Source organism: Pyrus communis, chromosome 11 (genome assembly GCF_041283825.1).
Source record: "Pyrus communis isolate YQ-2024b chromosome 11, ASM4128382v1, whole genome shotgun sequence".
NCBI classification, from domain to species: Eukaryota; Viridiplantae; Streptophyta; class Magnoliopsida; order Rosales; family Rosaceae; genus Pyrus; species Pyrus communis.
The window spans coordinates 29,527,106-29,671,284 of record NC_142575.1 but is presented as its reverse complement, the minus strand read 5'-3'; the positions used below and the strand labels follow the sequence as shown (position 1 = coordinate 29,671,284).

Genomic DNA, 144,179 nt, shown 5'->3' with positions numbered 1-144,179 from the left:
ACAATGTCCCACTGGGCGTGCCAAAATGTTGACTCTAAAAATTACAAAACCTACGTGGTGCGCATGCCGAGTAACTAATAAGCTAATTATGTCATTCGATTGAATGCAGGGCATGCCAACTCGTCGGCCGAGCCCGACCGACGAGTAAAATTCGTTGATGTCGCATTGAGCGCATTGTTGACTTCTTTATCTTGCGACTGCGACCGAGGAAGGAACACTCTCGGTCTTTGGGTTCTAGAGCCTGAAGACAAGGCTGCTGGTTCTGCGAAGTTCACAAATCGTCAGCGCCCGATTCGGTCACCGTGATTATATTCGTAAAAGTATAAGCATGTCGAATCGATACCAGACTATACGGACACAAATATTCAAAGATGATGTATGTCTTGATGGTGAACGTGGTTCGACCGTCAGAATGCTGAACTCTAAAACTCACTTGTGAATAACCAATCATAAAATCACTCGGCGTCCAGTACAACGAATGTCGTAACTCGTAACACCTTACTTCGCCGAGAGGGTTGATAAGATGACCTCTGCCAATAAGGATTCGAAAACCCTTCTCGGCTGAGACTTGGATAGGTAACCAGTCAACCTCGACGTAGTGCTGAAGGTGTGTCGGCGGAAAAAAGAAAAAGAAAAATCTCAAAATGTTTGAGAGGTTTTGCCCAGGGCAATTGTATGTTGAATTGAAGCTCCTTCATTGTTGCATGATTTCTTGTATTTATAGCACCAACTCCTTGAGATCGAATTAAACCCCTATCTGGATTGGGAGTCCTTGCTCCGTTCCAACTTTGCTTCAAACAACCCTACTCCCATTAGGACTTTGAACTCACCCCCCCTTCGGGGCTTTATTCATTGCTGGTCGAGAATCCTACTTGCACCAGGACTTCCTCGACTGTCTTTGCTTATCTGGACTACTCCTTCTTGCGATAAGACTCGACCATCCCTGCTAAATGGCCTAGAATCATCAAGTAGCCTATAGCATTTTGACACAGCTTTGGGCCGAGCACAAACCTACACTCAGCCCAACAATATTATTTTGAGCCCAAACAATACTACTATTTTGAGCCCAAACAATACTACAACTACCTTGTTCTCTTCCAAGTATTTTTAAGTGTTTTTATCCCTACTTTTGCAGGTGGTAAAATCCCTATCAGACTACAAGGAAACATTCGCTCCAGTTGCCAAGATGAACATTGTGAGGGTGTTATTGTCTGTTGCTGTGAATAAGGATGGGCTTTATACCAAATGGATGTGAAAAATGCATTCTTACATGGTGACCTTGAAGAAGAGGTTTACATGAAACTTCCACCAAGACATCCTCAATACAAAGAGCCTGGCATGGTGTGGAGATTGCACAAATCCATTTATAGATTAAAACAATTCCCAAGAGCCTGGTATGCCAAGCTCAGCTCGGTTTTTTAAGAAGTTGGTTTTCAAATAAGTCATGCAGACTCATCCATGTTTGTTCGAACAGGAGTGGTTGGCAAACTTGTTGTGTTGATCTATGTTGATGACTTAATAATCATTGGGGACAATGCTGATGAAATCGCAAACCTCAAGGTCTCTTTACAACAAAAGTTCTCCATCAAAGATCTTGGAAGGTTAAAATATTTTCTGGGGATAGAAATGGCCTCATCAAGTTAAGGGCTATTTCTTAACCAAAGGAAATATATCCTCGATCTTCTCACAGAATCAAACATGAAGGATGCCAAGCCAGTTCAAACTCCCCTTGACAGCAAACTCAAGCTCAACTTGGAAGGCAAACCTCTACCTAATATCGGTTACTACCAACGGGTTGTTGGTAAGTTAATTTATTTAGCTAGTCAATTCATGCATGCACCTACAATAGAACACTTCAACCTCGTTAAGAGAGTACTTCGATATTTCAAAGGATCGATTGGAAGAGGAATTCGCATGAAGAGGAATGATAACACTCAAGTTATTGGTTACTGTGATGCTGATTGGGCAGGAAACCAAATAGATCGAAAGTCTACCTCAGGTTATTTCACGTTTGTGGGAGGAAATCTGGTAACATGGAAGAGTAAAAAGCAAAGTGTCATTGTAAGATCGAGTGCAGAAGTTGAGTATAGATCGATGGCATCCATAACATGTGAATTAATATGGCTTAAGGGTCTATTGAGTGATTTGGGGTTTCAAACAAAGCAACCTATGTCAATGTACTGTGATAATCAAGCTGGAATGCACATAGCTTCCAATCCAGTGTTCTACGAACGAACAAAACATATTGAGGTTGATTGCCACTATGTCCGTGCTCAAGTGCAAACTCAAGTGATTCAAACTCTCTACACAAGAAGTGCTGATCAGTTAGCTGACATTTTCACCAAACCATTACCTCCAAATCAGTTTAAGCGTCTTCTATCCAAGCTTGATTCCATCAACATTCTGGACCTAGCTTAAAGGGGAGTGTCTAGAGTGGGTATTCCATATGCCATCAGTATCAGTCATATACAACATCAATCACCCTATATTGGCTAATAAAAGTCAAGAGTGGGTATCCGGAGCCATTGGTTAGGTGGATGATTAGGGTGTAGTTGTAACCTTACTTCTAGTTAGATCTTGTATCTTCTTTCCCATACTTCTAGGGTGGTTAGAAACTTTTTGCCTTACCTTCTTTCTGCTCTCTGTTTTATGGAGCTGCCGTGTAGGAGTGATTCAAGGGTGATCAGTGTGTTGATCACACCTTACCCTATATATCTTGTATTCTTGTGTTGTTGTTTCTCTATGAAAGATAATACAAACAAACACTTAAAAACTCAACAACATTCAAATCAACCAAAATATAAACAATGCTTGTTGAAAATTAGAATAATTCAATGGTATACATGGCAGTGGATGCGATTAGTTACCTGAATGTAAATATCGAATATGCGCCTTCCCAAGCTTTTATGTGTTCTGCCATTTCTAAACATTATCTCTACAAAATGGAGGTTTACAGTGTAGTTTCCATTTCCCAGACAAAACCCAAAATAAGTTAGAGAGATGGGAGAAAGGCGTGCATTCATGTACAGTTGAGGATTGGGCATATAGAGTCTAGTTTTATTATTAGCTATAAGGGTGTCCGTAGTTTGGTCGTCATCAGTGAAGTAACCAGTGTTGCTTAATGCCCAATTTGTTGTGCTCTGGTAAACTGATGAAGGTCCAGCTGAATCAGTGTCACCATCATATGATGTATTTGTCTCTCCAAGGACAGTAAATTCTTTCCCACCACAATTTATACGGAGAGAGTAGTACAAATCTATGAGAAAAGAAAGTGGAGATTAGTAGGAGTTGAGGAGGAAAACTAAAAAAGAATGAACCGAAAAGAGAAAGGTAATCATTTGTGTAGAAACTCGGCCTACATGGTAGACATTGTGCAGTTCTGAAACATGAAACAATTCTCCTGATAGAGTGATTCAGAGTACAGAAAATGTCAGCATTCATAAATGAGAAGAAGTTGGAAAAAATAGTACAGAATACATCGTTGGAAACCGAAGTAAATTTATCGGTGCATGCTTTGAGGCGATTAATTTGAACTTACGAACTATTGTCCTTTGACGAGCTTGCAAACAAGTTCCTGCAGAAATTAGCAAACATGAAAAGTTAAGCTTGCACCACAAGACACAAACAGAAACTTCAAGCTAATGAAAACATTCTTACATGCCGCCTGGTGGTAGACAACCTCCATCCCCTATGGTGAGGTTGTTATTTGAAAGATCACTGCACAAAAAGAGCTATGATGCAAATTGTTTTCCATATGTAGTAAGTGAATACAAAAGGAAATAAGGGTAAGCAGAAAGAGGTAGGCATTAACATGGCTGGAATGAAGTTTTTATATCATAGTTTTATATCTATTTTAGTAAAAAAACAGCATAAATTTCGTTACTAAGAAACTAAAAAGTAGCATTTGGAAGAGAAGCTTACCCGGCGTCTTTTGGCCAGGTAGGTACGGGTTCAGTCAGCAAGTTTCCAGTTAAGAATCTAAAAATAATGAATACATAAAACTCCGTAAAGAATATAGTGTTTGTTCTTAGGAACTTCTTCGTAAAGGTTTGAAAATTTGAGTCTGCCAACTCTGAGTGAATTAGATCAGTACTTCCATCTGAAAGACACATCTAAGGGTGATCACCTTATGTCACTTAATTACATGAGTAGTAATGACTCTAATGAATAAAATAAATTTTATTGCAGTATAACCCGTGACTCAAAATTATAGTAATCGTGATTGGAAATACTTCCAGCATGTCAGGCTGGGGTGTAACAAAACCATTGAAGAACGTCTGCGTGAATTTCATATAAGAAAGACTAGATTAGTTATTCCTATCGCTTACATATAATCCACTTTTGCTAGACTAGCAAAGCTGCTTGGAATTTCTCCTGTCAGCTTGTTAAAGCTGAGGTCTCTGCACAAACAAATAGCAAATGCAGTTTAGATATGCTCTCTGCGGAGAGGGAAATGTCATCTGAAAGAGACACTAGTAAAAAAAACACTTTGCGCGACGTACGTACATTCGTCGTGCAAAGTCAAAAATCGTTGCCTAAGAGTTTGCGCGACGCAACCTTCGTCGCGCGCCAACCGTTGCGCCAAGACAGTGACGGTAGGGTTTGCGCGACGAAGAAATAACATGCGTCGCGCAAAGTGGCTTTGCGCGACGCACGGCCTACGTCGTGCAAAACCACTTTGCGCGACGTGCGTTCTACGTCGTGCAAAGTCACTTTGCGCGACGCGCGTCCTACGTCGTGCAAAGCCTCTTTGCGCGACGTGCGTGCGTCGTGCAAAGTGGCTTAGTTGCTTTGCCCCGCTTTGCGAGACGTAGGGACACGCGTCGCGCAAAGCCACTTTGCGCGACGTAGCTTACTTCTTCGTCGCGCAAACCTTTTTTTTTTTTTTGGCAAAAATATTTTTTATTTACTTTTTAATAAATATTGTAATTAAATTCTAAACAATAATTAATAAACCAAGAAAAATTATTTAATTATTTAAAATATATGAAAATGTACATACAAGATGTTCGAACAAAAATAGAAAAAACTACAATAACTATCTTCTAGGTTTGATACATCAAGCTACTGGGTATCGGCTGGGCAAAAAGTGGCTAGGAGGTCAAAGATGGAGCAAGATCAAGTGATGGCATCAGGATTTGAAGACTGGACATCGAGATTTTGCTTCATAGTTAGCCTGCTAAGCTCCAAGGCATCAAGTAACTGCAAGAAATTGTGAAGATCAAATATCCTACACAACAATGCTTATTATATGAAAAGAAAGATAACTACTTTTTCCATCAATGCTCCACCAATCAACATTATGCAAATTTTTCAAATAATCTTTTATAGATGGTGAAAAGAATTCTGCTGCACTCTTCAATTATTCATTCATAGTTGCGGATGGTAAACGTCTAAAAGAAAATTTTGCTACAACAACATGTAATCCTCTATAGTTTGGTTTCCAAAAATAATACCGTAGAATCCGATACCTATTTCTGCTTTCAAAAACAACCCGGGAGGTGTTCATGCAAATAATCCTACTACAATGTTATATTTTTAAGAAAATTACCTATTTTTTACATTTTTCCAAATCGATAAAATTTTTGTTTCCCATCAAAGAAAGAAGTAATTAAGAACTCCTTACCTTCTCTTTCGGAATACCAACAGCAGACGCGACGTACTCCGCGTTATTGCTTTTGTCCCCAGGTAGCATGTATACATCGATCCCTTGCTTCGATAAAGATTTAACAACTTGTCCAGCATCTACCCTTATCTGATCCTCAAAATAAATGAGACCGGCAAGAGTACTATCAATGCCAACATATACAATAGATTGACTCGTATGGGCTTCTACTTCTTCAAATGGGTAACTCCATGCCTGCATATATTTAGTTTTTCAATGGGACCTCAATACATGATCCAAGATTAAATTATTTGTCATATTCAGAAGGAAAAAAAAAAAACAAAAGATATCTTATTTGGAAGATGAAAACAACTAAGCCTTTGGTTCCCAAAATTAATTTCCATGGTAAGCTAAATAATCCTCTTAATAAATACAGAAACTTAATGTCCCTCCAACATCGTCTAAGTCACTTTAATAATCCTTAAGTTAGTAGAATCACATCTAGAAGAAATTTTTTTATCTGAAGTCAGAAAAAAATAGGGACAAATACATTTGTACTTACAAAGTTTCCAATTTAGCCATTTGCCCAAGATTTGGAGCTAGCCGTCCAACAAGGTTGCAACTGCACAACATCCTGCAACAGAAACACCAAAGCTTTGAGTTTATAGAAGACTTCCGGTACAGACGGAAGTTTTGTGTCATGGAACCATTAACTCAGTGTCTTCATGTTTTTCATCTTATCGAGCGAAGGAATGGGTGATTTAGGTCCACTCAAGTCAGTGATTCTCCTGCATGTTAAAATTGACTATGAACATAAACTTCGCATATTTGCTAATCGTTTTGTATCTATAAATAAAGACGAGATATACTAACAAGTAAGTTAAGCTTGTCAAAAGAGAAATGCCAGAAGGAATTGGCCCTGCCAAACCGCTAGCTTGAATCAATCTATTTCAACGAGTCATAACATATTAATTAGTGATAATATTCAGAATCAAATAGCAGAAAGGTGACACACAAAAGAAAAACACTCACAGTTTTTTAAGACTTGTCCAGTTCTCAATAAAATCAGGTATCTGCTCGGAAAAGTGACTGTCACTAACCCGACTGCATAATAATTGGAAAAGGGAAAATACTACCAGTTAGTATCGGAAAGCAGTAAAAAGAAAAAAGTGTTAAGTGCTCAGTAAACCATTAAGAAGAAACTACCAAAAAAGCTTACCAGTCCTTTATTTTGGTAAGCATTGCAAATGTTTCTGGCAACTCCCCAGTAAAGTTGTTTGAGGAAAGTAGCCTAATTATGAAACAGATATAATAATATATCAATGATAAAGAAGTAGATGATTTACTGGTGAAAACATCCAGAATTTGTCTACAAGAAAGAAAATTCCAAATAAACCAAATACTTTTTAACACGGTAAAATTTGAATAGGACTCTTACATTCTTTCTATGTTGGCCCAAGATCCAAGCTCCTGAGGGAGACTTCCAGAGAAATTATTGAAACTGATGTCCCTATACAAACAAATTCAATTCCATTGATTAGAAAAAACATCATTAAGGATCTCCATAGAAACAAATGGGATAAGCAAGAAACAAATGCGCAATCAACACTGACAAACTCTTCAGGGTGGTGATGTCTCCGAGCTCTTTGGGGATAGAACCTGTCAAACGATTTCCAAAAAGGGTTCTGCATCAAAAACTATAGTCCTATGATCACTTTTATCAAGCAAGAGGCTCAATAACATTAACATGTTCATCCTTACGAAGGCAATGAACCCCGTGTGTTCGATTCAATATTTATGATTCAAGCACCCCATGACCACGTAAGCTCATTATCATGAACAAAACCCAATGTAGTAAATTCATAGTTTAAGAAAGAAATAGCTGAAGAACATTGGAGTGACCAAATAAAGTAACAAGAACATGACATGAGCATCAAACACAAAAATGTATGTAGTGTGAGAGAAGACAGTGTAAGAATATAAAGAATGGTTAGGATCATGCCAAGTGTTATAAGATTGTATTCTTTAGTTAGTTAGTTAGAGTTGTTATTTCCAGTATATACATACACCAATGTAATAGCTTGGATAATAAGAAAACAATATATCTGAAATCTCTTTCTCTCTCTTCAACCTTCTCTCGTCTTCAATCTCTCTCTAGTTCTTGAAACCCTAGCTATAGTTCTTGATCTTTCTACGTTAACATGGTATCATTCGCTCTTGCTGCTCACGCTGCTTCCTCCGATCTTCTGGCTGCTTCCGCTTATCTTCTCTCTCTGTGAATCTTGCTGTCTTCTTGGCAGACTTCTGGTATTTTTCGTTTTCTGTAAGTCCGAGGGTTTCTGGATTTCTTCATCTTCTTCTTTTTGTGTTTCTCTAATTGTGCACGTAAGGTGTTTGTGCTATTTCCTCTATCTTGTTGTTCATCTTTCTTCTGCAAACATGGTGACTGCGTCGCAGTTGCAAATTCTACAATCTCCGATTACTAGTCTGATTTCTACAATCTCTACATCTGTGAATGTTAAGCTTGACGAGTCTAATTACTTGAATTGGCATTTTCAAATGCAATTGTTGCTTGAGGGTCACGGTATCATGGGGTTTGTTGATGGATCGCATGTCTGTCCACCTCGATATGTGACTTGTGCTGATACGTCTGAAAGCTCTGCAACTTCTTCTCCTCCATCTGAGGATGAAGCCTATATTGTTTGGAAAATGCATGATCGTGCTCTAATGCAGCTGATCACTACTACTTTATCACCAGTTGCAATTTCTTGTGCGATTGGTAGCACTAGTGCTTGTGTTTTGTGGAATCGGTTGAAAGAACAGTTTTCAGCGGTTTCGCGGACTGGTATTTTTCAGCTTAAGTCTAATCTTCAGACTATTCGAAAGGGTTCTGACTCGGTGTCTCAATACATGCAACGTATAAAGGAGGCTCGGGATTATTTGTCTGCTGCTGGAGTCACCTTTAATGATGAGGATATTGTTATTCTCGCTCTTAATGGGCTACCCTCCGAGTACAATATTTTTCGAAGTGTGATAAGGGGACGTGAGCATGTCATATCTCTCCAAGAATTTCGTGTGCAACTGCTTGCTGAGGAACTGATTGTGGATAGTACTGTGAATTCTCAATTCATGACAGCCATGATTGCTGATCATTCTAGCCCTAAACCTCCTACAGGCCTGTCTCCGTCTGGAAGCCCTAATCTTGGGTTTTCTTCACATAATCTTGGTTCTAATGGTGGTTATTCTGGACCTCCAGGCGGGTATAAATCAGCTAATAACAACAGGAAGGGTAAAGGGAAGTTTAATCACAGCTATCGGTATCCTAATCCTACTTCGCGACCACAGTTTTTCAATAATGTTTCTAATTTGCCTCATGGTTCCTCTGGAGTGCTTGGTCCTCATCCACCATCGTTTTTTGGTCAGCTTGTTTCTCCACAAGTTCCTTGTCAGTTGTGCAATACCTTTGGTCACACAGCTCCATTTTGTACTTCAAAACAAATGGATCGACAGGGCTGTCATATTTGTGGTAAAGCTAATCATTCCACTTGGTATTGTTTTTTCAATGACAAAGGGCCTAACTATGGTGGTCCTCATCATTCTCAATCACATGCTCGTGCATATGTTCCTTCTGCACCAGCATTCCCTACTCCGTCTCATATGCAAGCCCTGCACACCTCTAGCTCTCAAGCATCTCCAGGTTCCCAACCACCAGTTTGGATCACTGACTCGGGTGCTACAAATCATATGATGGCTGATCTTAGTAACCTGACTTTGGCATCTCTTTATCCTACCAATGAAACAGTGCAAACAACTAATGGTGAAGGTTTGCAAATTACTCGTATTGGTAGTTCTGTTATTCGAACTCCTGTGCAACCTCTTAAACTTAATTCAGTTCTCTATGTTCCTAGACTTTCCAACAACTTGTTATCCGTTCACAGGATCTGTCTCGATAACAATTGTTGGTTAATCTTTGATGCTTATTCTTTCTGGATACAGGCCAAAGCCACAGGGAGGATCTTATACAAAGGGCAATGCAGTAATGGACTTTACCCTCTTTCTTCACTAGCCCCTCATCTCTCATTTCGTCCTCACAGCACTTCTCAAGCTTCTGCATTTCTTGGCCAGCGTGTTGGTTCTAATCTCTGGCATAGTAGGTTAGGACATCCTTCTAATACCATTGTCGATCTTATGTTACATAAGTCCTCCATTTCGTGTAATAAGGATGATATCCCTTTGCTATGTCATGGCTGTTTAAAGGGAAAATTGATGAAACTTCCATTTCAGCCTAGTACTCATACATCTGTAATTCCTTTTGAGGTTATGCATAGTGACCTTTGGGGTCCTTCTCCATGTCCTTCTAGTGATGGTTATCGATATTATGTGACTCTCATTGATAAGTACTCGATACTGTTGGTTGTTTCCTCTTGTCAATAAATCTGATTTCTTTGACATCTTTGTTGCCTTTCATTCATTTGTGCAAACTCAATTTTCTGTGTGTATCAAAACTTTACAATCTGATGGTGGTGGAGAGTATACCAGTGGTAAACTTAGACGTTTTCTTAATAGCACAGGCATTTTACATCATATATCTTGTCCCCATACCCCAGAACAAAATGGATTGGCTGAGAGGAAACATAGACACATTGTCGAAACCACTATCACCTTATTGTAGTCTGCAAAATTACCCTCTACTCTCTGGTCTTTTGCCTGTCAAGCAGTTGTATATCTTATCAATCGTATGCCTACCCCAACCTTGAAAAACTGTTCACCTTTTGAACGATTATTTGGAGTCCCTCCCCTCTTAACACATCTTCGAGTGTTTGGGTGTTCGTGTTTTCCATTGTTGCGACCTTATAATCACACTAAGTTACAACCTAAAACTACTGAGTGTGTATTTCTTGGTTATGCATCAAAGTACAAAGGCTTCATTTGCCTTGATGTCTTAAAGAATAGAGTATACATATCGCGACATGTTGTTTTTTATGAGTCCCGATTTCCTTATCCTTTCTTGGCCATGCCTTCTGCACCCAAGGGTGTCCAGTCTCATGTGTCTCCACCCTCCTCTCCATCTCCTGTTCCTACTTTGGATAATTTACTCGTTCAGCATCCGGTTCCAACCCCATCATCCCCACCTCAGTCTTCCTCGACATCAACTGATGTTCTTACTTCCTTGCCATCCCTCCCACAGTCTCCTGGATCTCTATCATCTCTTCCTGGTCCTATTCCACTGCCCTCATCTGATCATGATTCACCTCAGTCCATTACTGTCCCTACAAGCTCCTCTCCTACACTCCCTGTGGTTCCTGTGGATCCTGATTTTAGAACTGAGCATCTTCAAGTGGTCTTGCCTATTGCCCCACTTAACTTGCATCCTATGCAAACTCGGAGTAAAAATGGTATAATCCAGAAGAAGGTGTTTCTCAGCACGGTTCCTGATTCTAATCTCCTTGATCTCACTCAAGTGGAACCTGCCACTCATAAATCTGCTTTAAAAGTTCCAGTTTGGTTGAGTGTTATGAGAGAAGAGCTTGCTGCTTTGGCGTCTCAACAGACTTGGAGCTTAGTTCATCTACCCCCCCATAAGAACCTAGTTGGGTGTAAATTGGTGTTCAAACTTAAGAAGAATTCTGATGGCTCAATTGCTCGACATAAGGCTCGCCTGGTTACTAAGGGGTTTAGTCAAGAGCCTGGTTTGGATTATGGGGAGACCTTTAGTCCAGTGGTTAAGCCTACCACTGTGCATTTAGTCCTTGCCTTGGCAGCTCATTTCAATTGGTCTCTTCGACAGTTGGATGTCAAGAATGCATTTCTGCATGGGGTCTTGAATGAAGAAGTCTATATGGCTCAACCCCCAGGTTTTGATGATCCTTCTCGACCTGATTTTGTGTGTAAACTGCATAAGTCCCTGTATGGTTTGAAACAGGCTCCTCGTGCCTGGAATGAACGTTTCACAAGTTTTCTTCCCTCTCTCAGATTTCAGTTTACATATTCTGACTCTTCCCTATTTGTCAAGACTGTTGGACGTGATGTTGTTATTCTTTTACTATATGTCGATGACATCATTGTCTTTGGGAGTTCCTCTATCGTTATTACCCAGGTTATTCAATCCTTGACCACTGAGTTTGATATCAAAGACTTGGGCGAGCTTCATTATTTTTTAGGGATTCAGATCACCAAAACTTCTCAAGGTTTATTTTTGTCCCAGACAAAGTATATACAGGATCTCTTGGAGAAAGTTGAGATGGTTGACTGTAAGGCTTGTGATACCCCTTGCTTGCCCTACAACAGACTTCTTAAAGATGATGGTACCTCTTATAACCATCCTACTGCATATCGGAGCATCGTTGGTGCCTTGCAATATCTTACCTTTACTCGCCCCGATATTGCCTTCTCCGTTCATCAGGTCTGTCAATTTATGCAGTCTCCCATGGTGTCTCACTTCACAGCAGTTAAACGTATCTTGAGGTATCTCAAGGGTACGTTATCTGTTGGTATTTCCTATACTCGGGGTGAGTTATCATTGAAGGCGTTCAGTGATGCAGATTGGGCAGGAGACCCAAATGATCGACGTTCCACTACTGGCATGGTTGTGTTTCTGGGCAGCAATCCCATCTCGTGGTCTTCTAAGAAACAAACTATAGTCTCTCGCTCCTCTACCGAGGTTGAGTATCGTGCTATGTCGACCACATCTGCTGAACTTGACTGGATTCAGCAATTGCTGAAGTTTATGCACATTAGCCCTACTCCTGCTCCTGTCCTATTCTGTGATAATCTCTCTGCTATTGCCCTATCGTTCAACCCTGTTCAACATCAACGGACAAAGCATATCAAGATTGACGTGCACTTTGTGCGAGAACGGGTTGCTCAGAAACAGCTTCTTGTTCAGTTTGTGTCATCCCGCGAACAGTTTGCTGACATTCTCACCAAGGGTCTCAGTAGTCCTCTATTTCGCTCTCATTGCTTCAACCTCATGCTTGGTCTTCCTCACCATGAGTTTGCGGGGGAATGTAAAAATATAAAGAATGGTTAGGATCATGCCAAGTGTTATAAGATTGTATTCTTTAGTTAGTTAGTTAGAGTTGTTATTTCCAGTATATACATACACCAATGTAATAGCTTGGATAATAAGAAAACAATATATCTGAAATCTCTTTCTCTCTCTTCAACCTTCTCTCGTCTTCAATCTCTTTCTAGTTCTTGAAACCCTAGCTATAGTTCTTGATCTTTCTACGTTAACAGACAGTACATGTTCACAAGTGGAAAAGAGCTCCATTCTGGAGGGATGGTACCACTCAGGTAGTTGCGAGTGAGGTCGCTGAAGGAGAAAGAAAGAAACCAGTTATTGTCTCATTGACAACGGACATAAAGGTAAGCTATATATGAAATTAGAATAAACCAAATACACGGCATAAAGTTATTTTCTTTTTACTTTAAATAATGTAAACTTGGAGGGGTAAAAATGTGCTTACATTTCTGGAAGATAGGTGAGATTTACCATCTCTAGTGGGAGTGTTCCTTGCAGATCTTGGGAATTTAGAATTCTGTGTTTCATTGGAAAACAGGGTTTCAAAGATTAGTTGCAAATTAACAAATATCCATTACGCATTTATCCTATGACTAAAAGGAAAAGCTGCCACATAAATGAGACCAAAAAGGTAAAACACTAACTTATCACAGAAAATACTTACTTAAACAGGCAAAACACTAACTTATTACATAAAATACTTACCTTTGGTCAAGGAATTAAATAGGAAGAAGGAACTGGTTTTCTTACTTTAAAATCGAAGGAAAATGTCCAATGTTCTTTAGAAAGAATAAAACTTAAGGAATTAAACAAATGGTAAATGTGTATTTGTTACAAGCACATTGTGAATCATTATTTCGTTGACTTTGTAACGAATAACTAGGTCGATACAGAGTTGGTTGTGTATAAGAAGTATGCAAGAATCATGGCCCCACCTTCTAATCTTCACCGACATGGAGAGAATTTGGTATGTCGCCTCAATAAATCGCTTTATGATTTAAAGTAAGTCCTTCGACAATGGTTTTTCAAGTCTTCGCAAGCTATTAGGTTTGCTGATTATGTTCAATCCAAAGCGATAGATTATTCGCTTTTCACTAAACTATTGCCCTCCTTATTTATGGTGACGATATTTTGATTACAGGAAACGATTCAACTGCAATTAATAGCCTAAAACATTTTTTAAATACCAAGTTCTACATCAAAGATCTTGGTAATTTAAAATACTTTTTAGGCATAGAAGTGGTGAGTTCAAAAAAGGGGATTTTTATTTCGCAAAGGAAATATTTGTTGGATATTCTCGATGATATGGGATTTTTAGGATCACGACCTAGCACTTTCTCTATTGAGAATAATCTCAAATTGCTTTTTGATGAGGGTGTAATGCTCAATGATCATGTTAAATATAGGAGATTGATTGGTCACCTAATTTATCCCACTATTATCCTGCGAGATATCATGTAGTTGCTCCACTTGTTGAGTAGATTCATACGAGCACCTCAAAAATCACACTACGAGGCTGCATTGCACATTTTGAGATACTTAAAATGAACACCCGAAAGAGAGATTTTTCAGTGTGACCGGTACACCGGATGCTACACCATGTGTCACTATACAAATGGTGAGATATGTGTGTTAAAAAGTTAATAATTTAAAAAATAAAATTTGTCACCACTTCTATTAAAACACGTGGTATACCACTTGTGTTCTCGTCACAACTAAAAATTTCGCCACCCGAACAAGGTATTATTTTTTCTTCAGAAAATGATTTGAAGTTGAAAGCATACTTAACTTAGATAGCGCAGGGTGCCCAACCACTCAACGGTCCACCACTAATTATTATATTTTTCTTGGAGACTCTCTTGTTTCATGGAAAAGCAAACATCAAAAGACATTCTCTTTGTCCTCTGCCGAAGAAGAGAATGAATCCATGGCAGCAGCCTGTTGCAAGTTGGCTTGACTACAAAATCTATTTCATGATATACAACTTTGCAACAAGGGGGCTACAACTTTGTTTTGTGATAATCAAGCTGCTCTTCACATTGTCGCAAATTCAATACTCCATGAACGTACACAACACATTGAGATTGATTGTCACTATGTCCGAAATAAAATCATGGAAGGAAAAGTTGTCACAAGTTATTATGTTCCATCCATGTCACAGCTTGCCAACATTTTCACTAAAGTTTTGGGAAGGGGACATTTTAAATCTTTATTAGGCAAGTTGGATGTTCTTAATAAGGGAGAGCATCACAGGCTGATTACTTAATTACTTTGTACCAATTAGCTATGCTGATTACTTAATTACTTTGTACCAATTAGCTATGTAGTAGGGATTCTTGTAGTTATATATGTCTATATTCTACAACAATCAAAATCAATGCAATTGAAGTAAACTTCAGAACTTCCAAAACTAAATTTAAGAAAACTTGGCAATTTGTTTATCTTTTAGGCAATGATTTACGTCACGTATCATTTTTCTTTTCATGCACATTCTTTGAATCTTGCTTGCCTTATATATTAGCTATATTTTTTGTAGAAAATCCTCCGTAAATGATTTCCGATTTTACTAAATTAAGTTCCTTCTATCAACCAACTTGTTGTATTCCCCTCCTTTTCAATTTTGGTGTACATTACCTACTCTATTCACAAACAAACACATAGCCAAAATAGTATAGTGTTCAACCAACTTACTCTATTCCCCTCCTTCAAAGTTTTTGTATTCGTAGTACGATGGAACTTGCCTCAACTTAGCTGACTTTTTAAAACATTAATGACGATTTGTGATAATAAAATTATGAAGTTGAAAGCTTTTTATGATACCCGTCTTTTTATATATATATATATATATATATATATATATATATATATATATATATATATATAATTTAAGCAGTAACAAACAAGTACTAAGTGCATTACTTTAAATTTAGTAACAGCAGGAGCCATTATTTTATACTCAGCAGTTTAAGCACGAAAACATTCAAATACCAAAATTTAGCTGCCAAATAACGTATTCCATTTTCCTCTGACTAAAACTCTGCCCTGTGTTGCAAACTTAGCAGCCAAGATTATGATCAATTTTTATTTTGAAGGAAGTTGATCGAAACAATTGATCCAATCTAGGTATTGAAGTATAAATTTATTATTCGAAAAGAAAATCATATTATCATACTACAAAATACTGAAAAGAGCTGATTTCACAATTTATAATTACCATGCTGTAGAAACTTCTTCAGTTCTGCTTTCTACTATATTATCAAACAGAAAAAAGAAAATACTTATAGAGGAAAAGTAAATTATTTATTAGCTGATATGTTTGAGGGTGCTAAGGTTGTGTCAAACTGATAACTGTGCAGCTCAAGTTCTCTCGCTTCTGTTCTCCCATTAATCTGAATCAGGATTGATGGGATACAGATCGTGAGCAGACGCAGACGAAGCAGTCCATGACCCTTCAATTGACCCCATTTCTATCCATTTCTCGATCGTGCCCCTTCCAAAACTAGATTGAAAATGTTTCCTCATTGCATCGATCTCAATACTCTCGGCTTTTGGATCCGAGACCAACTCTTGAACAACAGCCCTTCCTTCGAGCATGCTCACAACCGAAGACATGGCAGGCCTAGCTGTCGAAGTAACATTGCAACAAAGGAGAGCCACATTGATTGCAACAGTCATCTCCTCTTTGTTAAAGTCTGATTCCAACCTTGGATCAACTAGGTCCATCAAATTCCCATGCTTTTTTAGAAGTCGTGCCTACAAAAAATGGAAGTAACAAAAGCAATATAAATTCTGTCCTTGGATTAAACTTCACCGATTCAAATGTACTTTCACACATATAAGGTATATTAAGAAAATTTGAAGTTAAATTAGGAAGTAGTAGATTCATGTTACCCAATCAAGAAGATAAAAGCTTTCTTCCTTTTTCCGGTAAGTTGTGTTGTTTCTCCCGCTAACAATTTCCAAAACGAGAATACCAAAACTATAGACATCTGCTTTATCAGTCAGATAACCCCGCATTGCATATTCGGGCGCCATGTATCCACTACAATATCATGAATCATATCATTAACCCAGATTTAGCTAAAATAATTAGTAAAAATTTTGCTAATTGACTACTTAAGATGAATCCAATAGTTAGAGAGATACACAGCAATACAACTATATTCAAAGAACAAATCTGCCCTTGAAATTTCTTGAACAACAAAGATTTGGTTAGGTTGAAAATTATGTAAGTTATAGACTTTCCATTGCTCTATCTTCTTTTTTAAGGGTGGAAGAAGATCAAAATAAGAGAATAAGAAGATAAATAAAAGTTTAGGGACTCACTAAGTTCCAGCAATACGAGTGCTAATATGAGTATTATCCTCTTCATCAAGCTTGGCCAATCCAAAGTCAGATATTTTCGGGTTAAGATTTTTATCAAGCAAAACATTAGTAGCCTTGATGTCTCTATGAACGACCTTCAATCTTGATTCCTCATGAAGATAAGCCAAACCTCTTGCTGTACCAATACAAATCTTGTGCCTTGTTGGCCAATCCAACTTCAAATGACTTTCTTCTGCCCCTTCAATTTACCAAATTAAACAAGGTTAGTTGTAAGGGACATATTTTTAGTGCATAAGATCTTTTATGCCACTGTATGATGAAATGAACTTTTGGCAAACAAGACTAATATTTACTGAAGAAAGCATGAGCGACGCTATTATTTTCCAGATACTCATAGACAAGCAATAATTGATTTCCTTCAATACAACATCCGTGGAGCTTGACAAGATGAGGGTGTTGCAGAGTGATAGGAGCATATTTATGCGACTTAATTGGCTTGTTCTCATGCATTTACGTTGTGTTTCTTTAGTTATTTTAGTCCTTTATGCCATTTTCGTGTGTTTCTAGGTTCATATGGCTAAGGAAGCAAAAAGAAGCAATTTGGAGCATTCTAGAGCATTTTTGGGCCAAGATTGGATAGTGCAAGCATGGAGGCATGAGGATGGACGAATTTGAAGGCTTGAATTCAGTTAGGGAGCTGCAAGGGGGCCTAAAAACCTTATTTCTAGAAGGCTTTATCTATTCACACATGGTGCCTAATTCCTACCTTGTCCTAGCCGTCCTACCTTGTCTCCTAGCCGTCCTAGCTTGTCACTAGCCGTCCTACCTTGTCTCCTAGCCGTCCTAGCTTGTCTCCTAGCCGTCCTAGCTTGTCACTAGCCGTCCTACCTTGTCTCCTAGCCGTCCTACCTTGTCTCCTAGCCGTCCTAGCTTGTCACTAGCCGTCCTAGCTTGTCTCCTAGCCGTCCTAGCTTGTCTCCTAGCCGTCCTAGCTTGTCACTAGCCGTCCTACCTTGTCCAAGCTACACACATATATCCTTTAAGTGTTTCATGTATAGAATTTCTGGTACAAAAAACCTTTTGGTTTCAACTAAGTTCAAAACCTTTCCTAGCCCTATAAATAAGGCTTTGCAGCAAGGCACTAGGGGAATCACTCATTCACCCAATTTTCGTCCATTCATCTAGCCACACCACTCTACACATCCTAAAATCCTAGAAACACAATTCCAGCCAAACACTACACCTTGCCGTGCCTATCCTCCATCCAATTCCATAATCCCTGATCCTAAAACACATCGCAACCATCCCATCCACCTTTGTGCCGTAGTAAGGAGAAAGAAGGAAAGACTCTTGGATGCTCAAGCTTCGTCGTTGGTGCATTCTAGGTGTAATTTGTTTTATGATTTCAATGTTTAATTTATTTTCCTTTCATTTTGCTATGAACATGAGTGGCTAAACCCCTATTGGTTAGGGGTGATTTCGAAGCCATAACTATGTGTGCAAGTTGATTTGATAAATTCCAGTTATGAGTTCTTGAATCGTGAATGCAATTGGCTTAACTGTGCGAGTAATAACGTATTTGTGTTTGTTAATTAGGGGTCGACACTTAATTGGCTTGCATGAATATGATGCTAGAATATAAGTTTGTTTCACATAATTGTCACACACTTATATTCACAAGTAGTGAAGGTTGCTAGTCACAATCGCGTTAAGTTCAATTCCTAGCATAAGTGTCATGATGTCATAGTCACAAGTGCTTTGTCAATGCTTATAGTTTTCATTGAACGTAATGATCTTTGATTGTATCTTTATTATGATGTCATGTAAGGAACTTTTGAAGAATGCTTTGGGTTGTCGTATGATGTCATCCAATTCAATAACACAAGGAAAACTTGAGAATTAACTAGTGATGTCACGGTTAATTTGGGGCATTGTCATTCATAATTCTATGAAGGAATAACTGGAAATCGAGTCATTTGCATACTTGTCATGTGTGGAGAAAGAACCCCTAACTAGTCCATCATCCATTAAAAACCCCAAAAATGTTTCAAAATCAGTTTTACTTTGCAATCTGTTTTCTCAACTTTAATTTCGTCCAAATCAAATCCCCCTTTACTTTGAAGTCTCAATTTAGTTAGAAATTGTTTTGGTTCATGTTTTTAAGTGTTTTGAGTCAAGTTTTCAACCAATTTCGTCCAAATTAGTGTAGGTGCTCAAAACTGCCCAGAAAGTGGTTTTTAGGCAGTTTTGAGTCTTCTAGTTGCTGTTTTGAGTTTTTGTTTTGTTTTAGTGTTTTAACTTTGGTTTTTCATTCTTTGAGTCCAAATTAGTGTTTTTAATTTTGTTTTGGAGTCCTTAGGTCAGTTTTCAAGAGTTTAGCAATCCCTCCTAATCCCCGGTTTTGAACGATCCCTACTTACATACTTTGCTACAATTGTCAGAAGAGGGTTTAATTTGTGTGCTTAATATATTTCGCATCAAATTTTTGGCGCCGTTGCCGGGGATTAGCAACTTTGCTAATCCCTTGGATTGTTTTATTTTCGTTTGTTTTTATTTTATTCCAGATTCTTAATCTTGTTTTGTTTCTTGTTTTAGGTACTAGTTTATGACTCGGAGTTCTCATCCAATTCGTGAACATATCCTGGAGTGATTGGGTTCTTCGTCCGGCTGTACGACGTTAAAGCAAGCGCTACTTGGGAGGCAACCCATGCATTCAACAAAGGAAGACCTAGAAAGCACTCCAATTCCAGATTTGCGTTCCTAAACTCTTCTCTTTGTTGCTATTTCGTTTCTGCCATGTTAGGTTGTTTATTTGTTGTTTTGTTTGTTTGTTTGTTAATTGTGTGAGTCTATGCTTGAAACATTGAGGACAATGTTTGATTTAAGTGTGGGGGGGTAAACAAGTGTTTTTGTATGATTTTACATGATTTTCATGGGATTTTATCACCTATCACTTATAATGTTGTTTCTCACTGTTTTTAAGTGTTTTTAGTGTGTTTTGAAGTGTTTTTATGTGTTTGGATCAGAAAATCCGAAAATTTACAAAAAAAATTGCAAAAGAGTTTTGAAAAACCCCAAAAAGAGTTGTTTTAAAGTTGTTTTTGTGTATTTGTTTGGGTCTTAGGTCACCTTCCAACACAATGATGAGGATTTGGCTTTAAATTACATGACTATTAAAGAATGTTGTAAACATGGCTGGAAGTTGATTTATGCTTTGGTTTATGCTTGGTTATGGTTATAGCTTATGAATTCACATATTACAAAGAGAAAATCTGTTTTTGTAACATGCTTGAATGAAGGAACTTAAACTAAAGCTACATCCTTGTGAGACTTGAGCCTATAACGTTCTTTGGAGAGTATAAATCTGTGATTTCTTGTTTTCTAAAGTCGTTGCATGATCTCATCATTCTTTGCTTGGTTGCTACTTGGAATGCATTTCATTGTAGTTCCAAATACTAGAACTCATGCCCAATTCATTCAAAGCATGATATTGATTGCATAACATACAATAAGATGAAGTTGTTAGTCAAGCCAAAGCCAAAAAGCCTATCCCTTTTCACATGTATTGTAGGATTACACCTTTTGAGCCTTTTCAAGCTTATTTTCTTTGTTAACCACATTATCCTCACCTAGCCTAGATTAGGACTTTCCATACCCTTGTTCTTAAAGGATAGTGAAGCATGACTTAGAATGAACTCCTTTTGATCAATATATTGCAGAAAATAAGTGTGGGGGAAGATAATAGGGCACGGCCAAAGAATGAAATAAAGAAAAAAAGAAAAAAATTCGTGGAAAAATAAAAAAGGAAAATAGAAAAGAGTTGAAAAGAAAGAAAAAGAGTTGAAAAATAAGTGAGAATGATCTCACAAGTATTGGTTATTAAAGGAAGGGTCCAAAAGAGTGAATTTGACCCTAGTTGTTGCATGAATCTTCCCTTGTGTTTAAAAGTTGATTTCTGCCATTAAAAGTGAGTTTAAGTGTCAATTTCATTACTTTGCTTCCTATTACTTTAAGAACCTTTGTTTTACTTTACCTTTCTTTGTTAAACCATTACCCTTAGCCCCGTTACAACCCTCAACTTCTATCTTGATGTTATGTGTTCAATTTGTGGAGTTTGAATTTGGTATGAGCATATGGAATCACTGGTCCTCATTCTAAGTTGTAGCATTCCATTCATGAGATCATATTCATGTCATTGTCATAAATCCAGAAAATGCTTTCTTTGATATAACATATGTGAGTGTTAGAATTCATATTTTCATCAATCTCCTCACATATACCTAGTGTAGGGTGTGGAGTTAGAAAATCTGTGTGAAAATTGAGTGCATTCTAGTAAGGAATTGAGGGAATTCTCTAAGGCATGTTACTACATTCAAAATGTTGTTTTAATTGATTAAATGTGAAATAATAAGTGGTAACTTTGATTAAGTGTTTGTTGAAGTGTAAAGTAAGCTAAATGTCGTGGGAATGATGTTCTATATTGTGTCATGTTCGTTTGAAATCCCTGAGATACATGTTGGAAGGTTTAAAATGTGTTTTGGTTTGTTTTTAGTTTCTTTCGTTTTGTTTTGCTCGAGGACTAGCAAAAGCTAAGTGTGGGGGAATTTGATAGGAGCATATTTATGCGACTTAATTGGCTTGTTCTCATGCATTTACGTTGTGTTTCTTTAGTTATTTTAGTCCTTTATGCCATTTTCGTGTGTTTCTAGGTTCATATGGCTAAGGAAGCAAAAAGAAGCAATTTGGAGCATTCTAGAGCATTTTTGGGCCAAGATTGGATAGTGCAAGCATGGAGGCATGAGGATGGACGAATTTGAAGGCTTGAATTCAGTTAGGGAGCTGCAAGGGGGCCTAAAAACCTTATTTCTAGAAGGCTTTATCTATTCACACATGGTGCCTAATTCCTACCTTGTCCTAGCCGTCCTACCTTGTCTCCTAGCCGTCCTAGCTTGTCACTAGCCGTCCTACCTTGTCTCCTAGCCGTCCTAGCTTGTCTCCTAGCCGTCCTAGCTTGTCACTAGCCGTCCTACCTTGTCTCCTAGCCGTCCTACCTTGTCTCCTAGCCGTCCTAGCTTGTCACTAGCCGTCCTAGCTTGTCTCCTAGCCGTCCTAGCTTGTCTCCTAGCCGTCCTAGCTTGTCACTAGCCGTCCTACCTTGTCCAAGCTACACACATATATCCTTTAAGTGTTTCATGTATAGAATTTCTGGTACAAAAAACCTTTTGGTTTCAACTAAGTTCAAAACCTTTCCTAGCCCTATAAATAAGGCTTTGCAGCAAGGCACTAGGGGAATCACTCATTCACCCAATTTTCGTCCATTCATCTAGCCACACCACTCTACACATCCTAAAATCCTAGAAACACAATTCCAGCCAAACACTACACCTTGCCGTGCCTATCCTCCATCCAATTCCATAATCCCTGATCCTAAAACACATCGCAACCATCCCATCCACCTTTGTGCCGTAGTAAGGAGAAAGAAGGAAAGACTCTTGGATGCTCAAGCTTCGTCGTTGGTGCATTCTAGGTGTAATTTGTTTTATGATTTCAATGTTTAATTTATTTTCCTTTCATTTTGCTATGAACATGAGTGGCTAAACCCCTATTGGTTAGGGGTGATTTCGAAGCCATAACTATGTGTGCAAGTTGATTTGATAAATTCCAGTTATGAGTTCTTGAATCGTGAATGCAATTGGCTTAACTGTGCGAGTAATAACGTATTTGTGTTTGTTAATTAGGGGTCGACACTTAATTGGCTTGCATGAATATGATGCTAGAATATAAGTTTGTTTCACATAATTGTCACACACTTATATTCACAAGTAGTGAAGGTTGCTAGTCACAATCGCGTTAAGTTCAATTCCTAGCATAAGTGTCATGATGTCATAGTCACAAGTGCTTTGTCAATGCTTATAGTTTTCATTGAACGTAATGATCTTTGATTGTATCTTTATTATGATGTCATGTAAGGAACTTTTGAAGAATGCTTTGGGTTGTCGTATGATGTCATCCAATTCAATAACACAAGGAAAACTTGAGAATTAACTAGTGATGTCACGGTTAATTTGGGGCATTGTCATTCATAATTCTATGAAGGAATAACTGGAAATCGAGTCATTTGCATACTTGTCATGTGTGGAGAAAGAACCCCTAACTAGTCCATCATCCATTAAAAACCCCAAAAATGTTTCAAAATCAGTTTTACTTTGCAATCTGTTTTCTCAACTTTAATTTCGTCCAAATCAAATCCCCCTTTACTTTGAAGTCTCAATTTAGTTAGAAATTGTTTTGGTTCATGTTTTTAAGTGTTTTGAGTCAAGTTTTCAACCAATTTCGTCCAAATTAGTGTAGGTGCTCAAAACTGCCCAGAAAGTGGTTTTTAGGCAGTTTTGAGTCTTCTAGTTGCTGTTTTGAGTTTTTGTTTTGTTTTAGTGTTTTAACTTTGGTTTTTCATTCTTTGAGTCCAAATTAGTGTTTTTAATTTTGTTTTGGAGTCCTTAGGTCAGTTTTCAAGAGTTTAGCAATCCCTCCTAATCCCCGGTTTTGAACGATCCCTACTTACATACTTTGCTACAATTGTCAGAAGAGGGTTTAATTTGTGTGCTTAATATATTTCGCATCACAGAGCAGAAATCATGCCAATCTCATTAACAAATTCACGATTCCCTTGCTTTGATTTGGAAGAAAGCTGCTTAACAGCTATTACGGTGCCATCTGCTAGAACGCCCTACATTTAAGAAAGATTGTCAAATTTGCATCACTATGGAGCAAATTAACTTTCATTAGAATGGACAGTATCAAATTAGAAGAAAAAAAATGTAATCAATAAATAAATTATTTGCTTCGAAGAATACCTTATAAACAGAACCAAAACCACCTTCACCAATCTTATTGGCTTTGTTAAAGTTACTTGTGGCATCTTTGAGTTGCTTGAAGGTAAATTTACCCGTTTGCAGGTCCACGCCCTTCAAATCTGTATGACAAGTAAAACTCATAAGAAATTGTGTCTAAGAAAACTTTCAGAATGATAGCATTCTTAGTTCTTAATATTTTGTGCGTGATTAATTTAACTAGTAACTAGATCTATAGGCAGACACTTTGCATCATGAGTTTGGACGATAAATATATTATAGCAACATCAAAGTGCTAGAAAGCTCAATATCTAAATAATTACCGTCTTTGTGGTGCACATCAATATGCAGGAGAACCATGCAAAATAGCGTAAATATTGTACTTAATTAGTTACGAAAAAAGCTCGATGAGAAAAAGTAATGAAGAAACAAAAAGGAAAAACCAATATAAAAATAAATTGCAAATTAATACCATCCTCCAATGTCTTTTGCTGCCGTAGGAGGCCTCTCTTCCAAAGAATACCAAATATCAATAGTATAATGAAGACTCCTCCAACCACAATTCCAACCACGGCACCTACATGCATGCCACTTCCACCTACATGCACGCCACTTCCACCTCCAAGCACACCACTTCTACCAGTTGATGTGTCACTTACAGGTTTTGGCGGGGGATCAAAGTCTGTCGGAAGAAAGAATATAGCTTAAATCATAGTAAATGTAAATGTAATTGATATGAGAGTGGATTATTCAACCAGCTATCTAATGCACATAGAAACAGAAGATTGAACCCGGTCTTTGGGTCATCCTTAAATAAGTAGATAGTATATAAAGTAATCCCTCGAACAAACTTTCTTTGGATGGTTGCAAATATTATATGTTTCCTTAAGTGAACTGGATAGTTTTCATGTAATTAGTTAAACATCCTCGATGTAGAATTTTGTTGTATTTAAAAGCGCATACCGGTCACCTAGGAAAAAACAGCATATTATGTGATAAGAAAATTTAAGAGTATTTCTTCAAGTCTTGGCCCGAACTATGTAAAACAGGAGAAAAGCACAGAAGCATTTTTGTGAAAATACAAGGGAAAGGAAATTTTGAAGAAGAACCTTGCAGAACTGAATTCAGATCTCTTAATTTAGTAGATATATCAATGCATATGGTCGATGCATAGTAATTCGACGAAGTTCAGATCATTGAAAACTTACTTGGGTCTACTGAAATAGCTGAAATAAGTGGACCATAGATTCCTCTAACAGGGATGCCTGTCGTCCCTTTCCCAGCCCAATATAAACGAATCTCCAATGTATTATTAGTTACAGGAGCAGTAAAGTTCTTTATGACTACATCACCAAACACATCAGCTTCATCCATGATATTGAAGTCCTTCCTCACTAGTTTTCCCTGCAGTATATATACTAATTAGTTGCTCAACATTTCATGATCATAAATGTGAAAGTTAACATTCAAATCGACTAAAATATAAACAATGCTTGTTGAAAATTAGAATAATTCACTAGTATACATGGAAGTGGTTGCAATTAGTTACCTGAATGTAAATGTCGAATATGCGCCTTCCCAAGCTTTTAGGTGTTCTGCCATTTCTAAACATTATCTCTGCAAAATGGAGGTTTACAGTGTAGTTTCCATTTCCCAGACAAAACCCAAAATAAGTTAGAGAGATGGGAGAAAGGCGTGCATTCATGTACAGTTGAGGATTGGCCATATAGAGTCTAGTTTTATTATTAGCTATAAGGGTGTCCGTAGTTTGGTCATCATCAGTGAAGTAACCAGTGTTGCTTAATGCCCAATTTGTTGTGCTCTGGTAAAATGATCCAACTGAAAATCTGTCATCATCATAATGTGCACCATTCTTTCCAGGGACAGTAAATTCTTCCCCACCACAATTTATACGGAGAGAGTAGTACAAATCTATGAAAAAAGAAAGTGGAGATTAGTAGGAGTTGAGGAGGAAAGCTAAAAAAGAATGAATCGAAAAGAGAAAGGTAATCATTTGTGTAGAAACTCGGCCTACATGGTGGACATTGTGCAGTTCTGAAACATGAAACAATTCTCCTGATAGAGTAATTCAGAGTACAGAAAATGTCAGCAATCATAAATGAGAAGAAGTTGGAAAACAATTGTACAGAATACACCGTTGGAAACCGAAGTAAATTTATAGGTGCATGCTTTGAGACGATTAATTTGAACTTACGAACTATTGTCCTTTGACGAGCTTGCAAACAAGTTCCTGCAGAAATTAGCACACATGAAAAGTTAAGCTTGCACCACAAGAGACAAACAGAAACTTCAAGCTAATGAAAACATTCTTACATGCCGCCTGGTGGTACACAACCTCCGTCGCCTATGGTGAGGTTGTTATATGAAAGATCACTGCACAAAAAGAGCTATGATGCAAATTGTTTTCCATATGTAGTATGTGAGTACAAAAGGAAATAAGGGTAAGGAGAAAGAGGTAGGCATCAATATGGCTGGAATAAAGTTTTTATATCATAGTTTTATATCTATTTTAGTAAAAAATTCCAGAAGGAAGCTTACACGACGTCTTTCGGCCAGGTAGGTACGGGTCCAGTCAGCAAGTTTCCAGTTAAGAATCTAAAAATAATGAATACAGAAAGCTCAGTAAAGAATATAGTGTTTGTTCTTAGGAACTTTGTGAAGGTTTGAAAATTTGAGTTTGCCAACTCTGAGTGCATTAGATCAGTTACCAGTACTTCCATCTGAAGGACACATCTAAGGGTGATCACCTTATGTCACTTAATTGCATGAGTAGTAATGACTCTAATGAATAAACTAAATTTTATTGCAGTATAACCCGTGACTCAGTAATCGTGATTGGAAATACTTCCAGCTTGTCAGGCTGGGGTGTAACAAAACCATTGAAGAACGTCTGCGTGAATTTCATATAAGAAAGACTAGATTGGTTATTCCAATTGCTTACATGTAATCCACTTTTGCTAGACTAGCAAAGCTGCTTGGAATTTCTCCGGTCAGCTTGTTAAAGCTGAGGTCTCTGCACAAACAAATAGCAAATGCAGTTTATATATGCTCTCTACAGAGAGGGAAATGTCATCTGAAAGAGATTTTCTCTTAATAAATACAGAAACTTAATGTCCCTCCAACATCGTCTAAGTCACTTTAATAATCCTTAAATTAGTAGAATCACATCTAGAAGAAATTTTTTTATCTACAGTCAGAAAAAAATAAGGACGAATACATTTGTACTTACAAAGTTTCCAATTTAGCCATTTGCCCAAGATATGGAGGTAGCCGTCCAACAAGGTTGCAACTCCTCAACATCCTGCAACACAAACACCAAGGCTTTGAGTTTATAGAAGACTTCCAGTACAGACGGAAATTTTGTGTCATGGAACCATTAACTCACAGTTTCTTCATGTTTTTCATCTTATTGAGCAAAGGAATGGGTGATTCAGGTCCACTCAAGTCAGTGATTCTCCTGCATGTTAAAATTGACCATGAACATAAACTTTGCATTTCGCTAATCATTTTGTATTTATAAATAGAGACGAGATATACTAACAAGTCATTTAAGCTTGTCAAAAGAGAAATGCCAGAAGGAATTGGCCCTGTCAAACCGCTAGCCTGAATCAATCTGTTTCAACGAGTCATAACATATCAATTAGTGATAATTTCAAAATCAAATAGCAGAAAGATGACACACAAAAGAAAAACACTCACAGTCTTTTAAGACTTGTCCAGTTCTCAATAAAATCAGGTATCTGCCCGGAAAAGTGACTGTCACTTACCCGACTGCATAATGATTGGAAAAGGGAAAATACTACCAGTTAGTATCAGAAAGCAGTAAAAAAAATGTATAAGTGCTCAGGAAACCTTTAAGAAGAAATAACCACAGAAGTTTACAAGTCCTTTATTTTGGTAAGCATTGCAAATGTTTCTGGCAACTCCCCAGTAAAGTTGTTTGAGGAAAGTAGCCTAAGTATGAAACAGATGTAACAATATATCAATGATCAAGAAGTAGATGATTTATTGGTGAAAACATCCAGAATTTGTCTACAAGAAAGAAAATTCCAAATAAACCAAATACTTTTTAACACGGTAAAATTTGAATAGGACTCTTACATTCTTTCTATGTTGGCCCAAGATCCAAGCTCCTGAGGGAGACGTCCAGAGAAATTATTGAAGCTGATGTCCCTATACAAACAAATTCAATTCCATTGATTAGAAAAAACATCATTAAGGATCTCCATAGAATCAAATGGGATAAGCAAGAAACAAATGCGCAATCAACACTCACAAATTCTTCAGGGTGGTGATGTCTCCGAGCTCTTTGGGGATAGAACCCATCAAACGATTTCCAAAAAGGGTTCTGCATCAAAAACTATAGTCTTAAGATCACCTTTATCAAGCAAGAGGCTCAATAACATTAACATGTTCATCGATACAAAGGCAATGAACACCATGTGTTTGATTCAATATTTATGATTCAAACACCTCATGACCACGGAAGCTCATTATCATGAACAAAACCCAATGTAGTAGATTCATAGTTTAAGAAAGAAATGGCTGAAGAACATTGGAGTGACCAAATAAAGTAACAAGAACATGACATGAGCATCAAACACAAAAATACAGTGTGAGAGAAGGCAGAACATGTTCACAAGTGGAAGTGAGCTCCATTCTGGAGGGATGGTACCGCTCAGGTAGTTGCGGGTGAGGTCGCTGAAGGAGAAAGAAAGAAACCAGTTATTGTCTTATTGACAACAAACATAAAGGTAAGCTATATATGAAATTGGAATAAACCAAATACAAGACACAATGTTATTTTCTTTTTACTTTAAATAATGTAAACTTGGAGGGGTAAAAATGTGCTTACATTTCTTGAAGATAGGTGAGATTTACCAGCTCTAGTGGGAGTGTTCCTTGCAGATTTTGGGATTTTAGAATTCTGTGTTTCATCAGAAAACAGGGTTTCAAAGATTAGTTGCAAATTAACAGAGATTCATTACGCATCTATCCTATGACTAAAAGGAATAGCTGCCACATAAATGTGACCAAACAAGTAAAACACTAACTTACCACAGAAAATACTTACTTTTGGTCAGGGAATTAAATAGGAAGAAGGAACTGGTTTTCTTACTTTAAAACCGAAGGAAAATGTCCAATGTTCTTTAGAAAGAATAAAACTTAAGGAATCACACAAACGGTAAATGTGTATTTGTTACAAGCATACTGTGAATCATTCTTTCATTGACTTTGTAACTAATAACTGGGTCGATACAGAGTTGGTCGTGTATAAGAAGTATGAAAGAATCATGGTGACCGCGAAATAATGTACGTTGATCAAGTATGCAAGAATCAAGCCTAAATACAGCACAGCTAACAACTCAGCATTGCTGGCTCATGGCCAGCTCAAAAACACATTGCTGTAGTAATTGAGTAAATTGGTCACATCCCATGAACTCGATTTTGCAGATAAGCTTAACTTGAATTGCGGTACATGGTAGGTTGTAATTGATGTTTCATTGGTCATTCAATAAAAGAAATGGATTAGTCTTTCTGCATTTCTTGAATTTCAAGGCACAACAAGGTCTTATTAGACCAAGAGAAACTTCCAATTGGTAGCTGGTTGAAGAAAAATTAAAAATCTATAGGGTCAAGGATTTGGGAAAATGGAAACCCCACTAGGGTCTAGAGATATCAGAATTACGTTGGCTTTATATCCACTGGTGGATCACAAATTCAATATATACTAAAACTGAAAAACAACTGAATCACTGTTCATAAGAACAGTGTAGTATCTGCAGACCTGAAGGATGAACGTAAGCTAAATTGTACTAAAGATGGTAGTAACTCATCTCTGCCTCCTTCCCCTTTACTTGCACCAGTTGTGACAGATTTTCATTTTTGGTTCTATCTCAGGAGTTCGTCAAGGAGAAAGTTCGTGAACAAAAGAAAGGAGTGAAGAAGCTAAAGCAGCATTTGAAAGTATGATGCAAGTTCTACTTTGTACTTACCCCAGATACTCCTGACATTTCAAATACAGTAACTTCCCAAACATTGATATTTTGGTTTTCTATTGGTAGATGTGAAACCAGCTTGATTTACGTTACAAGGTTGAGGGTTGAGGATAGTTGGCAAATAACAGAAGTAATTTGTTGTCTAGCGTATATAAAACCAACCATGGAATAAGAGAAGTAATTTGTTGGCAAATAACAGAAGTAATTTGTTGCCCAAGTTTTTTAATTAATGTACGAATGGTTTTCTTATTTTGACTTGCCAAATGCATAAATAATTAGATTATTCTGTAGTATTTCGCTATGGTGGTATTAATTTTCTGTTTTTTTGTTTTTGAGTACATCGTATTTTTACATTAAGAGGATGGGGAGTTTGGCTAAGCCACACAATAGACAACCTAATTTGGTATCTAATTCGTCATTCATGGGATTCAAACCTAAGACCTCTCACTTCCAAGTGAAAAGGAATGCCACCAGACTGTAGTACTGAGTGACTTATTCTAATTTTAGATGGCTTAATCCGGCATTTTCTGTCATTTTCATGTCTAATTAGGTACTAATGTTTCTACTTTATGTGTTCTGTAAATTTTTTTTAATGAGTTATTATTAGTTATTATTTACAAGGAAATGCTTGAGTTTGCAATCGAACCCTTAGATTTAATGTAATTGTATTTTATCGTATTTCTGAAGAAATCTACATACGGTGAATTATTTCTGAAAAAATCTATATACAGTGAACTTTGACAATAAATTACTAGCCTTCCTATTGATTTCTTATAATTAATTTGGAATGCTTGGTAGCGGTCAACTGATAAGGAACAAATTGATGTGGAATTAGATATAGCCAATGAATTGCAGAGCTCATTATCGATTCTTGGCCTGATGTAAATACTCCACTTTGTGTTTTTCTATTTGCCTCGTGTTTTCTTCTTTTGTTTAAAACAACAGTCTTAGTTCCAATAAAAATATTAACCTCTTTTAACACTTAGTATATGAAATTTTTTTTTTTTTTTGTTTTTTGGTCAAACGATAGATTTTATTAGATTAGTCAACGATGAGATTCGAACTCACGTCATCATACAAGAGCTCAACTCATTTTCACTATTGTAGTAAAGAGCTACTTGCCACTTAGTATATGAATGAATTAGCCCAAACTAGAGTTACTATATTTTATGCCTCTTTTCTTTCTATTTTTGTACTCAAGTAGGTATTTAATATGTCATAGATGGTCAAAGGCCTTTGCTTTAATATCCAAATCAGCAAATTGAATGTGCTTATGTAATCTTAATATTGATTTTATTTTCGTTTTTTTTCTTTTTATGTATTAGTATTTGACTCTTCTCCTATTCTCCCTTTCGACCCTTTTAATCTTTATTTTTGCGAATTTGATAATATTAATTAATAAGTTGGATTTTATATTTAATTTAATCTAGAAATTTTGTAAAATGTGCAAGGGGGGTTCAAAGTCGAGAGGGGTACGCATATATTAAGCGTATGTATCTTAGTCACATTATAGATTTTGTATGTAAATAGTATGTATTTCAACTAGATTGTAGATTTTGTGTGACTTTTAATAGGACTATCAAATCTTTTGTATGTAAATAGTATGTAATACACATCAAGTATAGATACAAAGTTTTTGTATGATTTTCAATCTTGCAGCATCGTTCGGGTATCCTTGTTAGTTATATATACTAAAGCGCAATGGAAATAACATTGTTCATAAGCGACAATGTAAAGACGAAAATACCCCTCTTCAATTGCTCTCTCCTTTCTGTATTTCAAGTTGGTATAGTAAAAAGACGAAAGACCGTTTTGCACGCGTGGCATGCTAATGAGGTTTCTCCATTCAACTTAAATTTAGTTCCATTTTTTTTGTTTCTCAAGTGTTTTATCCTTTACTAAACAATTGTTACGATTAATAGTTTTGATTTCTTTTCAATTTATTTTTTATTTTATTTTGAAGCCCTGAATTTTGCAAGGACTGTCTACTTTGTATGTGCACCAGATGCTTCTAACATTTCAAATAAGGTAACTTCCCAAACACTGATGTTTTGCTTTTTTACTGGTATATGTAATCCATTGAGTTCTGTACTAATATTCGTTTACTATGCAAGTCAAATTGTTATTTTTCGGTTTGTCAATAAGTTTGCTTTTCTATTCTACATCCGGGATTAAGAGGTTGCCATGTCAAGGGGTTCAAGTTTTGCTTAATAGATGAAAGTTGTTTTTTAACCTCAGTCTGTAATCTGTATGGTCTTGATCATGTCTTTTATTTTGGTGGTAGTTAGGTGTCACTAGATGGTCTACTAAAGCAACTAAGGGTATAGAAATCAGTTATGGTTGATTGGTGGTGGGGAATTGTAGAGGGATATGGTACACATGAGTATAATTGAAACGGATACAAGAGACTCTTTCAGATGATGCACGACCTTAAGCTAAAGCTACATGCATGTTTTATATAAATACGTTTTTTCACTTGCAGAAGCTTTTTTCTCTCAGTGGGCATATAAACACCACCTGTGGTTAATTGGTTTGCCATCTTTGTGGTCATTTTTATTCTTATGGTTTCCTGTAATGCTTGGCAAAGTTTTGAGATTTAGTCTCTACAATGTGGGAACCAAGGAACTCACTTCCCTTTCATGCTTTGAATTCACACTCAGTGTGGAGATTATATAATCATTTGGGCATGGTTTCTCTCTAGGATAAAGCTTGTCTAGCTATATATATATGGAATTGGATTTGTGTAATTAATGTCAAATAATTGAGTTCAACATAGTTATTTCTTGGCTTAAGCTTTCATCTTTCTTCCTTCGTTTTTCAAAAGAGGTTAATTTTATACTCATTTTTTTTTAAGAATTATGCATAGTAGTTGTTAAATAATTGTGGCATGTGAAAGTCCTTACTTATGTAATTGTGAGATGATTATTGTGTATTTGCTTTATTTAATTAAAATATAGGGTTGATGGAAAATTTAATTTATGCAGGCGTTTTCATTGTTTCTTCGTAGTCATCAATTTGGTTTTGCACATAATGCCAAAAAGAACTAGGAATAGCAAAAGAAATCAGATGATACAAGATCATACTTCTAGAAGTCCCCGCAGCGGAGCGCGGACATTTTTGCTAGTTAGTAATTATGTAAGGATAGCAAAGGCGGCCTAATTTTAAGATACGTTCCAATTTTCCTCATATTTTTGTTCGTAAACCGACAAAACAGAGTTCGTCGAAATCAAAATTTTCAATTCAACTTGCATGTCAAGAATACTTATAGCTTTATGAAAATGATTATTGCATAATTTGGTTTTATTCATGTCCCTTGATTCGTCAAATAGTGTGCATGAAGAGAAAAAGACGAGCAATAATCACTTTTCATAGCTCTAAACAATAGCAACATTTACTTGTTTTACACATACAATGAGCTTTAAAATTTTTACGCCCCAAAGTTAGGAAAAATTTTGTGTGCAGAGAACAAATCTAGTTCACTAAGTGTCATAATACAACTGGTTGTAAATTTTTTTTAAAGTATACAATACTTATATTATAATATTTAGTATATCAGATCGTACTCTAGCACACTAAAAAAATCTCTCGGTCGGGGCGTGAGAAAATCACAAAGAAACAAACGTGCTCGACTGTGCTATTAAACTAACATCCCTCAAATCCAATTGAAATCAAATGGCCTAGCTACCTTGCCCGACGTAAGGTTGAATGTGAATACGCCAAGTTACGCCAAGTTGCCAATACTCGATGAGATTAGAGGTGGGCAAACGGGTTTAGAAACCACGGGCAGGTTCAAGTTTTGTAAACTCAAAACGAGACGGGCTGAAACGGGTACATGTAATTGGCAAAGCGGGGCGGGTTTAAATTTTTGAAAAACTGGTTACCCGGACCGGACCGTTTTCTCCGTCCATTGTATGGAGATTAAATCTCTACCGTTCATTTATACCACTCTTACTCTCGCCTCCTCTCTCGACTTTTTCAGGATCCATCCTTCTCTCTCAAGATGGACTCTCGCCTCCCATCGCTTCCTCAGCGCCTACTCCACCGCTCACTCCTCCTCTCGTTGAAGCTACGGCGGTCTTCATCAGCGCTACCACTACCCTATCTTCTCCGCTCACTCCTCCTCTGATTCAGCGCACTTGACTTAATCTTTGCCTCTTTCACTCAGCCCGACGACGACGTCTGGACTACCAGGTCAACTCGCCCGTTCGACGACGACGGTTACCTGGGCTATGACCCCCGACTCTCCTCCCAGCGATTCGAATCCATCGTCGACTCTGAGTCGCTCAAGGACTCCGCCATCGATTCCCCAATATTCCACGGCTCTGCCGCGGACGACGTTTTTGCCACTCAACAGGCGTCGGAGGCCTTCTCTCCTCCCTCGATCTACGCCGAATCGAACGGCCAGGGCTTTGATGGAGGGTTTGGCAGGTCCGACAATCCGATTTTGCAGCCTTCGTCGGCGATGCTACCTGAGGAGGACTTCGCTCTCAGAGAATGAAGGAGGTAAGATTCTCGAATTCTGATTGTTTTCGATTGGACCGATAGTTCTGTATAGCAATTAAATTTTGACTCTTTTGTGCAATTTAGTTGAAAGTTTTTGGTTTTGATTTGGCTTGATCTTTCTGTTGCTGAGAAATTGAGTGGAAGTTGTTGTTTTGATTTCAGTAATTTTCAAGAATTGCATGTGTGGTGATCAGTAATCATCTTTCTGATATCAAATCTTTATGAATTTAACGTGCCGATTGTTCGTATAAGAATGTTGAGCTGAATTCGAATTGAAAAAAGACTCATGATTGTTGTCAATTTGTAGTTATTGACTATCAGATCGTCGATTCGGTCTCCTGATTCAATCTCAGTGTGGAGCAGCAGGAAAGATGAAACTGGAGGAACTTCTGAAAATTTCAGTCTCCTGCTTCATCTCATTATGCCCAAAACCGAAAAGAAATTATAAAAATAAAAAAAAATAATAACAAAAGGTAATTGGACCCGTGGACCCGTTCCTAACCGGTCTGTTTCTAACGGGCCAGATTAGGTTCGGTTCTCAAATTCAAAATCTTTCTACCCGACCCCCCGTTACATTTTAAACGGGTACAGTCTAGTTCCTTCAAATTTGAGCCCGGTCCAGCTCGTACCCAGCCCTAGATGAGGCCCACACTAGGCCTTATATAATTCCTACTTTATTTTGGAGGCTTCATGGGCATGGGGTTAGGTTAGGGGGATAATTGATGAAAAATTGATGGATACGTATAGCATATAGACGTGGGGTCCACAAAACCGAATTCCAACCATCTATATCACCGTCTCCCCTCGTTGTCTATGGCTTAAGAAATAAGTTAATCAATGACAATTCCATACAAACCCTTATTTTCCAACTTATGTCTCTTTTATCACATTAATTACTTAAATTGGTGTTTATTAACGCAATAATCTCATGTGCATGTTATGTGTCAAATAAATTGAAAACAAAGAATATAGAATTTCCTCTTTTTTTTTTTCAACTTGTTTAGACAACTCATCTGTTCTTTTACAAAATTTGATTAAGATGTTTTGATTAATAGGAAAATTAAAGAAAAAGGTTTGAAAAACTTTGAGTTTCAACGAAAAGGACAAAATAAAGGATATAGTGAATAGTACTAGAATTGACTTTTTAGTGTAAAAATGTGGTTTTTCGTTAAAGTTAACAGTACTGGGAGCTTTTCGTTAAAATTCCCTTGATTAATTGCCAACTCAACATTTATTTCATTATATATATATATATATATATATATCCATTTAAGCTATCTAACAACTAATTTCTTGCAAGCTAGAGAATTTAAATTCGTGACTTTATTAAAGATATTAGTTTAAGTAATTCATCATTTTCACTCAAAAAATAACTTTTTTTTTTTGTTATTATATTTAATTAGTCTCCTCTTTCATTTAAAAAATCATTAATACTTTCATAAAAAACTTCATTATTTTTAATTAAAATTTTAAGTATAATTATATAAAAAAATCTTTTTAAAAGTTATGGTACATTTAAAAACAAACATATCGACTTTTTGATACATTTTGATTATAAATGTTCCAGAAAACAAAATGTACTATATAATTAAATGTACAAATATAATAAAAAAAAAGTTAGCACCAGTAGCATTCTAGTAACTAGTTGATAGTCTAATGGTACTTCTCTTATTAGATTTAAAAGATGTACCAAATCCGAATTTGCCTTCCTGTTAATTGAAAAACAAGTAGCATTTTAATTATTTAATTCTAATCGAAGAAAATATCCCCAGCGATCTAATAATATTCCGGAAAAACTTTCGTTGGGGGCGGCACCACTAAATGCACAGCAATTTAAATCACAAAATCCCTAAAGATTATTTGGTATTAGCTTGTGAGATGTAGAGAAATTTTTCATTGTGCTCGGAAGTACATCACGTGTTGTAATATAAGGGGGAAGGAAGTTTTATTTTTCAAATTGTGTTAATTTTTTTAACACAAGTAACTCATCATTTATATAGTGACATGTGGTATATCACTCCATGTTCTGAACATACTGAAAAATCTTAGTTCTAATTCGGGCATGTTTGTTTTTGAGAGAGAGAGAGAGAGAGAGAGAGAGAGAGAGAGAGAGAGAGAGAGAGAGAGAGAGAGAGAGGTTTACATGCTGGTAATATGGCAGACAGTGGAGTTTTCATAGGAGCAATTACAGCTGATGCCGTACTCACATCCCTTGGGTGCGCTTAGATCAGTCCATGGAAGTTGGCGGCTGCATGGATTTGCGTCTCCACTGAAATCCCAGTCCGTCTTCCCCAATGTCTTTGCTATGTCTTTTAAAGTTTGCACTGCATATACGCAAAATAAAATGCAACAAATTAACATCGTGCTCAACAAAATAGTAAAAAACAAAAATTTGATGCATAGACAAGAACTACAGAATGCACGTCAGCATCATATGATTGAAAATTTATACTAAGTTCACACAAGTATCTATTTACCTAAGGTCCATTTGATAACCATTTTAATTTTCAGTTCATTGGTAACCGTTTTCACTTCTCTGAAAAATGTAAACTGAAAACCTAAATTAAACCAAACCAAATTTTGAAAACTAAAAGATTATCGAACGAACTTAAAACTATCATTTATAGAATGAAACAAAGGAAACTAAGGAAGATATTTGACATAGAGATGTTGAGGGGAATTACTCGTACCTTCATCATTTGGCAATCGAGCAGCTCCAAAGGCAAAAGTTACAAAGGAAGCTACAAAGAAAAGAGAATGAGGAAGAAGTCGAGAGAAGAACAAATTTAAATTCATCATTTTTCTATATATGCAAAGTCTTTCACATTTGAAGAGAAAACCAGAGACAAAAGGATAGTTTGTGCAGTTAGCTGGATGGAATATGTTGAGAGGTTTTGGAATTTGTTGGAATGTATGTACGAAAATTTGTGAGAGCGGCGAAGAAAGAAAGATTTGTGAGCAAAATGAGTCTGAATTACAGCTTTTTATTCGCTTGTGGGGAGGGAAGGAGTGGACCTCGAAGGACACAAACGGAAGTCAATGACTTGTAAAAAGGGTTAGTATAGAACTTGCGGAGTGATTCTTGCTGATTCAATCATTCAAGTCTCCTCTTCCAAATCTGTAAAAGAAAGACTCTGAAGACAAGAAAAGCAAGTAATTTCCACATTTTTTCCTCAGTTAAAATTTTCTTTGAGTTCACACTATATTCAAAGAAATCAAATATTGTAAACAATTTTGATTCTAGAAGAAAGAAGAAGGATGCCTACGAGCATCACCATCCAGTTCTTTCAGTAAAAATTTTCAATCAATTGTAAGTCATCAAGTAAGTTTTGCAATGAAACTCATTTTCAAATTATATTTCCATCATTATTTTAAATTCATTATTTCATTTGAATATTTTCATAACAACTTATTTCAATTGACATAGAGTCCTCGATCACTATTTAATAAATTGACTAAGAGTGAGGATTCTATGCTAATGAAAATTAGTTGTTATGAAAATATTCATAATGGAAATAATGGATTGACTAAGAATGAGGATAAATTCAACCAAATGGTGGGATAATTCAACCAGCAAAGAATAATTGAACATGTTGTTTGTGAATTTCTCATTGAACCACAACCAGTTATCGAAACACAGTCATTATCAGACATCTCTCCATTCTCCTCACTCAAAAGAAAGTAAAAGTCTTCCAAGTCATCAAAATCAAAGCACAAAGCTGCAGAAATGGAAGATCTTGGACATAAACTTCTTGCTCAAGTGACACAGTTACAGTCACAAGCAGCCCATTTACAATTACAGTTAAAATCTGAAGACAAAGAAGTTGAAACTTCCTCCAAATCTTCGAATGCATCTTCGCAACAATTAGTAAAGCCAAACAGTTAAAGCACCAAGTCGGTCGACTACCAAGATAATCAAGACCCATTTGCATAAAGTCATGTGAATCATCAAGTCAAGCTATGTGAACACAGTAAGTCACTATGTCAGTCACCATGTGAAAATTCAGTCGTCATTTGAAGTCACCATGTGAAGCATTCAGTCATTATTCGCATAGAAAATCAAGGATCCAATCAGTCAACAAGAATCACTCAGCGCGTTCTATAGTAAAAGCAGAAATTATTTCAACAAGTGCACTATTCATCAATAGTGAAAGAAAGTCATCTTCCATCTCGTGCTTCAACAGTAAAGAACTCAATCATTCCAGTCTCCTTTTCCAAGTCTATAAAATGAAGACTTTGAAGACAAAGAAAGCAAGTTAATTTCCACATCTTTTCCTCAGTTCAAATTTTCTTTGACTTCACATTGTATTCAAAGAAATCAAATATAGTAAACACTTTCATTCTAGAAAATAGAAGAAAGGTGCCTACGAGCACCACCATCTAGTTCTTTCAGTAAATTTTGTCAGTCAATTGTAAGTCATCAAGTAAGTTTTGCAATAAAACTTATTTTCAAATTATATCTCCATCATTATTTTAAATTCATTAGTTTCATTATAAATATTTTCATAACAGCTGATTTCAATTGGCATACAATCCTCACTCTCAATCAATTCATTGAATATCTTAATTTCAAAGTAAATACAGATGAAGACTTTGTGCCTTTTTGTTTTATTCATTTACCACAATTGGTTCCATTTTTTGTGTTATAGTAAGGTACAAGGCCTGCTGGCTGAGTAAGGTACAAGACCTGACTCTTGTTTGATTGATTTTTTTTATTGACTCTTGTTACTGATTCTTGATTGACTGATTTTTTTATTTATTTATTGAGTGTTTGTGAAGAAGTCAAAGTCATGTAAGATTCATTTCAAAGGAAAACTAATGAAAATGGCTTGAAAACTTTGAGTTTTAACGATAAGGACAAAATAAAGGGTAAAGTGAATAGTAATATGTTTCACTTTTTATTGTAAAAATACGATTTTTCGTTAAAATGAACAGTACTGCGGACTTTTTCTTAAAACTTCCTAATTTCAAACTACATTTGTTTAGCCTTCTGTCACTCTGTGCCATTCATTTGCTTTAGCTATATGCGAAACCAGCTTGATTTACGTTACAGGGTTGAGGGTTGAGGATAGTTGGCAAATAACAGAAGTATGTAATTTGTTGTGTAGCGTATATAAAACCAACCATGGAATAAGAGTGTCGTTTGGCTCTAAGTTTTTTAATTAATGTACGAATGGTTTTCTTATTTTAACTTGCCAAATGCATAAATAATTAGATTATTCTGTAGTATTTCGCTATGGTGGTATTAATTTTCTGTTTTTTTTTTTGTTTTTGGGTACATTATATTTTTACACTAAGGGGATGAGGAGTTTGGCTAAGCCACACAATAAACAGCCTAATTTGGTATCGAATTCGTCATCCACAAGATTCAAACCTAAGACCCCTCACTTCCAAGTGAAAATGAATATCACCAGACTGTAGTACTAAGTGACTTATTCTAATTTTAGATGGCTTAATCCGGTATATTCTGTCATTTTCATGTCTAATTAGGTACTTATGCTTCTACTTTATGTGTTCTGTAAAATTTTTGTCATGAGTTATTATTAGTTATTATTTTCAAGGAAATGCTTGAGTTTGCAATTGAATCCTTAGATTTAATGTAATTGTATTTTATCATATTTCTGAAGAAATCTACATACGGTGAATTATTTCAGAGAAAATCTATATACGGTGAACTTTGACAATAAATTACTAGCCTTCCTATTGATTTCTTATAATTAATTTGGAATGGTTGGTTTCAACGGCCAACTGAGAAGGAAGGAATGAGATATAGCCAATTGAATTACGAAGCTCATTATCGATTCTTGGCCTGATGTAAATACTCCACTTTACGTTTTTCTATCTGCCTCGTGTTTTCTTCTTTTTCTATCTGCCTCGTGGTTTTTTTTTTTTTTTTTTTTTTTTTTTTGTTTTTTTGTCAAACGATTAGCCAACGACAGGATTTGAACCCACACCATCATGCAAGAGTTTAACTCATTTCCACCACTATGGTAAAGAGTCACTTGCCACTTGGTATACGAATGAATTAGCCCAAACTAGAGTTACTATATTTTATGCCTGTTTTCTTTCTATTTTTGTACTCAATGACGTATGTAATATGTCATAGAAGGTCAAAGGCCTTTGCTTTAATTTTCAAATCATCAAATTGAATGTGCTCATGTAATCTTAATATTGATTTTATTTTCGTTTTTTTCTTTTTATTTATTAGTATTTGTGACACACCCCGATCGAGATCAGGGCATGCTGGCCGTCACATGGAAGTGACGTAACCATGTGCACAGTGCGGAAGCTAATAAAATAATAATAAAAATAGTACGAATAAATAAAATCCAGCTTTACACAAAGTAATAACATACATGTGCAAGCGTAAGTGTGAAAACAAAGTTCAGAGCACGAAGACCTAATGTAGTCCGAGAGAAAACGATACTACAAAAGCACACCCGAAGGTGGTCCTACACTGGTAATAATCTGTCAGATATGCCGGGGAAATCCTCAGGGGAGCCACCAAAAGTGCTAACCAACTAGAATCTGGAGGGGCGCAAAACAAAAAGTGTGAGTGGGCAAAAACAAAGCTTTTCAAAAACCATTTCATCAACAGGATTCTAACCCCTCGCCGTAAAACCTGTATACTTCCTAGAAAAATAGAATATACATATATATAAATCATGCTCGGAAAATATGCCATGCCAAATGCCTCGAATAAATGCAAGTGCTCAGGTATGTCAAATCAATGTCATGCAATCTGTCAGCCAGAGTCACCTAACGTGACCTGTACGACTGAATCTAGAGCTCAAATCTCCACCTCACTAACTATACATGCACACGAGTCGGAACCACCTAAAATGGTCCGTACGACAGGACTGGGTGTATAAATAGTACGCTAAAGTGCTACGATCACGTGAAGGCTGGGCGAATAATCGCGGGTCACCTACGAGTCTGAACCACCTAAAGTGGTTTGTACGATAGGACTGTGCACCTAACTTGGATCCAAGATAAGTGTGTGGTGCGGGAGGTGAACATCACATGAAGGACTGTGCCCAACTCTGGGCGGGAGCACTAACACCGGGGGTGCAGGTTATGAACTCTCTATGCATCTCGAATCACTACTGAACGTAAACATAAATCATACTCACCTGACACTTACCTGTGCGTTCGCAGCACCAAACATATATAAACATATGCGACTCATAATGCGTAAATAAATGGCAAACAATAAGCATGGCATATAAACATATAATGTTTCAAATCAATTTCTGGAAAAAAACATAAGTATATAGGTATATACGGAAAACCAAAAGCCCACTCACTGGTATGTAGAAGGGTCGTAACCCCCTTGCCTCTAGTGACCGCGCTCGTCCTCGGGATAGGTCTCACCTATATGTGAAACAACTATAAAAACGTTAATTTTAAAACACATAACCAACCTTATGAAATAACTTCTCATACGATGCTCAAATGGGGTCTATGAATACACCAATGTGATCTACTCAACCTCAGGAACATCCCCATATTTTAAGAAAAATTTTCCACCGCCGCACGCGCCCACACGCGCAGGCACGTGCCTGGCACACTGACGGCGTCAGTTAATGCCGTCAGGAATATTCCGTTAACTTTAACGGAATCCGTTAACGTCGTTAGGAATATTCCGTCGTCTTCTCCGGCGAGGCTCTGGCGCCGGAAAATCGTGAAAATTTCAAAACTTTGTAACTTTTTCGTTTTTCAACCAAATTTCACAAAATTGGTACCAAAATGAAGCTTACAACGAGAGGAACAAATCCATACCACTTTCAAGTGCTAAAACACACGAAATCTCGCCAGGAAAACACCACCAACTCCGGCCAACCTTGTAACTCACGATCCCGACGTCCAAAACCTTCAAACGAACCACCCCGAGCCTCATAAGGACCTCACCAAGCTTCCTACAAGCTTGAAATTCCCAAAAACACAAGAATTAACGTGTGCATGAACAGTGACAAAATCGGGGTATCTCGAGTTCGACGTGAAAACGAAGGTATCCTTACCTGAAATGGGTATGGTTGAACTTCTACGGACCTCATGAGCATGAATATATACTTTGTTTCCTCGATCTGTGAAGATTTGGAGGGTTTCTAGGTGTGTCTGTACAAATGGAATAGGAAATGGGGGAGAAAGGGAACTCGGGACAAGGGTGCAGGGCAAGGAAAAAGTGAGGGGGGTGTGGGAGAGTGTGTGAGTGGTCCACAACCTGCCAACAACAATCCAAAAACAACCACACAACAAAAGATCACACTAGGGGCAAAATCATCATTTCACCCTTACGGTTCGAAAATTCCGGAACGGGCTATCACAATTTGACTCTTTTCCTATTCTCCCTTTCGACCCTTTAAATCTTTTTTTTTTTTTTTTTTTTTTTTTTTCGATTTTGATAATCATCCAAATGCAATTAATTAATAAGTTGGATTTTATATTTAATTTAATCTATAACTTTTGTAAAATATGCAGGGGAGTTCAAAGTCGAGAGGGGTACGCACATATTAAGCGTATGTATCTTAGTGAGATTATAGATTTCGTATGTAAATAGTATGTATCTCACTTAGATTGTAGATTTTGTGTGATTTTTAATAGGGCTATCAAATCTTTTGTATGTAAATAGTATGAAATACACATTAAATATTATCCTTTGTATATAAATAGTACTAGATACAAAAATTTTGTATGATTTTCAATCCCGCAGCATCGCGCGACGTATTCCTTGTTAGTTATATATACTAAAGCACAATGGAAATAACATGGATAAATTACATTTTCATACATCAGGTTTCTAGCCTATTTCAATTCCTTACAACATCTTCAAAACATTTCACTTTCATACGTTACGTACTATTTTATTTCAAAATAATATATCCGTTACATTTTTCATCCATGGATCCGTTAAGTGCTGACGTGGCTACCACATATATGCCACGTGTCTGCCAAATGTGTGTCGCGTGGCAAAAAAAAATAATTTTTTAATTTTTTTTTTTTAAAAACCTGAATTTTCTCAAAAAAAAAAAGAAAAAAAAAACCCATTATCCCTTTCCCCGTTCCCACTTGCAACAAGAAGAAGAGAAAAGAAAAAAAAAATGTGCAACCCATTTTGTCTCCACACACCCCCCCCCCCCCCCCCCCAAAACAAAAGTTCCCCACCTGCAAGAAGAAGAAGAGGAAGAGGGAGAAAAAAAAAAAAAAACAAAACAAAATGCAACCCAATTCGTCCCCCAATTTCCCACCAGCAACAACAAGAAGAGGAAGAGGAAGAAAAAAAAAAAAAAAAAAAACTGGGTTGTTCGTCCCCACCCCACCTCCCAACCCCCCCTGGGGCCCGTGGGGGACCCCGTGACCCACCTCCCTTGCACCCAGTTTAAACAACAAAAAACCATTGCTTCTAATTAAACTTTTGATCATTTAGCCAAATATTATAAATTTATACTGTTATGAAAAATTTTTTGTAAAAATTGAAATGTAAATAAGCACACATGGTGTTTTGAAACTAAGACCTTCTTATTAATTTTAAGCAACAAAACCACCAATTTTAGTTAAATTTCTTTAACTAAATCAAATTTTATAAATTTATACTCTTATAAAAACATATATAAATATACCACCCTAATAATTTTGGTGCCGCCAATTTTTTTGGGCCCCAAATGGTTACCCTACCAGCACTGAGTCTGGGCTGGCCCTAGAGTTGTGGATAATTACAAAAGAGTATAATAAATGTACACCGAGTTACACATAGTCCTAAATTAGTACTTTATTTTTTTTGGAAGACAGGATTTTATATCATCTGGGCAAAGATGCCAAAGGGGAACAAGAAGGCCTACAAGGAGGCAAACAAACAAAACAAGGAAAGAGTAGTGCAAGGAGGTAACATAAACTAAGACGCCACACCTAGTGCTAAAGCGTCCCTCCTCGCACTACCAACACAATTAATGAGGATATGGAAGTCCATCATTACACAAAACATGAACAAGGGAAGTTGGGGGTCTATTGACCCAAATAAGATCACATTCCTCCCTACAACGTCGCGAAGCCAAAAGGTCCACTGCCACATTGGCCGATCTTGGAACCCAAGACCAGCGGCAATCATGAAAGCCATTCCCCAAAAGACTACATCTCGCAATAACCGGGAAGGTTTCTCAACTGCCCTTCCTTGTTACGTCCTTTAACCAAGTAATAGACTCCAAAGAATCAGACTCCACCATTATCAAACTTCACCATTATCCTAAATTAGTACTTAGTCTAAAAACACCAATAAGACAGATCCAGAAGATTCAACTTCTCGTCCTCATCATATCCCCATTAAGCCATCATTACCAACACCTCCACAATTTGTAGATCGCAATGGATGCTTAAACAAAACAGATCCATCAAGGATCTTACCATGCAAGGTAGGTGGGGCCGAACAACACGAGGACTTCCCAGATCGATTATGTTTCTGGGAACTTACACGAGAACTTCCCAGTAGATCACCATCATGGGAACTCCGAAGTGAAGCGAGTAGCACACCTTGATTTTGGTCGGGATGTGTCATTAGTAAATAAAAAAAAATACCTCACGATTTATACAAAAACACTTTAAAAGTTCAGATGGAAAACAAAACTCATAATCGATCTACTTGTAAGCCTGAAGTTTTTTGGTTTCCTTCTCTCAATACAAAATAAATTAGTTATTCCGTGTTTCTAAATTGTTGAGTTTGAAGTGTTTTTCTAAATACAATTTCATCGATGTCTTACGTGTGAAAACAAATAATTTTTTTATATGAAGTGAGGGCACATTTTTTGGCGTTGCCTTGAGCCTCAAAAATCTCTGTACCGGCCCTGCACAACTTTGATGACCAATTAAATAATTACATTAAACTAACCTCATATGATTATCAAGGCACATCTCTGTTGAGACATAAAATATCCCGATTTGTTAGAGCATGCCACATGTATTTTAAACTCAATATAACTGTCCTGCCCTTAACAGATTGTATGTACATTAGTCGTACATTATGGGCTTACAAGCCCTATTCCGCAAAGATCCAAGAAGTCCACAAACATCAGGCCCCGAGACCATATCACAAGAGTAGCCCAACTTACTTATAAGCACATGCAATGTCCCTTCTCTTAACAATTCCTCATAAGATGTACACATTGATTTTAATTGTATGTATTATTCTTCTCCCTAGCATGTAAATATATAGTTGTACAAGAGGTCCTATAAAATAAGAAATAAGAAATAAAAATCCCAATTATACAAGGAATCAATCACATGATCATATTCCTAAACTATATGGTTGACTCACGCCAACACTCCCCCTCAACTTGATGGGTAGATATCTCCTGAGCCCAACTTTCTATGTGAGTCTTGAAACATCATTTCTGGCATTGCATGAGTTAACACATTAGCCAATTGTTCTTCAGACCTGAAGTACAGAATATCAATCAACTTTACATCTAACTTTTCTTTGATGAAGTGTCTATCTACCTCCACATGCTTTGTATGGTCATGTTGCACTGGATTATTGGCTATTTCCCTAGCTACTTGATTGTAATAGTATAACAACATAACCCCCTGAGGTTTAAACTCGATCTCATTAAGGAGAATCTTGAGCCACAACAATTCATAACTTCCATGTACCATCCCTATATACTCATCTTCTGCCATGGATCTAGCCACCACATTTTGCTTCTTACTCCTCCAAGTTACTAGATTTCTTGCCACGAATGTAAAGTAGCCTGATGTGGAGCGACGATCGGTATTGTTTCCTACCCAATCAACATCAATATACCTTTTTACCTCCATATGTCCATGCTTCTTGAAGAGTAATCTTCTACCTGGTGCTCTTTTAAGATAACTCAGTACACGCATCATAAATGTCATGTAATTGTCACTAGGAGCATGCATAAACTGGCTAACAACACTGACTGCATAAGCAATATCTTGCCGTGTAAACGACAAGTAAATAAACCGTCCTACCAATCTATGATATCTTTCTTTATTGGTAGGAATTTGATCTTGGTAGATTGCCAGATGATGGTTTTGCACAATGGGAGTTTCCGCTGGTTTACAAGCTAACATACCAGTTTTAGAAAGAAGATCAAGAAAATATTTCTACTGAGACAAATAAATACAGTCACAAAAACAAGCAACTTCAATGCCCATGAAGTCTTTCAAGCCCCCTAGATCTTTCATCTCAAATTCTGAATAGAGATACTCTTGCAACCTTTTTATCTATTCTATATCGTCACCGGTGACTACCATATGATCCACATAGATTATCAATAAAGTAACTTTACCTCCCATGTGTTTGATAAACAGGGTGTAATCTGCATTTCCTCGTCTATAGCCATACTTCTTCGTTGTTTCGATGAATCTTCCAAACCACACTTTGGGTGACTGTTTGAGTCCATAGAAAGCCTTTTCAAAGTCTACACACTTTTCCTGCTTCATTTGGCACTTCATGTCCTGGTGAAAAATCTATGTATACTTCTTCCAGGTCTCTATGTAAGAAAGCATTTTTCACATCAAATTGTTTCCATGACCAATTTAAGTTAACAGTTAACGACAAAAGAACTCGAATTTAAGTTAACGTTTCCTAGTAGTCAACCCTAAATGTCTGCGTGTACCCTTCCGCTGCCAATCTTGCCTTGATCTATCAATCAATCCATCAACTTTGTGCTTTATGGTGAATACCCATTTACATCCCACCGGTCTCTTCCCTCGTGGTAGTGGTACCACATTCCACGTTCCATTCTTCTTTAAAGCTTCCATTTCTACTTCCATGGCTTATGTCCAACGAGGATCTCGAAAGGCCTCTTCCACTTTTGTTGAAATTTTAATCCCAGCCATTTGATTCACCAAGGCTTGGTACTTGGGCTATAGTTGATAAGTGGACACATACTGTGTAATTGCACATCTCACTTTTCCATTAGGAGAAAACCTATCAGGTTGTTTCCCACAATCTTGCCTAGAGGTAAATTATAAGAATTTTTAACCATACCCGAAGTGTGAGAATGTACTTCTTAAATATTCGTGAGGCCATGAGCGTGTACTGATGGAGAATTATGAGGGTTATTTTCCATTTGCATGGTCTCGGTATCGCTCAAAGACCAATTAATTTCTTCCGCCTGCATAAACTGTACAGGTCCATTGCATACTGTTGCTTAGGTGTGTCACGTGAGTCAAGGTCAGAGGCCATTGGAATTTGCCCTGTTCGACTAGTGGTATCGTGGCCCATTTCTGGGCTTATTTAGCTCGGTGTGCTATGGTCCATTACTGCGTTGTATGCTGGCTTGCATGAACTGATGTCGTGGCCCATTCTTCTTGAAACTCGGCCTGAATTATTGCTGAAATCTCAATCTACCATCTCAGTCTTTCCAGAACTGTTGTTGGGCCCAAATCCATCAGATGGGATACCTGAGCTGTCTTGTTCAAGTAGGACATCAAACCCACTGTATTCTTCATTTGTACTATGCAACTCCTCCAGAACGGTATAGTGGGTTTGATCAGTGATGAAGAACATCTTTGTTTCAAAAAACGTGACGTCTATGGTGACATAGAATTGCTTAGTGGGTGGATGGTAGAACCAGTATCCCGTTTGTTGGCTATTAAACCCAAAAGGACACAACCAATGGCATACATATTCAATTTACTTCATTAATTCTTGGGAAGATACACTTAGGCCACGCACCCAAATATGCAAGGTGATAATTGGAGAGAGGATGGTAAAGTAACATGATATGTTAAGACTTCCATGGGAGTTCAAAAATCATGAACTCGAGAAGGCATTCGATTAAAGAGATGTAGCCTCCAATGAGAATAGCTCGTGTAGCCTCCTAGATATGTTTGTTCTTGCGTTCTTCCACACCGTTTTGTTAAGGAGTTTGAGGATAAGTAGTCTCATGAAGTATGTCGTGTGTTGCGAAAAATTGTGGTAGCTCCAAATTAAGATATTCTCCACCATTATCAATTCGAAGAACTTTGATAGGACATAAGAGAAATTTGACTTCCAATCATAAGATAAAACTGTTGAAAGATTTGCCCAACATCACTCTTTTGTTTCATAATATAGAGCCAAGTCATTCCGGTGTAATCATCGACAAACATAACATACTAACGAATACCATGGTGCGTTGCTATTGGTAAAGGCCCCAAACATCTAAATGAATTATCTCAAAAAGCATTGTTCTTTTATTGAAACTCAAATGATAAAAAGTACGATGACTTTTTGCAAGAATGCAATCATTACACTGAAAATCAGAGTCTATAACGCCATTAAATAAAGACAGAAGTAATTTGTTTTAAATAGCCAAGGGATGCATGTCCTAGTTGACAATGCCATAGCCAAATTTGCTTGATCTTGTTATTGTGACCACTGCGGACTTGGTTGACTCGGCCCGGTACCACATCATCCACATAATATAACCCTCGCTTCTTAGTACCATGCCCAATGATCATGGTACAAGAGGTCCTATAAAATAGGAAATAAGAATCCCAATTATACAATGAATCAATCACATGATCACATTCCCAAACTATATGGTTGATTCACGCTAACAAATAGTTATAGAGGAAATACAAATGATTAATTAGCTGATATGTTTGACTGTGCTAAGGTTGAGTCAAACTGATAACCGTGTAGCTCAAGTTCTCTCACTTCTGTTCTCCCAGTAATTTGAATCATAATTGACAGGATATAGATTGTGAGCAGACGCAGACGAAGCAGTCCATGGCCCTTCAGTTGACCCCGTTTTTATCTGTTTCTCGCTCGTGCCCCTTCCAAAACTAGATTGAAAATGTTTCCTCATTGCATCGATCTCAATACTCTCGGCATTTGGATCCGAGACTAACTCATGAACAACAGCCTTTCCTTCGAGCATGCTCACAACCGAAGACATGGTAGGCCTAGCTGTCGAAGTAACATTGCAACAAAGGAGAGCCACATTGATTGCAACAATCATCTCCTCTTTATTAAAGTTTGATCCCAACCTTGGATCAACTAGGTCCATCAAATTCCCCTGATCTTTTAGAAGTTGTGCCTACAAAAAAAGGAAGTAACAAAAGCAACATAAATTCTGTCTTTGGATTAAACTTCATCGATTCAAATGTACTTTCACACATATAAGGCATATCAAGAAAATTTGAAATTAAATTAGGAAGTAGTAGATTCATATAAGGCATATCAAGAAAATTTGAAATTAAATTATGAGCTTAAGTGTGTATTCACTTGAGTTGTAATATTGCCAAGTGTGAGGTTCAAAGATGTAAGGCAAATAATGCCATGTGTGATGATCCTAGAAAATAGTTAGATGTGTGGCTGAGATCACTTTGTGATGTCCAAGGATCCAGCTGTGTTTTGCTAATGGCAATATTCTCTGGGAAGTGTTATTAGCACTCCAAAAATCTCATTCTACACTCCTCACAAGTGTATTTTTCTTTTTAAATATAGAAAGTTTGGAGTGTAGAATGAGAAATTTGGAGTGCCAATAACAATTCCCTATTCTCTTTGCACAACTTGAGAGAGAGAGAGAGAGAGAGAGAATTTCGAATTAAGAAGGATTTTCCTCTGCTGCATTCTGCAGAGCAGCAAGGACATACATTCTGTGTGTGATTTTCTTCATCCTTTCATTTTCGGTATTAATCATCTTCTCCAGTCCTCATATTCATTGAGGTTTCATAAACCAGAATCAAAGAAGCACTAACAAATTCTTTTCCAGATGTAGTATGTCAGTACAAAAGGAAACAAGGGTGAGGAGAAAGAGGTAGGCATTAACATGTTTCGAATGAAGTTTTTGATATAATAGTTTTATATCTATCTTAGTAAAAACAAAACAGCCTAAATTTCCTTAGTAACTAAAGAGTAATATTTGGAAGAGAAGCTTACACGTTGTTTTTCAGCCAAGCAGGTACACGTCCAGTCGGTAAGTTTCCAGTTAAGAATCTAAAAATAATGAATACAGAAAAACTAAGTAAAAAATATAGCGTTTGTTCTTAGGAATTTCTTTGTAAAGGTTTGAAAATTTGAGTTTCCCAACTCTGGGTGCATTAGATCATTCCTTCCATCTGAAAGACACATCTAAGGGTGATCACCTTATGTTAGGCAATTGCATGAGTAGTAATGACTCTAATGAATAAACTAAGTTTTGTTGCAGTTTAACCCGTGACTCATTATTATAGTGATTGTGATTGGAAATACTTCCAGCTTGTCAGGCTGGGGTGTGACAAAACCATTGAAGAATGTCTGCGTGAATTTCATATAAGAAAGACTAGATTGGTCATTCCAATTGCGTACATATAATCCGCTTTTGCTAGACTAGCGAAGCTGCTTGGAATTTCTCCGGTCAGCTGGTTAAAGCTGAGGTCTCTGCACAAACAAATAGCAAATGCAATTTAGACATGCTTTCTGCAGAGAGGGAAATGTCATCTGAAAGAGATGTTCTCTTAATAAATACAGAAACATAATGTCCCTCCAACATTGTCTAAGTCACTTTAACAATCCTTAAATTAGTAGAATCACATCTAGAAGAATTTTTTTTTTTATCTGAAGTCAGAAAAAATAGGGACGAATACATTTGTACTTGCAAAGTTTTCAATTTAGTCATTTGCCCAAGATATGGAGGTAGCTGTCCAGTAAGGTTGCAATTCCTCAACATCCTGCAACAGACACCAAAGCTTTGAGTTTACAGAAGACTTCTGGTACGGACAGAAATTGTGTGTCATGGAACCATTAACTCAGAGTGTCTTCATGTTTTTCATCTTATCAAGCGAAGGAAAGGGTGATTCAGGTCCACTCAAGTCAGTGATTCTCCTACAAGTTAAAATTGAGCCATGAACATAGACTACGCATTTCACTAATCGTTTTGTATTTAAAAATAGAGACAGGATACACTAACAAGTCAGTTAAGTTTGTCAAAAGAGAAATACCAGAAGGAATTGGCCCTGTCAAACCGCTAGCCTGAATCACTCTGTTTCACGAGTCATAACATATGAATTAGAGATAAAATTCAGAATCAAATAGCAGAAAGATGACACAAAAAAGAAAAATACTCACAGTTTTTCAAGATTTGTCCAGTTCTCAATAAAATCAGGTATCTACCCGGAAAAGTTACTGTTACAAACCTGACTGCATAATGATTGGAAAAGGGAAAATACTTCGAATTAGTAACAGAAAGCAGTGAAAAAAATGTACAAGTGCTCAGGAAACCTTTAAGAAGGAAAAACCACAGAAGCTTACAAGTCCTTTATTTTGGTAAGCATTGCAAATGTTTCTGGCAACTCCCCAGTAAAGTTGTTTGAGGAAAGCAGCCTAAGTATAAAATAGATATCACAATATATCAATGATAAAGAAGTAGATGATTTACCGGTGAAAACATCCAGAATTTGTCTACAAGAAAGAAAATTCCAAATAAACCAAAAACTTTTTAACACGGTAAAATTTGAATAGGACTCTTACATTCTTTCTATGTTGGCCCAAGATCCAAGCTCCTGAGGGAGAGGTCCAGAGAAATTATTGAAACTGATGTCACTATACGAACAAATTCAATTCCATTGATTAAAAAAACATCATTAAGGATCTCCACAGAATCAAATGGGGTAAGCAAGAAACAAATGCTCAATTAACACTCACAAACCCTTCAGGGTGGTGATGTCTCCAAGCTCTTTGGGGATAAAACCCGTCGAACGATTTCCAAGAAGGGATCTGCTTCAAAAACTATAGTCTTAAGATCACTTTTATCAAGCAAGAGGCTCAATAACATTAACATGTTCGTCAATACGAAGGCAATGAACCCCATGTGTTCGATTCAATATTTATGATTCAAGCGCCTCATGACCACGGAAGCCCATCATGAAAAGAACTCAATGTAGTAGATTCATAGTTTAAGAAAGAAATGGCTGAAGAACATTGGAATGACCAAATAAAGCAATAAGAACATGACATGAACATCAAACACAAAAATGCATGCAGTTTGAGTGAAGACAGTACATGTTCAGAAGTGGAAGAGAGCTCCATTTTGGAGGGATGGTACCGCTCAGGTAGTTGCGGTTGAGGTCGCTGAAGGAGAAAGAAAGAAACCAGTTATTGTCTCATTGACAACAGAAATAAAGGTAAGCTATATATGAAATTAGAATAAACCATTTACACGACACATATTTATTTTCTTTTTACTTTTAATAATGTAAATCAATTTAAATGCACATCAATTTAAATCACTGAAACCTAATAAGATTATTTGGTATTGGGTAATGCTAGAGATATTAAATTTGGAGACATAATTTTGAAAACTAAATGACATGGAAGTTGATGATTGAATTATTACTTAAACGTCAATAAACAAGCTTATTTCTATTTGTGATACATCATTTAGTTTGCAAATTTAGTGATCAGAATTTAGTCTTCCTAGCATTACTTTTTGGTATTAGCTTATGAGATGTAGAGAAAATTTTCATTATGTTCAGAAGTATACCACGTGTTGTTGTATAAATGGAAGGAAGTTTTATTTTTCAAATTGTGTTAATTTTTTAACACAAGTAACTCACTATTTATATAGTGACACATGATATATTATTTCATATTCTAGGCACACTGAAAAATCACACTAAGTTCTAAGTCGGGCATGTTTGTTTTTGAGAGAGAGAGGTTTACATGCTGGTAATATGGCAGATAGTGGAACTTTCATAGGAGCAATTACAGCTGATGGCATTCTGAACTGCTTTGGGTAAGCGTAGATCAGTCCATGGAAGTTGGCCGCTGCATGGATTTGCGTCTCCCCCAGTGTCTTTGCTATGTCTTTCAAAGTTTGCACTGCATATACGCAAAATAAAATGCAACAAATTAACATCGTGCTCAACAAATGGAATTTTTTTTTGATGCATAGACGAGAACTACAGAGTGCGCCTTAGCATCATATGATTGAAAATTTCAACTAAGTTCACACAAATATCTTTTTACCTAAGGTCCATTTGATAATCATTTTAAATTTCAGTTTTTAATTTTTAGTTCATTGGTAACTGTTTTCACTTCTCCGAAAATTGTAAACTGAAAACCAGAATCAACCCAAACCAAATTTTGGAAACTCAAAAAAATTGAAAACTAAAAGATTATCGAACGAACTTAAAACTATCATTTATAGAATGAAACAAAGGAAACTAAGAAAGATTTTGACATAGAGATATTGAGGTGAATTACTCGTACCTTCATCATTTGGCAATCGACCAAGAAAAACACATCGATGAGCCCTCGGAGAGAACTTGGAGGAAGGATGGACAGACGTGGCATAGGCAAGACAACCGAAAACACGCATATGGGAATAAGAAGGTGGTTTGTTGTATAGTATCTCAAATGGTGATTTTCTGGAAAGTAATGGTGTAGGGAGACGGTTTATGAGATAAGTGGCGGTCAGAATACACTCCCCCCAAAACTTAACTGGTAAATGAGACTGAAAACGCAAAGCTCGGGCAGTTTCTAGGATGTGGCGATGCTTGCGTTCTACAACACCATTTTGTTGTGGTGTGTAAACACAAGAGTGTTGATAAATGATCCCATTGTCAGAGAAGAAATCCCGCATGGAATAAAATTCACCCCCATTATCGACTCTAATTTGTTTGATTTTGGCGTGAAATTGAGTTTCAATATAAGCAAAAAACGTTTTGAGGGTAGGTTGTGTTTCATGTTTGTGTCGCATTAAGAAAACCCAGGTGAAACGAGAAAAATCATCAACGATAGTTAAGAAATAATGAGCACCAGTAAGGGAGGCAGTCTTATGAGGACCCCAAATGTCACAATGCAAAAGTTCAAAAAAACTAGAAGTTGAAATGGAGCTACGACTAAAAGGTTGGCGAGTTTGTTTCGCCAACGGACAAACATGACAACGATGACTTGAATCAAAAGGGAAATTTAAGGTTTTATTTGCTAAATATTGTAGACGCCCAAGAGAAGGATGCCCCAGACGGCGGTGCCAAAGGTCAGCAGAAACGGTAATGAGGTGACAGGAGGGTCGGTTTTGCAGAGAGGAAGTAGAAGCCAACGCCACAAGGTAATAGAGATTGCCCCGTCGCTTACCAACACCAATCGTCACCTTCGAAATCAGGTCCTGTAAAATGCACCAAGAGGGAAAAAAAGTCACTGAACAATGTAACCCATCTGTAATTTTTCCAACAGATAATAAATCAACTTGGAAAGAAGGCACGCATAGAACATCTTTCAATTGTAGTAAATCGCTTAATTGAATATTGCCAATCGAAGTAATAGAAGCCTTCTCTCCACTAGGTAGTGAGACAGGCGGCAAAGAGGTATTGTTAATGGAATTTGTCAATAAACTAGACGAGCAAGTGATGTGATCCGTTGCTCCGCTGTCGATGATCCATCGACCGGGAACAAGCAGAGACAAACCTGAGGGTGGTGGAGAAGTGAGAGTGGCATGGGCTTGTGGTGCTTCATTCGCAGCTTGTGGTTTGTCATTCTTAGAAGTCAAGGCAGAAAAGATGTCTGCATATTGTTTCTCGGACAGGTTGGGCACAGCTGCTTGAAGATCCTTGATGGTGGGAGTAGAAGCAACGTGATGAGCACAAGAACTTCCACGAGAGAAGCCGCTGCCACCACCATTTTGTTTGGAGTTGCGTGTCTTGTTGGGATTGTGACGGGGATGATCCGGTGGATAACCATTCTTCTGCCAACAAGTCTCAACGGTATGATACTTAGCGTCGCAGTAAGAGCAGTGAAGAGGAGGTCGACTGTTGGTGCTGCTTCTTGTAAGATTGCTGCTGATGGTGAACCGCCATGGCTGCTGGTTCAGTTAGACTGCGGGATCCAGTGCCTAACTACCGTTGTTTTTCTTCTTGGATGATCAAGGAATACGCTTGTCGGTAGGAGGGAAGTGGATTCATCAATAGGATTTGTCCACGAATAGCACTGTAGGACTCATTCAATCCCATGAGGAACTGCATAAATCTATTGGTTTCATGTTGTGCGCCACAAGTGCAGATTGTTGAAGAACTATAGGATGCTAACTCATCCCAAAGACCCTTCAATTTTGTGTAATAAACAACCACAGATTGTTGGCCTTGGGTGAGAGAGGCAATCTCTCTTTGAAGCTGAAAAATTCGTGGAGCATTGCTTTGAGAAAATCTTTCCCGAAGATCTTCCCAAACTTCATAGGCTGTCTTCAAGTAAAGAATTGAATCTGAAATATCAAATTCAATGGAATTGATGATCCATGCAAGTAGCATGTTATCGCACCTCTGCCATGCGGCGTAAGCATCGGGTTGCTTTGTTTTAGATGGCATGTTCACCTTGCCGTTAATAAAACCAATTTTGTTCTTGGCACCTAAAGAAATCTCCATAGCTCGGCACCAAGTGTTGTAGTTGTCCCCAGTCAATTTTTTGGAGACTAAAATCAAACCAGGATGATCTGAAGGATGAAGAAAATAAGGGTCGGCAAAACTCTCGCCGTCGCCCTTCTTGATAATGGTGTTGTCATTGTCAGCCATGGAGAAGGAGGACAACGAATGAAAAAAAGGTTCTGGTAGTTTTGGCGGAGAAAAAAGCTAGGGTTTGGAAACTGCTCTGATACCATGTGAAAACTGTATTTAGCCAGAATAATTCCTTTCATTGATAGAATGCTCAATATATACAATACCTTTCCTTGTACAACAAGAAGACCTAGAAACTAGGAATACGATAACAGAAAGTATCAATTACAAATCAATTAAATAAAACATTCCTATCTAGTTACATTGACTTTCTAACAAGTAGCTCCAAAGGAAAAAGTTACAAAGCAAGCTACAAAGAAAAGAGAATGAGGAAGAAGTCGAGGGAAGAACATATTCATCATTTCTCTAAGCAAAGTCTTTCACATTTGAAGAGAAAACCAGAGACAAAATGATCAGTTTAATTGTGCAGCTAGCGGGATGGAATATGTTGAGTGGTTTTGAATTTGCTGGGTTGTATGTATGTATGAAAAATTGTGATAGTGGCGAAGAAAGAGAGATTTGTGAGGAGAATGAGTTTGAATTACAGCTTTTTATTCGCTTGAGGGGAAGGAGTGGACCTCGAAGGACACAAACGGAAGTCAATGACTTGTGTTACCTTACTTGCCCTTAAAACCAAAGACCAATCAAGGAGTGGAAAAAAAAAAAAATTATTCCCAACTACTGATTCTATTTATTTTTATTTAATTATTTATATAATTAAAGATAAATTTACATAAACTACTTGTAACAGAGTTAATTTAAAATAGAAGATTTGAGTTTAGCCAAGCTAATTACGCTAGTGTGTTTTTTCCTGCACCAAGTTTGAATTCTGCTTGCCATAATTTAGTTATATTTAATATAATTATCTTATCATTTGACAATGAATAGACTCCTTGGTAACATGTTACAAAGATTGGTTTCGCCGACAGTGACTTGTTAAACTTAAATTATTATATTATATTGAGTTTTTATCATAAGTGGTTTCTGAGATTAACCCACCACATCAAGATGATATCTGAAGTTGAAAATTGAATAATATCGTCTTCTGTCTGAATTTTGTAAAAAAAAAATTCTATTATATGTTGATATGAAACACATAAAACTCTACATTCCAATAATATGTTGACACATGGATTAAAGAAAGTGTTTCAATGATTTAAAAACGTACAAAGAAGAAAAGCAACAAACTAACAATCCTCATTTACAAAGAAGAAAAACAACAAACTAACAATCCTCATCTTCTCCTTCTTCTTTGAACCCAGCCACCAAAAAACAATCTCCATATTCATAAACGACATTGATCAAGTTTCAATTTCAGAATCATTTTCATGCACTAGTCAATTTCAGAGACTATTTGTGATAAAAATATGAATTTTGACTACAATACTTACATGTTTTTAATACAATCAATATCTTTAGGATATAATTTGGCCACCTATTTAAATGTTAATTATGTAGAATGTCTATATGACATCCCATATCATCCAGGGGAGTGATCCTTATATGTATATTCTCATCTCTACCTAGCACGAGGCCTTTTGGGAGCTCACTGGCTTCGGGTTCCGTAGGAACTTCGAAGTTAAGCGAGAAGAGGGCTAGAGCAATACCATGATGGGTGACCCACTGGGAAGTTGCTCGTGAGTTCCCAAAAACAAAACCGTGAGGGAATGGTAAGCCCAAAGCGGACAATATCGTGCTACGGTGGTGGAGCGGGCCCGGGAAGTGATCCGCCCCGGGCCGGGATGTGACAGTCTAAGTGATGAACTTATTAGAAAAGAAATCCATGTTTGTGCCTCAAATTTATCTATTAGCTTAACAGTGGTGTTCATGTCAAGTTGTTAACAAATAAATTGTGTCCAACACCATCTGAAAACGAAAAAATAATCCTTTTTTTGTTTTTTTTAGGTAAATTATATTTTACCTCTTATGTATGGGGTCAATTGCAACCTCATACAATATCTTTAAAACATTTCAATTTCATATACTTAGTTACATTTCTTTTTAGTTTCATACATTCGTTGAAAAATCTGTTAAGTTAACCGTTAAGTAATGACATGACAAATGTAGGGTTCACATTTGTGCTGACATGAATTTCAACTTTGCACCTTGTCAATAGTTACTTAACGGATTTTTTAGCAGATGTTTGAAACTGAAAAGAAATATAACTAATGTATGAAATTAACAGATTTTTTAACAGATGTTTGAAAGTGAAAAAAAATATATATAACTAAATATATGAAATTGAAATATTTTAAAAATATTATATGAAGTTATAATTGACTCTCATACTTGAAGGGATAAAATATAATTTACCCTTGTTTTATTACAGTCAATGTTATTATTAATAATTTAAGCTACACTATGAAGACCGGAACGTATAAACTAACGACACAATAAATCAAAGAGAAAAGTCATATTCATCAGATAATCCGACGCTTACATAACGATATAAAAGAAATAAAAAGGAAAAACTTTAAAAAAGTCGTGCATGAAATTAAGTGCATGTCTACATTTAGCTAAAGCAAATGCTATGTCAAAGAGAAAAGTCATATTCATCAGATAATCCGACGCTGACATAACGATATAAAAGAAAAAAAAAAGGAAAAACTTCAAAAAAGTTGTGCATGAAATTAAGTGCATGTCTACATTTAGCTAAAGCAAATGAGAAGCACAGAGTGACAGAAGGCTAAATAAATGTAGTTCGAAATTAATCTTACACGACTTTGACTTCTTCATTAACACTCAATCAAAAGCAAAGGTTGGTTGGTATATGAATAAGAAATTTCAGAACTTCCAAAACTAAATTTTAGAAAACTTGGCAATTTGTTTCTCTTTTAGGGAACCGGATCCTCTCCGGACCGTTGAAAGTTGATCCAACATCTACAAACAGGGAGACCTTTAAAAGTTATAATAATTGTAACCGTTTAATTAAATTTCAACAGCTTGGATCACCTGCTCAGCATGCTCAATTTTTAACTGTCCGAAAGGGATCTAGTTCCCTCTTTTATACAATAATTTAAGTCACGTATCATTTTTCTTTTCATGCATATCCTTTGAATCTTGCATTACCTTATATATTAGCAATATATTGATATAGAAAAATCCTCCACAAATGATTTCCAATTTTACTAAATATATATATATATATATATATTTGTTTTTTTTTGAAATTAAGTATGATATTCATTGATAAATAAAGAAAATGTACAATCAAAGAGGATATGGGTGCTAAAATGAGTCTCGATAAAAACCTTGCCAAGAATTCCAACCCATATCAAGGGAAAAAGAACATCCCGCACCTCTAAATTAAGTAGTAATAATATTCTCAAAAAGAAAATTAGAAATTACATCTGGAGGTTCTTCAAACAAAAAAATTTGACCATCCAATGTTAATCTTAATCTCGCAAGACGATGAACAATCTCGTTCGCCTCCCGTACGACCAAACATGACCTTCCAATGCGGAAAAGACTTCAAAATATGTCGGGTATCATTCAAAATATGCCCGAAGGCACCATTACATGGAGTTGCCAAATCCCTTTGAAGGGCATTGATAACAACCATTGCATCCCCCTGCAACTCCAAGTGAGTTGCCGACAGCCAGCAACGCCGAGCAGACTCCTCGAATTTTTATTGCCGTTGCTACCACAAAGTCACCTCTCTCATTTCGAATCACCCCAAGCCAATGCCCCCTAGCTCTCCTACGTCATTCCGATTTTGCTAAATTTAAGTTCCTTCTCTCAATCAACTTACTCTATTCCCATCCTTTCCTATTTTGGTGTACATTATCTACTCTCTTCACAAACAACCACATAGCAAAAATAGTATAGTGTTCAACCAACTTACTCTATTCCCCTCCTTTTCAATTTTTGTATTTGTAATTAGTATGATGGAACTTGCCTGAACTTAGCTGACTTTTTAAAACTTTAGTAACGATTTGTGATATATAAAATTATGAAGCTGGAAGCTTTTTATGATACCCGCTTTTTTTATAATTTAAGTAGTCACAAACTAGTTTTACATACACAATAAGAGCTTTAAAATACTGAAAAGAGCTGATTTCACAATTTACTATTACCATGTTGTCGAAACTTCTTCAATTCTGCTTTCTACTATTGTTTGGGGTCAAATTTACACCATCGGTCCGAGTAATCAAGACCGTTGAGTAAGCATGCTTCTACATCATCGATCGAAGAGTGAAGATAGTTTTGTTATTGTTGAGGGATAATAGTATGATTTTTATCATAATAATTATCTTTCAATATGATTCATTATTACAGTTATACGATGGGATACATGAGATTCTCATTACCTCTAATGGAAGCAACAACAGAGTTCAAATTAATTGGGGTTTGTTGACAGAACGTGCAGAGATCAGCGCTTGGCATGATCAGATGAGTCTTGGATGATGGGATGGCGTGATCAGATGGGTCTTGAAGAGATAATGAAAGAATATTATTTTGTTTTCCTATATGGTCAAAACAACAATATACATTGAATGTTGCCAATAATCTAGTCAAAACAAGATTGCATCAGGATAAATCTTTGAAAGCCGAATTTGATGGAAGGTCAGGTTCTCAAGATGGCAATAGGTTTTGATTGATGTGATAAGGTATGGGGTTAGCAATAGATAAAGACTTAGAGTCACAATGCAATTGGGATTGGTCTCTATAAATACCAAGCGGTAGATGACTAAAAACGCCTCTTCAATTCAACATACAAATTGCCCTGAGCAAACCTCTCAAACATCATGAGATTTTTTTTTTCTTTTTCTGCCAACACACCTACAGTTTAGATAAACAGCACTGTGAAGGCAATCGGCGAACATCTTCAGTTTGGATAAACATTACTGTTGCCGTAGAATCAGCTGACCGAGGAACACATTCAGTTTGGATAAACAACACTGCATTGAGGCCGACTAGTTACCTATCCAAGTCTCGGTCGAGAAGGGTTTTCGAATCCTTATTGGCAGAGGTCATCTCATTAGCCTTCTCGGCAAAGTGAGGTGTTACAAATTACTACATCAGGCTCTAGAACCCGAAGGCCGAGACGTGTTCCATCCTCGACCGCAGTCGCAAGATCAAGAAGTCAACAACGCGCTCAAAGTAACATCAACAAATTTTACTCCTCGGCCAACGAGTTGGCACACCTTGCATACAATTGAAGGATGTAGTTATCTTATTAATTACTCGGCATGTGCGCCACGTAGGCTTGGTAGTTTTTAGGGTCAACAACTATGTGATCAAACAGAAAAAATGTCACATCCCGGGTTTGCTCCACTACCGTAGCACGATATTGTCCGCTTTGGGTCCCAATCACACCCTCGTGGTTTTGTTTCTGGGAACTCACACGAGAACTTCCCAGTGGGTCACTCTCGCACACTACTCGCTTAACTTCGGAGTTTCGATGGAACCCGAAGCCAGTGAGCTCCCAAAAGGCCTTGTGCTAGGTAGAGATGAGAATATACATATAAAGATCAATCCCCTGGGCGATGTGGGATCTTACAATCTACCCCTCCTTAGGGGCCCGACGTCCTCGTCAGCACACCACGACCAGGGTAGGCTCTGATACCAAATTGTCACATCCCAGCCCATGGTCCACCACATCCCGGGCTCGTTCTACCACCGTAGCATGATATTGTCCACTTGGGGCCCCAACCACGCCCTCACGGTTTTGTTTCTGGGAACTCACACGAGAACTTCCCAGTGGGTCACCCATCATGGAATTGATCTCGCGCACTACTCGCTTAACTTCGGAGTTCTGATGGAACCTAAAGCCAGTAAGCTCCCAAAAGGCCTCATGCTAGGTAGAGATGAGAATATACATATAAGGATCACTCCCCTGGGCGATGTGGGATCTTACAAAAAAGAAAATAGTTATAGAGGAAATACATATGATTTATTAACGGATATGTTTAAGTGTGTTAAGGTTGAGTCGAACTGATAACCGTGCATCTCAAGTTCTCTCGCTTCTATTATCCCAGTAATCTAAATTAGGATTGACGGGATACAGATCGTGAGCAGACGCAAACGAAGCAGTCCATGGCCCTTCAGTTGACCTCGTTTCGATCTATTTCTTGCCCGTGCCCCTTCCAAAACTAGATTTAAAATGTTTCCTCATTGCATCGATCTTAATACTCTCAGCATTTGGATCCGAGAACAACTCCTGAACAACAGCCTTTCCTTCGAGCATGCTCACAACTGAAGACACGGTAGGCCTAGCTATCGAAGTAACATTGCAACAAAGGAAAGCCACATTGATTACAACAGTCATCTCCTCTTTGTTAAAGTTTGATTCCAACCTTGGATCAACGAGGTCCATCAAATTCCCTTGCTCTTTTAGAAGTCGTGCGTACAAAAGATGGAAGTAACAAAAGCAATATAAATTCAGTCCTTGGATTAAACTTCACCGATTCAAATCTACTTTCACACATATAAGGTATATTAAGAAAATTTGAAGTGAAATTAGGAAGAAGTAGATTCATGTTACCCAATCAAGAAGATAAAAGCTTTCTTCATTTTTACAGTAAGTTGTGTTGTTTCTCCCGCTAACAATTTCCAATAATACCAAAATTGTAGACATCTGCTTTATCAATCAGATAACCCCGCATTGTATATTTGGGCGCCATGTATCCATTGCAATATCATGAAATCATATCATTAACCCAGATTTAGCTAAAATAATTAGTAAAAATATTGCTAATTGAGTACTTAAGATTAATCCAATAGTTAGAGAGATACACAGTAATACAACTATATTCAAAGAACAAATCTGCCCTTGAAATTTCTTGAACAACAAAGATTTGGTTAGGTTGAAACTTATGTAAGGTATCGACTTTCCATTGCTCTATCTTCTTTTTAAGGGTGGAAAAAGATCAAAACAAGAGAATAAGAGGATAAATGAAAGTTTAGGGACTCACTAAGTTCCAGCAATACGAGTGCAAATGTGTGTATTATCCTCTTCATCAAGCTTGGCCAATCCAAAGTCAGATATTTTCGGGTTAAGATTTTTATCAGGCAGAATATTAGTAGCCCTGATTTCTCTATGAACGACCATCAATCTTGATTCCTCATGATGATAAGCCAAACCTCTTGCAGTACCAATATAAATCTTGTTCCATGTTGGCCAATCCAACTTCAAATGGCTTTCTTTTACCCCTTCAATTTGTCAAATTAAACAAAGTTAGTTGCAAGGGACATATTTTTAGTGCATAAGACCTTTTATGCCACTGTCTGATGAAATGAACTTTTGGCAAACAAGACTAATATTTACTGAAGAAAGGATGAGCGACGCTATTATTTTCCAGGTACTCATAGACAAGCAATAATTGATATGAGAGTGGATTATTCAACCAGCTATCTAATGCACACAGAAACAGAAGATTGAACCCGGTCTTTGGAGCATCCTTAATTAAGTAGACGGTATATGAAGTAATCCCTCGAACAAACTTTCTTTGGATGGTCGTAAATATTATATGTTTCCATAAGTGAAGTGGATAGTTTTCATGTAAATAGTTAAAAATCCTCGAAGTGGAATTTTGTTGTATTTAAGAGCGCATACCCGTCACCTAGAAAAAAAAAAACAGCATATTATGTGATAAGAAAATTTAAGAGTATTTATTCAAGTCTTGACCCAAACTATGTAAAACTGGAGAAAAGTACAAAAGCATTTTTGTAAAAATACATGGGAAAGGCACAAATGCATATGGTCGACGCATAGTAATTAGACGGAGCTCAGATCAGTGAAAACTTACTTGGGTCTACTAAAATAGCTGAAATAAGTGGAACAAAGACTCCTCTAACAGGGACGCCTGTCGTCCCTTTCCCGGCCCAATATAAACTAATCTCCAATGTATTATTAGTTACAAGAGCAGTAAAGTTCTTTAGGACTACATCACCAAACACACTAGCTTCATCCATGATATTGAAGTCCTTCTTCACTAGTTTTCCCAGCAATATATATATACACACACACACTAATTTAGTTGCTCAACATTTCATGATCATAAATGTGAAAGTCAACATTCAAATCAACCAAAATATAAACAATGCTTGTTGAAAATTAGAATAATTCACAGGTATACATGGAAGTGGATGCGATTAGTTACCTGAATGTAAATATCGAATATGCGCCTTCACGCTTTTATGTTTTCTGCCCCTTCTAAACATTATCTCTGCAAAATGGAGGTTTACAGTGTAGATTCCATTTCCCAGACAAAACCCAAAATAAGTTAGAGAGATGGGAGAAAGGCGTGCGTTCATGTACAGTTGAGAATTGGCCATATAGAGTCTTGTTCCATTATTCCCTATAAGGGTGTCCGTAGTTTGGTCGTCATCAGTGAAGTAACCAGTGCTGCTTAATGCCCAATTTGTTGTGCTCTGGTAAAATGATGAAGGTCCAGCTGAATCTGTGTCACCATCATATGATGTATTTGTCTTTCCAAGGACAGTAAATTCTTTCCCACCACAATTTATACGGAGACAGTAGTACAAATCTATGAAAAAAGAAAGTGGAGATCAGTGGAAGTTGAGGAGAAAAACTAAAAAAAGAATGAACCGAAAAGAGAAAGGTAATCATTTGTGTAGAAACTCGACCTACATGGTGGACACTGTGCAGTTCTGAAACATGAAACAGTTCTCCTGATAGAATAATTCAGGGTACAGAAAATGTCAGCAATCATAAATGAGAAGAAGTTGGAAAAAAATAGTACAGAATACATTGTTGGAAACCAAAGTAAATTTATAGGTGCATGCTTGAGACGATTAATTTGAACTTACGAACTATTGCCCTTTGACGAGCTTGCAAACAAGTTCCTGCAGAAATTAGCACATAAGAAAAGTTAAGCTTGCACCACAAGACAGAAATAGAAACTTCAAGCTATTGAAAACATTCTTACATGCCACCTCGTGGTTGACGACCTCCATCCCCTATGGTGAGGTTGTTATATGAAAGATCACTGCACAAAAGGAGCTATGATCCAAATTGTTTTCCATTTGTAGTATGTGAGTACAAAAGGAAATAAGGGTAAGGAGAAAGAGGAAGGCATTAACATGCTTGGAATGAAGTTTTTATATCATAGTTTTATATCTATTTTAGTAAAAAAAAACAGCATAAATTTCGTTACTAAGCAACTAAAAAGTAGCATTTGGAAGAGAAGCTTACTCGGCATCTTCGGCCAGGTAGGTATGGGTCCAGTCAGCAAGTTTCCAGTTAAGAATCTAAAAATAATGAATACATAAAACTCAGTAAAGAATATGGTGTTTGTTCTTAGGAACTTCTTCATAAAGGTTTGAAAATTTGAGTTTGCCAACTCTGAGTGAATTAGATCAGTACTTCCATCTGAAAGACACATCTAAGGGTGATCACCTTATGTCACTTAATTACATGAGTAGTAATGACTCTAATGAATAAAATAAATTTTATTGCAGTATAACCCGTGACTCATAATTATAGTAATCGTGATTGGAAATACTTCCAGCTTGTCAGGCTGGGGTGTAACCCGTGACTCACCATTAAAGAACGTCTGCATGAATTTCATATAAGAAAGACTAGATTGGTTATTCCAATTGCTTACATATAATCCACTTTTGCTAGACTAGCAAAGCTGCTTGGAATTTCTCCGGTCAGCTTGTTAAAGCTGAGGTATCTGCACAAACAAATAGCAAATGCAGTTTAGATATGCTCTCTGCAGAGAGGGAAATGTCATCTGAAAGAGATGTTCTCTTAATAAATACAAAAACTTAATGTCCCTCCAACATCGTCTAAGTCACTTTAATAATCCTTAAATTAGTAGAATCACATCTAGAAGAAATTTTTTTATCTGAAGTCAGAAAAAAATAAGGACGAATACATTTGTACTTACAAAGTTTCCAATTTAGCCATTTGCCCAAAGATTGTGAGTTAGCCGTCCAACAAGGTTGCAACTCCTCAACATCCTACAACAGAAACACCAAAGCTTTGAGTTTATAGAAGACTTCCGGTACAGACGGAAATTTTGTGTCATGGAACCATTAACTCAGTGTCTTCATGTTTTTCATCTTATCGAGCGAAGTAATGGGTGATTCTGGTCCACTCAAGTCGGTGATTCTCCTGCATGTTAAAATTGACTATGAACATAAACTTCGCATATTTGCTAATCGTTTTGTATTTATAAATAGAGACGAGATATACTAACAAGTCAATTAAGCTTGTCAAAAAGAGAAATGCCAGAAGGAATTGGCCCTGTCAAACCGCTAGCCTGAATCAATCTGTTTCAACGAGTCATAACATATTAAGTAGTGATAATATTCAGAATCAAATAGCAGAAAAATGACACACAAAAGAAAAACACTCACAGTTTTTTAAGACTTGTCCAGTTCTCAATAAAATCAGGTATCTGCCCAGAAAAGTGACAGTCACTAACCCGACTGCATAATGATTGGAAAAGGGAAAATACTATCAGTTAGTATCAGAAAGCAGTAAAAAAAAAATGTATAAGTGCTCAGGAAACCTTTAAGAAGAAACAACCAAAAAATGTACAAGTGCTCAGGTAAGCATTGCAAATGTTTCTGGCAACTCCCCAGTAAAGCTGTTTGAGGAAAGTAGCCTAAGTATGAAACAGATACAATAATATATCAATGATGAAGAAGTAGATGATTTACTGGTGAAAACATCCAGAATTTGTCTACAAGAAAGAAAATTCCAAATAAGCCAAATACTTTTTAACACGGTAAAATTTGAATAGGACTCTTACATTCTTTCTATGTTGGCCCCAGATCCAAGCTCCTGAGGGAGACGTCCAGAGAAATTATTGAAACTGATGTCCCTATACAAACAAATTCAATTCCATTGATTAAAAAAACATCATTAAGGATCTCCATAGAAACAAATGGGATAAGCAAGAAACAAATGCGCAATCAACACTCACAAACTCTTAAGGGTGGTGATGTCTCCGAGCTCCTTGGGGATAGAAGTCAAACTATTTCCAAAAAGGGTTCTGCATCAAAAACTATAGTCTTAAGATCACTTTTATCAAGCAAGAGGCTCAATAACATTAACATGTTCGTCAATACGAAGGCAATGAACCCCATGTATTCGATTCAATATTTATGATTCAAACACCTCATGACCACGTAAGCTCATTATCATGAACAAAACCAATGTAGTAGATTCATAGTTTAAGAAAGAAATGGCTGAAGAACATTGGAGTGACCAAATAATGTAACAAGAACATGACATGAGCATCAAACACAAATATGCTTGCAGTGTGAGAGAAGACAGTACATGTTCACAAGTGGAAAAGAGCTCCATTCTGGAGGGATGGTACCACTCAGGTAGTTGCGGGTGAGGTCGCTGAAGGAGAAAGAAAGAAACCAGTTATTGTCTCGTTGACAACGGACATAAAGGTGAGCTATATATGAAATTAGAATAAACCATTTACACGGCACAAAGTTATTTTATTTATACTTTAAATAATGTAAACTTGGAGGGGTAAAAATGTGCTTACATTTCTTGAAGATAGTTGAGATTTACCAACTCTAGTGGGAGTGTTCCTTGCAGATCTTGGGATTTTAGAATTCTGTGTTTCATCGGAAAACAAGGTTTCAAAGATTAGTTGCAAATTAACAGATATCCATTACGCATCTATCCTATAACTAAAAGGAAAAGCTGCCACATAAATGAGACCAAACAGGTAAAACACTAACTTATCACAGAAAATACTTACTTTTGGTCTGGGAATTAAATAGGAAGAAGGAACTGGTTTTCTTACTTTAAAACCGAAGGAAAATGTCCAATGTTCTTTAGAAATTAAGAATAAAACTTTAGGAATTACACAAATGGTAAATGTGTATTTGTTAGAAGCACACTGTGAATCATTATTTCATTGACTTTGTAACTAATAACTAGGTTGATACAAAGTTGGTCATGTATACGAAGTATGCAAGAATCATGGCCCCACCTTATAATCTTCGCCGACATGGGGAGAATTTGGTACGTCTCCTCAATAAATCGCTTTATGGTTTAAAGCAAGTCCTTCGACAATGGTTTTTCAAGTCTTTGCAAACTATTAGGTTCGCTGATTATGTTCAATCAAAAGTGATAGATTATTCGCTTTTCACTAAACATGAAGTTAAGTCATTTACTGCACTCCTTATTTATGTTGACGATATTTTGATTACAGGAAACGATTCAATTGCAATTAATAGCCTCAAACATTTTTTAAATGCCAAGTTCTACATCAAAGATCTTGGTAATTTAAAATACTTTTTAGGCATAGAAGTGGTGCGTTCAAAAAAAAGGATTTTTTATTTCGCAAAGGAAATATTTGTTGGATATTCTCGATGATATGGGATTTTTAGGATCACAACCTAGCACTCTCTCTATTGAGAAAAATCTCAAATTGCTTTTTGATGAGGGTGTAATGCTCAATGATCATGTTAAATATAGGAGATTGATTGATCATGTAATTTATCCCACTATTATCCTGCCAGATATCATGTACTTGCTCCACTTGTTGAGTAGATTCATGCAAGCAATCACACTATGAGGCTGCATTGCACATTTCGAGATACTTAAAATGGACATCCGAACGAGAGATTTTTCAGTGTGACCGGTACACAAGATGGTACACCACGTATCACTATACAAATAGTGGGATATATGTGCTAAAAAATTAATAACTTAAAAAATAAAATTTATCACCACTTCTATTAAAACACATTGTATATCACTTGTGTTCTCATCACAACTAAAAATTTTGCCACCCAAACAAGGTATTATGTTTTCTTCAGAAAATGATTTGAAGTTGAAAGCATACTGAACTTAGATAGCGCAGGTGCCCAACCACTTAGCGGTCCGCCACTGATTCTTATATTTTTCTTGGAGACTCTTGTTTCATGGAAAAGCAAACATCAAAAGACAGTCTTTTTGTCCTCTGTCAAAGAAGAGTATGAATCCATGGTAGCAGCCTGTTGCGAGTTGGCTTGGCTACAAAATCTATTTCGTGATATACAACTTTGCAAGCAGGGGGCTATAGCTTTGTTTTGTGATAATCAAGCTACTCTTCACATTGTTGCAAATTCAGTACTCCATGAACGTACACAGCACATTGAGATTGATTGTCACTATATCCAAAATAAAATCATGGAAGGAAAAGTTGTCACAGGTTATTATGTTCCATCCATGTCGCAGCTTGCCAACATTTTCACTAAACCTTTGGGAAAGGGACGTTTTAAATCTTTATTAGGCAAGTTGGGCATTCTTAATAAGGGAGAGCATCACAGGTTGATTACTTAATTACTTTGTACCAATTAGCTATGTAGTAGGGATTCTTGTAGTTATATATACCTATATTCTACAACAATGAAATCAATGCAATTGATGTAAACTTCAGAACTTCCAAAACTAAATTTGAGAAAACTTGGCAATTTGTTTATGTTTTTGGCAATGATTTACGTCTCTTATCATTTTTCTTGTCATGCACATTCTTTGAATCTTGCTCACCTTATATATTAGCTATATTTTTTTTGTAGAAAATCCTCCGTAAATGATTTCTGATTTTACTAAATTAAGTTCCTTCTCTCAACCAACTTGTTGTATTCCCCTCCTTTTCAATTTTGGTGTACATTACCTACTCTCTTCACAAACAACCACATAGCCAAAATGGTAGAGTGTTCAACCAACTTACTCTATTCCCCTCCCTTACAGTTTTTGTATTTGTAATACGATGGAACTTGCCTGAACTTAAATTATGAAGCTGGAAGCTTTTTATGATACCCGCCTTTTTTTCTTTCTTTTTTCTATTATTTTATTTTATTTTTTATTTTAATTTAAATTTAAACGGTAACAAACTAGTGCTAAGTGCATTACTATAATTTTAGTAACAGCGGGGCCATTATTTTATACTCAGCAGTATAAGCACGAAAACATTCAAATACCAAAATTTAGCTGCCAAATAACGTATTCCATTTTCCTCTGACTAAAACTCTGCCCTGTGTTGCAAACTTAGCAGCCAAGATTATGATCAATTTTTATTTTTAAGGAAGTTGATCGAAATAATTGATCCAATCTAGGTATTGAAGTATAAATTTATTATTCGAAAAGAAAATCATATTATCATAATACAAAATACTGAAAAGAGCTGATGTCACAATTTATATTTACCATGCTGTAGAAACTTCTTCAGTTCTAATTTCTACTATATTATCAAACAGAAAAAAGAAAATAGTTATAGAGGAAATGCAAATTATTTATTAGCTTATATGTTTGAGTGTGTTAAGGTTGAGTCAAACTGATAACTGTGCAGCTCAAGTTCTCTCGCTTCTGTTCTCCCATTAGTCTGAATCAGGATTGATGGGATACAAATTGTGAGTAGACGCAGACAAAGCAATCCATGGCCCTTCAGTTGACCCCGTTTCTATCCATTCCTCGTTGGTGCCCCTTCCAACACTAGATTGAAAATGTTTCCTCATTGCATCGATCTCAATACTCTCGGCTTTTGGATCCGAGATGAACTCTTGAATAACAGCCCTTCCTTCGAGCATGCTCACAACCGAAGACATGGTAGGCCTAGCTGTCGAAGTAACATTGCAACAAAGGAGAGCCACATTGATTGCAACAGTTATCTCCTCTTTGTTAAAGTCTAATTCCAACCTTGGATCAACTAGGTCCATCAAATTCCCATGTTTTTTAGAAGTCGTGCCTACAAAAAATGGAAGTAACAAAAGCAATATAAATTCTGTCTTTGGATTAAACTTCACCGATTCAAATGTACTTTCACACATATAAGGCATATTAAGAAAATTTGAAGTTAAATTAGGAAGTAGTAGATTCATGTTACCCAATCAAGAAGATAAAAACTTTCTTCCTTTTTCCAGTAAGTTGTGTTGTTTCTCCCGCTAACAATTTCCAATAAGAGAATACCAAAACTATAGAAGTTAGACAACCCCGCATTGCATATTCGGGCACCATATATTACTGCAATATCATGAAATCATACCATTAACTCATATTGAGCTAAAATAATTAGTAAAAATATTGCTAATAGATTAATCCAATAGTTAGAGAGATACACAGTAATACAACTATATTCAAAGAATAAATCTGCCCTTGAAATTTATTGAACAACAAAGATTTGGTTAGGTTGAAAATTATGTAAGTTATAGACTTTCTGTTGCTCTATCTTCTTTTTTAAGGGTGGAAGAAGATCAAAGCAAGAGAATAAGAAGATTAATAAAAGTTTAGGGACTCACTAAGTTCCAGCAATACAGGTGCTAATGTGAGTATTATCCTCGTCATCAAGCTTGGCCAATCCAAAGTCAGATATTTTCGGGTTAAGATTTTTATCAAGTAGAACATTAGTAGCCTTGATGTCTCTATGAACGACCTTCAATCTTGATTCCTCATGAAGATAAGCCAAACCTCTTGTTGTACCAATACAAATCTTGTGCCTTGTTGGCCAATCCAACTTCAAATGACTTTCTTCTACCCCTTCAACTTGCCAAATTAAACAAGTTTAGTTGTAAGGGACATATTTTTAGTGCATAAGATCTTTTATGCCACTGTATGATGAAATGAACTTTTGGCAAACAAGACTAAGATTTATTGAAGAAAGCATGAGCAACACTATTATTTTCCAGATACTCATAGACAAGCAATAATTGATTTCCTTCAATACAACATCCGTGGAGCTTGACAAGATGAGGGTGTTGCAGAGCAGAAATCATGCCAATCTCATTAACAAATTCACGATTCCCTTGCTTTGATTTGGAAGAAATCTGCTTAATAGCTATTACGGTGCCATCTGCTAGAACGCCCTACATTTGAGAAAGATTGTCAAATTCGCATCACTATGGAGCAAATTAACTTTCATTAGAATGGACAGTATCAAATTAGAAGAAAAAAAATGTAATCAATAAATAAACTATTTGCTCCGAAGAATACCTTATAAACAGAACCAAAACCACCCTCACCATTCTTATTAGCTTTGTTAAAGTTACTTGTGGCATCCTTGAGTTGCTTGAAGGTAAATTTACCAGTTTGCAGGTCCACACCCTTCAAATCTGTATAACAAGTAAAACTCATAAGAAATTGTGTCTAAAAAAACTTTCAGAACGATAGCATTCTTAGTTCTTAATATTTTGTGCCTGATTCTAGAATTTAACTAGTAACTTGATCTATAGGCAGACACTTTGCATCATGAGTTTGGACGATAAATATATTACAGCAACATCAAAGTGCCGGAAAGCTCAATATCTAAATAATTACCGTCTTTGTGGTGCACGTCAATATGCAGGAGAACCATGCAAAATAGTGTAAATATTGTACTTAATTAGTTACAAAAAAAGCTCGATGAGAAAAAGTAATGGAGAAACAAAAAGGAAAAACCAATATAACATAATAAACTGCAAATTAATACCATCCTCCAATGTCTTTTGTTGCCCTAGGAGGCCTCTCTTCCAAAGAATACCAAATATCAGTAGTATAATGAAGACTCATCCAACCACAATTCCAACCACGACACCTACGTGCACGCCACTTCCACCCACAGGCACGCCACTTCTACCAGTTGATGTGTCACTTTCAGGTTTTGGCGGGGGATCAAAGTCTGTCGGAAGAAAGAATATAGCTTAAATTAGAGTAAATGTAAATGTAATCGACATGGGAGTGGATTATTCAACCAGCTATCTAATGCACATAGAAACAGAAGATTGAACCTGGTCGTTGGGGCATCCTTAAATAAGTAGATAGTATATAAAGTAATCCCTTGAACAAACTTTCTTTGGATGGTTGCAAATATTATATGTTTCCTTAAGTGAACAGGATAGTTTTCATGTAAATAGTTAAAAATCCTCGACGTAGAATTTTGTTGTATTTAAAAGCGCATACCCGTCACCTAGGAAAAAACAGCATATTATGTGATAAGAAAATTTAAGAGTATTTCTTCAAGTCTTGGCCCAAACTATGTAAAACAAGAGAAAAGCACAGAAGCATTTTTGTGAAAATACAAGGGAAAGGAAATATTGAAGAAGAACCTTGCAGAACTGAATTCGGATCTCTTAATTTAGTAGATATATCAATGCATATGGTCGACGCATAGTAATTAGACGAAGTTCAGATCAATGAAAACTTACTTGGGTCTATTGAAATAGCTGAAATAAGTGGACCATAGATTCCTTTAATAGGGACGCCTGTCGTCCCTTTCCCAGCCCAATATAAACGAATCTCCAACGTATTATTAGTTACAGGAGCAGTAAAGTTCCTTATGACTACATCACCAAACACACCAGCTTCATCCATGATATTGAAGTCCTTCTTCACTAGTTTTCCCTGCAATACACACACACACACACACACACACACACACACACACACACACACAATTTAGTTGCTTAACATTTCATGATCATAAATATGAAAGTCAACATTCAAATCAACCAAAATATAAACAATGCATGTTGAAAATTAGAATAATTCACTGGTATGCATGGCAGTGGATGCGATTAGTTACCTGAATGTAAATATCGAATATGCGCCTTCCCAAGCTTTTATGTGTTCTGCCATTTCTAAACATTATCTCTGCAAAATGGAGGTTTACAGTGTAGTTTCCATTTCCCAGACAAAACCCAAAATAAGTTAGAGAGATGGGAGAAAGGCGTGCATTCATGTACAGTTGAGGATTGGCCATATAGAGTCTAGCTTTATTATTAGCTATAAGGGTGTCCGTAGTTTGGTCATCATCAGTGAAGTAACCAGTGTTGCTTAATGCCCAATTTGTTGTGCTCTGGTAAAATGATGAAGGTCCAGCTGAATCTGTGTCAACATCATATGATGTATTTGTCTCTCCAGGGACAGTAAATTCTTCCCCACCACAATTTATACGGAGAGAGTAGTACAAATCTATGAAAAAAGAAAGTGGAGATTCAAATTAAACCCTCGTTTGACAATTGTAGTAGAATGGATAAGTGAGGGATCGTTCTAGACCGGGGATTAGGAGGGCTTGCTAAAACCTTCTAAATTGACTTAAAAACATAAAAACTAAATTAACAAGACTACTATGACTCAGAATGGCTTTGAAAAACTCAAATTGTCTAAAACAATCAAATTGACTCAAATAGAAGCTAGAACTTGATTTAGACGAATTTGCAAGTGTTTATGACTCCAAAAGCTTAAAGATACAAAAATAAAACAAATACGAATGATTAAGACTCAACGAAATATGGGGGAAATGTGTTTGGACGATATTAAATTAAAAAGACAGAATATAATTAAAGGCAAAATGTAAATATGAATGTGATGAAAATATGGATGATGGAATAGCCAAGGGGTTCTTCTCCACACATGTTACACTTGCAAACAAAATTGATTCTCAGTTGGTCTTTCGATAAGTTGTGAAACTCAATGCTCCAAGTTAATTAGATCCGCTTAGATTAACTTTCAGATTTCCCTAAATTCGTTGGATTGAATGGAATACGCATTACAACCAAATTATTCTTAATCAAAGTCCCTAACTATGGAATACGCATGATAGAGACATTCAACAAAGATCATTAAGTTCAACGGAAATCATAAACATCGACGAGGCATTCGTTACTATGGAATACGCATGAAACTTATGCCAAGAATTCGTTTAACGCGATTGTTTATAAGCAACCTCAAATAACTACTTGTGAATATGAGTTCATAACGATTAGGTGAAATTCACTTATATTCTAGCGTCATATTTATGCATGAAAATTAAGCTTGCAATCTCAATGAACATACATAAATAAGTTATCAATCAAACAGTTAAACGAATTGAATCCACAACTTATGAAATTCCAACCAAACGTAATCAATTCAAATTGCAAATATAAACATAGTTTCGAATCACCCCCTAGCTAAAGGGGGTTTAGTTCCTCATAACTTTGAAATCAAAGAAACACCTAAACATTCCAACAACTCAAACTGAATTGTATGAACGTTTAGGCACTCTTCTCTTCCATTACAAAACAAAGAAAATTGAATTTAAACATTGAAATCAAAGAAACACCTAAACATTCCAACAACTCAAACTTGAATTGTATGAACGTTTAGGCACTCTTCTCTTCTTCGTTGTTGTAGCACAAGGTCTAAGGTGAGTTTTTGGGGGATGAGGAGTGGTTGGAGTGGTTGGAATGAAGAGAAAATATGCAGAAAATGAAGGGATATGCACGGCAAGAATGGAGGTATTTGTGGTGTGTTGTGTATGAAAATGAGATGTGAATTGAATGGGGAGTGAATGAATGCCAAACGAATGAGAATGCAAGGGTTTTTATAGGAGGAATGGAGATGTATATGGCTGTTTGTTTAAGATGCAAGTGGCTAATTAATGATGGAAAATAGTTAGGAAAGCATGTGAAAGCTGAAAATGCATATGGGGTACACGGCAATGATGCTTGTTGGTGCTGAAATTGCATGTGTGTGAGGTGTGTAGGTGCTGAAAATGCATGTGAATGCATGGCATTTGAAATGATTGTTGTTTGGAATTGAATGTGAAGACATGTGAAAGTGGAAATGCATGTGAAGATGTTGGAAATGGGAATGAAGGGGATACACGGCAATGTTTGGAATGTGGAGAAAAGGGTGCATGTGGTTGTAATGTTTGTTGGTTAAAGATGCATGTGGATGTATTATACAATGGGAAAGTATGTGATTGAATTAAAGGATGCAAAGTGAATGAATCATGAATCATTGTGGATGAAAGGTGGAAGTGCATGTGAGATGTTTGGAAAGGAATAAAGAATGAATGGTGGAAATGTGAGTGAATGATGTGCATGTGTGAGAATGCATGTGGAATTAAGAGGAGTATGGAAGTGAAATAAATGAATGATATGTTAAGTGATAAGTGAATGATATGTGGTGAGTGATAAGTGAATGGTTTGATAAGTGATAAATGAACTAGTTTAAAGGGCTAGGGTTTAAGTACATAGAATGGGCCTAAAATAGGTTGGTTTGTATGGCATAATGTGTTTGATTGGGCTAGAGGTTTTCCATGGCTCAAAGGATTTGTTTGATTGGGCTAGGCCCTTTGTTTGATGTCCCCAAAGAGCATACAAGGCTTCAATTTCGTCCATCCTCTTTGCTCCATGATTAAGCTATCCAAATCATGCCCAAAAATGCTCCAAATGGCCTCAAAATGCACTTTCTTGCTCCCTAGGCCCTTAGAACCTGAAAACACACAAAAGAAGCATAAAGGACTAAAATAACGAGAGAAACATAACGTAAATGCACGAGAACAAGCCATTTAAGTCGCATGAATATGCTCCTATCAAATACCCCCACACTTAGCTTTTGCTAGTCCTCGAGCAAAACAGAATAAAAACAAATAAACAAAACGACACTAAACACGTAAAACACAACCTAAACCTTCCAACAACCGTCTTAGGGATTTCCAATGCACATGACAAGTTAAAAATCATCATTCTCACAGATTTTAGTCATCTTCACACTTAAGTACATTCTTAATCATAGTCACCATATACTAGTTCACAATTAAGCATTTAAAACCATGTTTTGAATGTAGTAACATGCCTTAGAGAATTTGCTCAATTCCTTACAAGATATGCACTCGATTTTCACTCAGAATTTCTAACTACACACCCTAATCTAGTCATATGTGAGAAGATTGATGTAACATGAAAACGAACACTCACATATAAGTATCACAAAGAACGCAATTTCTGGAGTTAATAAGCATGTTTAGATATGATCTCATGAATGGAATGCTACTACTTAGACGCGAGAACCAGTGACACCATAAGTTCATACCAAGTTCAAACTCCACAAATTGAAATACACAACACTCAAGATAGAAGTCAAGGGTTGTAACGGGGCTTGGGGTATGTGGATAACAAAGAAGGGATATGGAAAACAAAGGTTCTTAAAGAAATAGTGAGCAAAGCATTTGAATCAACTTAGAATTCACTTTTGAATGAAAACTCAACTTTTGAACAAAAAGGGAGAATTTAGACAATTTACGCCCAGAATTGGTGTTTTGGAACCTTTCTTCAATCACTTATTCTGATCTAATATTCTTTTTTTCTTTTTTTTTTTTTTTTTTTTTTTGAATCTCAAAACATAAACACTTAAACATTCTCTCCCCCACACTTATTTTCTTTCATAATGTAACTCAAAAGGAATTCAATTAAGTCATGCTCACTATATTTTAAGAACAAGGGTGGGGATTGTCCTAAACTAGGCTAGGTGAGGAAAATGTGGGTAAACAAAGAATAAAGGCTAAACAAGGATCAACGGGGTTAAAACTTACACATATACGAAGTATGGGAAGTAAGGCTATTTGGCTATGGTGGTGGTCACTACACAACTTCTTCTTGAATATGTGTTATGCAAATCAATAACATGCTTTGAATGAAATGGGCATGAGTTCTAGCATTTGGAACTATATGATGAAACGCCTTCTAAGTAGTAACCAAGCAGAGAATAATGAGATCATGCAACGACTTTAGAAAACAAGAAATCACAGATTATACTCTCCAAAGAACGTTATAGGCTCAAGTCTCTCAGGGTTGTAGCGTTTGTTTGAGTTCCTTCCTTCAAGCATGTTACAAAAACGAATTTTTCTTTTATGATTGCATGTGAAGTCATACATTATAACCATAACTAAACATATACCATGGGTAAATCAAACTTTCCTCTATGTTTATAACTCTTTTTAACAGTCATGCAATTACAAACCAAATCCTTATCATTGTGTTGGAAGGTATCCTAAGACACAAACACACACACAAAAACAACTTTAAAACAACTCTTTTTGGGTTTTTCAAAACAATTTTTCAAATTTTTATGGGATCTTCGAATTTTTAAGACAAAACACACTAAAACAGTTTTAAAACAGTGAGAAACAACATGTGAAGTGATAGGTGATAAAATCCAACGAATTTGCATCAAATATACTTAGTTACCCCCCCCACACTTAAATCAAACATTGTCCTCAATGTTTTAAGCATAGATTCACACAAAGCATAAGTAAATACACAAAAAGCACTTAAACATACTAAACATGGCATAATGTAATTAACAAAGAGAAGAGTTTAGAGACGCAAATCTGGTTATAGAGTGTAAATTCCATCTTCTCCTTGGTAATTGCATTGAGGCTTTGATCTTTGTGATTCCACAGGCTTACTCTTGAACTGGTTTCTGCCCATCGCTGATTTTCCTTTGTGCTACTGGGCTGGAGGATTCTTTTGGTCTTCCCCGAAGGTCTGAGCTTACCCCTTTGGTCTGTTTCTTTGTTCAATCTTTCCAATTCGTATTGAAAAGGTTTGGAGGATAACTCAGCCTATGTTTGTCTCCACATGCTTCAATGTATCATTTTCACTTGCCTTACTCGCTCCCCTTTGCAGAAGTGGTCCCTTCTCCGGAAGTGTATCAACCGTTGAAGATGACTACTCGAGAGCAACGCTAGGTAAGCAATCAGGAATAGATTCCAGGCAGTTGGCTCCAGAACGGAAGACTGACTCCAAGTGCCGGCTGATTGCTTGTTTTACTTTGCCATGCGAGTAAGAACAAGGACAAAGAAAAAGACAGGGAAAGAGCATGATATGAGATACTTTTGCTTTTGACCTTGATGATATGAGATACCTTTGCTTTTGAAGAAGTGGTTGGTTGAATCAGCATATGTATTTGTTGTGCTGTTTCTTCCTGGGTCATCTGTACTCCAGGCATCTGGTATCATCTTTGGGGAAGAAGAAATAATTGAGTATTTCGAAAGGCTTTGCTGGGAGTGCGCCCTCAGAGGTGAGGGTGAGTTGGGCATTTTCTTCAGGTTTGCCCTGCCATAAAAGACGAAGGTCGACATATATAGAGATAATATCAAGTGGTGGTACTTTTTACCTTTGTCGACAAACGTTTTGATCCCGCAAATCCGGCTTTTTGAAATAATGGCGCCTCTTCGATCTCTGAACACGCCTCTTCGATTTCTGAGCAGGCGCCCCTTCGATTTCTGAACGACGCCCCTTCGCTTCCTGAACGACACGTGGTAGTGCAGATGCGGCTCCTTTTGACAAAGCTGCACGCGTCTTCTGAAAAGCTGAGAAAACGTCGCCGAACTTTGCGCTTGTCGGCTAAAGATGTGTAGTTGCGATGATGGCCTCCACGTGTTGTCTGAAAAGAAGAACTCTTTTGACAAAGTTGAACACGTCTTCTGAAAAGTTGAGAAAGCGTCGCCTAAATTACGCCGGAAATTCCGGCTTTTTGAATCGGTGGACGCGTCGCCTTGGCTTCTTATTGAGGTATCAAACACCGCCACAAACACACTCTGAAGATTTCCCATTCTTGAAAACCGACTCCGGCCCTTTGAAAATTTACTCCATCCACCCATTCTCTTTGAACACTTTTGAAAAAAATGGCAAACTCATCGAACCTTAGCTTAGATTTGAGTCTCAGCAGCGATCCGGTTGCGCCCCGTCAAGGTAACGTATGGCGCCCTTCTTTTTTTTTCTTCTAACGGTCCTCTTTCAGGTGAAGACTCTGTGATGCAGGACGCCACAACAGCTACAATAGTAGCTAGGAACCTCCTCACACCAAAAGATAGTAGGCTGCTGTCAGGACGGTCCGATGAGTTGGCCGTTCAAGAGTCCCTCGCACTTAGTGTTCAGTGTGCGAGTTCTGTGTCCAACATGGGCCAACGCCTGCTTGCCCGCTCCCGTCAGGTGGAATCATTGATGGCAGAAGTGGAAAGTCTCAAGCAGGAGATCCAGCAGCTGAAGTATGAGAATAGAAGTTTGCACGTGCTTGCAAACAACTATTCGACGGGCATGAAGAGGAAGCTTGATGAGCTGCAAGAGTCTGAAGGTCGGATTCACAGTGACCGTCAAAGGTTTTCGTCTTTCCTCCAGAGGCACCTTTTTCCTGGCTCATCCAGCGCTTGGCCAAGTATTGAGGCCTGGAATGCTCTATCTTCGATGCCTCCCGCTCCGATGCCTTCTGTTCCTACGCCTTCCGCTCCGATGCCTTCTGCTCCTACGCCTTCCGCTTCAAGAGTAAAGCCACGTAGTGGGGCCTCAAGCAAACAACCTTTATGAAGCACCATCTTTCTTTGTTTAGCAGTGCCTATCAATAAATCAAACATTTTCTCAATGTTACAATCATAGACTCACACAATTAATAAACAAACAAACAATAACAACTAAACAACCTAACAAGGCAGAAACGAAATAGCAACAAAGAAAAGAATTTTTTTTTTTTTTTTTTTTTTTTTTAAATTTTTATCAAATTTTCGGAGTTTTATACCAAGACACTATAAAACACACTAAAACACTCTAAAAACGCTTAAAACAGCAAGAAACAACATTTTAAGTGATAGGTGAATAAATCCCACGAAATTCATGCAAATACAAATTGTTTACCCCCCCACACTTAAATCAAACTTTGTCCTCAATGTTTTAAGCAGAAAGTCACAACAGAGCAAGCAAATAAACAAATACGAGAAAGAAAGCAAAGTAAAGGCAGTAAAGAAAAAGAAAGGAATAAAAATAAGTCTCTTAAAGGGGTTTCCAAGTTCTTCTCTATTCGGATGCATGGGTTGCCTCCCACGAAGCGCTTTCTTTTACGTCTTGCAGCCGGACGGTACCTCCGTTTAAGCTTGACTAAGTTCCACGGCATGGAAGGGTACCTCCTCCACGACATGCTCCTCAAACATCTCGTAATAGGGCTTCAATCGATGCCCATTCACTTTGAATTCTTGCTGCGTCCTTGAACTTTTGATTTGCACTGCACCATGAGGGAAAACATTAGTAACAACAAACGGGCCAATCCATTTAGAACGCAACTTACCAGGAAACAAACGTAGGCGAGAGTTGAAAAGTAACACTTTCTGCCCAACTGTGAAGGTCTTGGTTCGAATCATTTTATCATGGAATGCTTTGGTCTTGGCTTTGTACATCCGGGCATTCTCATAGGCTTCATTCCGAATCTCCTTAAGTTCATTCAATTGGAGCTTCCTATGAACTCCCGCTGCATCTATGTCCATGTTGAAAGTCTTCACGGCCCAATGTGCCTTGTGCTCTAACTCTACGGGCAAATGACATGGCTTACCATAGACGAGCCGAAAAGGTGACATCCCAATGGGTGTTTTGTATGCCGTACGATATGCCCACAGTGCATCATCTAAACGTAAGCTCCAATCCCTCCTTGTTGGTCCAACGGTCTTCTCCAAAATTTGTTTGATTTCTCGGTTAGACACCTCGGCTTGGCCATTTGTTTGAGGATGGTAAGGTGTGGAGACCTTATGGTTGACATGGTACTTTCTTAGCAATGCCTCAATGGTCCAATTGCAAAAGTGAGACCCTCCATCACTTATGATTACTCTCGGCATTCCAAACCTAGCAAAAATGTTAGTTTTCACGAAATCTGCAACCACCTTAGAATCGTTAGTACGGGTGGCTTTTGCTTCCACCCATTTAGAAACATAATCAACGGCTAGCAAGATATAAGTGAAACCATAAGATGGAGGGAAAGGGCCCATGAAATCAATGCCCCAAACATCAAAAATTTCAACATTAAAGACAGGGGTTTGCGGCATTTGGTCCTTGGTACCTATGTTACCCATTCGTTGGCAACGATCACAAGACATACAAAAGGTTCTAGCATCCCTAAATATAGTCGGCCAATAAAAACCACACTCTAAAACCTTGAGGGTAGTGCGTTGTGTGCCAAAATGACCACCACATGCATATGTGTGACAAAAGCTTAGAATTGAGTGAAATTCAGAATCATGCACACATCTACGTACAATTTGATCTGAGCAATACTTCCACAAGTAAGGGTCATCCCAAACATAGAAACGTGCATCATTTTTAAGCTTATCACGTTGGTGCTTGTTTAGTTCATTTGGAATTTGTTTAGCCACCAAGTAATTCACTAAATCTGCATACCATGGTTCACTTACCTCAATGGAAAGCAGCTGCTCATCGGGAAAAGTTTCAGGGATAGGTACGGCATGTTCATGCTCCTCGTGGATCATTCGGCTTAAATGGTCAGCCACTACATTCTCGCTTCCTTTCTTATCCCGGATTTCAATATCAAATTCTTGAAGAAGAAGAATCCAACGGATAAGCCTCGGCTTTGCTTCCTTTTTCGTGAGCAAGTACCTCAAAGCTGCATGATCAGAATAAACGATTACTTTAGTACCAATTAAATATGAACGAAATTTATCTAAAGCAAAAACCACAGCTAGAAGTTCTTTTTCCGTCGTGGAGTAGTTCAATTGGGCATCATTGAGAGTCCGAGAGGCATAGTATATGACATGCGGCCGCTTGTCTCTTCTTTGTCCTAGAACAGCTCCTAATGCATAGTCGGATGCATCGCACATGAGCTCGAACGGAAGGCTCCAATCTGGAGGTACAATAATGGGGGCCGAGACTAGCTTCTCCTTGAGTTGGTTAAATGCCGAATTACACTCTTCATCAAACTTGAATGGCACATCTTTTTGAAGCAATCGGCAAAGAGGGTTGGACATCTTGGAGAAGTCCTTGATAAAACGCCTATAGAACCCTGCATGGCCAAGAAACGAACGTACCTCTCTAACCGAAGTAGGAGAGGGTAAGTGACGTACAAGGTCTATTTTCGATTTATCTACTTCAATTCCTTTTTCTGAAACAATATGTCCTAAAACTATACCTTGTTTCACCATAAAGTGACATTTCTCCCAATTCAAGACAAGGTTAGTTTCAACACATCGTTTCAAAATTAAGGTCAGATTATCCAAGCAATTATCAAATGAACTCCCAAATACACTGAAATCATCCATGAAAACCTCAATGATCTTTTCAACAAAATCAGAAAATATACTTACCATACACCTTTGGAAAGTGGCCGGTGCGTTGCATAAGCCAAATGGCATGCGACGATAAGCAAATGTTCCAAAGGGACATGTGAATGTGGTCTTCTCTTGATCATCCGGGGCTATCACAATTTGGTTATATCCAGAGTATCCATCAAGAAAACAGTAAAAAGCATGACCGGCTAACCTTTCGAGCATCTGGTCGATGAATGGCAAAGGAAAGTGATCTTTCCTAGTCATGGCATTTAGCTTCCGGTAATCGATACATACTCGCCATCCAGTCTGAATGCGTGTAGGCACGAGCTCATTCTCATCATTCTTGATAACAGTTACTCCGGACTTCTTGGGAACGACTTGAATTGGAGAGACCCAACGGCTATCGGAGATAGGGTAGATCACTCCGCAATCCAAAAGTTTGATTATTTCCTTCTTCACCACTTCCATCATCGGAGGGTTGAGACGGCGTTGAGCCTCTCGAGTTGGTTTAGCCCCCTCCTCAAGAAGTATACGGTGCATGCATGTGGTAGGGCTTATTCCTTTAATGTCGGCCAAAGTCCACCCTATGGCCGTTTTGTGCTCTCGCAGCACCCTCACAAGTTTATCCTCCTCCATTGCCGTGAGACTTGATGAAATGATGACGGGCAATGTTTCGCCTTTTCCCAAAAACACATACTTCAAATGGTCCGGCAACGGCTTAAGTTCAAGCGATGGTGCCTGAACAACAGAAGGTAGCATCTTAGTGGAAACTGAATTTGAAAGTGAGAGTGGAACCTTACCATATTGTTGTGGCAATGACTCAAGGGCTGCCACAACCTCAATTATTTCTTCACTAGAACCCATTGCAAAGAATTCCTCCTCCTTGCCGTGGCCTTGCATTGGCCCAAATCCTTCATTTTTGCGCTCTATGGCCTTAGTGATGGTTGTTTCCAGGGCGTCCTCGTTCAATTCTTCAAGGTATACCTGCGCCAAAGAATCGATAACATCAATGGAAAAACAAGAATGGTCATCAACGGGATATCTCATAGTTTCAGAAATATTAAAATCAATCACTTCCCCATCGAATTCCATTGTCAAGGTGCCTTTGTATACATCAATCTTCGTTCGGGCCGTCTTCATGAATGGCCTACCAAGGAGAATCGGCAAAGATGTAGAATGGGCTGAATCCTCCATGTCTAGGACGTAGAAATCAGCCGGAAAAATTAAATGGTTCACCTGCACAAGCACATCTTCCAAAACTCCTTTTGGATACGCGTTAGAACGATCGGCCAATTGTATAATTACACCATCTTGTTTTAATTCACCCAAATTCATAGATGCATAAATAGAATAAGGCATGACATTTATGGATGCACCTAAATCAAGCATGGCATGTTCAAAACGATTATGTCCAATCACACAAGGAATCGTGAAACTACCGGGGTCTTTGCACTTGGTAGGCAGTTTACGTTGCAAAACAGCGGACACATTCTCGCTTACCTTCACTACCTCTTTGTTTGCCCTTCTTCTCTTTGTATTGCATAGGTCCTTGAGGAATTTAGCATACTTTGGAACCTGTTTGATTGCATCGAGAAGCGGTATGTTCACTTGCACCTTCCGGAACGTTTCAAGAATGTCCTTCTCGCTTTCTTCCTTTTTTTCTTGCATGAACCTGCGAGGAAAAGGTACATTGGGCAGATTAGGACGTGAAGTACATGAATTTGAACTTAAATTACCTGATTTGGCCGAGTTAGGGTGATCTGCCTCAGGTTGTGTCGTCTCTTCATCTACTTTCTGGGCAGATTTGGGATTGTTTGGCTCGGTCCCAACTTCTTTTCCACCCCTTAGGGTGATGGCCTTGGCGGATTCGAATCCTCCCTTTGGATTGACTGTGGTTGAGCTAGGAAGCTTTCCTTGCTCTCTAATCTGTCCAAGGAACTCAGAAATCTGCCCTATTTGTTTCTTCATATCCGTCATCTCCTTCTCGTTATTTGCTATCCGGTTGTTTTGATTTTGCAACCCCTGCGAAATAGAGGTTAGTAATTGCATAGCTTGATCACTTTCCAAGGACGTACCTGAATGAGATGATGCCGAAGGTTGTTGGGGTTGTTGGGGTTGTTGGGGTGCATACAGCTTGGAATAAAAACCAGGGGGGTTTGGCCTAAATCCTCCTTGTTGGGCAGCTTGTTGTGGCTCCCTCCATTTGAAGTTTGGATGGTCCCTCCATCCGGCATTGTAAGTGTTCGAGTATGGGTTGTTTTGATTTTGTCCTTGGAAACCAATTGCATTAGCAGATTCCCACCCACCATTCTCGATTAGTTGAGGGCACTTGTCGGATGGATGCCCTTGAATTGAGCATACGCCACAAACTTGGTGTTCTTGTGCTTTTGGACCAATCACAACCTGAGAAACAAGAGAAGTAAGATTAGCAAGTTGTGATTGAATTTCAGAAATAGCACTCACCTCATTTACACTTTGTTGTCGTGGGGCTTCCCTTTGACCCACTCCTTCATATTGTTGAGCGTCGAGCGCTCGGTTGGCTATGAGAATCTTGGCATCCCTTGGTGTTTTGTCCACCAATGCTCCTCCCGCTGATGCATCAAGCATTTAACGTTCGATAGGAAGGAGGCCCTCATAGAAATATTGAAGGAGAAGTTCCTTCTTCATTTGATGTTGAGGACATGAAGCTACAAGGCCCTTGAAGCGCTCATAATAAGCCGGGAATGTCTCGCCATGATTCTGTTGAATACCACTAATTTTCTTCCGTAGGAGAATCACTCTCGAAGTAGGGAAGAACTTCTCCAAGAAAGCACGCTTCATACTCTCCCACGAAGTCACAGTTCCCGGGGCTAGTTCGTAGAGCCAATCTTTGGCCTTGTCCATAAGTGAAAATGGAAAGGCCTTCATCTTCAATATACTCCCATCCACATTGACGGGGGTCATGCTCGAACAAACCACCTCGAACTCCTTCAAGTGTTTGTTGGGGTCTTCCATAGACAAGCCATGGAACTTCGGAATATGGTATAACAAACTGGATTTGAGTTCAAATTCCTCAGTCTTCCCCTCTGCAGCCGTGGGGTATTGGATACAAAGAGGCAATGCATTATCCAAACCCGAGGCTGAAAGCTCCTTGATTGTTCTATTATCTGCTGCCATGGCTTGTTCTTCTTCAAAAATCTGATCCGTGGGCTTTTCTTCTACACCTACTTCGTCTTCTTCAAGCCCAGGTTGTGGTGGCTCTTGTTGACTCCTCGTTCTCCTCAAAGTGCGTTCAAAATCACCGTCAAAGTCGGAGATGTTCTCTATAATAGGCCGAGAGCTACGAGTCATACACAGTACCTAAAAAAAACAAGGAAACAAACAAACTAAGAATCTGAAATAAGAATGCACGAAAAACAAAATATAAAAATAAAGACAAAGGATTAGCAAAGTTGCTAATCCCCGGCAACGGCGCCAAAATTTGGTGCGAGATTTACTTGACACTCAAATTAAACCCTCGTTTGACAATTGTAGTAGAATGGATAAGTGAGGGATCGTTCTAGACCGGGGATTAGGAGGGCTTGCTAAAACCTTCTAAATTGACTTAAAAACATAAAAACTAAATTAACAAGACTACTATGACTCAGAATGGCTTTGAAAAACTCAAATTGTCTAAAACAATCAAATTGACTCAAATAGAAGCTAGAACTTGATTTAGACGAATTTGCAAGTGTTTATGACTCCAAAAGCTTAAAGATACAAAAATAAAACAAATACGAATGATTAAGACTCAACGAAATATGGGGGAAATGTGTTTGGACGATATTAAATTAAAAAGACAGAATATAATTAAAGGCAAAATGTAAATATGAATGTGATGAAAATATGGATGATGGAATAGCCAAGGGGTTCTTCTCCACACATGTTACACTTGCAAACAAAATTGATTCTCAGTTGGTCTTTCGATAAGTTGTGAAACTCAATGCTCCAAGTTAATTAGATCCGCTTAGATTAACTTTCAGATTTCCCTAAATTCGTTGGATTGAATGGAATACGCATTACAACCAAATTATTCTTAATCAAAGTCCCTAACTATGGAATACGCATGATAGAGACATTCAACAAAGATCATTAAGTTCAACGGAAATCATAAACATCGACGAGGCATTCGTTACTATGGAATACGCATGAAACTTATGCCAAGAATTCGTTTAACGCGATTGTTTATAAGCAACCTCAAATAACTACTTGTGAATATGAGTTCATAACGATTAGGTGAAATTCACTTATATTCTAGCGTCATATTTATGCATGAAAATTAAGCTTGCAATCTCAATGAACATACATAAATAAGTTATCAATCAAACAGTTAAACGAATTGAATCCACAACTTATGAAATTCCAACCAAACGTAATCAATTCAAATTGCAAATATAAACATAGTTTCGAATCACCCCCTAGCTAAAGGGGGTTTAGTTCCTCATAACTTTGAAATCAAAGAAACACCTAAACATTCCAACAACTCAAACTGAATTGTATGAACGTTTAGGCACTCTTCTCTTCCATTACAAAACAAAGAAAATTGAATTTAAACATTGAAATCAAAGAAACACCTAAACATTCCAACAACTCAAACTTGAATTGTATGAACGTTTAGGCACTCTTCTCTTCTTCGTTGTTGTAGCACAAGGTCTAAGGTGAGTTTTTGGGGGATGAGGAGTGGTTGGAGTGGTTGGAATGAAGAGAAAATATGCAGAAAATGAAGGGATATGCACGGCAAGAATGGAGGTATTTGTGGTGTGTTGTGTATGAAAATGAGATGTGAATTGAATGGGGAGTGAATGAATGCCAAACGAATGAGAATGCAAGGGTTTTTATAGGAGGAATGGAGATGTATATGGCTGTTTGTTTAAGATGCAAGTGGCTAATTAATGATGGAAAATAGTTAGGAAAGCATGTGAAAGCTGAAAATGCATATGGGGTACACGGCAATGATGCTTGTTGGTGCTGAAATTGCATGTGTGTGAGGTGTGTAGGTGCTGAAAATGCATGTGAATGCATGGCATTTGAAATGATTGTTGTTTGGAATTGAATGTGAAGACATGTGAAAGTGGAAATGCATGTGAAGATGTTGGAAATGGGAATGAAGGGGATACACGGCAATGTTTGGAATGTGGAGAAAAGGGTGCATGTGGTTGTAATGTTTGTTGGTTAAAGATGCATGTGGATGTATTATACAATGGGAAAGTATGTGATTGAATTAAAGGATGCAAAGTGAATGAATCATGAATCATTGTGGATGAAAGGTGGAAGTGCATGTGAGATGTTTGGAAAGGAATAAAGAATGAATGGTGGAAATGTGAGTGAATGATGTGCATGTGTGAGAATGCATGTGGAATTAAGAGGAGTATGGAAGTGAAATAAATGAATGATATGTTAAGTGATAAGTGAATGATATGTGGTGAGTGATAAGTGAATGGTTTGATAAGTGATAAATGAACTAGTTTAAAGGGCTAGGGTTTAAGTACATAGAATGGGCCTAAAATAGGTTGGTTTGTATGGCATAATGTGTTTGATTGGGCTAGAGGTTTTCCATGGCTCAAAGGATTTGTTTGATTGGGCTAGGCCCTTTGTTTGATGTCCCCAAAGAGCATACAAGGCTTCAATTTCGTCCATCCTCTTTGCTCCATGATTAAGCTATCCAAATCATGCCCAAAAATGCTCCAAATGGCCTCAAAATGCACTTTCTTGCTCCCTAGGCCCTTAGAACCTGAAAACACACAAAAGAAGCATAAAGGACTAAAATAACGAGAGAAACATAACGTAAATGCACGAGAACAAGCCATTTCAGTCGCATGAATATGCTCCTATCAAAAGGCGTGCATTCATGTACAGTTGAGGATTGGCCATATAGAGTCTAGCTTTATTATTAGCTATAAGGGTGTCCGTAGTTTGGTCATCATCAGTGAAGTAACCAGTGTTGCTTAATGCCCAATTTGTTGTGCTCTGGTAAAATGATGAAGGTCCAGCTGAATCTGTGTCAACATCATATGATGTATTTGTCTCTCCAGGGACAGTAAATTCTTCCCCACCACAATTTATACGGAGAGAGTAGTACAAATCTATGAAAAAAGAAAGTGGAGATTAGTAGGAGTTGAGGAGGAAAACTAAAAAAGAATGAACCGAAAAGAGAAAGGTAATCATTTGTGTAGAAACTCGGCCTACATGGTGGACATTGTGCAGTTCTGAAACATGAAACAATTCTCCTGATAGAGTAATTCAGTGTACAGAAAATGTTAGCAATCATAAATGAGAAGAAGTTGGAAAAAAAATAGTGCAGAATACACCGTTGGAAACCGAAGTAAATTTATAGGTGCATGCTTTGAGACGATTAATTTGAACTTACAAACTATTGTCCTTTGACGAGCTTGCAAATAAGTTCCTGCAGAAATTAGCACACATGAAAAGTTAAGCTTGCACCACAAGACACAAACAGAAACTTCAAGCTAATGAAAACATTCTTACATGCTGCCTGGTGGTAGACAACCTCCATCCCCTATGGTGAGGTTGTTATATGAAAGATCACTGCACAAAAGAGCTATGATGCAAATTGTTTTCCATATTTAGTATTTGCGTACAAAAGGAAATAAGGGTAAGCAGAAAGAGGTAGCATTAACATGGCTGGAATGAAGTTTTTAGACCATAGTTTTATATCTATTTTAGTAAAAAACAGCATAAATTTCCTTACTAAGCAACTATAAAGTAGGATTGGAAAAGAAGCTTACATGACGTCTTTCGGCCAGGTAGGTACGGGTCCAGTCAGCAAGTTTCCAGTTAAGAATCTAAAAATAATGAATACATAAAACTCAGTAAAGAATATAGTATATGTTCTTAGGAACTTCTTCGTAAAGGTTTGAAAATTTGAGTTTGCCAACTCTGAGTGCATTAGATCAGTACTTCCATCTGAAAGACAGATCTAAGGGTGATCACCTTATGTCACTTAATTGCATGAGTAGTAATGACTCTAATGAATAAACTAAATTTTATTGCAGTATAACCCGTGACTTATAATTATAGTAATCGTGATTGGAAATACTACCAGCTTGTCATGCTGGGTTGTAACAAAACCATTGAAGAATGTCTGCGTGAATTTCATATAAGAAAGACAAGATTGGTCACTCGAATTGCTTACATATAATCCACTTTTGCTAGACTAGCAAAGCTACTTGGAATTCCAATTTAGCCATTTGCCCAAGATATGGAGGTAGCCGTCCAACAAGGTTGCAACTCCTCAACATCCTGCAACAGAAACACCGAAGCTTTGAGTTTATAGAAGACTTCCAGTACAGACGGAAATTTTGTGTCATGGAACCATTAACTCACAGTGTCTTCATGTTTTTCATCTTATCGAGCAAAGGAATGGGTGATTCAGGTCCACTCAAGTCAGTGATTCTCCTGCATGTTAAAATTGACCATGAACATAAATTTCACATTTCGCTAATTGTTTTGTATTTATAAATAAAGACGAGATATACTAACAAGTCAATTAAGCTTGTCAAAAGAGAAATGCCAGAAGGAATTGGCCCTGTCAAACCGCTAGCCTGAATCAATCTGTTTCAACGAGTCATAACATATTAATTAGTGATAATATTCAGAATCAAATAGCAGAAAGATGACACACACAAGAAAAACACTCACAGTTTTTTAAGACTTGTCCAGTTCCCAATAAAATCAGGTATCTACCTGGAAAAGTGACTGTCACTAACCCGACAGCATAATGATTGAAAAAGGGAAAATACTACCGGTTAGTATGAGAAAGTAGTAGAAAAAATGTATAAGCACTCAGGAAACCTTTAAGAAGAAATAACCACAGAAGCTTACAATTCCTTTATTTTGGTAAGCATTGCAAATGTTTCTGGCAACTCCCCAGTAAAGTTGTTTGAGGAAAGTAGCCTAAGTGTGAAACAGATATAACAATATATCAATGATAAAGAAGTAGATGATTTATTGGTGAAAACATCCAGAATTTGTCTACAAGAAAGAAAATTCCAAATAAACCAAATACTTTTTAACACGGTAAAATTTGAAAAGGACTCTTACATTCTTTCTATGTTGGCCCAAGATCCAAGCTCCTGCGGGAGAGGTCCAGATAAATTATTGAAGCTGATGTCCCTATACAAACAAATTCAATTCCATTGATTAAAACAAACATCATTAAGGATCTGCATAGAATCAAATGGGGTAAGTAAGAAACAAATGCGCAATCAACACTCACAAATTCTTCAGGGTGTTGGAAATTCAAATCAAAAAAGGGTGCTACTAGCTATTGTTGAAAATCAATGTCAAAGTTAGGCATGGAAAGTTAGGCAATGTTAGGTATGGTTGAATAAAAATTATTAGGTGCATTTAATGTGCTTTGTGTGGTAATAAATAATCTTAGTTTAATCATTTGGTTTGCTATAAATACCCAAGTTCTCAAGCATTGTAAATCATCCCATCCAAATCCCACTTCCAATTGAGAAGAAGCTTGTAAGCTTTCTTATTCCAATAGTTTGTAAACCTTTTCATATATCAAAGTCCAAGTGTTTTGCCAAAGCTTGTTGCTTCCCTCCTTTCTCTATTTCTTTCTTTGTCCAATTTTATTTGAGAGTGCAAAGAGAAAGAGGTGTGATAGAGTTTGTAAACTTATCACCCACATATTTTGGTATTGAGTTAGTAAACTGTCAAATACCAACAATTGGTATCAGAGCCAGAATACCATTCTGGCAGGTGCAGCAGTTATGGCGTCCAACTTAGTGCAACTCCAAGTTCCCACATTGAAGAAAGAAAATTATGAAAGATGGTGCATCCAATTCAAAGCATTGTTTGGATCACAGGAGCTATGGGAAGTTGTCAGTAGTGGGTATGTTGTACCCACTGCCGAGCAAGAAGCCGTATATACTGCGGATCAAAGGAACACTCTCAAGGACTTACGAAAGAAGGACCAAAAGGCGCTGTATCTTCTATACCAGGGTTTGGAAGATTCAACGTTCGAGAAGGTTGCAGAAGCAACAACGAGCAAGTAAGTATGGGATACACTCAGTACAATCTACAAAGGAGTAGATCGAGTCAAGAAAGTGAGGTTACAATCACTTCGAGCAGATTTTGAAACTGCTCATATGAATGAAGGGGAGAGCATCTCCGACTATCACTCAAGGCTCATTGTGATAGTAAATCAGATGAGGAGAAATGGCGAGAGACTCGATGAAGTACGAGTTGTGGAGAAGATACTCCGGTCACTCACATCTAAGTTTGAGCATGTGGTGACTGCCATTGAGGAATCCAAGGATTTGGAGGTGATGAGCGCAGAAGAGCTACTAGGATCCCTCCTAGTTCACGAGCAACGCATTCAGAAGAATGCAAGCCCCACAACGCTAGAGCAAGCTTTGGAGTCAAAGTTGAATATTGACAAACCAAATAAAGGTCGTGGGCAGTGGAACTCACGTCGTGGGAGCTCATCCAACCGTAGCCGAGGACAAGCCCGAGGAAGAGGTCGAGGCTATGCACAAAATCAAGGTCAGTCTCAGGAGTGGAGATCTACTCGAGGAAAGGCGCATATCCAGTGTCACAACTGTAAGCAATATGGACATTATGCCAATGAATGTTCACATAAAAATGGTGAGCATGTCAACATGGCAGAATCAAGTGGAAATACTGATGAAGAACTTACAGTCTTACTAGCACACCATGATTCCAGAAGCCAACAAGATGTTTGGTATTTGGACTCTGGTGCAAGCAATCACATGTGTGGAAAGAATGAGTTTTTTGCCGAACTCAAAGAAGGGGCCTATGGATCTGTAAGTCTTGGTGACTCCTCAAAGTTGCCAGTTGAAGGCAAAGGGAAGATCAAGATCATCCAGAAGGATGGAAGAGAAGAATACATCTCCGATACCTACTACATACCAGGTATGAAGAGCAACATTCTGAGCATTGGTCAACTGCTCCAGAAAGGGTACATTATACATATGGAGAACATTCTTCTCACTCTCAGGAATGCAAGGAGAAAGCTTATTGCACGTGTTCGAATGTCAAAGAACCGGATGTTTCCGTTGAATTTGAACACAAAGATTGGAAGCTGCAACATCGGTGTAATGGAAGATGAGTCATGGAAATGGCATCTTCGATTTGGCCATCTTAATTTCAATGGCCTAAAGTTGCTGTCAAGTGGAGGAATGGTTCGTGGTCTACCCCAGATTGAAGCCACACGCCAAGTATGTGAAGGTTGTGTGCTTGGCAAGCAAGCACGACTATCGTTCCCTGTTGGTGATACATGGAGAGCAAAGGCACCACTGCAGTTGGTGCACACAGATATATGTGGTCCATTGGATCCCATGTCTTATGGAGGTAATAGGTATTTTATTACCTTAATTGATGATTTCAGTAGAAAGACTTGGGTCTATTTTCTCAAGGAGAAGTCAGCTGCCCTAAAAATTTTCAAGGAGTTTAAGGCACTCACAGAGGCAGAAAGTAACCACAAGCTTGTGGCTGTGAGATCAGATAGAGGTGGAGAGTACACCTCCAATGCTTTCCAAGCATACTGCAAAGAGCAAGGAATTAGGCATCAACTTACTGCTGCCTATACCCCACAGCAAAATGGGATAGCCGAAAGAAAGAATCGAACCATCCTTGACATGACAAGGTCCATGCTTAAGGAGAAGAATTTGCCAAAAGAGTTATGGGCAGAAGCTGTAGCTTGTTCGATTTATTTGTTGAATCGATGTCCAACAAAGAGTGTCAAGAGGATGACACCACAAGAGGCTTGGAGTGGATACAAGCCGAATGTTACACACCTAAGAATTTTTAGGTGTGTTGCATATGCTCAAGTTCCAGAAGCCAAGAGGAGGAAACTTGATGATAGAGGTGAGAAGTGTGTGTTTGTGGGCTATAGTGAAGAGTCCAAGGCATACAAGCTCTACAACCCACTAACTGGCAAACTAGTGGTTAGTAGAGATGTCATCTTCAGTGAGGAAGAGACATGGACGTGGAACAACAAAGAAGTCAGTAAAGAGAAGATTGTCTCCACTGATTTTGAAGAACCAGAAGTTGTACCACCGATTGAGCAACAACCTGCTCAAACAATCACAACAACTCCAGTGCACAGAATTGCAAGGAGTGGTCCTACATCTAGTGAGGAAAGCAGCTCCTCAACTCCAGTGAGGTTAAGGAGTCTCACAGAGATTTATGGACAAGAAGAAGAAGAAGAAACCAACCTTTTCTGCTTGTATGCAGACCACGAGCCTTTCTCATTCAATGAAGCTGTGGAAGAAGATTGTTGGAAGAAAGCCATGGAAGAAGAGATCCATGCCATCGAGAAGAATGACACTTGGGAGCTGACAAAGCTCCCACCAAATCAGAAGGCTATTGGTGTCAAGTGGGTTTACAAGATCAAACGCACTGCAGATGGGAGTGTGGATCGATACAAATCAAGGCTTGTAGCAAAGGGCTACAAACAGAAGTATGGAGTGGACTATGATGAAGTCTATGCTCCAGTTGTGAGACTTGACACGGTAAGATTGCTAATCTCTCTTGCCGCACATCATAAATGGAAAATTTATCAACTAGATGTCAAGTCAGCCTTCCTTAATGGAGTACTTGAGGAAGAAGTGTACGTGGAACAACCGGAAGGCTTCCAAGTACAAGGAGAAGAAGATAAGGTGTATCGTTTGAAGAAGGCTTTGTACGGCCTCAAGCAAGCACCACGAGCTTGGAACTCAAGGATCGACAACTACCTTCACCAAAATCGATTTCAGAAATGTCCATACGAGCATTCAGTTTACATGAAGAATGGTGAAAAAGGGGAGTTCTTAATTATTTGTCTCTATGTAGATGATTTATTGTTTACAGGAAACAATGAGGCAATGTTCCATGAGTTCAAGCAATCCATGTTCAGTGAATTTGAGATGACTGACAATGGATTAATGTCATACTTTCTTGGCATAGAAGTGAAGCAAGAAAGTGATGGTATCTACATCTCTCAACAAAGGTACATGAGAGACATATTGAAGAAGTTCAATATGGACAAGTGCAACACTGTCAATACCCCAGTCGCAACTGGATTGAAGCTGTCCAAAGGAGGAGAGGGTGAGTTTGTAAACTCAACAGTGTACAAAAGCCTCGTTGGAAGCCTAAGGTACCTTACAATCACAAGACCTGATATAGTTTATGGTGTTGGACTCGTGAGTCGATACATGGAAACACCAAGGGAGTCTCATTGTCTGGCCGCCAAGAGAATTTTGAGGTACATAAGAGGTACTCTAAACTATGGTCTATTTTATAATTTTGGTGAAGATGCAAAATTATTTGGTTATTCAGATAGTGATTGGGGAGGTGACCAAGATGAAAGGAAAAGCACAACTGGCTATGTGTTTTTTCTAGGATCAACAGCTTTCTCATGGACTTCAAAGAAGCAATCAATTGTTGGTTTGTCATCATGTGAAGCCGAGTATGTTGCTGTAGCCTCAACCGTGTGTGAGGCAATTTGGTTAAGAAATCTGTTGAAGTCAGTGTGTCATCCACAAGTGGAATCGACTGTGATTCACGTAGATAACGTGTCTGCAATCAAACTTGCAAAGAATCCTGTTCAACATGGAAGGAGCAAGCACATTGATACCAGGTTCCATTTTCTAAGGGACCATGTGAAGCAAAAGACAATTGAACTTGTCTACTGTCACACCAAGGAACAAGTGGCAGACATCTTCACAAAGCCATTGCCAATTGAAACATTCCGGCTACTGCGTGAAATGCTAGGAATGAAGGCGTTTTGATTTGAGGAGGTGTGTTGGAAATTCAAATCAAAAAAAGGGTGCTACTAGCTATTGTTGAAAATCAATGTCAAAGTTAGGCATGGAAAGTTAGGCAATGTTAGGTATGGTTGAATAAAAATTATTAGGTGCATTTAATGTGCTTTGTGTGGTAATAAATAATCTTAGTTTAATCATTTGGTTTGCTATAAATACCCAAGTTCTCAAGCATTGTAAATCATCCCATCCAAATCCCACTTCCAATTGAGAAGAAGCTTGTAAGCTTTCTTATTCCAATAGTTTGTAAACCTTTTTCATATATCAAAGTCCAAGTGTTTTGCCAAAGCTTGTTGCTTCCCTCCTTTCTCTATTTCTTTCTTTGTCCAATTTTATTTGAGAGTGCAAAGAGAAAGAGGTGTGATAGAGTTTGTAAACTTATCACCCACATATTTTGGTATTGAGTTAGTAAACTGTCAAATACCAACATAGGGTGGTGATGTCTCTGAGCTCTTTGGGGATAGAACCCGTCAAACGATTTCCAAAAAGGGTTCTGCATCAAAAACTATAGTCTTAAGATCACTTTTATCAAGCAAGAGGCTCAATAACATTAACACGTTCGTCGATACGAAGGCAATGAACTGCATGTGTTCGATTCAATATTTATGATTCAAACACCTCATGACCACGGAAGCTCATTATCATGAACAAAACCCAATGTAGTAGATTTATAGTTTAAGAAAGAAATGGCTGAAGAACATTGGAGTGACCAAATAAAGTAACAAGAACATGACATGAGCATCAAACACAAAAATGTATGCAGTGTGGGAGAAGAAAGTACATGTTCACAAGTGGAAGAGAGCTCCATTCTGGAGGGATGGTACCGCTCAGGTAGTTGCGGGTGAGGTCGCTGAAGGAGAAAGAAAGAAACCAGTTATTGTCTCATTGACAACAAACATAAAGGTAAGCTATATATGAAATTAGAATAAACCATTTACACGACACAAAGTTATTTTCTTTTTACTTTAAATAATGTAAACTTGGAGGGGTAAAAATGTGCTTACATTTCTTGAAGATAGATGAGATTTACCAGCTCTAGTGGGAGTGTTCCTTGCAGATCTTGGGATTTTAGAATTCTGTGTTTCATTGGAAAACAGGGTTTCAAAGATTAGTTGCAAATTAACAGACATTCATTATGCATCTATCCTATGACTAAAAGGAAAAGCTGCCACATAAATGAGACCAAAGAGTTAAAACACTAACTTATCACAGAAAATACTTACTTAAACAGGTAAAACACTAACTTATCATAGAAAATACTTACTTTTGGTCAAGGAATCAAATAGGAAGAAGGAACTAGTTTTCTTACTTTAAAACCTAAGGAAAATGTCCAATGTTCTTTAGAAAGAATAAAACTTGAGGAATCACACAAACGGTAAATGTGTATTTGTTACAAGCACGTTGTGAATCATTCTTTCATTGACTTTGTAACTAATAACTAGGTCGATAAAGAGTTGGTCGTGTATAAGAAGTATGCAAGAATCATGGTGACTGAAAAATTGTACGTTGATCAAGTATGCAAGAATCAAGCCTAAATACAGCACAGCAGTAGGCATTGCTGGCTCCTGGCCAGTTGAAAAACACATTGCTGTAGTAATTTAGAAAATTGGTCACATCCCACGAACTCGATTTTGCAGATAAGCTTAAACTTGAATTGCGGTACATGGTAGGTTGTAATTGATGTTTCATTGGTCATTCAACAAAAGAAATGGATTACTCTTTCTGCATTTCTTGAATTTCAAGGCACAACAAGGTATTATTAGACCAAGAGAAACTTCCAATTGGTAGCTGGTTGAAGAAAAATTAAAAATCTAGAGGGTAAACTGTAAAGGATTTGGGAAAATGGAAACCCTACTAGGATCTAGAGATATCAGAATTACCTTATACCCAATGGTAGATCACAAATTCAATATATACTAAAACTGAAAAACAATTGAAACACTGTTCATAAAAACAGTGTAGTTCCGATTTTGTCCTTGCTTAGTTTGTGTTATTATAAGTCTGCCATTCTGTCAGCTGAGTTCTTGAGCTGTCGTTTACTCTCTTGGACGGCACAACGAGAAAACTCAATTTCCTCCTCCACGTCTGCGTTCCGCTCGACTTCAATTCGAACCAAAAAAATCTCCGACAGCCCCCACACCCCATCAAACCCTAGAAATCATTTCTTTTTTGGGCATCCGGAGGGCTCCTCCTTATTTCTCCCTGCACTTTGTTCTCTCCATTTGATTCAATTTCGGTGAGTTCTTCGTTGATCCTTGCCTCATGATTTCCTAATTTGATTTTCTTGGGCGTCTGTAGGCGTCATTTTGATCTGGGTTTTCTGCGTTGTTGCTTTTAGTTTTTGGGTTTTAATTTTTTCGGTGGTTTGATGAATCTGTGTGCAAGTATTTGTTGTTTTGTTAAATTAGGATTTCAAGGGATTTTATTTCTTGTAATGAATTTTGGGATATTCAATCAAGATTTTAAATTATTCTTTGAAATTTGAGCTGTATTTAATTAGAATTTTAGATAGATTGTTAAAAATAAAGTTTTAACGAAAAATTCACGGTACTGGTCATTTTAATGAAAAATCATATTTTGATACTAAAAAGTCAAATATGGTATTATTTACTTTATTTTTTATTTTGTTTTTATTGTTAAAACTTTAAGTATTCAAACCATTTTCATTAGTTTTTCTTTGTTAAAATCCTTAGAAATCCGGATGTATTCAATTAAGATTTTTAAAAAGTTTATAACATTTCAGATGTATTTAATTAAAAATTGATTTTAAAGAATTAGAGAAAGTTGAGGAATTAAAGGGAAATAGAAAGATTTTATAATGTATTTTAAGTATTCACAAATCTCATCTATTCTCATGAGATTTCGAGAGAATGGAATTAAAATTTTATATGAAATTTTTACAAATCAATTAAACTCTATAAAAATTCATGAATTTATAAATTCATTAAAATCTTTTAAATTCTCAATTGAATACACCCTAAAAAAATTGAGTTATACTGATGAAATGGGTTTCTTTTGGGAATGCTGATTAGTAGTTTGGATGGCTTGCGTATAAGCATACAACCCATATTGAACTCCTTCAATTATATTCCTTTATGAATAGTTTAATTGATACGGCCTATTTGTTGATGAGATAGTCCATCAAAAGGTTATGGAGTTCTACCAAAAGTTTATGGAGTTCAATGCAGGAGGAATTATCTGTGGACCTGAAAGATGAATTTAAGGTAAATTGCACTAAAGATGGTAGTAACCCATCTTTGCCTGCTTCCCCTCTACTTGGCACTTGCACTAGTTGTGACAGATTTTCCTTTTTGGTTCCATCTCAAGAGTTTGTCAAGGAGAAAGTTCGTGAAGGAAATAAATCTAATCGAGAAATTTTTTTTTTTTGGCAGATATCATGCATTACATTTGGGTGTTTGAACAATGTTTGTCTAAAAGTATACTCTGTTTTTTAGTGTGCAACTTTTATTTTCTCTTTCCTATTATGTATTTAATAGGCCAAAGAAGCCCGGAGAAAAGCTATTGAAGAAAGGAGTGAAGAAGCTAAAGCAGCATTTGGAAGTATGATGCAAGTTCTACTATGTACTTACACCAGATACTCCTGACATTTCAAATACAGTAACTTCCAATTTCTCCCCAAACTGATATTTTGGTTTTCTCTTGGTATATGTGAAACCAACTTGATTTACGTTACAAGGGTGAGGGTTGAGGATAGTTGGCAAATAACAGAAGTACGTAATTTGTTGTCTAGCGTATATAAAACAAACCATGGAATAAGAGTGTCGTTTGGCTACAAGTTTTTTAATTAATGTAGGAATGGTTTTCTTATTTTAACTTGCCAAATGCATAAATAAATAGATTATTCTGTAGTATTTCGCTATAGTGGTCTTAATTTTCTGTTTTTTTTCGTTTTTTTTTTAACCAAAAGATCAGAGGTCTGTATTTTTGTTTTTGAGTACATCGTATTTTTACACTAAGAGGAGGGGGAGTTTGGCTAAACCACACAAAAGACAGCCTAATTTAGTATTGAATTCGTCATCTAAGAGATTCAAACCTAAGATCTTTCATTTCTAAGTAAAAATGAATATCACTAGACTGAAGTATTGAGTGTCTTATTCTAATTTTAGATGGCTTAATCTGGCATATTCTGTCATTTTCATGTCTAATTAGGTACTAATGTTTCTACTTTATGTGTTCTGTAAATTTTTTGTCATGAGTTATTATTATTTACAAGGAAATGCTTGAGTTTGCAATTCAACGCTTAGATTTAATGTAATTGTATTTTATCGTGTTTCTGAAGAAATTTACATACGGTGAATTATTTCTGGGGAAATCTATATACGGTGCACTTTGACAATAAATTACTAGCCTTCCTATTGATTTCTTATAATTAATTTGGAATGGTTGGTTTCAACGGCCAACTGAGAAGGAAGGAATGAGATATAGCCATTGAATTAGGGAGCTCATTATCGATTATTGGCCTGATGTAAGTACTCCACTTTATGTTTTTCTATCTACCTCGTTTTTTCTTCTTTTGTTTAAAACAAAAATCTTAGTTCTAATAAAAATATTAACCTCTTTAACACTTAGCATATGAATTTTTTTTTTTTTGTCAAACAATAGATTTTGTTAGATTAGCCAACGACGGAATTCAAACTCACGCTATCATGTAAAGGTTTAACTCATTTTCACCAATGTGATAAAAAGTCACTTACCACTTAGTATATGGATGAATTGGCCCAAACTAGAGTTACTATATTTTATGCCTCTTTTCTTTCTATTTTTGGACTCAAGGAGGTATTTAATATGTCATAGAAGGTCAAAGGCCTTTGCTTTAATTTCCAAATCATCAAATTGAATGTGCTTATGTAATCTTAATATTGATTTTATTTTTTTTTTTTCTTTTTATTAAGGAAACTTTAACGAAAAATTTTCGGTACTGTTCACTTTAACGAAAAATCACATTTTTACACTAAAAAGTCAATTATGGTATTATTCATTTTACCCTTTATTTTGTCATCATCGTTAAAACTCAAAGTTTTCAAATCATTTTCATTAGTTTTCCTTTTTATTTATTAGTATTTGACTCTTCTCCTATTCTCCCTTTTGACCCTTTTAATCTTTTTTTTTTCGATTTTGATAATTATTCAAATGAAATTAATTAATAAGTTGGATTTTATATTAATTTAATCTAAAATTTTGTAAAATATGCATGGGAGTTCAAAGTCGGGAGGGGTACGCACATATTAAGCATATGTATCTCAGTTAGATTGTAGATTTTGTATGTAAATACTATGTATCTCAATCAGATTGTAGGTTTTGTGTGATTTTTAATAAGATTATCAAATCTTTTCTATGTTAATAGTATGTAATACACATCAAGTATTATCTTTTGTATATAAATAGTACTAGATACAAAGTTTTTGTATGATTTTCAAGCCCATAGTATCACGCGGGGTATTCCTTGTTATACTTATATATACTAAAGGGCAATGGAAATAACTTTGTTCATAAGCGACAGTGTAAAGACGAAAATACCCCTATTCAATTGGTCTCTCTTTTCTGTATTACAAGTTGGTACAGTAAAAAGGTGAAAGACCCTTTTGCACGCGTGGCGTGCTAATGAGGTTTCTCTGCGGTCTGCGTCGCTTCTTTCTTGCTCTACTTCCAATCGTAACCGAATACTGACTATCCAAATTTTCTCACCCTTTTCAGCCTTGCTCCGCCTCTTCCAACTTTTCAGCCTTGCTCCGCCGTGAATCGAAACCAAAAGTTGCTCATCCAAATTAATTTCGTTTCACTCAAAAATCCTTAGAACCCTAAAACCCAAATTTCTCCAGATCATTCCAAAACTCAACGGCAAACACAAAACCTAGATCCCTAAACTCACTCGATAACTTGTCAAAGGCTGGGCATCCAGTTCGCTCACGTGCCTCCCGTTGGATCCAGAATGCTTTTGCTGCTGCCAATCTACAGATAGAGCTTAAATTTACATACAATTTTTTTTTTTTTCTTATTGGAATTTGGGCTTTTTATTCCTCCTTAATCCCAAAGTAGTTCTGTAATTTATGCAACTTCGATCGAAAGACATGTTTTTTATTGCTGAAAATTGTTAACCCCAATTTAGATATTCATGGCGTTTTGGGTTCCGTAACCGAACCTCCTTGCTCCTCTTTTATAGAATCTTCAGAATATAGGTGGGTTTTGCTTTGAATTTGATAAACCTCTCTGGGTTCGTGAGCTGATACAGTTTTTAGGTACTAAGCCGAAATTTTGTTGGATAGGAACCCATAAACAAGTATGAGGATGTATGCGAATCATCACTCAGCAAGGGTGATTGGCGATAGAAATTGGGTTATTCCATTCATTACTGGCTTTATCATATTCATTACCCTGTTTTTCTTAAACGGGTTTTGGCTTTGGAATGAGATGGAGATCGGTGACAGTGATCGGAGTTCAACTCTGGTGATTTGTAGGGTTTTGGGGGCGTGAATTTTGGGTGATTTCGTTTGGGTTTCTGGGTAAGCAATTATCACCTCTATTCAACTTAAATTTAGTTCCATTTGTTTTTTTGTTTCTCAAGTGTTTTATCCTTTACTAAACAGTTGTTAGGATTAATGGCGCGTTTACATAATGGTAATGAATTGATGAGGAGTTGAATTGGGAAGGAGTTGGAATGATGAGAGGTTAAAATCGGATTCCTGTTGAAGTTGTTTACTTAAATATTCTCAAATCGAAATAGAATTCCATAAAGTTGTTTACTAATTCAGCAAAATTGGAATATAAACCAGTATGATTACTAAAATGTCTTTGTTCCAAATCAAATATTTTATATACTTCAATGGGTTTATTACTAAAATGCCCTTGTCCCAAATCAAATATTTTATATACTTTAATGTGTTTATAAAGCATAGTCTTGGAAATAAAAAAAGTAAGTGAGGGCATAAAAGGAAAAAAAGTGTCATTCCGATTGCCCAAACAAACATGAATTGGATTACCATTTATATCTAGAGAATCCAATTCCATCAATACAAGGAATTGAATTCCAAAATTTGTGTAGGCCCCACTGTTTTTTTTATTCCTCTATGTTTAGTAAACACCGGAGCACTCCGTAATTGGAATTCAATTCCACATTTTCATTCCAATTACAGATACGTAAATATGTCCTAATAGTTTTGATTTCCTTTGAATTTATTTTATATTTTATTTTTAAGCCCTGAATTTTGCGAGAACTGTCTTCCCTACATGTACACCTGATGCTCCTGACATTTCAAATAAGGTAACTTCCCAAACACTGATGTTTTGCATTTTTACTGGTATATGTAATCTGCATGGTCTTGATCATGTCTTTTATTTTGGTGGTAGTTAGGTGTCACTAGATGGTCTACTAAAGCAACTAAGGGTATTGAAATCAGTTATGGTTGATTGGTGGTGGGGAATTGTAGAGGGATATGGTACACATGAGTATAATTGGAACGGATACAAGAGGCTCTTTCAGATGGTGCACGACCTTAAGCTAAAACTACAGGCATGTTCTATATAAATACGTTTTTTCACTTGCAGAAGCTTTTTTCTCTCAGTGGGCATATAAACACCACCTGTGGTTAATTGGTTTGCCATCTTTTTGGTCATTTTTATTCTTTCCTTGGTTTCCTGTAATGCTTGGCAAAGTTTTGAGAATGTGGGAATCAAGGAACTCACTTCCCTTTCATGCTCTGAATTCACACTCAATATGGACATTATATAATCATTTGGGCATGGTTTCTCTCTAGGATAAAGCTTCTGTCTGGCTATATATATGGAACTGGATTAGTGTAATTAATGTCAAATAATTGAGTTCAACATGATTATATTCCTTGGCTTAAGCTTTCATCTTTCTTCCTTCTTTTTTCAAAAGAGGTTAATTTTATACTCACTTTTTAAGAATTATGCATAATAGTTGTTAAACAATTGCGGCATTTGAAAGTCCTTACTTCTGTAATTGTGAGATGATTATTGTGTATTTGCTTTATTTAATTACAATACAGGGGTGATGAAAATTTTAATTTATGTAGGTATTTTTGCTAGTTAGTAACTGTGTAAGGATAGCAAAGACGACCTAATTTTAAGATACATTCCAATTTTCTTCATATTTTTATTCGTAAACCGACAAAACAAAGTTGGTCGAACTCAAAATTTTCAATTCAACTTGCATATCAAGAATGCTTATAGCTTTATGAAAATGATTATTGCATAATTTGGTTTTATTCATGGCCCTTGATTCGTCAAAGGCCAGAAATCAATAGTGTGCATGAAGAGAAAAAGACAAGCAATAATCACTTTTCATAGCTCTAAACAATAGCAACATTTACTTGTTTTACATATACAATAAGAGCTTTAAAATTTTTACGCCCCAAAGCTAGGACAAATTTTGTGTGCAAGGAACAAATCTGGTTCACTAAGTGTCATAATACAAGTGGTTAAATTTTTTTTTTTTTAAGTATTCAATCACTTATATTATAATATTTTGTGTACCAAGCTATACTTCCGACACACTAAAAAAATCTCCCGATCGGGGCGCTAGAAATTCCCAAAGAAACAAACGTGCTAGACTGTTCTATTAAACTAACATCCATCAAATCCAACTGAAATCAATCGGCCGAGCTACCTTGCCCAACAAAAGGTTGAATGAGTTGCCAATACTCGATGAGGCCCATACTAGGCCTTATATAATTCCTACTTTATTTTGGAGGTTTCATGGGCATGGGTTAGGTTAGGGGACATGTAATGAAAAATTAATTGATACGTGTAGCAAGTAGACGTGGGATCCACAAAACCGAATTCCAACCATTTAAATCAACATCTCTCCTGGTGGTCTATGGCTTAAGATCCGCTCCAACCCTTGGCTCAAACTTAGGTCATCTCTAACTGAGGGCTGGTCAGAGGGCTCGTTTTAGCCCTCTGGCCCTCCAAGATATTAATATTTTAATGAATAGTATAGGGTCATATTTGTCTTCATCTCCAACCGAGGGCCAAAGGGTCATATGGCTCGTTTTAACCATGCCACAAAAAACTGTCTCCAACCGAGGGTCATAGGGTCAAACATAATTTATTATTTAAAAACTACAACTTAAATTCAAATCCAACGGCTAAGTGACGTCAGCTAGCTGTTGGTAGCTGACGTCAGCTAGCTGTTGGATTTGAATTTTTTATGTTTTATAATTTTTATGTTGGTTAATGTTATTTAATGTTGTTTCATATTGTTTAATGTTGTTTTATGTTACTTAATTTAATTTAATGTTGTATAATGGCTTAGGAAGTTATAGGAAAAAAATGAAATTTAAAAAAATATGAAACAAATTTTGTAAAATAGAAGTTATAGGAAAAATTTTGTAAACAAAAAAAAAATTCAAAAATAACAGCTAGCTAATGTCAGTTAGCCGTTGTATTCAAAATTTTCCCAACTATTTGTGTCGGTTATATCCAGAAGTTTTAAGCAAAAATTTTGCCCAGCCCGGGGCTGGCTGGAAGGGGCCAGCCCTTTGGCTCTTTCAGATTCTGTGGGGCCCATGATCCCTCTGGCCTAGCCCTCTGTTGGAGACGATTTTCGGGTTATTTTCGGCCCTTTAGCCCTTTGGACCCTTCGGTTGGAGATGGCCTTATATTTCCTTTCCCCCCTCCAAAAGCCCAACCCAACCTAACCCAAGTCCTAAAACCAACCTAAAACCTAAAACTCAACCCAGGGAACTCAACCCAGGGCCAAATACTGGCTAGTTTTTAGGCTAGAAATTGGAGTGGACCCCAGTCGGTGTGAGTGCACCACGAGCAGTGAAGCCCAAACGCCAACCGAACTTGCCCAATGCGCCCCAACACACCAGACGCCAGCCCAACAGGACCCCATCCACGTGGGTGTGTCCCCTGGCTGTCCTATCGTGTCGGTAGCCGTTGTGCTACTATTTTCGATCCAATGACTGATTTTAAAAGGGCCATTGGTTAATCCAACGGTCCACATTCAAATTTTTTTTTTTGTTTTATATTTATATAATTATAACGGCTTAAATTGAATATAATCAAATCTATCTAACGGCCCAAATTTAAATCCAACGGCTAAAATAATTAAAAAAAATTATTTAATTCAAAATTCACCCAAAAACTCTATAAATACCTATTTATTTGTTCAAACATTCACACAAAACTCACTTTTCTCCTACAATTCTTCCAATTCTTCTTTCTACCATTTCTTCTCATTTCCAAATTTTTCAAGATGGCAAAGGAGCATGTTAGAGGTCGTAATTGGACCTTTGAGGAAGATATTGCTTTATGTTTAGCATGAGTTTCTATTAGCGAAGATGTGTGTGCACGTCACATGTGTTTTGTATGTCCTTTACATGTGTGTGCGCTTCACATGTGTTTTGTATGTCCTTTACATGTGTTTGGTATGTGTTCCACATGTGTTTTGTGTGTCTTGTGTGTTTCATGTATTTTGTGTTTATACATCTCTATCATGATTTTCATATTCTTCATAGTGTTTCATGTATCGATTTAGTGATTTTCAATATTTATTGGAATTTAAATATTTTTAGATTAAAATATTCATAAAATTAATTTATGATACTCTACATAATTTTTTTTTTTTTTTGAAAAAAAGTTAATTTAAGAAAAAAAAATTAGCCCAAATTCATTCTTTAATAATTTGGGGCTAAAATTTTAGGCCAAAAGGATTGGAGCAGAAAACTGTTTATGGATTAAAACCTAAATTTTTCAGGGTTAAAAATTTTAGGTTTTAGGCCAAAGGTTGGAGATGGTCTAAGAAATAAGTTAATCAATGACAATTCTATATAACCCAACATTTATTTTCCAACTTATGTGTCACATCCCGGCCCGGGCCCCCTCCACATCCCAGGCTCGACTCCACCGTAGCACGATATTGTTCGCTTTGGGCCCTGACCACGCCCTCACTGTTTTGTTTCTGGGAACTCACACGAGAACTTCCCAGTGGGTCACCCATCCTGGGATTGCTCTCGCACTAACTCGCTTAACTTCGGAGTTCCTACGGAACCCGAAGCCAGTGAGCTCCCAAAAAGCCTCGTGCTAGGTAGAGATGGGAATATACATATAAGGCTTACATGATCCACTCCCCTGGGCAATGTCGGATGTCACATTATGTCTCTTTATCACATTAAGTACTTAAATTGGTGTTTATTAACGCAATAATCTCATGTGCATGTTATGTGTCAAATAAATTGAAAACAAAGAATTTAGAATTTCCTCAATTTTTTTTCAACTAATTTAGACTATGCATCTGTTTTTTTTTTTTTTTTTATTTACAAAATTTGATTAAGATGCTTTGATCAATTGCCAACTCAGCATTTATTTCATTTATTTAATATATATATATATATATATGTCCACTTAAGCTATCTAACAACTAATTTCTTACAATCTAAAAATTTTAAATTCATGACTTTATTAAAAATATTAGTTTAAGTAATTCATCATTATCACTAAAAATTAACTTTTTATTATTTTATTATTTTTAATTAGTCTCTTCTTTCATTAAAAAAAATCATTAATATTTCATTAAAAACTTCATTACTTTTAATTAAAATTTTATGTATAGTTATATAAAAAATCTTTTTAAAAGTTATGGTACATTTAAAAACAAACATACTGACTTTTGGTAAGTTTTGATTATAAATGTACCAGAAAACAAAATATACTGTATAATCACATGTAGCCATATAAGTAAATGTGCCTCTAATAAAATTGTATGAAAAATGTTTAATCAAATTTTAAAAAAAAAAAAACAAAAACAAACGTTTAATCAATGAAATTGAAAAATAAGACGTTTATATCAAAATGTCCCAACAAAAAAAAGTTAGCACCAGTAGCATTCTACTAACTAGTTGATAGTCTAATGGTACTTCTCTTATTAGATTTAAAAGATGTACCAAATCCAAATTTGCCTTCCTGTTAATTGAAAAACAAGTAGCATTTTAATTACTTAATTCTAATCGAAGAAAATATCCCCAGCGATCTAATAATATTCCCGAAAAACTTTTGTTGTGGGGGCGGCACCAATAAATGCATATCAATTTAAATCACGAAATCCCTATAAGATTATTTGGTATTAGCTTGTGAGATGTAGAGAAACTTTTCATTGTACGTAGAAAGTACACCACGCATGTCGTTATATAAGTGAAAGGAAGTTTTATTTTTCAAATTGTGTTAATTTTTTAACCCAAGTGACTCATCATTTATATAGTGACAGGTGGTATATCATCACATGTTTCAAACGCACTGAAAAATCTCATTGAGTTCTAATTTGGGCATGTTTGTTTTTGAGAGCGAGAGATAGAGAGAGAGGTTTACATGCTAGTAATATGGCAGACAGTGGAGTGTTCATATGAGCAATTACAGCTGATGGCATACTCACGTCCTTTGGGTGGGCTTGGATCAGTCCATGGAAGCGGCTGCATGGATCTGCATCTTCACTGAAATCCCAGTCCATCTTCCCTAGTGTCTTTGATATGTGTTTCAAAGTTGCACTGCATATACGCAGAATAAAATGCAACAAACTAATATCGTGGTCAACAAAATAGTAAAAAAAATAATAATTTATGCATAGACAAGAACTACAGAGTGCACCACAGCATCATATGATTGAAAATTTCTACTAAGTTCACACAAATATCTTTACCTAAAGTTCATTTGATAATCATTTTAATTTTCAGTTATTAATTTTTAGTTCATTGGTAACTGTTTTCGCTTCTTGGAAAAATGTAAATTGAAAACCAAAGTCAACCCAAACCAAATTTAGAAAACTTTAAAAAAATTGAAAACTAAAATATTATCAAACGAACTTAAAACCATCATTTATAGAATGAAACAAAGGAAACTAAGGAAGATATTTGACATAGAGATATTGAGGTGAATTACTCGTACCTTCATCATTTGGCAATCGAGCAGCTCCAAAGGCAAAAGTTACAAAGGAAGCTACAAAGAAAAGAGAATGAGGAAGAAGTAAAGGGAAGAACATATTCATCATTTTTTTACCGTCTTTTACATTTGAAGAGAAAACCAGAGACAAAATGATCAGTTTGTGCAGCTAGCTGGATGGAATATGTTGAGAGGTTTTGGAATTTGTTGGATTGTATGTATGAAAATTTGTGAGAGTGGCGAAGAAAGAAAGATTTGTGAGGAGAATGAGTACTCTGAATTACAACTTTTTATTCGCTTGTGAGGAGAATGACTTGTGTTACCTTACTTGCCCTTAAAACCAAAAGACCAAACAAGAAAGGAAAATTTTTTATTACCCAACCATTTACTCTATTTATTTTTATTTAATTATTTATATAATTAAAGATACATTCACATAAATTACTTGTAAAAGAATTAATTTAAAATAGAATATTTGAGTTTAGCCAAGCTAGTTACGTCAGTGTGTTTTACCCTGCACCAAGTTTGAATTTTGCTTGCTGTAATTTAGTTAAATTTAATATAATTATCATCCCTGCACGCAATGACTTGTTAAACTTAAGTTATTATATTATATTGAGTTTTTATCATAAGTGATTTTTGAAATTGACCCATCACATCAAAATAATATTTGAAGTTGACAATTCAATAATATTATCCTTGAATATGGGTGTTGCAAATCAATATTGTCTTCTGTCTGAATTCTATAAATAATATTTAATTTCAGGTATTATTTTGATACATTGGTCAATTTCAAGGACTATCTGTGATAAAAATATGAGTTTGACTACAATATTTACATGTATTTAATACAATAATATTCTTAGATAATTTGGCCGCCTATTTAAATGTTAATTATGTAGAATGTCTAAGTGATGAACTTATTAGAAAAGAAATCCATGTTCGTGTCTCGTATTTATCTATTAGCTTAACGGTGGTGTTCGTGTCAAGTTGTTAAGAAATAAATTGTGTCCAACACCATCTGAAAACGAAAAATATAACCCTTTTTCCGTTTTGAGATGTTTATTTTGATTTTTTTATTTTTATTATAATCGATGTTATTATTAATAATCTAAGCCACCCTAGGAGACACAATAGATTAAAGAGAAAAGTCATATTCATCAGACAATCTGACTCTTAAAATTAGTCAATTTAGGACGTCTGTCATCTTCTTTTGTTTGCCATACAACTCCTCTTATAGAACTTCTTCCTTTTCTGCATTCAGGTTTATCTTCTCTTCTTTGATATGTGATTTTCTTTTTTACCTAATCTTTTGGGTTTTCCTTTCTGTTTTACAGCTTATCTTGCAGGTAACCTTTTAGGTTTTATTTTAGATGGAATTGACTCTATGTCCTCCTTTATTACTTGTATTTTCTTTTCCAAGAAGGGTAAGATTTATATCCCCTTCTTTTCCTATATTTTCTTTTTTCAAGAAGGGTAAGGTTTATGCCCTTCTCTTTTTTTGTATTTTAATTTTGTTGTTTTATGAGGGATAAAGTTTATGTCTCCCCTAACTAGGTATAATTTCTTTTTCTGTATCAATAAAATTATCTCGTACCATCGAATTTTTTATTTTATTTTTTAAAAAGGAAAAACTTTAAAAAAGTCGTGCACGAAATTAAGTGCATGTCTACATTTAGCTAAAGCAAATGAATATCACAGAGTGACAGAAGGCTAAATAAATGTAGTTCGAAATTAATCTTACACGACTTTGACTTCTTCACTGACGCTCAATCAAAGGCAAAGCTTGCTTGGTTGGTTGGCATATGAATCCGATCAATTGTCTATTCAGCTGAGATCAAGCACTATATTCCGGACGTACCCCAAACCCAAGTCAATCAGAAACTTAAAAAATTAAAAATTAAGAAGCTCCGTCTGCTTTTGGGAGTAAAAACCTGTAAATTTGGAATTACATGCCCCTCCGCTAATGGTTTCTTACTTTTTTTTTTTTTTAATTACTTCTCACGCACTATTTTAGTTTTCGATCATCAAATCAAGATGAATTAAAAAATATCAAAAAACATAAATTAACAAAAGTACGTGATAAGTATAAAGAAGTGTATGGGTAACACACAATTTCTTAAATACTACTGAAAATAAAATGTAATTAAAAGGGTAGATATTCATTATAAAATAAAAACTATAACATAAACAATGGAACCAATTGTGGTAAATGAAAAAAACGAAAGACACGAAGTCTTCATCTGTATTTACTTTGAATTTAAGATATTCAATGAATTGACTGAGAGTGAGGATTCCATGCCAATTGAAATAAGTTGTTAGGAAATATTCATAATGGAAATAATGAATTTAAAATAATGATGGAGATATAATTTGAAAATAAGTTTTATTAAAAAACTTACTTGATGACTTACAATTGACTAACAAAATTTAATGAACAACTGGATAGTGGTGCTCGTAGGCGTCCTTCTTCTGTTGTTTTTTTTTTTTTTTTTTTTTTTTTTTTTTGTTTTTAGAATGAAAGTGTTTACAGTATTTGATTTCATTGAATACAATGTGAAGTGTGAACTTAAAGAAAATTTGAACTAAGGAAAAGATGTAGAAATCAACTTGCTTTCTTTGTCTTCAGAGTCTTCCTTTTATAGACTTGGAAAATGAGACTTGAATGATTGAGTTCTTTATTGTTGAAGCACATGATGGAAGATGACTTGCTTTTACTGTTGATGAATAGTGAACTTGTAGGAAAATTGCTGCTTTTACTATAGAACGTGCTGAGTGATTCTTGCTGACTGATTGAATCCTTGCTTTTCCATGCGAATAATGACTAAATGCTTCACATGGTGACTTCAAATGATGACTGAAGCTTCACATGGTGATTGACATAGTGACTTACTGTGTTCACATGACTTGACTTGATGATTCACATGGCTTTATGCAAATGGGTCTTGAGAATCTTGGTAGTCGGCCCTGTGGACATCGAAATTTCGGTGAAATGAATGTTGACCAATAATTAAAATTTCAACACTCACGTGTCACATAAATTTTACATGTAGCGTGTGACTCAATGAAAAATCGAAATAAATTGGAAAAGTCATCAAATAGGACACGTGTCATTACTTGGCAGAAATGATTTATTTCATCTGATTATTTAAATCCAAAAAATCAAGTTTTGGAATTCTATAAATAGGAGGCCAAGGCATTCATTTCAAAAAAAAAAAAGGAGGAAAAAAAGAAGAAGAGAAGGAAGGAAGGAAAAAAGAAAGGAAGAAAGGAAGAAGCCTTGAAACTCTAAAGCTCTCAAGCAAATCCCGAAGGATCAAGAAAGCTCTCTTCGTTCTTCGTCAAATCCTCCTTCAAGATCAAGCCCCAACGGCCCTTGAAGAACTTCCACCAACTCAAGATCAAGCCCCGACGGCCCTTGAGGAAAGTGTTCATCGTTCATCATCCATTCATCCTAAGATCAAGCCCCAACGGCCCTTTGGATCAACAACCTCAACAAATCCACACCTACACTCAGTCTTCAAGATTAGGCCCAAAAGCCCTTGAAGATCCGTTCATCCATCAACCTTCAAGATCAAGCCCCGACGGCCCCTTGAAGAAATCCAGACACCCAGTCTTCAAGATTAGGCCCAAAAGCCCTTGAAGATCCGCTCATCCATCAACAACCTCAAGACATCTGTTCAGTCTTCAAGATCAAGCCCCGACGGCCCTTGAAGAGAAGTGTTCATCGTTCATCATCCGTTCATCCTAAGATCAAGCCCCAACGGCCCTTTGGATCAACAACCTCAACAAATCCACACATCCACTCAGTCTTCAAGATTAGGCCCAAAAGCCCTTGAAGATCCGCTCATCCATCAACCCTCAAGATCAAGCCCCGACGGCCCCCTTGAAGAAATCCATACACCCAGTCTTCAAGATCAAGCCCAAAAGCCCTTGAAGATCCGTTCATCAACTGTTCATCCCTAGATCAAGCCCCGACGGCCCTTTGGATCAACAGCTCATCCACAAACCTACACCCTACGAAGATAGAATCAGAGGATCAAATTACAAAGAGATTGTAACCCCAAAATCAATACAAACAAAAAATATATTTTGGACCACGTATTCTTGTTTCTTGTTTCAGGAATTTTCCGTGTTTACAAACTTGGCACGCCCAGTGGGACAATCTCTACCTCTCATCTCTGTCTCCGTTCAAGATATTCAAGCACAGTCCATGGCTTCAAACACAGAACAAGTCATGACTATCGGCACTACCTCCATTGAAAAACAGCTGGTTCAGATGAAGGAAACAATTGCAAGGCTGATAAAGATTGCAGAGGAGAAAAACTTGCAAACCGCCGGATTCATCAACCGTCTGGAGGCGCAACATGGTGTCATGGTGAAATCAAGCTCTCTTCCAACTAAGAGGACCGAAGAAGGCTTCAACCCAAATGCCTACGAACTCATGTCAAAGGCTAGGCATGACTTTGCTTCCTCTTCAAATCTTGGAAAGAAGGTTTCAAACACCGTCAACGACAAAGATCGCGACCTCACCAAAACTCAAAAGAAGTTGAAGGAGCATGGTTACGGAGTTGACAACAACCAAAGCACACCTCCAAAATCAATGGCATCAAGCAAGGGACAAGCCGTTCTTGCAACCACCAAGGGAAGAAGCATAAGCACTTCCGCCACGAATGGAGCATCCATTGGCACCACAACCACTCATCAACATGCCGCTTCAAAATTGGTACCGCTAAGCGAGCAAAGGGAACATCAAAGGCGCGAGTCTATCATCAACCTAACCTTGCTGGGGGCACCAAAGCATGCTGCTAAGGCGCATAAGATGACATCCCAAAATGGCCAATGGGTTTCTTCATCAGCACCCTGGATGTCTGAAGGAAAGTCATGCCTATTGGTTGCACAAGTCATGACCATCGGCGTCACCTCTGTTGAAGAACAGCTAGCTCAGATGAATGAAGCAATCGCAAAGCTCACACAGACTGTGGAAGAGAAGGACTTGCAGATTGCCGCACTTGTCAACCAACTAGATGCACTGCCCGACGTAAAAGTCGACCCAAATATTGGCCTATTAAAGAAAGAAGACGATGAAGAAGAGGAGCCACCAGTGGAGAAAGTTGAAGAGAAGCCGAAGCTAGACCAAGCAACGGCATTCATGGGATCTCTCTCTATCCAGCAGCTACAGGAAATGATCGCAAGCACTATCAAGACACAGTACGAAGGAAGCTCGCACGACTCCGTACTGTACTCAAAGCCTTACTCCAAGAGGATTGATGCTTTGAAGATGCTAAGGGGTTATCAGCCCCCAAAATTCATGCAGTTCGATGGAAAAGGCAACCCGAAGCAACATGTCGCCCATTTCATTGAAACTTGCAACAATGCTGGGACAGAGGGGGACTACCTCGTCAAACAGTTCGTGCGTTCGCTGAAAAGTAACGCTTTTGACTGGTACACCGACCTCGAACCCGAGTCTATCAACAGTTGGGACCAGCTAGAAAGGGAATTCCTCAACCGTTTCTACAGCACTCGTCGTACTGTAAGCATGCTAGAGCTGACCAGTACGAAACAGTGGAGAGATGAACCTGTCATCGACTACATAAATAGATGGCGTTCATTAAGCCTGGATTGCAAAGATCGGCTTTCTGAAACCTCCGCCATCGAGATGTGCGTTCAAGGCATGCAGTGGGGACTACACTACATCCTTCAAGGCATCAAACCATGAACATTTGAGGAGTTAGCCACCCGCGCCCATGATATGGAGTTAAGCATCACCCGTCATGGGAAGAAAGAGCAGATCGCCGACTACAAGAATGACAAAGTTTTGGGGCCAAAGGTGGATAAGGCTACGTGGAAACCCACCAAGGAAGCAATGACGGTCAACACAACTCCAGTCAAAACCCATACACGAGGCAAGGCGATTCAAACCGAAGCTTTTCGTGATCAAGAGATACGTAGACGCACTTTGAAGGAGCTTGAGGAGAAGACTTATCCATTCCCCGACTCTGACGTGGCTGCCATGCTAGATGACTTGCTGGAAAAAAAGGTGATCGACCTACCTGAGTGTAAACGGCCAGAAGATATGAACCGTACTGACAGTCCAAGGTACTGTAAATTCCACCGCTTCATTAGTCATCCGACAGAAAAGTGCTTTGTGCTAAAAGATCTCATCATGAAGTTGGCTCAGAAAGGGATCATCGAGCTAGATCTTAATGATGTGGTGAAGTCAAACTATACCACCGTCACTTCTGGCTCTTTGAACTCAAAATCTTCACCTCAACCGTTGGGGGCATGCTCCAAAACCATGTCAGTCAAGTCAAGTGAAGATGAAGGATGGACTTATGTCACTCCAAAGAAAATGCACAAGAAACATAGGTCTCCTCCACAAGTTCACCAATCGGAAAGGGGGCAAAGCAGCTACCGTCAACCTTCAAAGCTACATGAAAGTGTTGAGGATGATGAAGTTATGACACAAAGATCGTCTGTTGCCATCACGATGCGCGATTTCTTCCCCAAAGACTTCTTCAATCACTCAGTCAAGACTCCTTGCTATGAAGATTGCAAGGAATGCCTCTCTAAGATCGTTTGACAAATTTCAAAAGCTCCTCGTTCGCACGAGCCTAAAAGGCGACAACAAACGCTCCTGGCCCGCAAGAGCATAAACTGTGTACGGCAAAATCATCACCAAAATCATCATCAAAACCATCACTCATTTGAACTACGTTATGACTTGATCCCTTCTTTGGAAGAGTACGTAGGCAACTTGAAACTTCAAAACTTCAAGTACAGTCACATCAAAAAAAATAAATAAATGTTTCATTAAAGAAAGTCAATTTTATTACAATTTCTTTATTAAAAAAAAAAAAAAAAAAAAAAAAGTACATACGTTGTTATGTGTTAAAAAAATAATAAAAAAAAAAAAGAAAAAAAAATTATACATGTTAAAGTGGGTTTGCCTACACTTAAGACCCATGCCAACTCAAAGAAATAGAAGTTGAAGTCCACAAAAAGAGGAGCTCAAATCCAAGCCCAAGCCAGCGAGCCCAGCTACAAATCCGGGCCCAGCTCTCAAAGCCCATCGTTACTCGGCTCCAAGACTCCCAACTCAATCCATCTTCTCCCTCTCTTCATCCTTTTCTCTCTAGCCTCATCCATTTATACGCTCCAGTCCGTATAACTCACTCACTGTCTACTCCCGAGCTCCAGTAGCTTATCCGAGAACCCAAGCACGGTTCAAGTACAACAACAGCAGACGCAGAGCTTCTTCCCCAGGGAGCTCAATTTCTCCGACTACAACGGATATGACAGGAGCAGCGTGAAGAATTCGAATTCCAATTCGCATTCGTTGAAGCCCGAATCGGGCGAGATTTTGAATTTCGGAGAGAGAAAGAGGAGTGACTGAGAGACGGAGGAAGCAAACCAGAGGCAGCCATTTGCTTATCTTCAACGTCCAGCTCTCAGTCTCTCCACCAAAAGCCTAGCAAAATGGCCACCAACTCCCAAATCCCAGAAAACCCAGAATCCAAATCGCAGGAGGAACAAAACCCACTTGCCATTGTGCCTTCCGCCGCCGACAATTCCCATTGGTCCCCGTCCCTCTCGTTCGACCTCTACCAAATCGACGCCTGGGGTGGGCCCTACTTCACCGTCAATTCCTCCGGCAACGTTGCCGTCCGTCCTCACGGGAAGGCGACTCTGCCGCACCAGGAGATCGATCTGCTGAAGATCGTGAAGAAGGTTTCGGATACGAAACCGGACTGCGGGCTCGGGTTGCAGCTACTGCTCATTGTTCGCCTGCCCGATGTGCTCAAGAACCGGCTCGAGTCGCTCCAGGGCGCCTTCGATCTGGCGATCCGGTCCCACGACTACGGCTCCCACCACCAGGGCGTGTACCCGATGAAATGCAACCAGGACCGATTCGTCGTGGAGGACATTGTGAAGTTTGGATCGCCGTTCCGGTTCGGACTGGAAGCCGGGTCGAAGCCGGGGCTCATCTTGGCCATGAGCTGCTTATGCAAAGGTAACCCCGATGCCCTTCTCATCTGCAATGGGTTCAAAGACTTGGAATACATTTCTCTGGCGCTGTTTGCTCGCAAGCTCGCCTTGAAAACCGTGATTGTTCTCGAGCAAGAGGAGGAGCTCGATTTGGTCGTTGATTTTAGTCAGAAGCTCGGCGTTCGACCTGTGATTGGCGTCCGCGCTAAGCTCAAGACCAAGCATTCGGGCCATTTTGGTTCGACGTCGGGCGAGAAGGGGAAAGCACAGACCCACACAGCGAGAATTCGGGTTGAGCTGCCTCGCAGGCTATCTTCGCCTGTCCAAGATGAAGTTGGATTGTGGTGATACAGTGGGTTATACACTGACTGCCCCGCCGGGACAGATGGACCTTAGCCTCTGGGAGAGGTTCTTCCTGGCTGGGATTGGAAGTTTGTCCCTCAGTGTACTCGACTACTGGCCCCCGCGAGACCGACGAGGATCGCCACCATTTGCTGCAACTCCTCCGCTTCAAGCTCAACATCGACGATAGGCAGTATAACGGGTGTGTAGTGGCTGTGCAATGCTTGCGCAGTTTATGTGCTTCGAAGGTCGAAGATCTTGTAGAGGTTGTTGATGTTGCACAAGAGGATTCATGCTTTCCATCTTCAAGCTCGGTTACTTGACTTGAAGGTTGCGACTTGGTTTAGTGTCGGTTCGCCACGTCTTAGATCCCTGGGGACTCCCTTCTGCTGTTGTTGGCTGAGAAGAGGGAGTAGGCTGCAGTCATTGGACTCACGGATGGCGTTCTCAGCTCTTTAGCCTTCCTTCGTTCACCAACCTCCTCACGACCGTGCTCCATTTCTTGCCTCATCAAGCTCGTCACCCTGGCCACCATGATCAAAATTAACGAAGAGCTTCATTGACCGCTGTCAAACGACTAGCCGGTCTTCAAACTCGACGCCTTACACTCTGCTTCAAGCTCTGGCTGCTTCTGCACTTCCGCCATGGCTGCTGCCTGTGAATGTGATTAACAAAAACAAAGTTTGTCAACTCACATCTGCTTGCCTCTGCTGCTGCCTGTGAATGTGATTAACAAAAACAAAGTTTGTCAACTCACATCTGCTCGCCTCTGCTGCTGCCTGTGAATGTGATTAACAAAAACAAAGTTTGTCAACTCACATCTTCTTGCCTCTGCTGCTGCCTTTGAATGTGATTGACAAAATCAAAGTTTGTCAACTCACACCCAAAGACTTTCTCCGTCTCTTACCTCCTACTACTCCAAGCTCCTCTGCATTTCCTCCCTGCAGGGAATATTTATATAAAAAAAATATTATTAAAAAAAAAAAAAAAAGGGGATCTATCTTGGTGGATCATACCACCGAAAGCAAAAAAAAAAAAAAAAAAAAAAAAAAAAAAAAAAATATATATATATATATATATAATAAAAACAATGATGATGCTTCTAGAACCATGTGCAAAAAAGAAAAGAAAATATATATATATAATAAAAAAAGAAAGAAAAAAACAATGGTGGTGCTTCTGGCACCATCTGAAATATATATATAAATGAATGGTGGATCAGCGCCACCGAAAGCAAAGAAAAGAATAAAAAAAAAAATGATGATGGACGGTGATGTATATGTTTTATCTGTATTTAGCATAATACACTAAATAAAACAAAGCATGTTCATTGATTTTCGAGAAATTACAAGTGTGTACAAAAAAAAAAAAAAAAAAAAAAAGATGGAGCTTTCACAAAGGATGTTCACGTGAAGCCCCATTACTTGGCAAAACTCTAGAAGCGGAAGGCATCGGAGCAGAAGGCATCGGAGCGGGAGGCATTGAAGCTAGAGCATTCCAGGCCTCAATACTTGGCCAAACGCTGGAAGACCCAGGAAAAATGTGCCTCTGGAGGAAAGACGAAAACCTTTGACGATCACTTTGAATCCGACCTTCAGATTCTTGCAGCTCATCAAGCTTCCTCTTCATGCCCGTCGAATAGTTGTTTGCAAGCACGTGCAAACTTCTATTCTCATACTTCAGCTGCTTGATCTCTTGCTTGAGACTTTCCACCTCTGCCATCAACGATTCAACCTGACGGGAGCGAGCAAGTAGGCGTTGGCCCATGTTGGACACAGAGCCTGCACACTGAACGCTGAGAGCGAGGGACTCTTGAACGGCCAACTCATCGGACCGTCCTGACAGCAGCCTACTATCTTTTGGAGTGAGGAGGTTCCTAGCTACTATTGTAGCTGTTGTGGCGTCCTGCATCACGGAGTCTTCACCTGTAAGAGGACCGTTAGAAGATAAAAAAGAAGGGCGCCATACATTACCTTGACCGGGTGCAACCGGATCGCTGCTGAGACTCAAATCTAAGCAAAGGTTCGATGAGTTAGTCATTTTTTTCAAAGGTGTTCAGAGAGAATGGGTGGATGAAGATAATTCTCAAAAGGCCGGAGACGATTTTCAAGAATGGGCAATTTTCAGAGTGTGTATGTTGGAGTGATCGATACCTCTGTAAAAAGCCAAGCGACACGATCACCGATTCAAAAATCCGGATTTTCCTGCGTGAAGTTCGGCGACGCGTTCGCGGCTTTTCAGAAAATGCGTTCAACTTTGTCAAAAGATATCTGACAAAGTCAAGAACACGTGGAGGCCATCATCGCAACTACACGTCTTTAGCCGACAAGCGCAAAGTTCGGCGACGCTTTCTCTGCTTTTCAGAAAACGCGTGCAACTTTGTCAAAAGTGGCGCTCGTTCAGAAATCGAAGAGGCGTCGTTCAGAAATCGAAGAGGCGTCGTTCAGATATCGAAGAGACGTTTGTCGACAAGGGTAAAAGAACGGTACCACCACTTGCTATTAAGAAATCCCTATATGTGTCGACCTTCGTCTCTTATGGCAAGGCAGACCTGAAGAAAATGCCCAACTCTTCCTCACCTCTGAGGGCGCACTCCCAGCAAAGCCTCTCGAAATACACAATTCTTCTTCTTCCTTTGAGAAAACCTATTCAACCTTTGAAGATACCAGATGCCTGGAGTACAGATGACCCAGGAGGAAACGATAGATTAAAGCATGTGCTGATTCATTCACCGCTTCTTCAAAAGCAAAGGTATCTCATATCATCAAGGGCGAAAGCAAAGGTATCTCATATCATGCTTTTTCCCTATCTTTTCCTTTGCCCTTGTTCTCACCTGCCAAGACAAGGACAGAGAAAGCAATATGTCGGAACCTCCACTCAAACCAGTTGCCACCAAGAAGTGAAGCACCATTTAAATGCAAAGGTTGCATTCAACTCCTGCATCGGAGGACAAATACTACAAGAGAAGATGCTAAACCTGCATAAGGAAATACCACTTCTGCAAAGGGGAGTAAGTAAGGCAAGTGAAAATGATACATCGAAGCATGTGGAGACAAGCACAACAAATATATGTGTTGATTCATTCGCTGCTTGTTCGAAAGTAAAGGTATCTCATATCATGCTTTTTCCCTGTCTTTTCCTTTGTCCTTGTTCTTACTCGCATGGCAAAGTGAAAGAAGCAATCAGCCGGCACTTGGAGTCAGTCTTCCGATCTGGAACCGACTACCTGGAACCTATTCCTGATTGCTTACCTAGTATTGCTCTCGAGTAGTCATCTTCAACGGTTGATACACTGCCAGAGAAGGGACAAGGAAACTTCAATCTTTCCGATTCGTATTCAATACGAATTGGAAAGATTGAACAAAGAAACAGGTCAGCACCTCCACTTCGTACTTGCCTGCCATATCCTGAAACCGCTCGTAGACCTTCGGGGGGAGACCAAAAGAATCCTGCTGCCCAGTTCAAGAGTAGCACAAAGGAAAATCAACGAGCGGAGGAGACCAGAAGAATCCTCCAGCCCAGTTCAAGATCAAGCCTCAATGGCCCTTGAAGAAATCACAAGTCCGATTCAAAATCAAGTGTTCACCACCCTTGAATCAAATTCAACTCCAGATAAAAGGAGTAAGTTCAGACCTTCGGAGGAGACCAAAAGAATCTTCCAGCCCAGTTCAAGATTAAGCTTGTGGAAAATCAACGATTGGAGGAAACCAGAAAATCTTCCAGTCGAACTCAAGATCAAGCCTCGATGGCCCTTGAAGAAATTTCCAGCTCAATTCAAGATCAAGTCTCGACGGCCCTTGGGTTGACATCTACATTAAGGGACTTCAAAACGCATCTTCTACACGTGACAAGCACATGTCTACGACGCGCCTTGAAGTGGGGGCATTTGTGGACATCGAAATTTCGGTGAAATGAATGTTGACCAATAATTAAAATTTCAACACTCACGTGTCACATAAATTTTACATGTAGCGTGTGACTCAATGAAAAATCGAAATAAATTGGAAAAGTCATCAAATAGGACACGTGTCATTACTTGGCAGAAATGATTTATTTCATCTGATTATTTAAATCCAAAAAATCAAGTTTTGGAATTCTATAAATAGGAGGCCAAGGCATTCATTTCAAAAAAAAAAAAGGAGGAAAAAAAGAAGAAGAGAAGGAAGGAAGGAAAAAAGAAAGGAAGAAAGGAAGAAGCCTTGAAACTCTAAAGCTCTCAAGCAAATCCCGAAGGATCAAGAAAGCTCTCTTCGTTCTTCGTCAAATCCTCCTTCAAGATCAAGCCCCAACGGCCCTTGAAGAACTTCCACAACTCAAGATCAAGCCCCGACGGCCCTTGAGGAAAGTGTTCATCGTTCATCATCCATTCATCCTAAGATCAAGCCCCAACGGCCCTTTGGATCAACAACCTCAACAAATCCACACCTACACTCAGTCTTCAAGATTAGGCCCAAAAGCCCTTGAAGATCCGTTCATCCATCAACCTTCAAGATCAAGCCCCGACGGCCCCTTGAAGAAATCCAGACACCCAGTCTTCAAGATTAGGCCCAAAAGCCCTTGAAGATCCGCTCATCCATCAACAACCTCAAGACATCTGTTCAGTCTTCAAGATCAAGCCCCGACGGCCCTTGAAGAGAATTGTTCATCGTTCATCATCCGTTCATCCTAAGATCAAGCCCCAACGGCCCTTTGGATCAACAACCTCAACAAATCCACACATCCACTCAGTCTTCAAGATTAGGCCCAAAAGCCCTTGAAGATCCGCTCATCCATCAACCCTCAAGATCAAGCCCCGACGGCCCCCTTGAAGAAATCCATACACCCAGTCTTCAAGATCAAGCCCAAAAGCCCTTGAAGATCCGTTCATCAACTGTTCATCCCTAGATCAAGCCCCGACGGCCCTTTGGATCAACAGCTCATCCACAAACCTACACCCTACGAAGATAGAATCAGAGGATCAAATTACAAAGAGATTGTAACCCCAAAATCAATACAAACAAAAAATATATTTTGGACCACGTATTCTTGTTTCTTGTTTCAGGAATTTTCCGTGTTTACAGGCCCACTTGGTGCTTTGATTGATTAGCTTTACTAGTTGCTGTGAAAATGCATCTAAAGATTCGGAGGAAGTTTCATCTTCAGATTTTAACTTTATTTGTAACTGGGCTGCTTATGATTGTAACTGTGTCGTTTAAGCGAGAAGTTTTTGTCCAAGGTCTTCAATTTCTGCAGCTTTGTGCTTTGATTTTGATGACTTGGAAGACTTTGACTTTCCTTTGATTGAGGAGGATAGAGAGATGTCTGATAATGGTTATGTTTCGATAACTAGTGGTGGTTCAATAGAAAATTCACTAAGAATATGTTTAATGCTTCTTTGCTGGTTGAATTTATCCCACCATTTGGTTGCATTTATCCTCACTCTCAATCAATTTATTATTTCCATTGTAAATATTTTCATAACAACTTATTTCAATTGGCATAAAATCCTCATTCTCAGTCAATTTATGAAATCGTGATCAAGGATTTTGTGCCAATTGAAATGAGTTATCATGAAAATATTCATAATGGAAATAATGAATTTAAAATAATGATGGAGATGTAATTTGAAAATAAATTTTATTGCAAAACTTACTTGATGACTTACAATTTACTGACAAAATTTACTGAAAGAACTGATGGTGGTGCTTGGAGGCATCCTTCTTCTTTTTCCTAGAATGAAAGTGTTTACAATATTTGATTTCTTTGAATATAGTGTGAACTTAAAGAAAATTTGAATTGAGGAAAAGATGTGAAAATTAACTTTCTTTCTTTGTCTTTAGGGTTTTCCCTTTATAGACTTGGAAAATGAGACTTGAATGATTGAGTTCTTTACTGTTGAAGCACGGGATGGAAAATGACTTATTTTTACTGTTGATGAATAGTGAACTTATAGAAATAATTGTTGCTTTTACTGTAGAATGTGCTAAGTGATTCTTGCTGACTGATTGGATCCTTACTTTTCCGTGCGAATAATGGTTAAATGCTTCGCATGGTGACTTCAAATGATGACTGAATTTTCACATGGTGACTGACATAGTGACTTACTGTGCTCACATGGCTTGACTTGATGATTCACATGGCTTTATGCAAATAGGTCTTGAGAATCTTGGTAGTCGACCCACCTAATGCTTTGACAAATTAACTTTCCTGGTTGCTGCGAAGATGCATCTGAAGATTCAGAGGAAGTTTCATCTTCTTCATCTTTAGATTTTAATTGTAATTGTAACTAGGCTGCTTGTGACTGTAACTATGTCGCTTGAGCAAGAAGTTTCTGTCCAAGATCTTCAATTTCTGTAGTTTTGTGCTTTGATTTTGATGACTTGGAAAACTTTGACTTTCCTTTGAGTGAGGAGGATGAAGAGATGTCTAATAATAAATGTGTTTCGATTACTGGTTGTGTTCACTGGGAAATTCACTACGAACTCGTTCATTGATTCTTTGCTGGTTAAATTTATCACATCATTTGACTAATCTGAGTTTATGGACTTCTTCATTATCTGCTTTATACCCTCATTTTAAAATCCATAGAACTTTATATTTGGCCATTAAAATTAAAAGAATAGGTATTTTCTTGTTAAACTGACTCTTGTCGAACCTTGATTGAAAATGGTTGATTTTGTGCATGAGCGATTTTGGGATGAGACTGGTTGTTGGGCCATGAACTGACTACCACTTGGAGAACTAAGCTAGGAATATTGGTTGAAATTTCTTGTCAAAATTGATAAACCGTGAGTGACTGAAATCCTCTTTCTGATATAGGAAAATGTTGGTCCATGCATTGATGTAATCATAATAATTGTATTGGATATTGGGTGGTTAGGTGTGAAGGGACTTGTGTTTGTAAATGAGGATTCCCCATTCCTTTTCTGACGTGATTTTTCCAATTTGTAAATTATGATAAAGGTGTTGTTTTCATCTGTGTGGCTGGTGATGGGTTTAATGGTCATTTACTTGGTTTTAAAGATAATGCTTTTGTAAAATTTAAGGGTTTTGTATGACTTTTCCGTCTGGTAGTAGAAATTTGGAAGAAACCAAAACTTGGCTAACTTTGATGGTGTTGGGTTTGGAATAAGATCTGGAGGGTAACTGAACAAATATTCACTAGATGATTTTGGAATGTAAGGGGAGGTTTGACTATCATTGATCATTAGTTGAGATAGTTTTACTGAGCTTTTGATGGGATCATAAGGTTTGACTAAGCCTGACTGATAATTTGGTCGAAATTTCACTACGATAGGACCTAAGGGAGTGAAACTGTTTACTGAACTGCTGGCTGAGTAAGATACAATGCTTGACTCTTGTTTAACTGATTCTTTTTTATTGGGTTGAGAAAGGCAAGAAGCCTTATTTGATCAGGATATCTCCTGACATTTTGTCCTTGCATAAACTTTCTTGTTAGGAAATCAAGAATGCAATTTTGGCTGTTTTTTATGTATTCGATTTCGAAATAAAAAAATACTTAACATTAACTGCCATCGTGCAAAAATTTGTTTTGATGCAATATTTTGAACATCTTTTTGTAAAACATGTTTTGCGCTTTTGCAATTGACTCTTGCTATAAAAAATTTGGTTTAACAAATCATCTTGAAATTTTGATATGTATAGTACTATACATAATATTTCTTTTTTAATAGTACTATAATTACTTTGAGATAAATTCCAAACTCCTGAATAGAACCGAACAATTTGTTCAGGAGAATTGAGATAAGTTGAATGTTCAAGAATACCCACGTAACCAATATCAGAGACATTAGTTTTAACAATTTTGAATGAGTTAGCTATAGGAATACCAAGATAAGGTAATGTTTTGACATGAGAATTGATTTGTATGACTATGGAAGTATGAATAGGAGACTAAGATGTGGGATTAGTCTTGAGCCAGTCAAATAATGGTTTGCATTGTTTTCTCAATTTTGGGAAGAATTCTGCAACATAATTTATCGATCCTAGAAATCTCTGAAGTTGGGTTTTGTCAGTGATTTCGTTTGGGAATTTATCTGCAAACTGGATGACTCTGTCTATAGGTTGGATTGTTGATTGAAGGATGTTGTATCCTAAAATCCTTATGTTGGTATGGAACAATTTTATTTTTGTGGACGAAACAACTAATCCGTTTGACTTAAGTATTTTGGTGACCATGTTTAAATGTTTCCAATGTTCATCAATTGACTTTGAATAAATGAGAACATCATCTATGTAGACAATAGAAAAGTGATTGTATTGGCTGAATAATTCATTCATTATGCTTTGGAATTCACTGGGTGCATTTTTCAGGCTGAATGGCATTACATTCCATTCATAATGGTTGAAAGGGAGTGACCAATGATGTTTTGTATTTTTCATCTTCATGAATTTGAATTTGCCAGAAGCCCGATTTCATGTCAAATTTTGAAAAGATTACTGCTTGACTTTGTGAAATCCCGTTCCTGGATTTCCCTGTTATAATCTACATATTCGTATTATTGAGATTTTATATTATTTTTCAAAAATTTATTTTAATTTGTTTGAATTTAGATTTTTTATTAAACTAGTTACGAAAAGTGAAGTTTGGAAATTTTTTATTTAAAACTTGTAGGCATTTCGAGGTCATATATCTTTGGATAAAACTCGATCTCACGAACGCATAGTCGTAAACCGTTTGTGAAACGAAGCTATAACAAAGAAATTAGAGACGTTTTGGTATTTAAAAAAAAATAAGGGAGTGGATGCTGCCAGGTGGCGGCGAGAAAGAGAAGAAGATAAGGTTGCGTGAGAGAAAAGGAGGGGAGGAGTAACCAATGGAAGAAGGAGAAGAGGGGAGAAGAGAGACCCAAGATGGGTCATTTTTGACCCGCGAACCCCCATTTTTGACCCGGCCATTTCTCCTTCATCCGACTTCCGTTTTGGGTGATCTTGGTGTCCATGGAAAGCTCTTGATGAATCCTACATCTATGTAGTGTTAGATTTCTAATTTTCTTTTGCATTTTTCCAGGTCGAAGCCACAAAGTGCCAAGGGTTTTCTGGCGAGTTTTCTCATTTTACAGTGATTCCGACAATGATTACCGTCTATCACCACCACCAATAGACTCCTGTCAACCCCTGGAGCAAGGCCCAAGCATTGGATGTGGCGTCAAAGTTCGTTTTGGTGATGAATTGAGGAACACCCATTTCTAAGGTTTCCGGCGGATTTGGATGAAATTGAGACACTTCCCATCCGAATTGGACTTGGCTACATGTATGAAAATTGCTCCCCTCACTGAGATATACTTGCCTCTAAAATTTGGTAATTTTTGGAAATTGTTGAATTTTCCGACGAGTCGGGGTGGCCGACTGCCACCGGCGGCGGGCCGATGATGCTTTTCTAAGTCCAATTTAGATGTTCTGAATTTGTATTTGATATTTGTATGACGTGGTTTGATTGTTTGAACCTAATTTCATTATGATACATTACTTGATCAAAATATGAATCGATGATCCGATCGTCAGATCGCGATGAAATTTTAGTATGTTGTTATAGAGGCATAATGTGGATTTTAGAAGATTACTGATCCAAAATTTGATGTGCGGATCTTTCGGATCAAATTACGTAGTGATGGGGATCTCATCGTTGGTCGGAAGTTGACTTTTGGTCAATGGGTATTGAACCATCTAAAATTAGTATTACTAGAGAATCAATGAGGCTTTGCGGACTTGTTTTGGTGAGTGACTTTCATATATGTGATATGGTTATTACCCTGTTTTCTTATATGAGTATCCTTTATGGATATGACATGGTTTTATAAACGTGTTTTCTATTAAAATGTGATTTTTATAATTGGTCATCGATCCATTTTTGTCAAATGTGATATGATTCATGGATTGGAATTATTTGTGAAAAAGTGATTTGAAGTGCATATTGAAATGTTTGTTAAACATGAGGGCTAGTGGATGACCATTACCCTAGTATCACGGGGTTAGGTGACATGGAGTTTGCACCATGTAGCAGTGGTACATGGATGGTCCTGCTTGGTTAATTCGCGTTGGGGGACCATACTATTAATGGATCGTGCTTGGTTAATCCGCGTTGGGCAATCCTTATGGCCATTTATACTTAGGGGTGATCATGCTAGGTTAATCCGTGCTGGGTGATCACTGCCTAACAGTTCTGTAGGTGTGACTCTGCTTAGTTAATCCGCGTTAAGGGGTCACTACCTACTTGGTTATCTTGACCCTTCTTGGTTAATCCGTGTTGGGGGCCATACTATATATGGATCGTGATTGGTTAATCCGCATTGGGCGATCTTTATGGCCATGTATGCTTAGGAGTGATCATGTTTGGTTAATCTGTTTTAGGTGATCACTTCCTAACAGCTGTAGGAGTGACTCTGCTTGGTTAATTCGTGTTGGGGGGTCACTGCCTACTTAGTTACTCTTTCAAGGGTGGCTCTGCTTGGTTAATGTGCTTTGGGGGGTCACTTCCTGTTTGGTTACTCATGTAGGCTTCGGCTAAACTACGTCCCTCTAGCCCTAGTTTTTAATGTACATATGAACGATGGTTTTCGAGAATCTTGTGGTTTGAATTATAAGAGTCGTTGGATGTCTGGGTGACTCATTCGAAGTTTTCAATGACTTGATTATGATTTCATAAAGCATGATTCTATACTTGATGTTTATAGATTGTAATCGATGGTTTGTTTTTATTGAATATTACATACTTGTATTATTGTCACTCACCCGAGCTTTGCAACTTATTCAAGTTCTAATTTGCCCAGTGCACCATTTCCATGATGTAGGCACTAATTTTACATGCGACAGCCAAGAAACCGTTTGATATTTTGGTTCCGTTAAGTAGTCCAGAACCCAATGTGGTTGGACTCCGTTGAGTGGTCCGGAATCATTACTCTTGCATATTTCCAAAAAGTTAGTCTAGAACCCTAGATTCGAGTGAATGGGAATTATCCACATTAGATTTGCCATGTTGTTACTCAAAATTCAAGTAAGGAATTATATAGAGTTCTTAATTAAATTCGTGAAATGATATGTTATCGTATTGATTGATTAACGTAGTTAAATGTTAAGATCATGCATCATTGATCCATGAATGGATTAATTGACAGGATTGTGGAATGACGTTGGATATGATTGTTATTATTATGATTATTTTAGTTGATCGGTGTGGCTTGCTAATAATATTGTGCTTCGTTAGTTATTGGATATGTTACATGTTGTGGATTGAGGTATCATGTTGAAAACATAGTGATTTATATGATGGATGGAATGGAAACCTTTAATGTCATGTGGGTTTGTTATGTAGCCCTGAACCTAGTAATTTCACGTCGTTAAGTTCTAATAATTGATTGAGGAATGCTATGCTTTTTTATTTGAATGTACTATGATAAACGTCGAAGTGTAATGAATGGTGAACTACGAATGACTTGATCCCTATTAAGGGTACGTAGGCAGTCTAACGAGGAGGTTAGATGCAGCCATAAAGTATACCAAAAAAAAAAAAAATCACTACTCAATTGGAGGCTTGAGCGTGCCTGGTACATATTTTGGAGGTGAGGTTTGTTAGATATACGGACACTTGGTGACGTCACATGTCGATCCTGGACGTATGTCGGGATCGGGGCGCGACAGACTTAATCTTTTTGTTAAATCTCTTTTATTGGGGACTGGATACCTTATCCATTCTAAGACTTGATTGAATGGTTTATAATTAATGAGTAATCTTGGAGTACCTCATTCTAATTCAATATTTTTCTGGACATAAAAAGCAGGGCATGACCAATGTGACTTACTTTTCCTGATTATTCCTTTATTGAGTAATTTGGTAATTTCATTTTTACAAAATTCCATAGTTTCTTGACTCATTTGGATTGGTCTATCTTTTGTGGGTATTTTCCTTTCATCGAAATCTTTGATGTAAGGAAGTTTGACTATATGTTGTTTCCTATGCCAAAAGGCATTAGGAATGTCTGAACATATTTCTCCAACAAGTTTTTGTTGAAAAGAATTAATTCTTTGTTGTAAGGGTCTATTATTTAATTGTTCTTCAATTCTTTTGTAATTTATTTCCTCTTTTAAATAACTGAGGTGTTGTGTTTTTCTTTCAATTACATTGATTGTTTTTGACATATTGTTTTTCTTTAACTAGTTTATTGAGTTTTGTTCTAGAAGAGAACTTAAATTTTACTTCTTGACCCATAGCAATGATAGAAATTCCATCATAATGTATGTAAAATGATACAGTAGGTCTATAAAAGGAAGTCCCAAAATGATATGGTCTGATATGTTTTTTTATCAAAACAAGAGACGTTTTAAAACAAACTTTGTCTTGACAAATGTGTGCTTTTGGTATTTCATAATTTAATTGCAGCAGGGAATGACTGGCAGAACTAAGGATTTCTGTTGATTTGTGAAAGTTTTTGGTTGAAATTATTCATTCTTGAATATAACTCAAATCTGCTCTTGAATCGATTAGGGCAATTGTTTCTATCTAGAAATATTGAATGATTATTTTGACTTTTGAATACCATTTTCTGATTCTAATTTTGTTAAGTAACCTTAAGATTAAACTTTTGGTTGAACCCTTATCATTTTCTTCATGGTTGTTCATCAGAAGAGGAAGAAGTTGATTAATTGTTTTGTTTAAATTCTTGTTCAATTAATTTTTGTGTTTGAATGAAGCTGAGATGTGATTTAATTTCTTGATTGTCTGTTTTAAGGATTTGTATTTCTTACTTCTTTTTTTTTTTTACTTCATATTGTAAATCTTTAACTGCAATTTCCTTCTTTGACTTATTAAACCTTTCTAAGGTTGTACTGAGACATATTCCACTTTGAGGAGTTGGCTTCTGACTTGTGATGGCTTTTTCTTGACTTAGTAATTTCTTTAATTTTTTTCAAGTAATGGGATTTTAATTCTGGATCATCGATTTTACTAATTAACTCAATAAACAAGCATTCTTCTTCTTCTTGTTTGTTTAAGACTGAAATTGTTTCACAATAATTATCTCTGCATCCCATGTTTATGTCTAGGGAGTTAGAGCTACTTGAGTGGTTTGACTCTAAGGAGTTAGAATTGAACTCTTGTTCATTTTCCCTCTGGTCTGTGTCTTTCAATTCTAGCACTTGGATTTTCAATTTATCTTCAATCTTTTTGACTTTGCATTTGTTGGCATAGTGGCCAAACTTACCACATTTATAGTAATTACCCTTGTTTTGATCTTTGGAATAATTTTTATTAAATGATTTTTTTTCTTCCAATTTTTGTGAGGTTTGCTTTTACCATAGAATTTATTGGTGTTAAATTTTTTTTCTTTTGTTGTACTTGTCATACTTGTGATACCTTTTAATTGGGTATTTACCGGGATATCTTTCTATTCTTTTCTTGTTATTGGAAAGGGTAATAAGGGGTAAACCATATTGTTCACAAAATGTTCCTAACTCATATTTGGCTATGGATTTATCTTTGTTGAATTGTTTTGTTATTTTTATATCAATACACATTTTTAATCCTTCCTTATGGATAATATTAATAATATTTCTGTAAGTAAGGGTATTATATGATATGTTACCTTCTTCATTGACTAAAACTTGACTGATTTTGTGTGCAAATAAGTTTGGTAACTCATTTATGAAATTTTCTTTCCAGAATGATTCTTTACTGTCTTCTCTAAGCATTACTCTAGACATGAAAACATCTTTGTACCTCTTAAAATCGCTTAAGGTGGGGGCATCTTAGATTACTCAGTGATATGTTTTTTCCACCAGGAATGTAACATTCCTGTAAATCCAGTGGCTAAGAGATCAACAACTTCTGGTTGACTAAGATTATGATTCGTAACATAACTGTTAGCAACCATAGATACAAGTTGTAATTTGTTTAAAATTTCTTGTTCGGATAAACCATCTATATTTCATTCATAGAGTTTATCTACCGACACTGAAAATTGACTTTGAAAATATCTTTCTTCAATGAATATCCAGATGTGTTGGCCTTGGATACTAATTCTTGGTAAGAATGGTTGGAAAGCTTTTTCCAATTTTTCAATTGCGTTATTGTCTTCTGATTCTTAGCTCTCATAGGTGGTTTCTGATTGTGATTCTTGGTGTCTTACTACATTAATGGTGTTTTTTTCTCTTTTTAATTCCTTTAACATTTGATCTATTTTTTTTCACTAGTAGAGTTTGTCTTTAGAGCTGTTTTACTAGATGAGGCACTTAGGAAGTTTACTAGGAGTTTTTCCTTCGGTATGATTTTTTGTTGTGGTAGCCTATCTATTTTACTTTCAATTTTATCTAATTGTTTTCCTATGACATGTAGGCTTTGGTTTGTGAAATTGTTTTGTTCTATGATTGGTTTAATTCTTGCATCTTCTTTAGGAAATTTGTAGGCTCTAGCTGTTACTTGTGTATTTGAGATGGAGATTAGTATTGTTTCTTGTAGAGGGTGATTCAAAGAAATTACTGTTTTGTCTTGTTTGACTCAATTTTCTTTTGTGATTACTTCAATTTCCTTTTCTAATTCATAATATTCTTCAACAAAATCGAAGAAGAATATATCAAACTTATGATTATTCATAAAGTTTTCCCATTTTTCGTAAATATCTAATTTTTTTACCTTGGGTGTAACTTTGTCTAAATCTTTCTCTCCTTGGTATATTTTCTTCTGCTTTGATGTCAACTTTTAATGATTTCCAATGCATTTTAAATAGCTTGCTTAAAGCTAATAATTGTTGGTTTACTTCAAAATCATTTCTTGTTGCTGAAGTTGGTTCTTCTTTGGGTAGTTTTAGCTTGGGTTTGGTTTTCGTAGCGAGGGTGAGCAACCTGGGAGTTTTTCTTTATTTGAGTCTCATACTTATTAAATGATTAATTAATTTGTGATCATGATTTAATATATTTGTTGAAGTAGATCCTGAAAAAGAATTTCTAACTAGTTCTTTGGACGTAGTTGATTGATTTAATTCTTGAAGTTGGACACTCAACTTTCTAGCAGGAGTGTTAAAATTGATTTTAACGGTCAAAGTATTGTTCTATATTGTCTAGATTGACTAAGTTGTTTTGAATGTCAACTAGTTTACTTTCATTAATAAGGAACCAATCTGATGGTAAACTGATGTCTGACCATTTGATGGTTTTCCGTATTTTGATATTGGCATTTTCTTGATTACTTTGGATTAACAAAAGTGTGTTTTCTAGGACTTTTGGCTATGGCTTGGAAGTTCATGTTGGTACCCATGCACTTATAATAGACTCTGAAAATTAGAGCTAATGGTTAGACACCTTCCAAGACTTGATAACCAGAGGTTTTTATGTTTAATGCGAGTACTTTTAGCATATGTGGGTCTGTTAGACTTACTGTGAGGTCTGGGAAACAATCGAAATAGATTAGTCTGTTGTATAGGCTTGACTCTATCATTCCAACAATGCTGTCACTATAGTCAGTGAATCTTGCATCTCGGAGACATAACAAGATAAAGGTGTTAAGACATCTTCTTGTTAATGGGTTTACTGCGATCTGTACAAGACCGATGTGAATGTAATCATGACCATCTTATCCATGAGTTTTATTTTGTTCTGGTGTGCAAAGTTGACAAGTTTCATGTTCTTTACTGAGAGCACAAGCTTGCTCGACTATTCTTACTTGGTGTTCACTTTTAAATGAAGAGAGTGATCTTTTTTTCTTATAAATTTCTTTACTGAATACTTTGGACCTAGAGCTAGTATTAGCAGATGAGTTTGTCCTAAATAGGCGGCTTATTCTTCCTAGTTTCTAGGGTTTACAGATAACAAAATAAATTATCTAACTTATTGGGTTCTAGACTTACTAAGTTTTCGCTCTCTCTCTGCTCCTCCTGGTCTGCTCACGCCATGTCCTTAGGACTTATTATTTGGATATAGGCTCTTCTGGTTTGGTTCGAGATTGGAAACTTAGACAGTTAAGAAACTAGGTAGGATGAAATGACTATAAATGACTTACTCAATTACCAATCATTTGGCTCTAATGCCAAATGACGTGGATAACTAGGGTTTAACAAACAATGGAACCAATTGTGGTAAATGAATAAAAAGAAAGACATGTATATATATATATATATATGGCGAATTGTGGCACTATTTTTTTTTTTGGGAAAACTTGATATAAGTCCAATTTTTTTAGTCAATAGTAGGAATAGTCCAATTGATTAAAATAGGTCCAATTCCTTAAATTTAATTATTTTATTATCAATAATTATCTATTCAATGATAAGATTTATTATAAAAATCAAATTTCTTCATAATTATCTCTTTGATTATTTCTTTTTTTTTATTATTATTATTTCTTGTTCTTCCTCCTGCTTTAAACCCCATTTATAGATTTTATTTTTAATTTTTATAATCAACCTATGTCACAGGTTAATTATTTTTATGTATCTATATGACAGATTCTTTTTTATAATTAACGTGTCACAAGTTAATGTGTCTTGCTTATAGGTATATTATGTTTTTTCCTACCTTTTAGTTAGGTTTCATATCTCGCTTGTAGGTATAATATATATTCATAAATTTGTTACTTGAGTTAATTATTTTTATGTATCTATATGACATATTCTTTTTTATAATCAACGTGTCACAAATCAACGTGTCTTGCTTATAGGTATATTATGTTTTTTCCTACCTTTTAGTTATGTTTCATATCTCACTTACAGGTATAATATATATTCATATATTTGTTACTTGAGTTAAGGTAGAATGTTTTGTAGATAATTTATAATTTATGTTAGTATATTAGTTTTTGTCGTTGTAAGATATTAATTAGATTTTTTGGAGTTGAAAAATGCATAATATTAGAAGATTTTTAATTGATTTTTAATATTTTAAAAAAATATAAAATGAGTATAAAAGAAATAAAAACATGTAATTAGATAACTGTACTCACTCTTAAAAATTATCTATGTTTTTGGACCTAGATCTAAAAGCCCCTTTCTTTTTTTACACAATTTTTTACACACATTTTGTGAGGTCCACTCTGTAATATTCTTTTAATGATCTGAACTATCTATTTTTCAAAAAATCATTCATAGATCATTTTTGCAAAAAATAAGACAAATATAAAATTGTTAAGGCATTCAACAGTCATATGATTTCATATTTAGGTGATTTTTTTGTAGACATGATATTTGAAAGAAAATCTAAAAAATAAATAGTTCATATCATTGAAATACATTTTGAAATGAGCCCCACAAAAACAAGTATAAAAAATTGTGTAAAATGTGATGACATGAATCTGCCCCTTATATAACTTTTGTCTATATAGGTATAAGGTGGAGTTATTTATTATAATGACCCAAATTACCAAAGATTATTGGATCATACTGTGGAATATAATCAGCATGAAATTTTGTATGGACTATATATTGTATTACTAAACAGTGAATGCCTGCCGAGGTCACGTTTGGGAGCTCTCTCGAACATAGTCCATGCAAAATACTAATCAAAGACAAATTCTAGTAGAACAACTAGATTGTGATGTCCGTGTGTTGCTACAGGACTATAAATTCGATGGATAATTATGTTTCTGACATAGCAGGAGTTTATAAATTTTAATTAATAAATAATTAAAAATCATACAAATGTAAATGCTAAGTTATGTGATCTAATGGTTGAAAATTTACATTAGGTATCAAGAAATGAAAAGCATATGGAAAGTGAGTAGTTACTTGAGCTGAGAGTTTGGATAAAGTTTTTAGGAGTGGCAAAAGTTTTGTTGGATTGTGTTGGTTGCAATGAGATGAGACAACCCGTCCCTAATTTAAGTTTTATAAATTTTAAAATATTTATTTTACGAAAATGCCCTTAGAGGCGAGGATGTTTGACTTTCGTTGACAATTCGAAGTGACAATTAATGTTTCTGAATTGGTTTTGTAAGTTCATAAAATAAAATGTTGACCATCACTTGAATTTTCAATTGACGGAGATCCAACCGTTGGATCGTAATGAAACTTCAGCATGATGTTCTAGAAGCACAATGTGGATCTTTGGAAGTTACAAATTGGAAATCCAAGGTGCAGATCTTTTGGATTGAGTTACGTAGGATTATAGACCCTACCGCCGACCTTTGACCAGCGGTTGACTTTTGGTCAATGGGTTTTAAATCATTCTAGAACGTCCTTGAGGATGTGTTTTATGTAAGTTACGTGTTCTATCAATAAGAATTCTGAGACGTGATTTGATCATTGTTCTAGGCGCCGATCGTTCGTGACGCCTTGATATTTGTGCTAGAGAGTTGTAGCGCGAACCTCAGGTGAGTGGGTATTTTCCTTTTTATAGTGTATATATATATACATATATATATATATATATATGTGATTGATAGTTTCCACAAATGCTTTTGAATTGATTCATGCACTTCATGCCATGATTAAATTATGCTATGAGAAATGTTGCGAAATACCATGATGATTCTATGGGATGTGCAAGTAAGTTCAGGTAAGTTTTGATGATTTGGAATTATTGCATCATTATGGCATGCTTATATTCATATAGTTCGCTCATCATTGATGCACCCCGGTGGTAGTGCTCCCGCCCCGGGCCAGGGCCAGCCTTCACGTGATTGTTCACCTCCCGCACCGCATGCTCGCCTTGGATCCAAGTTAGGTGCTAGCCTGTCATACAGGTCTCATTAGGCGACTTTAACTAATAGGTGAACCACGCATAGCGCTAGCCTTCACGTGATCGTAGCACTAGAGTGTATACTATTACACCTAGCCTGTTGTACAGGTCACATTAGGTGACTCCGACTCGTGTGTTAGTATAGGTTGATGAGCAATAGTGCAGTCATACAGGTCACATTAGGTGACTCCGACTTGCATGCTATTATAAATTGTTGAGCTTATGATTATATTCATATTGCCGTTGAGATATTATGTTGTGGCATATTTCTGGATTTATTGTTGGCATGCATTTGATTTCATACTTATACGTAGTATGATTTTTGGGAAACTATACTTGTTTTACGGCTAGGGGTTACAATGCTTTCAAAAAAGTTTTTATAAAACTTTATTTTCAGGCCCACTCACCCTTGTTTTTCGCCCTTTCAGGTTTTAGCAACTAAACTATCTTATCAACGAGGATTCTTGACAAATCTCAGTATAGGTGACTACCTTTGAGGGTATAATCCTTATTCTATCTATTGTACTTTACTTATACTCTGACATCACGTGTGAAATGGGTTCATTCTCGCTCACAGCGCACTCTTGTATTTAGGCACTTTTAGTTTTAAATTTATTCACATTTTCCACATCACTACACCTTATGCCTTCATCACCTTCCAGGTGTCTGCTAACACAGCTCGTTTCGAAATCCTAGTGGACATTCCGAGTCGGGGTGTGTCATGAGATGTCTTCCTCCTGCACACAAAGAAGTTTCAGATGTATGTTAACATTATTAGGCTAATTCACTATACTGCATAAGCAATATCTCGCCGTGTAAGCGGCAAGTAAATCAACCATCCTACCAATCTTTGATATCTTTCTTTATTGGTAGGAATTTGATCTTGGTAGATTGCCAGATGATGGTTATGCACAATGGGAGTTTCCACTGGTTTACAAGCCAACATTCTAGTTTTGGAAAGAAGATCAAGAACATACTTCCGTTGAGACAAATAAGTACCATCACAAAAACAAGCAACTTCAATGCCCATGAAGTCTTTCAAGCCCCTTAGATCTTTCATCTCTCCTCCTAGATCTTTCATCACAAATTCTGAAAAGTGATGCTCCGGCAACCTTTTTATATATTCTGTATCGTCACCAGTGACTGCCATATGATCCGCATAGATTATCAATAAAGTAACTTTACCTCCCATGCATTTGATAAACAGGGTGTGATTTGCATTTCCCTGTCTATAGCCATACTTCTTCATTGTTTCGATAAATCTTCCAAACCACGCTTTGGGTGACTATTTAAGTCCATAGAAAGCCTTTCAAAGTCTACACACTTTTCTTGCTGCATTTGGCACTTCATGTCTTGGTGAAAAATCTATGTATACTTCTTCAAGGTCTCTATGTAAGAAAGCATTTTTCACATCAAACTGTTTCAATGACCAATCTAAATTAACAGCTAAGGACAAAAGAACTCGAATATTATTCATTTTTTCTACCGAAGCAAACGTTTCCTAGTAGTCAACCCCAAATGCCTGTGTGTACCCTTTTGCTGCCAATCATGCCTTGATCTATCAATCAATCCATCTGCTTTGCGCTTTATGGTGAATACCCATTTACATCCCACCAGTCTCTTCCCTCATGGTAGTGGTACCACATTCCACTCTTCTGTAAAGCTTCCATTTCTACTTCCATGGCTTATGTCCAACGAGGGTCTCGCAAGCCTCTTTCACTTTTGTTGGAATTTTAATCCCAGCTATTTGATTCCCTAAGGCTTGGTACTTGGGCTATAGTTGATAAGTGGATACATACTGTGCAATCGCACATCTCACTTTTCCATTAAGAGAAAACTTATCAGGTGGTTTCCCACAATTTTGTCTAGAGGTAAAATATAAAAAATTTCAACCATACCCGAATTGTGAAAAGGTACCTCTTAAATATCCGCAAGGACATAAACGTGTACTGATGGTGAAGGTTATTTTCCATTTGCATGGTCTCGGTATCGCTCGAAGACCAATTAATTTCTTCTGCCTACATAAACTGTACTGGTCCATTGCATATTGTTGCTTAGTTGTCTCACGTGAGTCAAGGTTAGAGGCCATTGGAATTTGCCCTGTTTGACTAGTTGTATCGTGGCCCATTTTTGGGCTTATTTAGCTCGGTGTGCTATGGTCCATTTCTGGGTTGTATGATGGGTTGCATGAACTGATGTCGTGGCCCATTCTTCTTGAAACTCAGCCTGAATTATTGCTAAAATCTCAATATGCCATCTCGGTCTCTCCAGAACTGTTGTTGGGCCCAGATCCATCAGATGGGCTACATGTGCTGTCCCGTTCAAGTGGGACATCAAACCCACTGTATTCTTCATTTGTATTGCACAACTCCCCCAAAAGGTTAGAGTGGGTTTGATCAGTGATGAAGAACATCTCTGTTTCGAAAAACGTGGTGTCTGTGGTGACATAAAACTGCTTAGTGGGTGGATGGTAGCATCAGTATCCCTTTTGTTGGCTATTAAACTCCAAAAAGACACAACTTAGTGGGTGGATGGTAGCATCAGTATCCCTTTTTTTGGCTATTAAACTCCAAAAAGACACAACGAACGGAACACGGATTCAATTTACTTCGTTGATTCTTGTGAAGATACACTTAGGCCATGCACCCAAATATGCGAGGTGATAATTGGAGAGAGGATCGTAAAGTAACATAATCTATTAAGACTTCCATAGGAGTTCAAAAGTCATGAACTCGAGAAGGCATTCAATTAAAGAGATAAACGGAACACGTAACTGCATCTGCCCAATAAGCAGGAGGGGCATGAGCCCCAATGAGAATAGCTCATGTAGTCTCCAAGATATGTATGTTCTTGATTTCTTCCACACCATTTTGTTGAGGAGTTTGAGGATAAGTAGTCTAATGAAGTATGCCGTGCACTGCAAAAAATTGTGGTAGCTCCGAATTAAGATATTCTCCACCATTATCGGTTCAAAGAACTTTGATAGGATAGACGAGAATTTTGACTTCTAATTATGCGATAAAATTGTTGAAAGATTTGCCCAACTTCACTCTTTTGTTTCATAATATAGATACAATTCATTATGGTGCAATCATCAACAAACATAACATACTAACCAATACCATGGTGCGTTGCTATTGGTGAAGGCCCCAAACATCTGAATGAATTATCTCAAAAGGCTCTGTTCTTTTATTGAAACTCAAATGATAAGAAGTACGATGACTTTTTGCAAGAATGCAATCATTACACTGAAAATCAGAGTCTTAAACGCCAACCAAATGACGCATGTCCTAGTTGACAATGCCATAGCCAAATTTGCTTGATCTTGTTATTGTGACCACTGCGGACTTGGTTGACTCGGCCCGGTACCACATCATCCACATAATATAACCCTCTCCTCTTAGTACCACGCTCAATGATCGTGGTACAAGAGGTCCTATGAAATAGGAAATAAGAATCCCAATTATACAAGGAATCAATCACATGATCACATTCCCAAACTATATGGTTAATTCACGCCAACAAATAGTTATAGAAGAAATACAGATGATTAATTAGCTTATATGTTTGAGTGTGCTAAGGTTGAGTCAAACTGATAACCATGCAGCTCAAGTTCTCTTGCTTCTACTCTCCCAGTAATCTGAATCAGGATTGACGGGATACAGATCGTGAGCAGACGAAGCAGTCCATGGCCCTTCAGTTGACCCCGTTTCTATCTGTTTCTCACTCGTGCCCCTTCCAAAACTAGATTGAAAATGTTTCCTCATTGCATCGATCTCAATACTCTCTGCTTTTGGATCCAAGACCGACTCATGAACAACAGCCTTTCCTTCGAGCATGCTCACAACCGAAGACATGGTAGGCCTAGCTGTCGAAGTAACATTGCAACAAAGGAGAGCCACATTGATTGCAACAATCATCTCCTCTTTATTAAAGTCTAATCCCAACCTTGGATCAACTAGGTCCATCAAATTCCCTTGCTCTTTTAGAAGTTGTGCCTGCAAAAAATGGAAGTAACAAAATCAATATAAATTATGTCTTTGGATTAAACTTCATCGATTCAAATGTACTTTCACACATATAAGGCATATTAAGAAAATTTGAAGTTAAATTAGGAAATAGTAGATTCATGTTACCCAATCAAGAAGATAAAAGCTTTCTTCCTTTTTCCGGTAAGTTGTGTTGTTTCTCCCGCTAACAATTTCCAATACGAGAATACCAAAACTATAGACATCTGCTTTATCAGTCAGATAACCCCGCATTGCATATTCGGGTGCCATATATCCACTGCAATATCATGAAATCATATCATTAACCCATATTGAGCTAAAATAATTAGTAAAAATATTGCTAATTGAATACTTAAGATTAATCCAATAGTTAGAGAGATAATCAGTAATACAACTATATTGAAAGAACATATCTGCCCTTCAAATTTCTTGAACAACAAGGATCTGGTTAGGTTGAAAATTATGTAAGTTAGAGACTTTCCTTTTGCTCTATCTTTTTTTTTCAGTGTGGAAGAAGATTAAAACAAGAGAATAAGAAGATAAATAAAAGCATAGGGACTCACTAAGTTCCAGCAATACGAGTGCTAATGTGTGTATTATCCTCTTCATCAAGCTTGGCCAATCCAAAGTCAGATATTTTTGGATTAAGATTTTTGTCAAGCAGAACATTAGTAGCCTTGATGTCTCTATGAACGACCTTCAATCTTGATTCCTCATGAAGATAAGCCAAACCTCTTGCTGTACCAATACAAATCTTGTGCCTTGTTGACCAATCCAACTTCAAATGACTTTCTTTTTCCCCTTCAGTTTGCCAAATTAAACAAAGTTAGTTGTAAGGGACATATTTTTAATGCATAAGATCTTTTATGCCCACTGTATGAATGAAATGAACTTTTGGCAAACGAGACTGATATTTACTGAACAAAGCATGAGCGACGCTATTATTTTCCAGGTACTCATAGACAAGCAATAGTTGATTTCCTTCAATACAACATCCATGGAGCTTGACAAGATGAGGGTGTTGCAGAGCAGAAATCATGCCAATCTCATTAACAAATTCACGATTCCCTTGCTTTGATTTGGAAGAAAGCTGTTTAACTGCTATTACGGTGCCATCTGCTAGAACGCCCTGCATTTGAGAAAGATAGTCAAATTTGCATCACTATGGAGCAAATTAACTTTCATTAGGATGGACAGTATCAAATTAGAAAAAAATGTAATACATAAATAAATATTGGCACCGAAAAATACCTTATAAACAGATCCAAAACCACCTTCACCAATCTTATTGGCTCTGTCAAAGTTGCTTGTGGCATCTTTGAGTTGCTTGAAGGTAAATTTACCAGTTTGCAGGTCCACACCCTTCAAATCTGTATAACAAGTAAAATTCATAAGATATTGTGTCTAAGAAAACTTTCAAAAGGATAGAATTCTTAGTTCGTAATATTTTGTGCCTGATTCTTGAATTTAACTAGTAACTAGATCTATAGGCAGACACTCTGCGTCATGAGTTTGGACGATAAATATATTATAGCAACATCAAAGGGTCGGAAAGCTTAATATCCAAATAATTACTATCTTTGAGTGTGCACATCAATATGCATGAGAACCATGCAAAATAGCATCAATATTGTTCTTAGTTACGAAAAAAAGTTCGATAAGAATAAGTAATGGAGAAACAAAATAGGAAAAACCAGTATAACAGAATAAACTGCAAATTAATACCATCCTCCAATGTCTTTTGTTGTCCTAGGAGGCCTCTCTTCCAAAGAATCCCAAATATCAGTAGTACAATGAAGACTCCTCCAACCACAATTCCAACCACGGCACCTACAGGCACGCCACCTCCACCAGTTGATGTGCTAGGTTTTGGCGGGGGAACAAAGTCTGCCAGAAGAAAGATTAGCTTAAATTAGAATAAATGTAAATGTAATTGATATGAGAGTGGATTGTTCAACCATCTAATGCACATGTAAACAGAAGATTGAAGCCAGTCTTTGGGGCATCTTTAAATAAGTAGAGAGTAAATGAAGCAATCCCTCGAACAAACTTTCTTTGGATGGTTGTAAATATTAGGGTCCTTCAGATATAAGCCCATGCAACACTTATTTTCCTGACAAAAACCCATCTCATTTTAAATATTAGGGTACTTCTCTTACCATCATATGTTTCATTTCTTTTATTTGTTTGACAATCATTGTAGGGAAATTATTTTGCATGTATGTATTAGACACATTTTGTTAAAATTATATATATGCGTGCAAATAATTTATCTATATTTTTATGTAAAATGATATGTAGTTAATTAATTTTGAATCAATTGGCTAAAAACATTTATTTATTTTTTAGGTAAACTATTTTTCATGTGATAATACATATATACTAGCCACATTTTGTTATTATTATATAGTGTGTGCAATCAATCGACATTCTTTTATTTTGTAGGTAAATTGTTTATATATATATATATATATATATATTCCAAATTATTGGTATTTAATTAACTTTGAATAAAAAAATATTTATTTATTTTGTAGGTAAATTATTTTGCATGTATCATTACAAAATATTTATTTTTTTGTGGGTAAATTATTGTGCAAAATAATTTACCTATGTTATATTTAAAATATTGATAATTTTGGATAAAATAACTTTTTGATATTTGTAGGATATACCACTTTACTTGTTAGCATCATGAGAAAACAAATATACAAGGAACAATGGTATCATGTAAATTTTTGTTATTAAATGCATAGGAATCATGACATTTAAATTTTTTTGCCAAATCCCCATAAGGTATTTGAAGACATTTAATTGAATGAAATAATGTAAAATAAAATGTAGATAATCAGCGAGAGACCCAAAGTGTTATTAGGGGTAATTTAGACATCAAAAAATACAAATTTTGCCAAGTCAAACTTAATTATGGATATTGCTTAGTTGGAGACTAGTCATTGGGTTTTTGTTAGAGAAACTTACCATGATGGGTTTTAGTTAAAGCAAATAGAATTCTAAGGGATGTACTCATATTTTCAGTAAATATTATATGTTTCCTCAAGTGAAATGGTTATTTTTCATGTAAATAGTTAAAAATCCTTGAAGTTGAATTTTGTTGTATTTAAAAGCGCAAACCTGTCACCTAGAAAAAAAAACGCATATTATGCGATAAGAAAATTAAGAGAGTATTTCTTCCAGTCTTGGCTCAAACTATGTAAAACACGAAAAACACAAAAGCATTTATGCGAAAATACAAGGGAAAGGAAATATTGAAGAAAAAGAACCTCGCAGAACTGAAGTCGGATCTCTTAATTTAGTAGATATATCAATGCATATGGTCAAAGCATAGTAATTAGACGGAGCTTAGATCAGTGAAAACTTACTTGGATCTACTGAAATAGCTGAAATAAGTGGACCATAGACTCCTCTAACAGGGATGCCTGTCGTCCCTTTCCCGGCCCAATATAAACGAATCTCCAATGAATTATTAGTTACAAGAGTAGTAAAGTTCTTTATGACTACATCACCAAACACACGGGCTTCATCCATGATATTGAAGTCCTTCTTCAATAGTTTTCCCTGCGATATATATATATATACACACTAATTTAGTTGCTTAACATTTCATGATCATAAATGTGAAGGTTAACATTCAAATAGACCAAAATATAAACAATGCTTGTTGAAAATTAGAATAATTCACTGGTGAGTATACATGGAAGTGGATGCGATAGTTACCTGAATATAAATATCAAATATGCGCCTTCCCACGCTTCTATATGTTGAGCCATTTCTAAACATTATCTCTGCAAAATGGAGGCTTACAGTGTAGTTTCCATTTCCCAGACAAAACCCAAAATAAGTTAGAGAGATGGGAGAAAGGCGTGCGTTCATGTATAGTTGAGGATTGGCCATAGAGAGTCTAGTTTCATTAGTCCATATAAAGGCGTCCGTAGTGCGGTCATCATCAGTGAAATAACCGGTGCTGCTTAATGCCCAATTTGTTTTGCTCTCGTAAAATGATGGTCCAGCTGAAAATCTGTCATCATCATAATGTGCACCATTCTTTCCAGGGACAGTAAATTGACTCCCACCACAATTTATAAGGAGCGAGTAGTACAAATCTATGAAAAAAGAAAATGGAGATTAGTAGGCATTGAGGAGTAAAACTAAAAAAGAATGAACCGAAAAAATAAAGGTAATTATTTGTGTAGAAACTCGGCTTACATTTTGGACACTCTGAAGTTTTGAAACATGTAACAATTCTCCTGATAGAGTAAGTCAGGGTACAGAAAATGTCAGCAATCATAAATGAGAAGTTGGAAGAAAAAAAAAAGAGTACAGAATACACCATTGGAAACAGAAGTAAATTTATAGGTGCATGCTTTGAGACGGTTAATTTGAACTTACGAACTATTGCCTTTTGATGAGCTTGCAAACAAGTTACTGCAGAAATTAACACAAATGAAAAGTTAAGCTAAGCTTTGCTCCACATAACACAAACAGATTAACTTCAAGCTAATGGAAACATTCTTACATGTTGCTGCTGCTGCCTCGTGGACAACTTGCATCACTTACGGTGAGGTTGTTATATGAAAGATCACTGCACAAAAAGAGCTATGATGCAAATTCTGTTGAATTGTAAGTCTCTAGCTGATTAGAATTAGTGAAATAAGTTATGAGCTTAATTGTGTATTCACTTGTGTTGTAATATTGCGAAGTGTGAGGTTCAAAGATGTAAGGCAAATAATGCCATGTGTGATGATCTTAGAAAATAGTTAGATGTGTGGCTAAGATCACTTTGTGATGTCTAAGGATCCAGCTGTGCTTTGCTAACGGTAATATTCTCTTTGCACGACTTGTGTGTGAGAGAGAGT

At 37.0% G+C, this 144,179-nt stretch overlaps 4 protein-coding genes, 4 long non-coding RNA genes and 3 pseudogenes across 10 annotated transcripts in view; 2 read left to right on the top strand and 9 right to left on the bottom strand.

The window, feature by feature from the left end:
* Positions 1–13,157, bottom strand: part of LOC137741887 (putative leucine-rich repeat receptor-like serine/threonine-protein kinase At3g14840) — a 34,652-nt pseudogene extending 21,495 nt beyond the window's left edge. Inside the window, exons 1-15 of the transcript XR_015953601.1 lie at positions 13,075–13,157; positions 12,852–12,920; positions 7,219–7,290; positions 7,044–7,115; positions 6,825–6,896; positions 6,638–6,709; positions 6,479–6,550; positions 6,313–6,393; positions 6,168–6,239; positions 4,329–4,400; positions 3,922–3,978; positions 3,658–3,717; positions 3,539–3,574; positions 3,360–3,400; positions 2,868–3,256 (exon numbers count right to left, since the gene is read on the bottom strand). The product of XR_015953601.1 is annotated as a putative leucine-rich repeat receptor-like serine/threonine-protein kinase At3g14840 (transcript). The remainder of the gene's footprint in view (positions 1–2,867; positions 3,257–3,359; positions 3,401–3,538; positions 3,575–3,657; positions 3,718–3,921; positions 3,979–4,328; positions 4,401–6,167; positions 6,240–6,312; positions 6,394–6,478; positions 6,551–6,637; positions 6,710–6,824; positions 6,897–7,043; positions 7,116–7,218; positions 7,291–12,851; positions 12,921–13,074) is intronic.
* Positions 13,158–15,749: 2,592 nt separating this feature from the next.
* Positions 15,750–37,332, bottom strand: LOC137741828 (putative leucine-rich repeat receptor-like serine/threonine-protein kinase At3g14840). Its single transcript, XM_088680154.1, has 25 exons — positions 37,020–37,332; positions 36,473–36,653; positions 28,683–28,754; positions 28,460–28,528; positions 28,104–28,175; positions 27,929–28,000; positions 27,710–27,781; positions 27,527–27,598; positions 27,369–27,440; positions 27,213–27,284; positions 27,057–27,128; positions 26,769–26,840; positions 26,366–26,422; positions 26,141–26,200; positions 26,022–26,057; positions 25,842–25,882; positions 25,356–25,738; positions 25,015–25,210; positions 24,279–24,488; positions 23,810–23,928; positions 23,583–23,682; positions 17,309–17,419; positions 16,956–17,193; positions 16,521–16,671; positions 15,750–16,382 (listed from the first exon to the last, which is right to left on the bottom strand). The coding sequence occupies exons 1-25, from the start codon at positions 37,126–37,128 to the stop codon at positions 16,014–16,016; spliced, it is 3,078 nt and encodes a 1,025-aa protein (XP_088536280.1). The 5' UTR covers positions 37,129–37,332; the 3' UTR covers positions 15,750–16,013.
* Positions 37,333–49,266: 11,934 nt separating this feature from the next.
* Positions 49,267–50,695, bottom strand: LOC148693254 (uncharacterized). Its single transcript, XR_015953535.1, has 3 exons — positions 50,624–50,695; positions 50,216–50,272; positions 49,267–49,370 (listed from the first exon to the last, which is right to left on the bottom strand). It is a non-coding gene; the product is annotated as an uncharacterized LOC148693254 (long non-coding RNA).
* Positions 50,696–50,820: 125 nt separating this feature from the next.
* On the bottom strand, positions 50,821–53,633 carry LOC148693253 (uncharacterized). Its single transcript, XM_088680343.1, has 6 exons — positions 53,525–53,633; positions 52,976–53,134; positions 52,316–52,415; positions 51,959–52,030; positions 51,225–51,296; positions 50,821–51,139 (listed from the first exon to the last, which is right to left on the bottom strand). Exons 1-6 carry the CDS (start codon positions 53,631–53,633, stop codon positions 51,064–51,066), a joined length of 588 nt encoding a protein of 195 aa, XP_088536469.1. The 3' UTR covers positions 50,821–51,063.
* An 8,120-nt stretch (positions 53,634–61,753) lies between these two features.
* On the bottom strand, positions 61,754–70,449 carry LOC137741753 (putative LRR receptor-like serine/threonine-protein kinase At1g07650; annotated as a pseudogene).
* Positions 69,950–73,703, bottom strand: LOC148693252 (putative leucine-rich repeat receptor-like serine/threonine-protein kinase At3g14840; annotated as a pseudogene). Its single transcript, XR_015953599.1, has 8 exons — positions 73,287–73,703; positions 72,910–73,105; positions 72,321–72,383; positions 72,195–72,269; positions 71,720–71,838; positions 71,029–71,592; positions 70,617–70,753; positions 69,950–70,478 (listed from the first exon to the last, which is right to left on the bottom strand). The product of XR_015953599.1 is annotated as a putative leucine-rich repeat receptor-like serine/threonine-protein kinase At3g14840 (transcript).
* Positions 73,704–88,432: 14,729 nt separating this feature from the next.
* On the bottom strand, positions 88,433–88,987 carry LOC148693251 (uncharacterized). The gene is made up of 3 exons (XR_015953534.1): positions 88,960–88,987; positions 88,779–88,819; positions 88,433–88,675 (listed from the first exon to the last, which is right to left on the bottom strand). It is a non-coding gene; the product is annotated as an uncharacterized LOC148693251 (long non-coding RNA).
* Positions 88,988–89,350: 363 nt separating this feature from the next.
* Positions 89,351–90,326, bottom strand: LOC137741826 (uncharacterized). Its single transcript, XR_015953533.1, has 5 exons — positions 90,252–90,326; positions 90,093–90,164; positions 89,937–90,008; positions 89,746–89,852; positions 89,351–89,395 (listed from the first exon to the last, which is right to left on the bottom strand). It is a non-coding gene; the product is annotated as an uncharacterized LOC137741826 (long non-coding RNA).
* A 7,102-nt stretch (positions 90,327–97,428) lies between these two features.
* LOC137741831 (uncharacterized) lies at positions 97,429–99,185 on the top strand. Its single transcript, XR_011069340.2, has 3 exons — positions 97,429–97,625; positions 98,527–98,613; positions 98,887–99,185. It is a non-coding gene; the product is annotated as an uncharacterized LOC137741831 (long non-coding RNA).
* Positions 99,186–115,786: 16,601 nt separating this feature from the next.
* LOC137709050 (arginine decarboxylase 1, chloroplastic) lies at positions 115,787–116,864 on the top strand. Its single transcript, XM_068448193.2, has one exon. The coding sequence runs from the start codon at positions 115,787–115,789 to the stop codon at positions 116,642–116,644; it is 858 nt and encodes a 285-aa protein (XP_068304294.2). The 3' UTR covers positions 116,645–116,864.
* Positions 116,865–138,461: 21,597 nt separating this feature from the next.
* The window catches only part of LOC137741823 (putative leucine-rich repeat receptor-like serine/threonine-protein kinase At3g14840), a 13,209-nt gene continuing 7,491 nt past the window's right edge, over positions 138,462–144,179 (bottom strand). Inside the window, exons 14-24 of the mRNA XM_068481537.2 lie at positions 143,840–143,905; positions 143,713–143,748; positions 143,530–143,570; positions 143,041–143,426; positions 142,686–142,881; positions 141,031–141,192; positions 140,557–140,675; positions 140,224–140,434; positions 139,869–140,106; positions 139,432–139,582; positions 138,462–139,293 (exon numbers count right to left, since the gene is read on the bottom strand). Of these exons, the coding sequence (XP_068337638.2) occupies positions 138,904–139,293; positions 139,432–139,582; positions 139,869–140,106; positions 140,224–140,434; positions 140,557–140,675; positions 141,031–141,192; positions 142,686–142,881; positions 143,041–143,426; positions 143,530–143,570; positions 143,713–143,748; positions 143,840–143,905 (1,996 nt within the window). The 3' untranslated portion in view covers positions 138,462–138,903. The remainder of the gene's footprint in view (positions 139,294–139,431; positions 139,583–139,868; positions 140,107–140,223; positions 140,435–140,556; positions 140,676–141,030; positions 141,193–142,685; positions 142,882–143,040; positions 143,427–143,529; positions 143,571–143,712; positions 143,749–143,839; positions 143,906–144,179) is intronic.

Excerpts from the sequence above, each read along its gene's own strand:
- LOC137741828 (XM_088680154.1), bottom strand. The coding sequence starts at position 37,128 with ATGATGAATTTAAATTTGTTCTTCTCTCGACTTCTTCCTCATTCTCTT. Across the intron at positions 28,001-28,103 it reads ATCACCACCCTGAAGAATTT|GGACATCAGCTTCAATAATT; the intron begins GTGAGTGTTGAT and ends TTGTTTGTATAG. Across the intron at positions 26,841-27,056 it reads ATGGCTAAATTGGAAACTTT|AGACCTCAGCTTTAACAAGC; the intron begins GTAAGTACAAAT and ends TTGTTTGTGCAG.
- LOC148693253 (XM_088680343.1), bottom strand. The coding sequence starts at position 53,633 with ATGCGTGTTTTCGGTTGTCTTGCCTATGCCACGTCTGTCCATCCTTCC. Across the intron at positions 52,031-52,315 it reads TCTCTTCCACTTCTGAACAT|ATCCCTTCTTGGAAATCGTT; the intron begins GTACTGTCTTCA and ends TTTTTGAAGCAG. Across the intron at positions 51,140-51,224 it reads TTGACAAACTTAACTGACTT|GAGAATCACTGACTTGAGTG; the intron begins GTTAGTGTATCC and ends TTTAACTTGTAG.
- LOC137709050 (XM_068448193.2), top strand. The coding sequence starts at position 115,787 with ATGGCCACCAACTCCCAAATCCCAGAAAACCCAGAATCCAAATCGCAG.